A 139,765-nucleotide genomic window follows, 5' to 3' on the forward strand; every position below is an offset into this window, starting at 1 on the left:
GATGTTTTAAAGCACGTCCATACATTTTCTGCTCTCTCCACTGATTAAGAGGGCCTCTTGATGGTGTAGCCTTACTTTCAGCGACTCAACCTCAGTGACAATGCCAGTGACCTACTACTCTAAGAGTTACTTGAATATAAGGTCTTTGTGGAGTAAGCATGGACCTGGAAGAGTCTTTTTTTCTACCTTGCACCTCTCCTGTTTCAGTAAATCAGTAGCTTTCTCATACATTTAACTAATTCTGCAAAAAACACTTTATAGGTTTAGATTTTAGCATCACTGTTGTGGTTTAACCCCAGGTGGCAGCCAAGCCCCACACAGCCACTCATTTATTGCCTTCCCCAGTGGGATGGGGGAGAGAATAGGAAGAGTGAATGTAAAAAAACTTGTGAGTTGAGATAGAAACAGTTGAATAAGTAAAGCAAAAGCCCCACATGTCAACAAAGCAAACCCAGGAATTCATTCCCCACTTCCCATGGCAGGCAGGTGTCAGCCATCCCCAGGACAGCAGGACTCCATCACACCTAGCAATGACTCGGGAAGCAAAAGCGACCACACCGAACTCCCATCTCTTCCTCCTTCCCCCAGCTTTATATACTGAGCATGATGCCATATGGTCTGGGATATCCCTCTGGTTGTGGGGATCATCTCTCCTGGCCTTGTCCCCTCCCAGCTCCTTGTACACCCCCAGCCACCTTGATGGTGGTTTGGGGTGAGGAGCAGAAAAGGCCTTGGCTGTGTGCAAGCGCTACTCAGGAGGAAGGAAAGCATCCCTGTGCTGTCAGCACTGTTTCCAGCACAAAGCCAAACCACAGTCCCATACTAGCCACTAGGAATACAATTAACTCTTCCCTATCCAAAACCTGCACAGTGATGAAGCAGGTTGTGTTTGGGACAGCATGGCTTGCACCTCTCATGACTTCATAACAACTTACAGTGTGCATATTATTAAAGAAAAACACTACAACCTCATCGTGACGCAGTATGTTGAACAGTCCTGTACTGCCTGACTTCCCTCTTCCTGCCACATTTGGGGGCAAGTCACAGTGAGTGTCCTGCTGCCAGGCCTCTGTCTCTGGAGTCTGAGTTCAAGTCTTTGCTCTGTGCAGGAGGCAAGGGCTCCTGGCAGTGCCTGCGTGAGCACCGGTGAGGGGCTGTGCTGAACAGGCCTGGGTGCTCCTTGGGGATGGTGCCAGGTGCTGTCACTCTGGTGCAGGGAGGTGGCACTAGCTGCCAGTCTGCACAAAGTGCTCTCTGTACCCTGACACCCTTTTTCTGCTGGTCTCTGGCAGTTGCTGCTCCTGTTAGATGAGAGAGTCCACAGCCAGCTGGCCCCGTTGATGAGACAAGCACAGCAGACTGATCCATGGTGGGGGACTTCATCAGAAGGGTCGGTGGGGACCAGTCTTGTGATACCAGTGTCTCATAAACTGGGCTCCAGTGTGGTGTCTCGGCCTCCACATGCTGCAGGGCATCAGCCCAGCGTGCAACCCAGTGAGGTGGCTCTGGGGCGCAGGCATCCCGCAAGCACCCAGGTCCCAGCTGAGCTGTCACCGAGTAGCAGCAGCAGATGGATGTGGAAAGCCTTTAAATTCAGCACATGATCAATACTAAACTGATCTTCTGGAGTCTCTTATAAGATTACCCCAGCCTCATGCATCCAATTGTAAAAAAATCACTCAGCACACTAGGGAGATGTGAGAAATGCTGCAGACCCCGTTTAGGATGCACAGAGCCAGAGTAAGTGACTTCACAATTGTTTCTTGCAGTAAATAATTCATCCACTTTACATTTGGGTTTATTGCCACCCCCGTGCCCCTGCCTTGGTTCCTTTCTATCAGTTTCCCTCTCTTGCCCTAAAATTCCCATGCTGGCTAGTTTCTGTCATCGTGATTCTCTATGACATGCAGGCGTGTGCTTGTACACACCCAGACACAAAAATCTGTCCCAGCCCAACGCTCGCTGGCAGCCGTACGAGGGGGAGCAGTGCTGGGGTACAGACAGTGCTGTTTCACTGCTCAGCGCCTGGCAGAACTGAGCTGGGCCAGTCCCGGCCCTGGGCTGGCATCACCACCTCATTGTCTGCCACAGTGCTGCTTTCACAGGAACTATTTGGAATGCATTAACGCTGCTAGTAGTATTTCTACACCAGTTAGTAATGCCGTTTGAACAAACTCTGTCTTTATGATGCAGATTATCAGCCAGCCCCATGCAGAGTCCTCCAGTCTGCCACACAGTGAGCAGCAACGAAGGGGTAAAAACCTGGCAGCGCTTAGCACCTCAGGACACATCTTCAAGGCCCTGAGTTTGCTTTCCATTCCCCGGCAGTGTGTGCCTTGGCTCGAGCCCAGTTCCCATGGGTTTAGGCAGTCAGTGCCTATGGGGCTGGCTGCTGACAGCCCCCCCGAAACACCAGACAGCAGCCGGAGGGTCTGGGGCTGCACACAGCTGCGTCAGGCTGAGCTGACAGGCTTGGTGTGAAACAAGATGAATGGGCTGAAGTTGGTGAAAATGATTCTAATTTATAATCTGCTGCTTTGTGGAGCTCCCCAATTAATTCTCTCCAAATACATAACTAGGCCACATGTTTGCTTTGCTTCAAACGTAATAAACATTACACTCTGTCCCCTGCTTTTGGTGCTGGTTCCTGTCAGAGCACCGGTCCCCATAGCTAATTCCTCACACCTGTCTCCCAGGCTCCTGGGACCTGGGCTGAGTACGGGGCAGAAACACCAGGCTCTGGGAAACTTGTGACATGGAGAGATAAATTGCTGATCAAAGGGCTAGTGCACAGTGCCTGTGAATATTTAGTGGCAGGCAAGGCAGTCCAGCCCGCTCAGGAAGGGGCTTTGTTCCTAATGAGCTGTTTGCCAGATCTGCTCCGTGGCAGCGAGCAGCTGGGGTGGGATGGGGTGCTGGGATCTGTACACCCCAGGTCTCCAAGAACTGGCAAAGGGTGTAACACCAGTGGGGACACTGGGTTTGCAGTTCTGCTGGGGTCTGAACATCAGCATGAGGCTGCTGCAGAACTGAGTCGCTGGCCTTGTGCTGGAAGACAAGTGTCTGACTGGTGTGGAAGTGGCAGCTGAGCCATCTTTGGGTAAGGGTCCTGCCTGCTCCCACATTGTGGGCTCCTTGCTGCTGCTCCTGCCCTTCCCTGGAGCTGCAGGGCAGCACAGCCTCTGCTGTGGATCCAGGCCAGAAGCCACAGCCGCGTACCCTGGATATCCTGGAAAAACCAGGGGGAGTGGGGAGGGTCCCAGCAGGTAGTGGGGAGCCTGCCTGGGTTGTTCATGGCCCTGAAGTGTCAAGATGTCCCAAGGAAGGGCTGCATTACCTCTACAGCCAAGGACAGTACCTCCCAAGAGTTTGGGCCATGCTTGCCCAGAAGTGCTGGTACCTTTGTGGGATCGAAATAGAGGTGATGGCCAATTCCTTATTCCTTCATGTTCCTTCAAAGGCCTCCTATGCATGTAAAAATAGAAACACTTTTGCAAGGCCTTGTTGATCCCTCTCACCTCCTTCCTCTCACCTACCTTTGGGGGATGTGTGTGGGGGGTGGAAGTTGTTTCCAGGTTTGCTGATAACAAGGGTGCAGAGGGCTTTGCATGAGAAAAAGCCAAGTGCAGGACCTTGGGCTTCAGTTTTTGTTCTGATTGGTTTGTGACTGATCACAATCTTCACTCTTTCTGCCTTATTTTCTGCCTCTTGTTTTCTACCCAGTACAATCTTTGTGGTCTCTTCACCTACCTTAATGAGTGAAGCCCACCTCCCGGACAGTGTAGAAATGGGTTGAAAAGCCACGATTTTGTCTTTGCCATCCTCCACCTAAATCACAATACTGCTGGGACTGAGGCAGCAAGTTCTGATGCAGAGGCACTTGTAAACTTTTGCTGAGCTAGTAACCCTCCTGTTTGTCCTGCTGCCTGTGACTTCCATGGTCCCCAGGAATCAGAAGACCTTCCCCAGGCCACCTTCTCCTTTCCACACCTCCTTGCCACTTGAAACATCTTCCATCCTTGCCTACTTGCCCCAGCCTGCTCAGCACCCTGGCTTTGTTCTGGTGCTGTGTTAGTTCAGCAGATGAAGAAAAGCAGAGCTGCATTGATTGCTGAGATGCTTTTGGTGAAGGGTGAGTGAATTGGAACGGGGGTGTGCTGGGTGAACCATCTGGTTTGATGCAGTGATGGGTCAGTGATTGCTGTGCAGAAAAGTGGGGGCAGATTACTTGGCACAGCCAGGTCTTACTCTTCTGCTTCACCTTCCACCCACAGCTTCTCTGCCAGCATCTCAGTGCAAGCAAAGAACTTACTGTGCCATGGGGTCCCGTCCTACCTGGGCTGGTCCGGAGCCAGTCATACTTGCTGGTGGTCCTGAGCCAGTCACTCCCTGGTCTGCCTGAGGTCAGGGATAAACTCCTTGAGCCCTGGTAGAGAAGAGATGCTGGCTTCTCACTCACCACAGCACCCAGTTCTGTGTCTGCTGCAGGCGTGAGGAGCCCAGGTCAGTGTCCGACCTCACTGAGGGTACTCACCCGGGGTTAGGGTTAGGGTCATCTCCCCTTACACTGTGGGGGTGAGCACTCACTCTGCGCTCCCTGGGGAGAATCTAGCAGGAGGAGTTGTGGGGGGTGGCTCTGAAGGACAGAATTGCCAGCCTAGCCTTGGGGCACGTGTCCCCTCCTTTTCCTGGAGCCCCAGGCACTGGCACTTGTGTGCCCCATGCTAGCCAGCCACGGAGAGGAGCCAAGCAACAGCTGTTATCAGGCTCACACAGCCCTTCCCATCTGGCTGCTCTTCTGAGGAACGATCTGTGCTCCCTGCAGGTGCCGGGCAGCTTCTTCGGGAGGCGCAGCCAAGGTGGGAGATGCAGCTGCTCTGTCTGCAGCCTTGGGGAGTAACAGTCCCTGCCTGCACCCAGGTTGGTGCAACCCCAGCAGTGCCTGCAGCCTCTTTTCTCATCTCAGATGTGCCGACAGGAGCTGAGATGGAGCCCTGGGATTTGAGCCGGCCTGGGCAGCTTGAGCTACTGCAAGAGGTTGGAAACACAAAGCTCAGCCTGGGTCTGGGTCCAGAGCGCTGGGGATGGACAGCTAATGGGCTGCAACAAGAGGATGCACGAGACTCTAAAGCCACCACCTGTCCCCATGGCTGTGAGGCACTGTCCTCCCTGAGCCCTCTCCCTCTGCCCTGTGAAGGCCTGCCGGGGCACTGAACGCTGGGGCACCTGCAAGGTGCCACTGGCATCAGGAGAGCTGCCCACCTGCCCAGACAGAGCTCAGGCTGAAGACCTTCCCTGCGGAGCTGTCGAGCCCCGTGACTGCAGCGCCACTGAGACTGAGCCAGGACACTGTCATCTCTCCTGTGTCCCCTGCAGCTATCCTCCAAGCTTCCAGGAAGGGCTGAGCTAGTAGTAGGTGCCCTGCTGTCAGGCCTTCTTGCTTTTGTGCAGCTTGGCCTGAGGCAGAGGTGTGGGACTCAGCTGTGCTGTGGAGATTGAGCTGGGCTGCAGCTGTGCCACTGGCTGCAGATGCTTCTGTGTGGCACAGAGCAAGGCAGTGGTACCTTCAGGCACTTGCTCTGTCCCTGGCAGATGTGGGGGTGCAGGCTTCTGGGGAGCTGTGCCAGGACATTCCCAAGCCAGCGATGGGAGTGTTTCTCCTGACAGATGCAGTTTGTTTCAGAGCTGATGGAGCACTCAAGCAGGAGCAAACCAATGCTGATGGGCACAGGGGCAGCCAGGCTTGAGAGCGTGATGTTTTAAATGCTTTTCATTCCAGCTGCCTGCAGCCCATGCCTTGCCAGTTGCTGTTCTCTAGCTTCAGTTCGCTTTGTAGCTGTGTTAGATCCCAGTTAACAAGAGCTTTCCGAGCACCTTGAAGGAGCCAGGGCAGCGCTGGGCATCTTAGTCGTGTCCCTGGGGATAGAGCTACTGGGTGCTGCTGGCACCATGACCCAGCTGCTCCCCACCTTAGCTTTGGAATCCCCCACGCCTTCTCTGGGGAGCCCGACCCAAGGGTCTGGCTGTGGAGAGGGAGAAGATAGTCCCCTGACTGCCACCTTGGGGAGCAGGACCCTGCTGTCTGCCTTGGCTGGACACTCTTAGCACAGCTCTGCTCCCTCTGTGTGTGTGTCCTGCTCTTTTCTCACTCCATCTACACCAAAGAGAGTACATGCGGAGTTAGAGGAGGTGACTGAGCTGAGCACCCAGGACCACCAAGCCCCACCAAAGCCTTCTCAGCCTTAGGTACCCTCGTCTTTCGTGGTACCCCCCTCATGCTCTGAGAGCTGCCAGTGTCAGACCATGCTTTCACCCAGCTTCCCCACGCTGGCCTGGCTCCTGTCCTGAATATATTTTTACATTTTATGACTCTCAGAGGTTTTTAAATTTAATGGGTTCTTTTTTTTCTTTCTTCCTTCTTATCACCTGAGCCGGATCCTCTCTGAGCTGCTGCCAGCTCCAGGGATTACAAGTGAATAATTTAGGTCTGTTGGTGCGTTTGAAGTTTAAGGGAAGGAAGTGGCATGCGTAGCCCTCTCCTCATCCCTGCCCCAGGGCCATGGTGCAGGCTGCCACTCTTTCTTCCATGGCAATTCCCTCAGGAGCCACACTCTGACCATTGCAAGGCCCTTCCATCCTGGAGGCTGAAGGTCCCAGGGTCCCACATCAGCTTCCCAAGGTCCCATTGGGACAATGGGCTCGTTTTCACCCAGCTGCCATTGCAGTCTGCTGCTCTGCTAGGATGCAGCTCCCCAGCACCCGCACAGGACCGAACCAGTGCCTGTGTGAGGGACTCAGGGCCTCGCTTGCCAGCCCAGGGCCAGGAGGCTGCAATGCCAGCCCAGTTGTATGTTGGCAGCAGGCAAACATGATCTGCCACAGAGCTGACTTGCTGGCTACCTGCTGCTAGGTGCCTCTAGGTCCACCAGCCTGATACTGGTTGAGGAAGGAAGGACTTGCATCGTGCTGTGCAATGCCAGTGCAAAGCTTCTGGCTGGATTGCTCATTTTAGCTGGGTGTGGAACACGCTGCTGCGTGACTCTCCCAGGGTGCGTAAAACTCCACGGTCTGCAGAGGGGGAGGATCACCTCCTTTGACCTGCTGGCTATACTCCTCCAGATGCACCCCAGGATCCCATTGGCTCTCTTAGCCACCAGGGCACACTGCTGGCTCATGGCCAACCTGTCATCCACCAGGACCCCCAGGTCCTTCTCCACTGAGCTCTTCTCCAGCAGGTCGTCCCCCAGCCTGTACTGATACAAATGGTTGTTCCTTCCCAGGTGCAAGACTTTACACTTGCTTTTGTTGAACTTCATCTGGTTTCTCCCTGCCCAGCTCTGCAGCCTGTCCAGGTCTCGCTGGATGGCAGTGCAGTGTCCTGCGTGTCAGCCACTCCTCCCAGCTTTGTATCATCGGCGTACTTGCTGAGGGTGGATGCTGTTCCCTCATCAAGATCGTCAATGAAGATATTAAACAGGACTGGACCCAACACCGAGCCCTGGGGAACACCACTAGTCACAGGCCTCCAGTCAGATTCTGCTCCTCGAATCACAACCCTCTGGGCTCGGTCCGACAGCCAATTCTCCACCCACCTCTCTGTCCACTCATCTATCCCATGCTTTCTCAGCTTTGCTATCAGGATGTCATGGGAGACAGTATCAAAGGCCCTGCTGAAGTCAAGGTAGATGACATCCACTGCTCTCCCTCCATCTACCCAGCCTGTTATGAGATCATAGAAGGCTATGAGATTGGTCAAGCACGATTTCCCCTTGGTGAATCCATGCTGAAAGATTCTCAGGGAAATTATTTTAAACCCCTGCAATCCACCGCTCAGAAAGCCAAATCCCTTCAGCCAGCAGCCCCAGTGGAAGCGATCCTCTCCTCAGACATTGCAAGGGGGCTCTGACAGAATTCAAGGATGAACTTTAGTTGTTTCCAGGAGCTCTTGGGAGAACTAACAAGAATATCACAGGGTCCAGCGTTAAATCCTTCCCTGCTGGGATGCAGCAGAGAACGGAAACTGTCAGGCAGTTTGAGATCCACTTAACAGCAATTAGTGCAGATGAAAGAAGCACTAAAGCGAAAGCCCCAGTCTCTGTGCCTCTGGTGGGAGGAGGAAAGGAATGTGTAAGAGAAAATGTAAACATGACAAAATGTGGCTGTGTATCCCACCAAACAATGAATCATTTTAACATTTCCAGTCCTTTTCATGCAAGCAGAAACAGTTGATCAATATGTGACAGAATTAAAGACCTGCAGTAAAACCTTGGAGCTGAGGATCTGTGAGAACTGTGAACACAGGCTAATCTGTGGAATTCTGCATACAGCATAAAAGGAAAGGCAAGTGTATGTACAACAGCCAGAAGCTGCAATGGCAGGAGTCTGCTGGGCAAGAGGATGCCTCTGCTGCCAGAGGAGCACCCATCCAAGAGGAGAAACCATCGCTGGCAACGGGTATGGATCACCTACAAGAAGTAGGAGTATTTCCCAGAAAACTCCAGGTTACAACAAATATCCTTGTAAAGGCCTATGAAATGTGACTCGGGACTTGGGTTTGTAAAAGCTGCAGCCATAGCCATGCCTCTGGAGGACCTTCAGCGAGGAAGAGCATCTCATGGACTTTACCCTGTGAAGTGGTGGAAACAGTCGAGACGTGCCCTGCTCTGATTCTGTGCCACAGCTAGCTTCAAGACAAAGACAATTCCAAGGTAGGTTGGTAGGATGGTGTCCCTGGAAAAAAGAAAGGCAGGTGTGTAGCAGTTGGAGAGGTGAAGACCTAGTGATATGCACAAATGGCATGACAGGCTATGTTTGAATCTATTCTAAAAATACCTACACCAGGCAAAGTAGTAAGGGAAGTAGTAGGGAAGATGCAATTGCAGAGTTTTGAAATACTAACATTTTTAGAAAGCTAGGATCACTCTCTGGATCCTGGTAATTGAGTGAGCAGAGGAGCTCAACATGATGCACTTACAACATGTCTTTTGGGAGGTTCAGATTCCTGCAGTCGCTCTTTGGAAAAACTGTAGAAGCTTATCGTATACACAGAGAAGCCTGTTGCTGGCAACAGCAGAGTGGGAAATGGCACAAGGAAAGCTTAACTTTAAAGAGAACTCAGTACAAGGGGGTTTGCCAGGGGCGAGCAGGAGGCCAGGGGATTGACCGGACATGCACAGCTACTGTCAGTGAGCAGCCGTGGATTTAAGAGTGGTGGTGACCGAGCAGGATTTGAGTCAGAAAGGACAGGGCATGATGAAAGATAACCAGAGCTGGGTCTGATGCTGCACCTTCCAGACATTGGCCCTAGATAGGGCCTCCTTTTTCTTTGGCATAGGAAGGCTTTGCTGGTCACTTGCAAGCAAGAGGTCTTTCCATCTTAGAGCACGTACCCTTCAGAGTGCTGGACTTAGCGCTACTGTGCCCCAGAAGCGATCAGATCACTCTGCTTTTCCAGAATACGAGTCCAAAGACAATCCTTGTACCAGAAATAACCAACTGTTTTCCAGCTGACATTCTCTCCACAGCTTTTTGCAGCCAGACCATGGCTTTCAGTGCATGTCAGCTCTCCTGCCATTGCAACGGGAAGATTACAATTGCTTCGAGCCTTGTCTCGCTCTGCTCTTGGCTGACGTCAGGGCCACATAAGAGCGTGAATGTGTGTTGAGTGTATGTGCAAGTGTGTTTAATAGGGAAAGAACTACAAAAGGAAGCTGTATCGTGCTCCTCCTACCAGTTAGCCTTGTCCTAAGCTTTCCATCTAACCAGGACCCTTGGGTGCAGCTAAGGCTTGATAGCCCAAACATCTACATTTCCTCAGTGTTCTTTGCTCCGTTTTGTGGCACTGCGTATCTAGGGCATTCAGTTATCCACTCTCTTGCAACACCTTGATGATGAGCTGTGCATTTAGCTGTAGCTGTTGAGAGCAAACACAGCTTGGGATGAGGGCCTCATGCATGCACGTCCCATGGTGGGGGGTCATTCTCCCTGGCTCACCTCTCAGTCCCACCACTAGCAGAGCCAAACACTTGCCATTGGGCTTTCTTCAGGCCATAGCCTGGGACTGGACCAGCAAGGCAATTGCTAAATGATTGCTACAAGTAACTGCCCCGACCGTTAATTCTTAGAGGTTGAGTGGCAGCATTTCATGCTGGGCATAACCAGCAGTAGAGATGAATGCTCAAAGCCAAATAGACATCACAGAGCCAGTACAAATGCTATTTATTAAAGAAATGCCTGGATTGCAGAGGAAGCAGAAAGGTGCATCTTGAAAGGAACCTTTAACGCCTGTGAGTGAAAAGCAACAAGAGCTGGGAAGCAAGGGGAGCTGCCAGAGGCAACTGCTAATGGACCTGGTCCTGGGGTGAGCTGACAGCAGGGAGCATGGCTGGGAGCCAAGGGGTAAATCGCAGTGCTTCATCTGTAGCCATGAAAGCAAGAGCTGAGCGAAGGGGCTGCCCAAGCTGAGCTGAGAGGCAAGAAAGTGCTGCTGGGGAAGGGGATACCTCCAGCTCCCCTGGGGAACTTTTGTCGGGTTCTGGGGTCCATGCAGAGCACAGAGCGCTAATAACCACGTGCTTCTGTCAGCAGGGATGTTGCATTGCTGCATCATTCAGCACTGGAGCAGGACTCCAGCTCCCATCTCATGGTTCAGGTCCAGTACCAGAGCTGCTGAGCTCATCTGGGCAGATTCCCCATCCATCCCTTCCCTGTGCATCAGCACAGCCACTCCAGCCTGGGCTCCAAGCCCTCCTTCCCCCATCACCGCAAACAGTCTGCCTCATGTGAGAACAGGTTTCCAGCTTCAAACAGCAAACCAGTCCCTTTCTTCCAGCTGTACGTGCTTGCTGGGGTCTAACCTGGCAGGCAGCTGAAACAACCAGGCAGCTGTTCACTGACTGCCCCGCAGTGGGATGAGAGAGAATCACAAAGAAAAAGGTAAAACTCCTGGGTTGAGATAAAGAAAGTCTAATACGACAGAAAAGGATGATGAGGATGATGATATATAGAATGATATACAAATAAGGCACAGCACAATTGCTCACCACCCACTAACCGATGCCCAGCTAATTCCTGAGCCACAGTCACGTCCCTGGCCAGCTTCCCCCTAGTTATATACCAAGCAAGACATCATATGGTGTAGAATAACCCTCTGGATAGTTCGAGTCAGCTCTCCTGGCTTCTTGTGCTTCCCAGCTTCTTGTGCACCCCCAGCATCCTCACTGGTGGGGTGAGAAGCTGAAAAGACCTTGACTTGGTTTAAACATTGCCTAGCAACCACCAAAATGTCAGTGTGTTATCAACATAATTCTCATCCTAAACCCAAAACACAGCACTATATCTGCTGCTGGAAAGAAAATGAACTCTATCCCAGCCAAAACCAGACTAGTATTTACGATACTTATGGGGGTGAGCACCACACAGGCCACTGTTGCCTTCTTCCACAACACCTTCCTGGCCACAGGCCTTGCCTTTTCCCTTGCTAGGCGCCCTGTGCCATGGCCTGTCGTGCCATGCCAGCCTCGCACCGGGTGCACATGCCTGTCGCCAGCCTCGGAGTCACACTGAGCAGGAGAATCTGCTGCATTAGGTCGATTTCAAGAGCCCCTCCAGGTCAGTTAGCAATTACCTGCACCAGATACGCACTTGGAAAGGAGCTTCTGATCTCTTCAATGCACTCGTTTTCCTCTTTCAATTTCAAATTCGCCTCACTGGAAATAGGCACTTCAGCCTCTTTTACAGACCGTGGTAAATTAGGATTTTGTCCAGTTCTGTTGGTTTTGCTGATATAGATGTTTTTCCCTACAGAGGCGATGCCATGGCCAATCTGAGGTGTGTCCAGACCCCCTCCGTTCAGATTCCTCCAGCTGAGCCTGCAGGTGATGTCATGGTAGGCAGAGCATTTCTGCACAGACCACTGGCCCTGGTGTGTGCTGAGGAGCCTCTCCTGGGCCAGGCACCCTGATGCCAAAGCTCTTGTTATCAGTTCAGACCGATGCCCCACGCTGTTGAGACATGGCCTGTGATCAAAGCCATTCCCTCCCTGAAAGGGCCAGCTGCAAGTTTTTATCTCCATACTCCAGTCTTGTCCTGGAAGGAAAGGACTGAAAAGAAGAAAAGCCAGTGTCTTCACATCTGTCCTTATCCTTGTGCTGAAACCTGACTGCCAGCGACTTGTCACAAGGATGTTTGCTACAGTGATGTTCTTCATGCTGGGCTCTTCCAACATGGTGCTGGCCACACTGGGGGAATGCTCCAGCTGCTTTGTTCTGCTGCTCAGATGAGGAAGACGCGTTCTCCTTCCAATGCCCGAGGACATGCTCCTAGGGAAGAGAACAGCATGAGCCCCTCTGCAGCGTGAGGCTCAGCTGGGAGAGCCCGGCCAGCTGCCCGCATGTGGGCCACAGGCTGCTGGGGAAGGGCTCTGCTGGCTCGCTGCAGACCTCTCACGGGGCTCCTGGGGCTTGATGTGGAGTCACACGACACCCTGTCCCAAACCAGCGGTTCAGTGCTCAGAGGCAGAAGCAATTTTACATAAAGTTCAATTAAATATTTGCTTTATAATTGCGCAACAAATTATTCATAAAGGCATTGGAATCTAATCACAAGGCTGACACCACGGAATCTGCAAATGACACAGTACTTGGGGAGAATAAAGATGGGGGGCAGCTGCCAGGCTCTGGCGACAGGCTGTGTCTGAATGTGTGGGACAGTGAGAATGCTCCCAGAAAAAGGCTTGAAGCAGCACCAGATCCTCAGCGAGGCCATTTGGCTGGCAGGAGTAAGTGGACTGGTATGTGACAAGTGGCTCTGGGCAACAGATCCGGGGGGGTTGGCCTGCATCTGCCCAGCACACTGAGGAGAGTGCTGGGCTGTGCCCCTCCCAACCTTGCTGCGTCACCTCCAGCTTCATGTGGGCTCGGTCTGTGGTGTATTAAGGAGTGTGCCCAACTTGCAGGACCTGCATGAGCACAGAATTGGTGCCTTGCCCCTGTCTCCAGCAGGATCACAGTGCTGGGCCTCTGAGGGGTGCAGAGGCTGCTCCCTAGCTGTGAGGTGTGCAGAAAGCCAAGTGCTGCAACCATCCTGTGGGGTCCCTCCTTTGCTGTGCTGGAGCAGAATCCAGGAACAGGCCAGAGGCAACCTGGCCGTGTAACGTGGCATCCCACTTTTCAGCCCCCAGGAGACAGGCAATGTGGGGCAAGGACGCTCTGCTTCCAAGAGCTGGCTGCTAAGCATGCCCGGAGCAACTGCAGCCACCCTGAGGTACTCTGCAAGGGGAAATGCTTCCATGCAGCCTTCATGGCACCCTGCGCTGCAGCTCTGGGAGCAAAGCCCTCTCTGCCAGTCCAAACACCCAGCCTTCAGCTCCCTTCAGGGCAACTTGGAGGGCAGCAGGGAGACTCCTGCACCCCGTGAAGAGTGGGGCTGGTGGGACTAAGCTATGTGACTCTCTGCTTGCTCTGCTGAGGCGAGGGGGAGTGAGATCAGAGAATGAAAACAGGTCTGCTGGGCAGCTGCTGAGCTCGGCTGCCACTGCAGCCAGGTATTTCTTTGCCTAGCAAGCACCCATCTGTCCCAGATTTTGTCCCCTGCTGTCACCCTGGGCAGTGGGCTGCAGACCGTCCCTGTCCCGTCAGGGAGAAGCCCTGCAAGGCACACAGCATTAGGTAGGCTCTGACTGACAGGGGATCCGGATTCTGGAGAGAGAGCCGGACTGGAGATGGATTGCCTGCCAGCCAAATGTGGACATTAGACAGGGAGTTAGATTAATGGGCGCCGGCTCTGCCAACAGAGAGGTGAGTCACAGAGCTTGTCCTGTGCTGAATCTGTTTCTCCAATAGGGAAGAAGTAGGAGGATTTAGCAAGATTAGTCTCTCATGGAGTTGTGAGAACAGCCAGGATTCACCAGCTTCTCAGGAACAAATTTCCAAGTAAGCAGACATCACCCTGCCGTGCTCGGTGTGACACAGCGCCGGTCTGTACTGGTAGCCCTGGAATTCCCTGCCGCTGGTCACAGGTAAGATTGACCATGCTTCGTGCTCATGCTTGGACCCCGCAGAGCACAGGCTTCACAGAAGCAGCACCAAGAAACCAGCACACTTCTTCCCTGACTTTTCCTGCAGTTTCTCCACCCCAAACAGCGCTGGGCCTGGCACAGAACAGCTGAGAAGGCGGTAAGGCAGAGCTCCACTGGCAGCTGAGAGGGGCTGGTGACACATCAGTTGGGAGAGTTTGCCAGGTCTCTGTCTTTGCATGAGGGAGGAGCAGGGATCAGGACTGGACACGAGCCAGAGCGTCTTTCCTGGCATGATGAGCTCTTCCCTCTGGAAGCAGTTTGCGATACAGCAGGAATGGCAGACCTGGCTAGTGAGAGGGGAGAGAGCAGCTTGGACATGGCTAACGTTTGGGTAGGAGGTGATGGGGAGCTCCCGGGTACCCCTGTCTTTGCCCCTCCCAGCACTGATCTGACCAGGGAGGAGGATGAGGCCAGGAATAGGAAACCAGGGGCGGGGGTTTTGCTGTGTTTACAGGAACTGTGGAGAGAGATCCTCAGTGCTGGTGAACCAAGGAGATTTTCTTCGGTGAGGTGAATTTCCATCCCATGTTGGAAGTCCTGGGGTTTTTTTCTGATATTTTTTTAGTTGTTCATGTCATGGCTCTTCAGTCTAAGCAGTTTTACAAGCGTGTTGTGGAGATGAAAGCACCAGGGAAAGCTGCTCAGGATCAAGTTGGAAAAGCTTTTAACTTTTAACTTCTTACAGACAAAGGCACACAGAGGAGGGGGGGGAGTGCAAAGACTGGGAAAAGGAAGAGGAAGGAGTAAAATGAGATAAGGAGAATAGATGAGTGAAAGGGACAGAGCAGAGAAGAAAAATCACAACAAGAAAAGGAACAAGTCACTAGCAGAAAGAAAGGGAGAGATAGGGAGAGAACAAAGCAAAGGGGCCTGGAGCTCAATGAGATGGGGAGACTATATCAGAAAAAGGGACGAGTACAGCAGGTAGAGGAGAGCTAAGAAACACAAAGGAGCCATTTGAATGCTGGGATAAAGCGATGATGGGAATAAGAGGAAAGGAGAAGCCAGATGAGGACTAAATTCCCATGGAGATAAAGGGGACGGCAGCGAAGTCAAAGGATAACCCATCCATCCTTCTGTCACTGAGAATACAAGGCATGACATGAAAGCGACGTGTCGACTTTTGAGAGGAGGCTGTGGGACAGAGCTGTGGAGGCTGCATCCAGTGCTCACGCGTATGGGGAGCCACGCTCCCAAAGGGAGTGGTCGTGTCATGGGTGGTCCTTGTGCTGCTTCGAATCCTCCATCATCCCTTCCTCACAGTGCATGGGGCGGCTCTGGGCCTGTGCTACTGTGACCTGCACAGACTCTGAAGCATCGCTGGTTGCAGGTCTCATGGGAGGACTATCATAGCCGTGCTCTGTGGGGCCGGCCTAGCTGGCCCCATCAGCACCTTGCAGGGCAGCAGCAAGAGGGCACTGAAACACAGCCTCCTTTCATCCTAGAGTGGTTTGGGTTGGAAGGGACCTGTAGGTCATCTGAGCAACTGGATCTTCAACTGGATCAGGCATGGAGCTGCTGTAACGCAGGGGAGGGTGTGATGGCAGGAGAGATGAACCTTCCCTGGCTCCAGAGTAAGGGTGCCTTAGCAAAAACAGATTGGGAAAGGGCACCACAACACAGACAAGTGCTGGAACCATCTCTGCCCAGTATCACACCAGCTTATTGGTGCTTTCTGCCAGGTGGGCTCAGCTCTGTCTGCGCTGCCACTGCACTGTGAGAGGCAGGCTCTTGGCTGTCCCCAGGAAAGGATCTGGGTGTTCCCAGTGCCTGTGTCAGTGTTGGCACAAGAGCCTAGCAGCTTTCCTGCGGCTAGACTGGCACCAAGCAAGGTCTCTGTTTGCAGACAGTGGAGCAGCTGTGCTCCAGGCTTTGCTCCTTTCCCTACAAGAGCATCAGGCACAAGTGGGATCTGGTTTGGCAGCAGTGCTTGCAGCTGGGAGGTTTCTCACTCTCACGCTGGGATTGAGGACATTTCTAGATGCTTCCATGTCTGAAGGGGCTGGTACGGAGCATTTCCTAGTTTGTATTCAGGGCCCATTGGCCTTTGAGGGTGGGAGTTGTGCAGCAGTATGAGGCTGGGAAGCCTTGTGCCAGCCAGTGCAAGGGTGGGGAGGACAACTCCCTGAGCCCTGCTCATCACTTAGTCCTGCAAAGGAGTCCCATCTCCCGGGTTTGTGCGGTGGCTATAAACCACTCTTCTGCTTTCCATCCACCCCCTTGACCTGCTGGCCACTTGCACGGGCAGGAAGCACCAGACCCAGGAGGTCTGTGCATAACCTGCTGCTGGGTTACGACTGTTCCTTGGCCCATGCTGGCCCAGCAGAGGATTTGTTTGCCTTGCACAAGGTACCGCGCTGCACACATGGAGCAACAGGACATTCCTTTCTCCGGTGTTCTCTGGTGTCCCCTCATGTTCCTTCCTGGGCCACATGATAAGGTCCAATACCAGATACTGCTGTGGAAGCAGGCGAGCATTATCTCCCGGTATGTTGTGAGAGATCCTGGACAGTGGAGACTGGAATATATCTCGCTGGGGCTGTTTGCCTGAGTTGTGGCCAAACCCCGACTCGCATGATCGGATTTATCTGGCCCAAGAGATATTGCAGCCTCACCAGCCCTGAGCTTCTGACCTGCTTCCGTCTTCCACCTGTCCTGCCCATGCCTAGAGTGGTCTGTAAACTTGATGCTCAGCTGTGGGTCCTGCTGGCATGTGGCTCTTTCCTGTGGTCACCAAGCCATGCAGCCCTTCCTGCCCCACGACCCCGGAGTGCTGCTAAGCATGGATGGTGCCCACCATGGTTCAAGCAGGGCTCTGGACACGGCACCTGAGACCTGAGTTGGGTGCTGCAGATGCCAGTTGCCGTGGCCGCCCAGGGGCACCTCAGAAGGGGTCTGCTTCAGCCCCCGCGGTGCCCAGAGCCCCTGCCAGAGGTCCTGCCAAGCTGCTACTGGCCCAGTTTAAGGGCTGGGTAAGGGTGGGCTGGGGTGTCCCTGGCCTTCTGGATGCCCTGGCACCCCGACCCAGTGCTGCGCTCCCATGCAGAGAGTTTGTGTGTTCTCAGCCCCCGGGGAGGCAAGCTCTCCCCTGCCCAGCGCCGCGGCTCGCTCCGTGCCTCCAGGTTGGCCCCGGCCGCTCCCGACGGTCCCGGGGCAGGCACGATGCTGGCGTCAGCGGAGGCGGCGCAGGTGCCGGGCACCGCGGGGTTGCTGGCATCACCAGGCGGGGAAGGGGGGTCCGCGTTGCCCTCCCCGCCCTCCCAGGGGGCCGCGGCAGCCCGCGGCGGAGCAGCTGTCCCCGGGGCCGGGGCCGGACGGGTCCCGAGGGCAGGGGCGGGGCAGGGCCCGGAGCCGCGTCTCGAGGCGGGGAGCGGGCCGGTCCCAGCGGCGGGGTGCCCAGGGCCGGTCTCTAGAGGAGGTCCCTAGGGCCGGCAGCCCGGGGCTGGTCCCGGGCGGGAACCCGGCGCTGCATTCTCAGAGTCTCCAGCAGAGGCTGGGTTGGGCTGGGCAGGGCTGGCGGGGAAGGAGGGAAGGAAGGGAGCGAAGGAAGCGAGGGGGAGGAAGGCGGCTCTCGCCGCACATGCATTCCCAGCCACACACCCCGCCGCCCGCGCCCCGCCTCGCTCCGTGCCCGCCCGGTGCCGGCAGCCGGCTCCGCTCGCCGCCGGTCGGGGCTCTGCGCTGCCCGCCGCGCCGAGGCTGCGATCCGCTCCGGGCCAGGGAGCCGAGGCTGCGATCCGCTCCGTGCTCGGCCGCCGGAGGGGCTGCGCTCCGTGCCCGGCTGCCGGGGCGCTCCGCTCCGCGCCGGTGCCGCGCAGGATGCCGCGGGAGGCCGAGCGCCGTGCGCGGGGGGGCCGCCGCGGCCGCCGCCCCAGGTAAGGACCGGCGCGGGCTCGGCGGGGAGGGCACCGCGGGGGAACCTAACTTCGCCGTCCCTTGCCGCGCCGCAAACTTTGCTGCCGCTCGGCGGGGCTGCGGCTGGCGCTCCCCGCTGGTGAGGGCGGGCTCGGCCCTGCCCCCCCGGGCGCCCCGGGACCGCGTGGCTGCGGCCAGGGTCGCCGCCGCCTCGGGCCGCACAGCCCCGCTACCCCGGGGCGCCCTGGAACTCGCTTCGCGATGGGAGCGGCGGGTCGCTTCGGTGTCGGAAGGCTGGTGATGCTGGAGATTTCGTGCCTCTTCGGGCATCGCTGCCGGGGTGGTACCCAGGGCTCCGGCACCGGCTCTCTTAGCAGCAGGGGCTCAGCCTACCCTTCAGTTAAAGTGCTCGGGTGCCTAAAGAGCTGAAGCTCCTCTTTAAACCGGTGGTATCTTAGAGCATCCTCTTTGGGTTCCTTCCTACCCAAGAGCTACCACCCCATTTTTCTTACTGAGAGCAGAGCCCTTCGTGCTCGTTACCACGGGGCTTCGCTCAGGGATGTGTGTGAACATGCAGCCGAGATGCCTGAGGAGTCCTGCCCGAGTTCTTTTAGCAGGCGGGGTAACATCTCTCTTTAGAGCCACATTTTTCTAACAACAAACTAAAAATAACTGTGCTAAAACTAGCACTTTCCTCATTTAAAATGTGGTTCCCAAATGGCTGTGCACAGGCCTTCCGGGAGCAAGTACTGCAGCCACGTCTGCTCCTCCTGCATGCCCAGCTACAGCACGTCGTCCAGGCCCAGAGCTGCCAGCGCCGAGCATGTCTTGCTGAGCGTCCCGGGAGCACATCCTGTGGCAGCCAGGCTCCTGCTCGTGGTGCCAGCGGGGGAAGGAGGGATGTGGTAGACGTCTCTGTTCTCTTTTTTTGTTTGATTTCTGACAGTCTTAATATCCCTTACAATCTGGGAGAGATCTGTGTTGTCTTTTCTTCTAACCTTATTTTATGCACCAACAAGATGAGGTACAGGGGTGATGGTGTGGGTAGCAGCAAGGAAAGGCAGGCTCATAGTTCAGACCTAACTTCATTAGATAGTGCAGTGCATCGCAGGGGGGCCTTTAGACCTGAGAGGGCTAAGAAGGATGGCTCCACCAGAGCTCTGATTCTCCAGAGCTTGCTTGCATGGCCCGAGGAGATAAACGGGTAGATGTGCCTCTCTGTCCCTGCTAGGAGCCTGGCACTGCGCTGTTAAAATACCATGAGTTGCAACAACAGCCAACACCGTTGTCTTGCATGCCAGCAAGGAAATCTCAGCAGCTGACTGTTTCTTTGGGACCTGTTTCTATCTGTTCAGAGTACCTAGTGCTCCGAGAATGGCTGGAGCCTGCAGTCTCTGTACTTACAGATCTTGTGTCCAGCTCAAACAGAGTTCGGGCTCTGCCACTTTTCCCTGGTGAGCCTGGAGGATGCTTTCCACCTCTTTCATGAGCACTGTGTAAGGAGTATTTGCAGCAAACAATTATCAGGGTTCAAGATCACGATCCTGGTACATCGGGTTTCAAATCCTGAAAATAAACTGCTTGCCTAGCTTGGAGTATCGCATAGCAGGGAGAAATGGCAACGAGAGCACGAAATGGTTTTCCTGTACTGTGTGTGTTTGCGGCCAAGGCCAAAGGGTGGTTCTCCTGCTCACTGATGAAATCCCTGAAAACCTTGGCAGTACCCTGAGCGCAGCACAGGCTAGAGTCCACTAAAATCGGAATAAACTGGCCCAGATTCGGAGCTGACTTGTATCACATACACCTCTCTGCTCCAGTGAGGTGGGAGTCGGAGCAAGCGAGGCTGGGGCTCAGTATGAAATGCTGGTTGCTGAGTAATACAATGTTGAAATTGGTGGGCTTGTGAAAGGAAAAGTATGTGCTGCTTCATAGGTAAAAGGACCCGGCTTTGTTCCTGCCTAAAAAAAGGAGGGGGAAAATTGCCCTTTGCTTTTTGGTGCATTGACACTTTATAATACGATACGGTGATTTCATACCTAGGACAGAGAAGGGGCTACTGAAACAAGGTCAGTTTTAAAACTCTTTTTCAAAAGAAGCTAGCAGGTCTCCAGAAAAAAAAAAAGAAAAGGCTGTCAGTGGGTTAAAAATAACAGTTAAAACCTTTTTTTCCCCAGCTCTGTATCAAATAATATGATATTCTCATGATTTAAAATGCAATATCATATTGGAAAAATCCATAATTCCTTTCTTGTGTGTAGGGATTCTCAGACTAGGGTAGTAATTTACTGTTTGGGGTGTGTGTGATCAGTTTCTTGGGGTTTTGTTTTTTCCCAAAGAGCAAAATTTACTTTCATGCTTCTGATCACTAGCCCACAGGAATACAATTTGGTTGCAGATATTGTGGGTGAATGTTTGTTTGCTCCCCATGAACTTTATTTCGTTAGAAGGATTAGATTGTTCCTGGAAGCTTCAAAACACGACCGGACTTTAGGTGGGCTTTGATCTGATGTTGTTCATTAAGTATAATGACATATTTTTCAAATCACTATATTCTGAAAGCCCACATTTGAAAAGTGAGGACAGACAGACTGAAGAAGGAACGGTGTGGTGAGACTTGCATTCTTTTGACAGCAAATCACCAAACCCTATTTGTATGTAACAATATGACCACATATGAATTGGTGTTGTTATCTTTTAACTGTGTGGTTATGCAACAGTGTTTGGGTTTACAAGTAGTGTCACTCCTCTGCAGAGATGCCCGTGCATCCCCAGGGGCACGGGGCATTTTCAACGATCTATTTTCTTGGAAACATTGCATGTAAAGATGCGGTGGGTATGAGTCCCAACACAGGTCCTTGCCTGAGGTGGGAGGTGGATGTGGCATACAGCGCCTTGCTGTTCCCTGAATCTCTTGTGTCGCTACCAGAGCATCATTCCATGTTGTCTCATTGCAAGGAAGGGCGGCTGATGGGAAGGGGTGTAACCAGCTTTGTCTCCATCTCTGGCTGTAGATGTGTAGCCTGAGGGCATCCTGCCCTGCACCCTGGGCACTTGCCAGCTCTTAGCTCTCCAGTTAGCAGGGCTCCCCCTGTTTCACCTTATCCTCAGGTGATGTCTGTGGGTAGCTGCACCCTGGGCTGCCGGTGAAGGTGCAGAGCTCTGCCCCTTGGATTTGTCCACTCTGGCATTTGCAGGGCTCATGCCTGTGCGTCTATGTGAGATGGATTGCTTCTGAAGCACAGTCCCTGCTCCACCACAGCAGGAAAAGCTGAGGCTTATGGCTAGGCTTGGGCAGCAAATTCCCTGCTCCTGTGCTGGCCTGGTATGGGGGGAGCTCACTTCAGGAGCTGGGACTGGGACTCACTTGGTATGGGGCTGGGTGCCCACTACATGCTCAGCCCTGTGGGGCACCTATATCTGCAGTGGTATCCCATTTGTGCGTTGGTTTCTGCTTCAGAGGGTGTGGAGGGGCTCCCTGTTCCTGCTGGGAGCCACTGCAGGGACCGATCCTCCTGCTTAACAGTTTCTTTTTCATTTAACCATCACTTTTTATTATTTGCCAAGCCTGTAAAAGGGATACAGCACATTACAGTATTTTTCAGTCTTACCCTTTGCAACAACCCTGTTTACAGAGACTAGTCCAGACTTTACTTTAGTCTGGGTTTGTGTTTGCTTCGGTTTTCTTCCTTTTCATTCTCTTTTGTGCTGCTGCTGAGGAGGCAGCTCCATGCTGCCTTGTTGGGGAAGTGGTGTTGGATGGCATTTTAGAGCTGGTTCTATAGTGCAACGCCTGGGTAGAAGTGGATGTCTTGTTCAGCAAGCTGTGCCATCCCCTGGGCCCGTGGGATGCCTGCAGAGGGGGTAGGTTCTTTCTCCTATGGAAGCTGTGGCTTTTCTTTGTGGTGATGCTGCTCGTCTGATCCTCCCGGAGTGTGGCTTGACTTCTCCTCACAAAGGGATGTCTTTAGCTCTTTGACAGCATTAGAGCACTTTCTCTTTTTTCCTTTGAGGACCTGTGGGACACTGTGGGCAGTGGCACGTGGTGGGTGGCAGTTGGACATGGAGCAGAGCTCCCTTTGCTGCTAACATTACTTGCTGCACGTAAGGGGATACACGAGCATGAGGGGGGACTGTTCATGATGCACAGATGGGTCTGGGGCTGCCAGTGCCTCAGTGGGCTGGGCATGGCTTTGCCTTCAAACACTGAAGCGCTGATGGTGGTGGGCTGGTGTGCGCTGGTACCAGCTGGGGATGAGGGTAGTCCTCTGCAGAGCTCCTGTGGCTCTTGGAACAAAAAGCAGAGGCCGGACCTGACTAGGCTGAGGCTCCCACATTGCTCTTGGGAGTGGTTGTGCCCTTGGGCACAGGAAGGGCACCCAGCCCAAAGCTGGTCCATCTGTGCTCCAGCCACATGGACAGGTTTGAGCTGGAGCATTCGCTGCTGCCAAATCTACAAGTGTAGCTGAAAAACAAGGTACCTTTCAGAAAGCGCATCCTTTCTGTTGAAATCTTCATCTCAGGATAGCTCCTAGGCACAGGTGAAGGTTATAATACCCTCTGCAACCTGATGACTCTTTTTCAACAAATGGCAGTGCTTCTCTGGACTTCCCAGTCTTGTCCTGCTTCTCCTGCTTGTAGGAAGTCTGCACCCACCTCCTCTCTGCTTGCTATGCCCCATTCTGCTGCCCTGCTCTTACTTCCTTGCCCCTCACTCTGGCTCTGCCATCAATGAGCCTGGAAAAACGAGCTCAACAGAACTCATTCAGTTTTGACTTCACTCGGTGCTATATGTCCTCATCTCAGACCTCCTGTGAGCGAGCTGTGCCCCAGCTCACACACCACAGGACAGAGACTCTGGGCAAGGTGCCTCCTAACACTACTGCCAGACTGCGCGGGGTTGGCTCCACAAACGGAGAGCAGCCCTGCCCACCTCGCACGCTCTGTCCCTGCTGTCGCCCATGCTGAATTTGGCCCTGGAAGCTGTGGGTGCAGTGGACGTGACGCTGGGCCTGGTGCTTGTCAGCAACAGCCACAGCTCTGCAGCTGCCCCGTGGAATTGTTTACCCAGGTGCTAACAGAGCAGAGCTGAGCATCCTTCCCCTGGTTTGGGAAGCCGTGTGCCAGGGCCAGCCACTGTGATAGGGTGAAGTGCTCCTGTGCTCTAGTTACAGCAGTCGTGTGAGCCTTGCTGACTGGGATATTCTTCCCAGGCATTGTGGAAGCAGAACTGTTGGTCCAGCACCTTTTTGCAGTTACCCCCTACCCCTTTTTGTTGCTCCTCCCTGCTACAATACTCCAGGGAACACAGAGGGAAAGGACATGTGGAGTTACTCCCCTTCAGTTGCTGCTATTGCCTCACTCACCTTTGCCACTTCAGGTGGGACTTTGTTAATCTCTTCCTAATTAACTGTAGCTGGTGGCATTAACAACTGCAGGTGACTCAAAGCCTGAGGCCCTCAACTCACCTGAAGCTGTTGATGGGCTGAAGCTTTCTGCAGCCAATGATTGGAGTGAAGGGAGTCGCCATAGAAACATCTTGGGTGATAAATAGAGCCTCAGAGGCTTTGAACTCCTTTTAGCAGAAGGCTGGGTGCACAGGTAGGTAGGGGTGTGTGTGGAGCTGGGGGAAGATGTGTGCGTGCCCAGCAGGGATGAGAGAGAGATGTTTGGAAACAGCAGCTGTAGGAGCAAGCACAGGATTCAAGTGCTGCTTTAGGTAAGCCTGTGTTTCCCTGCAAACTGAGTCAGAGCTGGGGTGTGTGCCTTGGTTCTGGTGCAGGTCTGGCAGGTGAGCTGTATGGGATGCTGTGCTGCAGTCACAGGCTTCTGGGGGCAGCCAGGGCAGCCTTGTCCTGGGAAGGGCAAGTCCTGTTGTTTTGTGGTTCTGTCCCCCTGTGCTGTGCACAGCAGCACCTGGGACCCCAGTGCAGCCTTTGCTGGTGGCACCTAGCTCTCTGATCCTGCCTTGACCCAGGGCTGCCCTTCCCTGTGGTTTGGTGCTCAGGAGCTGTGTGCAGGCAGACCCCAGCTACATGTCCTGAGAAGCATGGGAGTTGGATACCACAGGGCACCTCCCCTCAGGCCTTGTCCTGTGTCCGCTCCCCCTGGTGACCCCCCTGCCCTCCCTGGCAGAGACCCTGGATTCCCATTGCTGGCTCCTCCCTTGCAGGTCCCTTGGGGCCTGCAGGCAGGCTGGGGATCCCGGGCTTCCCTGTCACCAGCAGATGATTCTGCTGGTTTGAGTCCCCTGTGGGCCAGGGTCAGGAGGGACAGATAAAGGTTTGGCTACTCCACAGGTTTAGGAACCTTGATGGTCTGGCCATCCCAGGACAGAAGAGTGCTGGGAGCCTTGGGGCAGACCCTTGTCCTGAGAGCTGCTTTCTGCGGTGGGATGGCTGTGCCTCCTGTGTGGGATGCCCTGTATAGGACAGTAGCTTCTGTGTGTGCTGGGGGATGCTGCACTGCCTTCTCCACTCCTGCTTCCTTGCATCTCTGTCTGTCACTCTGGGATTATCTCCCTCTGCTCCTACTGCAGCTGCTTCCCGGAATCCCAAATCCCCAAAATGCTGTTTCTCCAGTAATCCTTGTCGTTAAAAGTGGTTCCTAAGATCAGAGCACCTCCTCCTCTTCACAACCAGCACCCTGTCACCCTCTCTAAAGAGATGCAGTTTGAGGCGGGCATGTACTAGAAGTGAGTAAATGAGCTTATTAACCTGGGGCAGGACACTGACACCTCCTTCCCCCCAACCCCCCACTCCCCACACACCCTCTCATCACCCTGATACCCAACTCCAGAGTTATCCTTGGATCCTTCTGGGTTTTCACTATTTCATTTTTAACAGTGTGAAAGCATGTTTTCTGCCCTGATGTTCTGGCCATGACAAGGCATGTGGCTGTTGTGTGTGTGGGGGAAAGGCAGCTGTTTCCCCCATAGCTGCAGTCTAGAAGGTTGAGGACATATGGGTGAGGGGTTCCTTCAGGAGCTGGTGTTCACCAGCTCCCCGAGCTTGGCTGCCTTCCCACCTATGAAATACAGCTGAACCTTTTGATAGCAGCCAGGTAGGAATCGCTGAGCATCAGCAGAGTCCTTAAGAAATTGCATCCTTGCTTAAACTTTTAGAAGTCAGCTGAGCACCTGTTTGCTGCAGCCCCTGGGGCTGTTCCCCAAGGACATGATGCTGTTTGCAGTAAAAACCCAGCTCCCATTCCCTGTCTGAAGGCAGGGTGCACCTTTGCTGGTCACCCCCACCTGGGCCTGGGGACCCTTCCTATGCCAGACCTTGCACTTGCTGTGTTGGTGCCCACCACCGAGGTGAGCTCTGCCTGGTGCTGGTGGTACCCAGGGTCTGGTCCCCAGCCTGGAGCAGCTGGAGGCTGGCAGACAGCGGGCAGGGATCTGGCTTTTTGGAGGGGAGTGAGGGCGTGGGGCTCCCACTCGGGCCGCGAGCCGGCAGAGGGAGCCAAGCATCCTCGATTCGTATGCGCAGCCTGACACGCCAATTAACGAATTAATTTGAAAGGTGCTGTGAGAGATGAGATTAGAGCCAGGATCCTCCACTGGGCAATGGCTCAGCTAGTCTCGCAGAGGCCGAGAAGTGACCGTCTCCTTCCCAAATCCCTCTTCTCTGCACTGATGCCCAGGTTCATCTCTCGGGTTGACCCTTGGGTGGGTTTGATCTGGCCCAGCTTGTGGTGGCCATGCAAGACGTGAGCAGCCTCCACGGCAGGTATGGTGGGGGCTGATGCCAGCACCTTGGTCAGCTGTGTGTGTGTGGGAGGGCAGTGAGCCATAGGCATGTGATGGGCTGGGCTGGCAACTGTGAGCCTCCACGGGTGCTGGGATGAGTGACGAGGGAGTGTGGCTGAGCCTGCAGATGTAGAGGTGGCCTTGCTTTGCCTTGCTCAGGACTTGGCAATGGATTAGCTAAGGCAGATAAGAGCTTGTGAGCTGGAGCTGCAAAGTTTGACATCACTAGTCCTGCGTACCACAGACCAACTGGGGCATGAAGTGAAGTCCAAGCAGTGAACCTTCCCCAGCTGGAGTAGCAGCCACAGGTGAGAATTTATGGGGTTTTATCTGAAATAGCTATTTAATTTTTTGTGCAATGGAGACTGATGTCTGGCTGTGAAGGATACTGGATCCATCAGTTCTGTCTTGGATTGGTTTTGCACATGGAGTGATGTGCTTTGGTGAACTGCTTCACTGGGAGGTGATGGCAGGCAGAGGAGCTGGAGGTGCAGTGCTGCTCCAGAACAGGAGATGTGAGCTTGTATCACAGAACTGGGGAGGTGTGAGGTGTTGTGCAAGGAGAGTGGCAGCTTCTCACCCTGCTTTCTGGTTGATGTGTTTGGAATGGGGTCAGTTTGACTGACCAGCAGCGCTGCTCTGTGTCTTTTGGGACTATTGTGGGTTAACCCCAGCAAGCACTAAGCACTACACAGTGGCTCACTCAGTCTCTCGCTCCCAAGCAGGGCAGGGGAAGAGGAAAGGGAGAGTAAAAGCAAGGAAACTTGTAGGTCAAGATAAAAATGGTTGTGAAGTGGGAGAAAGAAAACAAAGCAAGGGATGCAGAGGCCAACAATCACTGCCTTCTGTGGGTAGGTTGGTGCCCAGCCAGTTGCTGAGCATGTGTCTAACACCCCTCCCCAGCTCCCTCCTCTCCCTCTTTATTGTGGAGTGTGACATTAGACAGCATGGGATAGCTATTTGGTTAGCTTGAGTCATGTGTCTGGTTGTGCCACCTCTCAACCTCCTCTGTCTCCCCCGTCTAATTACTAGCAGGGCACAGTGAGAAGCAGAAGGACTGGGTACTGTGCAAAGGCTGTTCAGCAGTAACTGAAGCATTAGTGTGCTACTGGCGTTGTTTTGGTCGCAAATCTAAAACACAGCTCTGTGAGCTGCTGTGAAGCCAATTAACCCCATCACAGCCAGACCCAGTACAGGCGCTGCTAAGCGCCTTTTGTCACGGCCCTTTCGGGGTGTGGGTGCTGCAGGAAAGTACCCAGTGCCCTTTGCAAAAAAAAAAAAAGCCCTGGTCAGACCTGGGCAGTGCAGTGGGAGATGTGGATCCCTGTGGATCTGATGGAAAAAGCGCTCAGACTGTGCTGGGCAGGGACATGCTGCTGCTGTCTGTGATGCTGCCAGGTTTTGTTGGGAGAAGTTAGAGGCCACGGAGTGCCGGAAGGTCATGGAGCAGAGCTGTGTGTGCAGCGAGCTGCTAGCTCAGATGTGCATTAGCTTCAGTCTGTCATGGTGGTGCAGCTGGAAGGACAGGGTCTGACCTGGGACCTTGCAGGGGCTGCTGCTGAGTATCTCCCTTCAGCTCCTGGGCATGGGCTGCAGTTGGGTTTGCTGCTTCTAGGGAGGTCTTTTCCAAACCTTAGGCTGTCACAGACCCAGAACATCCTGCAGCTGGGCTTGTGCCGCTTATACCAAGCACTGTCCTGGTTGTGAAAGCTGCTGTGAAACAGAAATGAGAGGGAGGGCCTGCGAAGCACTGGGCTGGAAGGCCTTTTCTTCAAACTGCAGCTGAGCTGAGCTTAGGCAGAGGTAGGATGCAATGTCTGGTCCTGGCTTCCACAAGGCAGCACGTGCATCTCCCTTGTGAGCGATCAAAGGCTGGTACTGAAACTCGTCTCTATCTTTTCTGTATCTAGTCCATCACTCTGCTATCTGGTGCCTCCCAAGTATATTTGGAAATAGCAATGACAATTTTTCTTTCTCCTTTTCTAGCCAGTGCGTGAAGTGTTTGATAAGTTTATATGTTTTATCTGGTTTTGTGTGTGAGGTCTATCTGTGCACCAAGATGAGGAAAACTGCCTCGTGAGCTGATGCTTGGGGTGGGCTGAGCGCTTTGTCTGGCTCAGTCCTGAACCCCTCAAGTTTGGTATCAACCCTGCTCAGAGCAGCTGTGCCATCTTGTTCTGGTTTTGCATCATGGTGGCTGCTTGTTCAGATGTGAGTTTTGGTGTCGGTTCATTGTGAGGTCTCATGGGAGAGGTGAGGGGCAAGAGTTGTGTACAGCTGAGCCCAACATGGGGGGAAATGGCTGTTTGGCTGGATTCTTCTTGGCTTTGGATGCCCAAGCTCTGCCTGAGAAAGGTGGTTACTTTGGGGGGAGGACATGAAGGAGCAGTGCTCCCAGGTAGTTCCAGCCAGTCCACTGTTCACCTCCCATGGTGTTTGGAGAAATGGGGCTGGGAGACTGATGGCACAGCACGGCTGGAGAAAGGGTGCACGTGCAGTTCAGGATTTCAGCACTTCTGCATCTGGCTACTCAGGCTGGGGTGGTGGGCTCTGGATGGACCTGTTCTGCTCATGCACGTGGTGGGGATGCTGGGCTGTGTGTGTAACTCTGCCAGTGAGCTAGTGAGGGGGACGTGCAGCAGTGCTCGGAATAAGGGCAGAGATGGCAAGAGCCTGTGGTAGTGATAGTGATAGATCAGAGTGTGACTACACAAGGTGTGTGAGCCCATGTTTGCATGTTGATTCAATTAAGTTGGGGCACACATTTGGAGGAGCGATCCCCTGTGTGCCCAGTGCTGCAATAAAGGATACCTGCTTAGTAGTCACCAAGGCTGTTGAGTTTCTGTTCTGGCTTTCCGAGGCATCAGTGTGTCTGTGTCCGTGTGCTGCCAGTTCCCCCCAGCCACAGAACCGCTCTGAAGAACGGGTGAGTGCTCCTGGGACCCACAGCCAGCTTCTCACTATTTGTTTTTGGCTGTAAAGATCTTTCACTGTCACCACTGCTGAGAGGTGGTTGGGCTGTGTGCTAAATGGAGAGAATGAGGTCACAGGGGTCCTGTGCTTTCTCTGGGACGTTCTGGGGGAGGCCCCCGCTCAAGCGGTGCAGGGCTGTAAGTGTGCAGTGGGTCTGAAGGACTTGGAGATGCAAATGACTGCACCTGCCTGTGAGGGTTCCCGTGCCCCCTCCCTGTGTGCACTCATATTCACATGTTCCAGCACGATCCTGCCTGCTCACGTGTATGCATATCTCTCCTTGGCTCTATTCTTTCACTTGCACTTTGTCCATTTGCTTTTCTGTCCTCCCTGTTGCTACTGTAATCTCTCTCCCTTTCTGCCTTTGTTCCCTGGACTGCTTTGCTGCCTCTTACTTCACCATGTCCCTCTTTATTCCTTTTGATAATAATAACATTAGAACCTACATACAAGGCCCCAAGGTCCCTGCTTTGTGCAGATACATCAGGAAAGACCCTTCAAAGCCTGTGTGCTGGAAAGAGAAGCTTCTCATAGTCTCCCTGTTGCCAGGACTGGCAGAGGCAAAGGGCTCGGTTGTGAAATGTGACCTGTACGAAACCCCACGGTGTGTCCTATGCCCGTCCTGGAATGTCACAAGTGAAGGTGCCGATCTTGTCTGACAGAGTTATACATCAAAGCCCTGAACTGTTAAGTCTCATTGAGGACTTGGCCAATTAATGTCCCTTTATCACTTGTGCTGAGTGGAGTGGTTGCTCAGAGCTCTTGGTCTGTCACTTCCTCATTGTGCCATTGGTTTGGTAGTGACATTAAAGTGAAGCTACTTGCAGATTCTGTTCTAGTCTGCTGTGTTCACGTGCTTTGAGCTTTCAGAAATGTTCTCCTTTTCAACTGCAATTTGCACATTTGGCCTCTGCTGAGAGCTGATGCTTCAATGGGATGCTGAAGTCTGGTGGTTGGAAAGCAGCGTGAGGTGCTGAGGCTGTCTCATTTTGCGTATGTGGTGTCCACTACATTTCCTTTGCTTTGCAGTCCTGTGGGGCTGCTGGAGGCAGCAACTCAGTCTGTGAACACAGCACTGGAGGGGGTGCAGTAGGAATCACATATTTAATTCTTTCACCTGACAAAGTGGTTGGAGTTTCTTGCAGAGGGAAGGCTGGTACTGTGTCTGGCTTCCAGAATTGTATCCAGAAACCTAGGGTGTTCTTGTTGCTTTGCCATAAGGACATAGCTCTGCTGTGCTATCCCATCATGATTCAGACTCTAACTGGAAAAGGACACTGCAATCAGGAGGCAGATTTAACACTTTAATTTTTTTTCCCTTAAAGTCTTCCAAGAAATGTGCATCCTGTCTCCCTCAGCTTTGTTCAGTCACACTGCAGCTTCCTGATGCCTGCTTCTGCTTCAGTGTTCTCCTTGCCCAACGCTTGCCTGTGTCGGTACTTGTGTCCTGAATCCCCTTGCCAAGGATGGGATTTTGGGAAAAGCAAGCAGCAGGCAGTAAAACCAGAAGCCATCCCCTCTTCCTGGAGTTTTGCTGCTGTCTGCAGCCCGTTTCATTTATAGGCAGCAAAGGTCACTGCAGCAACAGGCCTTTTTGGCATCACCCTGTGCATTCTCCTTGAGCAGCACGACCCGCCTGTGGTGTCATTACTCACAGGCAATGAAATGAGACTGGGTGGGGTGTTGCAGCAGAAGGAATTGGAAACCGTGATGTCACTGGAAAATTATGACCTAGTTGCAATCACGGAAACATGGTGGGATGATTCCCCCAGCTGGAATACCCCTGTAGAAGGGTATCGCCTTTTTAGAAGGGATAGGCTAGGAAGGAAGGGTGGTGGGGTTGCCCTCTGTGTTAAAAAGTGGATAGACTGTGAGGAGCTCTCTCTGAGGAGTGGCCAGGAGCAGGTTGAGAGCCTGTGGGTCAGGATTAGGGATGGGGCTAATAAAGAGCAGCTGGTGATAGGGGTCTGCTACAGACCACCTGATCAAAGAGAGACTATTGATGAGGCTTTCTTCCTTCAGCTGCAGGAGGCATCGCAGTTGCAGGTACTCTTCCTGATGGGGGACTTTAACCACTCAGACATCTGCTGGGAAAACCACACGGTGAGCTGCAAGAGACCCAGGAGACTCCTGGAGTCTGTAGATGACAACATTCTGGTTCAGATAGTGGATAGACCGACCAGAGGCGATGCACTGCTGGACCTGGTGCTCACCAATGTGGGGGAGATCATTAAAGGTGTTAAGGTTGGAGACAGCCTGGGCTGCAGTGACCATGCCCTAGTTGAGGTTGCGATCTCAAGGAATGTGGGCCTGCTGAAGAGAGCAAACTTTTGGCTGTTTAAGGACTTGTTGGCCAAGATCTCCTGGGAGGTGGTCCTTAGAGACAGAAATGTTGAGGACAGCTGGCTACTCTTTAAGGATGCCTTTCTGAGAGCACAAAGACTCTCTATCCCCCTGAATAAGAAAGCGGGCAAGAGGGGCAGGAGGCCAGCATGGCTAAGCAAGGACCTGCTGGTCAAACTGAGGGAAAAGAAAGGCAAATACAAGCTCTGGAAGCAAGGGTGTGTAGCCTGGAGAGAATACAGGGATGCTGTTTGGACTTGCAGAGATGGGATCAGGAAAGCCAAGGCACAGATGGAACTGAACGTGGCAAGGGATGTTAAAACCAACAAGAAGGGATTTGACAGGTCCATTGGCCAGAAGAGACAGGCCAAAGAGAACGTACCCCCCTTGGGAAATGAGAAAGGAGAATTGGCTGCAACTGATGAGGAGAAGGCTGAGGTACTGAATGAGTTCTTTGCCTCGGTCTTCTCTGGCAGCCAGGATTCTCATAATTCTCAAATCCCAGAACCTTGCATCCCTAAAACTCAAGGTGGGAAATGGGGGAGTAAATCCCCCCCCACTGTAAGAGCAGAGCAAGTCCGAGACCGCCTCATGAGACTGAATGTTTACAAGTCCATGGGGCCGGATGACATGCATCCCAGGGGCCTGAAGGAGCTGGCTGATGTGGTTGCTGAGCTGCTCTCCATCATATTTGAAAAGTCGTGGCTGCGTCCCTCTCCAAACCGTCCCACCGCTCCTGCTCTGCAAACTCTTCTCCCCTTGCTAGTTTATATTAGTATTCAGTTTGTGGAGCGGGCTATGCAATTAACACAAAGGTACAGTCATTCATTCTGACTGGAGGACTCATGGGATCAGATGTACTGGGGATAGGAAGCAGAGGCTTTCTGCTGGGAAAGAATGTCACAGCACAGCGGACACAGAAATGAAAAGCTATTAATAATGATCCCGGAACTTCACTTCCATCAGCTGTTTATTTAAAGGTGCTCTGTATTCAAAGCCTCCTGATTTATGTGGGCAATAACACTCTCAGTCCTGGGATCACTTTTTTAAGCAAGGCTAATGGGGTGAAACCATCATACTGCGACAGTGGAGATCAAGCTGGGAAAATGATACTGGAGAGAAAAATAAACTATTGCCTAGATTATCCAGGAGCTACGCTGGGCTGGGAGTTGGTGCGAGCTCCCTGCTCTTCCAGCATTTATTAAGGCTTTTACTTCCTTTTTTTCCCTCTTGTTCTTTGTGAACAGAATTTACTGGGCATGGAATGATATAAAAATTTGATTCTACCAGACAGGATGCTAAAAGCTTCTGGTTTTGCATTCAAGTGAAATTTTGTCTGTGGCGCAGCCATGTGTAGCTATTCTGCCGTGCAGGGCCCTGGGGGAGATAGCCTCCCTGTCCTTGTCTCCAGGGCCTCCCATCCTGACTCAGCCCCATTCCTGGGAGACCAGTCCCTCTGGGGAAAGGAGTTTCTGTCTCTTGCTTGGTTTTTGCTTGCACAGCTGCAGTATGGGGGCACCACTGCCTTCAGCTGTGTGCCTGGAGGGGTAGACATGAAATGGTTGGGATGGTGGGATTGGGGTGGAAGGGGCTCCTCTGCTCTGTAGGGGGGGAGTACCAGTTTCCACATGAGCTCTCTTTGCTGGGCTGTTTGCCCTGGCAGTGTCAGGGAGGATTGGTGGGGCCATGAGCACTGGGTAAGCACTGACCTGGCAGATGGATTTGGCACAAACTGGTGATTTTACCTCCTCCTACAGCCCAGAGGTCAGGTGTGAGAACAAGGAGGGTTTGCTTGGGGCAGGAGAGCTGTGCTGTGCCTGCCCAGCCTGCCAAGCAAGCCCTCAGGGGACAACAGCTGCTTTTATCAGCTCCCCTCCGGACATCTGATGTAATGTCCATTTGAGGAGTGCCCAATGCTGGTCATCCAGAATATATGTGACACTGTGATATCTGCAAGGCCATGGGCACCTTTTGGCTAAGAAACTTGCCTGGTTTTCCTGGGAAAGCAAAGTAGCACTGGATGCCACCAAGGTGTGGTGCTGGCAGTTTGGGCTCCCGTTGCTCTGGACAAGGTCTGACACCTGGGATGTGACTCTGAGTGCTGTGTATCATCAGGAGCTAGTGGTGATGTAATTAGTAGAATCAAGCAAATTCTTCCAAATAAATAATGCATCTATCATTATTGCATAAACTTAGCCTGCTGCTGTTTTGTCTGCAAGTTGCGTACGAGGAGATTGTGATCTTTTAGTCTGCCAGAGGCTGGAGAAAGCCTTTATCCCCAGGTCCTTGGTGAACAGTGTGCTGTGAGGATTGCTTGCTCAGACACCTCGCTCATTTGCTTCAGCGTGTAGGTCCCTGGCCCAGCAAGAGATTCCAGTTCCTTCTGGATGTGCTTTGTGAGAGGAAGTGGGTTCTGCTTTGAGCGTCTCTACGCGGGTGACCACACAGAGGCCCTTTTGTGAAGCTCTGGTGCCCTTTCTCAAGAGCACCTGCTCATTGCTGGCCCGTGTCTGCACAGCGTGCAGCCTTAGGGACTCAAGGAGGCATCTCACTGGGCTCTGACTGCTGGGGCAGCCCTGAGGGGTGTGTGTCGCCTCGGTTCCTGCTCTGCTCCTCCTGGAGATGCAGACATTCAGATAGCCTTGGCCAGGGTTGGTACCTGTGTAGGGTTTCTGGCAGCTGAGGTGGATTTTTCTGAGCAGTGCTGCATCTTGGCAAAGTGTGTTTGCTTCCTGTTTGGGGGAAGAGGCTGTTCAGCTTCAGGCTCCTCAATTTCTGTGCTACCAAGGTTCCTTCCTTTCTCCCTACTGCTCAGGAATTTCTGGAGAGCCAGGTAGGTTTGGGGCTGGAGCCTTTTCTTCCACATGCCAGAAAAGCTCGTGCTTGGACAGGACAGTATTGCTCGCGTGGTGTGATGGTGGGGACAGTGTATTTAGGAGTGATGCTGCTGCACAAGTGCCCCAGGGGCCAGTCTGTTAGCCAGGGTGCCTGAGGAGCGCAGGTGCAGAGCAGTGGATCTAGACAGGGTGGGGTTACAGAGAGAACTTCCTTATCCATTACACTATCTTGTTTCTAATTCCGATTTAATGAGTTCCTGGGAAAATAAGGAAATCATTGTAACCGTTTTCTTAAGTGTTAAAGAGCAGTCTGAAATTGTCATTAAAGAAACTAATTACTCTCATTCTTACACCTTTGTGACCACTGTTCGTTGCTGCAGACCTTGTCCTGAGCTGCTGAGGAAGCCTCTTGCCTCTTGGTGCTGCTTTTGGCTGAAGGTACCTACCTGCCATGGGAAGCGTGTGCCAGCTTTGCATGTGAGCTGCACACAGCTGGATCGTCCTGTTACCCCAGAAGAAAGTACTGCTGCAGCGGTGGGACCTGGGGTATGATTCACTCAGGTCTCATCCTGCTTTTTCACTACTCCCTTGTCCTCCTTTGTAATGTCCCCACTTCAGCGTGGGTCATCCTGTGCTGACTTGGTGTTAGTCTCAAAATGATAGTGTGCTGCCATAGGAAGAGGCTTCCAAGGTCTTGTGAGGGGGTCACAGGGGTGAGAGATCTCAAGGGGCAAAATTGTCAAGATGATTAAAACACATAGGTAACCGTGAGCAGCAGCAAGACCTTTCTGAAAGTAGAAAGTAACGTGCGCCTCATGGTATTTTTTAACCGGAGGACTGAGCCTGACCTTGAACCCTGAGCAGCAAATGGGAAGTTTATTTGAACCCTTCTGGCTCAGTATAGCACCCATCTGCTATCCTCTGCAGGAATTTGGGGAGCCTTTCATGAGAGGTGGAAAGTTGCAGGCAAGAAAGCTGTGAACATCTTCAATTTTCCATTTAATCACACAATATTGAATGATAAATAATTCATGTGTCTGCCAAACATTCACTTAAAGGAACCCAATTCCCATTGTGTTTGTCAAAGTGTAAGAGTTCCTTTTTGTGTGTTGGGTTTCTTGGTTGTGTTTTTTATTTTAAATCCCATCCAGATGCCCACTTGTCTGGGCCACTAGCCTTGGGCAACCCAGTGCCTGCACCTCTCTCCTTGTCACTACTTCTGGCCTCTGGTGCTCACAGAAGCAGCAGTAGAAGATGATGAGGGGAGTGATGCTGGTTTCTGCATATCCTTGGGCTGTGCCGTGGGGAGCAGCTCTGGGGGTGGCTTGTTTCTGGCTCCTCATGAGGTAGTGGGGCATAAAAGGTACAAGGCTGTTGGGAATGCAACTTCTGACTGGACAGAGTGTCTGTAAGTGAGTGACTTCATGATGTGGTTCTCTGTCCAGATCCTGAAATCCAAGACCTGCTCTGAGCTCTGTAGCTTTTTCTCCAAAGCAGGAGGAGCTCTGTCTGCCCCAGCAGCTAAGACAGATTCTGTTATGGCTGCAGGTATCTCCCCATAACCAGCACCACTCACCCTTGGCCTGGGGCCAGCAAAGCTCTGATGCTCTTTGTCAGCGGTGCCAGGGTGAGGATGCGCAGGAAGTGTTGGTGGGTGGTTAGTGCCCGCTGCTGCAGGCAGATGTTGAAGGAGCAGCAATGGTACCTTCTGCCCACCTAGAGACAGGGTCTCCTCCCTGTGCTCACTTTTGGCTTCAGCAGGGTGTTAATGCCAGGTCAGCACTGACTTTTGGCTTCCGTTTGTCCAGTCCGCTGGCTCAGACAGTTCTTCAGAAGTTACTTGCAATAGCCTTGCGTAAGAATGTTCTGTAATTTAAGGACTGTGCTTCCCACATGGGGTCCCTTGTTATTCTGTGCCAGGTCATAACTGAACTCATTGCTTGTCTTTTTCCCGTTCAGTTTTTACATCAGATTTGAGTGTGTGGCAATGAGGCTTCTTTTTCCTGTCTCCCCTCTTGTTTTGTTTTTTTTTCTCCTCTCAGCTATTGAGAACTCTGATTCTTCTGCTCCTGTTCACAAGCCTTTGAGAAGCTGGAAAGATATGTCATGTTTCCTTTCTCTGCTGAAGCAATTGGTTGGTCCTATCGTGCACAGTGGCTTTCCTATGCAAAGGAGAGACTAGCCATGCCCTGTCAGATCTGAGTGTTCAAGTGCTTTGTTTTTCTTTTCTGTCAGCTCTCCAGGCAGTTTGTGAGGCTCACAGAAAAGTGTGACTTGCCCGTGACCCCTGAACCATGCCTTGAGATCAGCCCACTCTCTCCATGGGGTTAGGTGCCAGCACCCCTGATGCCCAAGGCTTAGCAGGGTGGCAGCAGGAGTTTGCTCTGTGCTAATGTCTTTGTGCTCAGCTGTGCCATGCCACCGGTGTGCCCTGAGCTGCTGGATACCCAAGGGATGTGTGAGGCTGCGGGGAGGGAAACACCTGCTACTGCTCCTCAGAGGTTGTGCTGTGTTGCACATGTAGCTGCAGCAAGCAGGATCCTAAGGGAAGCACTGGGATGTGCAGGGAGCAGGAGGGACTGGTGCTGGGCTAGCAGCGTGTGGTGGTTTGACCCTGTCTGGAGGAGAGACGCCCACCAAAAGTGGTCTATCACTCCCCTTTTTAGCTGGACAGGGGAGAAAATAGATACTGAGAGGCTTAGGAGTTGGGATAAGGACAAGGAGAGATCATTCTGCAATTAGCAGCATGGGCACAACAGTTTTATTTCCTTTATTCTGTGTTGAGTCTGTCTAATTGATGACACTGCCCTGCACCCCCAGTGACACCAGAATCAGGTGATAAGTGTGACCAGAGCTTAAAGCAGCTCCCTCCACCCTTCCCTTCTTACAGACTCCAGCCAGGATTTCGCTCCCTTCTTCCCCCCACTGTGGCACGGGGAGGGGCAGGGACTGGGGGAATGGGAGTTTGGGTCAGGTCCTCAGGAGTTGTTTTCCTTCTTAGCTGGGAGGGGGGTGGCATTCCTCACCCCCTTCCCCTGCTGCACCGTGGGGTCCCACCCACAGCAGACACTCCAGGAACTTCTCCACCGTGAGTCCTTTCCCACGGGGCTTCAGCTCCTCACCAGCTGCCCCAGCGTGGGGCACTGCTGTGGGTGCAGTCAGCAATCACAGGATGTCTCTCAGTCTCTCAGGCCCAGACTGCTCCAGCCTGGTCCCCCATGATGGACCCACAAGCCCCCCCAGCAAACCTGGATGTGTGGATCTCTCCCTTGCTCATCTCTGTGTCTCTGTCTCCCTCCACGGGTTGCAGGGGCTGGCTCTGACACGGGTCACAGCAGCTCCTGTCTGTCTCCCCCTGCTCCAACGTGGGGCCTCTCCACGGGCTGCAGGTGGGGTCTGGGCCCTTTCCGTGGGCTGGGGGGGACACCTGCTCCACCATGGGTGTCTCCAGGGGCTGCAAGGGCATCTTTCTGCTGGCACCTGGGGCGCCTCCTGCCCCCTTCCCTGCCCTTTGTGTCTGCACAGCTCCTCACATCTTCCTGCTCCCTTCTCTGGGGGCACAGAGAAGCTGCTTGCGGGTTGTTTCTTCTCCTGGCTGCGACTCCCAGAGGCGCTGTGACCGTCGCTGATGGGCTTGGCCTTGGTCAGCAACAACTCCAGCCCTGAGTCGGCTGGTGTTTGCTCTGTGGGGCTGCAGAGAGCTTCTGGCTGCTGCTTGCAGAACCCACCCCTAGCTCCCTCCTCCATCCACACAAAACTGTGACACAGAGCTGTTGTGCAAGGGGTGGGCAGTGCAAGCACTTGCAGTCCCTGTGCTGAACGGCAGGAAGGGACCTGGCACACTCAGGGGCTTGGAGGATAAAATTTGGGAAGGGGAACCCACAGATGGGCATGGCAGAGCAGCAGCTGCTGTCTCGGGCTGAACAGTTCCTAGGCTCTGGATGTGGAAAGCAGTCCTCACTGGTGCCGTGGTTTCTCCCATCTATCTGTCTTGCCTCCTTGCTCTTGGAGGCAGAGCTTTTGCCTGCTCAACTGTGACACTGGTTTGTTCTGGAGGATGATGGCTAGTGAGAGCCTCCTCAGAGCTGTGGGCGGCTAGCTCCTTCTCTGGGGTTGCTTCAGATATGCTGGCTTCACTGGTCCAGCTTGCCCTGCCAGCTGAGCTCCTGCCTGCAGATACGTTGTTAGGTGCAGGGCAGCTCCATGCTTTTCAGCTCCTTCTTAGCTTGGATGTGATTTCTCACAGGCCCTGGGTAGAGGGAATCATGTATGTATTCAAGGCCACAGGAAGATGCCCTTGCTTCCACCTCCTCTCCAAGATTGTTTTTAAAGGCAAATTAAAAGTATTGTGTTCACGTAGACAAGGCATGAAAATTCCATATTTGGAAAAGAATTGCTGCAGAGCGAGACCGTTATGGCTGTAAAACCTTCTTCCCTAAGGCAGGCTTTGAGATTTTCTTTGCAATTAAAATTTCTTTGAAACTTGGACCAAAGAAGATTTGGAAGAAAAAAAAAAATCTCCTGAACTTTGAAAATACTTTTTTTTCCCCCCCAAACAATGCTTGTGTGAGAGTTTTAACAAATACTGTTCCTCCCAGTGTGTCTGACAGCAGAAAGTGACTGAGCATGAGAAGTCAAAAGGTTGTGGATAACTCCTGCTCTGACAGTTGCTGCACCTCTTCTGTTAGAATTTCTCAAGGCAGCATCAAAGGTGAAAATAATTAAACTTAAAGTAACTTAAAAAGAAGGGAGAAAATGGATGTTGAGTCAAAGTCCTGTGCATTGTGTAGGTAGAAATTCCTTTTGGAAAAACCATTTTACTTGGACTGTGTGCAAGTTTGAGAGACAAAAGAAGTCTCCTGCTGCGAGAGGAAACCCAGAGATCTACTTCAAGAATAAGCGTGACTAAACTTTCACTACGTATAACGGGCTTTCTGCCCTGTTGTCAAAGCTGAGGCTAGGCTGACATTAGTGAGAACTTGATTTTTATCATTATCTGCCTGTCTTCAGTGCTCTGAACCACGGCCAAAGACTTGCTGATAGGTGGATTGCTATCAAACAGTCTGGCCCCGTGCTTGGGGTGTTCATCCAGTAACTGTGGTTACACGAGCCTCTCGCTCAGTAAGTGAAAACAAAAGTAATTTAAATGCCCTCTTCCAAAAGCCACTACAGTTCTGAATCCCTCGGCCACTTATCTCCAGCATTTGTGCACTGTGAGGCTGTGCACTGTCCAGATCTGTATCTCCAGCCATCTTTCACTTGATTGGCAAAATGGGTTGAGATTCTGGAAGGGACACTGAATTACAGTGTGTCTTCTGCAGAAAGTATTTCAGCTGAGGGATACTATGGGGATTCCAGATCTGGCAGAAAACCTGTCTAGCTTGCTCTTGCTCTCTGTGGCATCACAGTATTCTGACATGCTGTCCAGTATTGTTTCATCTGAACATTGGGCCTTAAATGACACCTCACTGATGGGCTCTGCTATGGGATGGAAACTTGCAGTGCAATAGCGATGATCTAATCTGTCTTGCTGTGAGTGGGCGCCCCACACCTTTGTTCTCAGCAGTGCTGACGTCCCTTACAGAATTAGCGAAGATTCCAGCCCAAGACACTCGGTGGTGGTGGCGGCTGTGGGTACTGCAGTGGTACAGCAGGAACTGGAGCAGCAGCGAGCTGTGGGGTGGGTTCCTGGTGTTTTAAATCTGCAGAGCACCCCCTCTGGGACTGAGATGGGATGCACTGACTGTTCCAGTGTCCATCCCCAAGGGGTAACCATAAAATGCCACTTGGGTGCTAGGAAAGAGCTGTGGGAAGTTCTGGGGATGTAGGTGGGTGCTTGGCCATGGTGCAGTGGTCCAGGGTTGGTGTGGTACTGAGGTGTATGTGACAGGCAGTGTGTGGGGTGTTGGATGCTTGCATGGGTTACGCTGCCACCTGGCCTAGTCTGGAGCTGAGTGTGTCTTATGTCTGGCAAGATTGCCTCCTCCCTGTCTTCAGATTTCAAGAAGTTTGTAAAAGAAAATAAGTATCTTTGCCTCATCTTGTCTTACAATATCCAGTAGAGAAAGAGAGCTCCTGAGAGCCTGAGTTCACATCTTAGCCCTAGGCCTGGAGATTATGAACCATCTTAAAGCCTTGCCACGCTTGTATTACCTCCCTACAACAGATACTGGAAGCATGCTGCAGCCAGACTGTTCCTTTTCCTAGGAAGAGGAGCATTAAGTGGATTTGAATTCTCTTTAACAGGAGGAGATGTGGTTACACTCCGCATGCTGCACTGTAGGTAGTACTAGAGAAGAATTGCTGTTGAAGTAATTGCAGGCTTTTTGCTGCCCCGTCTCCCAGCAAGGTCTGTGTGAGGCTGGGCTGTCACGCCACCCACATGTTTGGGTGTGAGGCAGGTGGGCTCCCTGTGGATGCAGGCTCTGGGCTGGTGCTAGCACAGTCTCCAGGGCTGCTGTCGTGCTTGCACGTGGCCTCAGCTGTTCCCTCATGGCTGATGCAGATGGCACGTGCAGACAGTGCTGGGCCCTGTGCTGGTCTCTGCTATTGTTGTGGTGTGTGAGAGATGGCAGAGCTGCCCTTTAGGCTCACCCTCAGAAGTCTCTGGTAAAGGCACACTGGGGTCAGGAGGTGCTGGGTAGAGAATGGAGGGGCCTGGTTGGTGCTGGGTATCTGCCCTGCTATTTGGACAGGGCCTTCAGATGGACTTGCATGTTTGGAAGCCAGACTTTGGGATATAGGCACACCATAGCTCTTCCCTGATCTCCTTTGTCATTGCATGGTCTGCCTGTGGGAAGCCAGGGGAGAGCACAGGGTGAGGAGCAACTGTCCAGCAGCACCGGAGTCCACAAGCTCCCAGTTTTCAGCAGTGAGGCTGGGCTTTCACATATAAGTGCTGAAAGCAACTGCTAGGCCCTCCCTGGAGCCTGACTGTCCCTGCTGTCTGCTCCTTCCTCATCTTTGTTGGGTAACAGGGCTGGAGCTGAGTAACTGATGCTCCCAGTTTGAACACTGTGCAGACAGCAAACTGAGCAATGAGGGTCACGCCAAGGACCACGAGGGTCAGGACTGAGCTACTGTCTCTGACCAGTGACCTTATTGCTGCAGCTTTCATTTCTTTGTCCTTTGGGGTGTGGGTATGCTGTGGAAAAGCAGAAGGTGGCCCAGGCCTTGGGGAGCTCCTGACTGGTGCTTGGCATTCATTGTGTGACTCTGCCTTCCCCTGAGCAGCACAAGCAGTGCCTTGTTCCCCAGCAGTATCCTTGTAGCCATTACGGACAGACAGAGCAGTCCTGCTGCTCCTGCAAGTTGTTCATGGACACTGCTGGGAGGTGCTGAGGAGCCAAGGCAGTGCATCCAGACCTGCATCAGCTCAGGGAGGGCTCCTTGCAGCTTTCCAACTGCTGAAGAGCCTTCCGTGTTATAAGGGCTTGTTGAAGGGCAGTATGGCAGTCCTTCTCACGGAGCTGTGGGTCACTTTGTGAGCTGCCAGTGTGCTCACCTGGCCTCTGGCTGGGGACACCCCTCCCTGGGTGTTCTGGGACTGCAGCTCTGCTGGGCAGCAGTGTCATTTGGAGGTGTGGGACTGATGCATCAGGCAGCGCTGTCGTTGCTCTTGCCTGCCTGTCTCTTCCCCCTCCCCCTGCTTGCTTTCCCCTGCATCAGCCTACATTTGTAAAATGAAATAAATATTGACACGGACGGGATGCTATTCAATTTGTCCTGATCACTGGGCTGCAGTGAGTTCTGACAGAGCACAGTGTAAAACATAAGCTCAGGATGTAATTTCTACTGTCAACATGATGTACAGTATGGCTGTGCCAAATACACACCGACAAACTGCACAGGCTCTTGTGGGGAGTGGGGGGGGCAGCTCGCGCTGATAATTGGGAAGCAGAGATGACAGTGAAGCAGGAGAGAGGGCATCAACCTGGGCCCAGGGTGGTGTGAAATCCTCGTGCTTCACTGCACGCGTGAAAGCCTGCCTGGCACGGTAAGCGCCTTGGGCATGCTGCCATGCGGGCGCACGCGTGCGGTGCATCTGGAGCCGCATGCTGCTGCCTGCTTGGGATGCTGTGCTGCGGGCTGGATCTGGCTGCAACAGCAGCAGCTCCCAATAGTTATTTATGTCTCCACTGCTCACGTGTGGCAGAGAGAAGTGGCACTTCTAGCTGCTGGTGAAAGGTCTTCAATAATACGGGGAAATAAATGTTGTGCTAGTCTTGGTGCTTGCACGCAGGACCCCTGTGGTGCTCTGCAGCCCAGGGGTACTTTGAATCCTGCTGCAGTATGTGCTGGCTGCTGCCATGGCACAAGCAGGGCTTGGAGCTCTTGGGTCCCCTTGCCTCTGGAAGAGGTCTGCAGTGTTGCCACCAGGAAGGTGTGTGACACGGATAAGAGAGATGATGCTGACCCTAGCTGTGGCCAGAAGCTGTGACAGAAGAGAAACAGGCTGAGAATTTAACAGAGGCAGAAGATTCTTGCTTGCGGCAATGAGCCTTGCTGTGGATGTTTCTTTGGGTCGGTGTCTCTAGTTGGCCCTTGGTGCCAGGGCTGGAGCTGGTGGTAAGTTGGTACAAATGGGCTTTGGAGCCTGGGACCTGAGGTGCATCCAGGCATCTTGGGTTACACCGCCTCCATTGCTGCCCGTAGGAAGTGCTTGCAGGCAGTGCAACTGGGTGTAGCTGAACTTTGGGACACGTGAGGCAGCTGCCAGCAAACCACATTACCTCAGACGTAGCAATGAGATGAGAACTCTGTTAAATGTAAAAAGCGGCATAATGGCTGAGACTCCAAACACGAGGTTGTGGTTCCCACAGCAACGGCAGCCCAGCCCATGCGTGCTCAGCGGGACTCTCCTCTCCGTGGCAGTAGATGCTCTGTGGAGTGCTCGGATGCAACAGGGCTGAGCAAGTTGCCTTGGGAACTGTGGGCCAGCTTGTCTGCCAGCCGGAGAGCAGCTCTGCTGGAGCTGTGCTTGCCTGCTGCGGCATCTTTTGCCCCCTCTTTCTCTTCCCCACCTTGCTTTAGTGCGTGCATTTAAATTGTTGCTTTTACCGGTTTATTGATACTGTTTAGGATTTAGCTACTTCCCTGTGTATGCCATAACTCCAGCAAGGCTGTAAGAAAATGCACAGTGCTGGTTTCTGAATGTGTGACAGTGACATCCCTGTGAGCCTGCAGCTGACTCTGGGATGTGGCTCAGGCCACGGAGGGAGTCGGTGGCTCGCAGCTGCCACTCAGGTGTGAAATGGTGCGATGAGAGGATGGAGCTGGTGGTGATGCTGCCTGCCAGCTGCGTGCCCCGAGCACTGCCGACAGCTGGGGCAGATCGGGGCCCTTGGGTGCTGCTGGTACTCACAGCACCTGAATTTGTACCCTTAGACTGACTTCCAGTCTCCCTGTGTGTTCGGAAGGTCTTCAGTGGTCGCACAGCTGCTTTCTGGCAGTGGCACTGCTGCTATGGCAGGCTCCTGGCAGGGCTATGCTATCCAGTGTGACACAGCCAGGTGACAGGGAGAGGTGGCAGGGTGGGAGACTTCAGCAGCTGGTGGCTGCCTCTCCCCAAGGCTCCACTTGCATGGTAGTCCTTGAACATGTGCAAATAGGCTATTAAGTTCCCTTTCCAGGAGCGTTTACCAGTACAACCCATTTGTACTCAGAGGTCAGACACATCTGGAGGTGTTGCCTGCAAAAGTGCTGTGGAGCAGCAAGGGCAGGGATGCTGGATGGGGTGTTCCTCCCATGCTTCTGGACTGGGTGCTGGCTTGAAGCTCTTGCTCTTGTACACCTCGTGCTTCTCGATTTATTGACATCTCTCACTCTTTGGAGATCTCACTGCAAAATAGCCACTTGTTTCCCAGATCTGAGAAACAGGAGAGATTCTTTTGCAGCAGTGGTGCACCAGATCCTTATACGTATCTTCTATACAACCATGTAAGTGTGCTGAAACAGGCTTGTACGTGTCCTGTTACTGTCACTGTGTCTTGCTCTGAAGCCTGCCGCAGGTGGGGCAGCCTCAGTTCCGTGGCTCCAGAGCAGAGACCTTTATGTCTGTGTGCCATCGATGAAAGCTGCAGTTACTTTACCCTCTAAGACTTCTAACGGTGGGAAGGAACAACGCAGCCCATCACCCATCTACTGATCATCTCCCTCCCCTAGGAACAGTCTCCAACGTTAAATATTTTGATGTTTGACAGGGGCTCTCGCCAGATTGGCAAGGGTAGCTGGCCCTTCATGAGGGTGGCAGGAATGGCTGCAACAGGGAGTTGTGCCACTGCCACCAACCTTATGGGATTGGTACAGAGATATCTTAATGACAAACAGTCTGGCAGGGGAGAGGGGTGGGGAGGAACGTTTATGCTTCTGTAGTGTGATTGCTAACATAAAAATACACTGGAGACCCTGTGCTCCTTGGAGCATGACGTGCGCAAGGCTTGCCTGTGTGGCAGGTGATGAGCGTGTGCGTGTATGGGGAGAGGAATGCACATGTGTACACCCACGAGGTGTAAGTGTGGACAGAACAGAGTGCCAGCCTGTACGAGTGCTGTTAGTTGTGGATGGGGTGGCACATGAGTGTGAGCCCTGCGTGGAAACAGATTTGTGCACGCTGTGTGACGTGCTACTTGTTAACTGTGACTAGGCAGTGTGCAGGATGCCTGCCAGTAACACGACATGTTTTGGGGGTTGGACTGGGTGATCTCTTGAGGTCCCTTCCAACTCCTACAATTCTGTGACTCTCAGTAAGTGTCTGGACAGGCGAATGCTGAAATGGCAGCACAGCACACTGAATGCTTTGGGAAACCGCCCCATCAGTGTCGTTGCAGCAGGGGAATGGCAAGTGCAAGGGAGAGCTGGGAAATTCTTGCGAGCTGCCCTGCTCTGAACTCCTGGTGCTGCATAGAATCACGCAGGGGGCTGTGTGGAGCACAGTCCAGTTCTCTATTGGGAATAGATGGCTATCTCATCCAGGATTGTCCTCCTTTCCATTCATCATCTTCCTCCTCCTATTTAATGTGACTGACTAATTCTGCAACCCCATGGAAACATGCAGGTTTCACAAGTAGTTCTGACTGTGGCTGGTGCTGCAGAGCTCTTGGTGGAAGCTAAGGGTGTTGGTGCAGGGAGAAGTGGGTGCTCCATACCAATTTCCCAATCAAGGGCCTTTCTCCCCAGGTGCTCACTGAATGCAACCTACCCTTGGCCATAGGTCTCATGTCTTTATCCTTAGTGCACTGTGGGTGGCTTGGAGCGTACTCCAGAGCCCTTAAACTGTTAGCTTTAAACTCAACCAGTCCTTGAACAGATGCTTCTCTCCTAGCCCGTGGCTGCAGGGTGGAAATATTGGGAAGATGAGCAGCAGGAGTTGCCAGCGTCAGGCACCGGCATTGCCTGGCGTGAGCTGTGCCTGTGCGTCAGGACTGGTGAAGTCTGCCCTGTGCAGGCGGCAGCAGCTGTGCAGTGCTGAGGGTGCTGCCCGCACATGTTCCACTAGTACAGGCAGCGATGACCCCCAGCTGGCAGCAGACCTCACTCCCTTGGTGACCAGGGCAGTGTGGTGAGGAGGTGCTGCAGCAGTGGGGCTCCTTGGTCTTGGAATCTCCACTGGAGCATGTGTCAGTAGTGTTGGGAGTTCTGCAGCTGGCTGCCCTCCTGGGCACCTCTGTAGCAGGACCTGCGGGCTGGGCTCTGCTGGGGGGCACCTGGGGCAGGGTGGGAGATACTGACCAAGGCTACAGGGGCAGCATGGGGGGGCATGGAGCTACACTCTCACACCAGCACTGACACCTTGGCCTTTTCCAGGCTCCTGGGGATGCTGCCGGCTGTCCTGCACCTCCCTGTGTGAGCCAGCAGAGGATGGAAGTGACAGGTGTCAGCTGGGCAAAGGACCCTTCGCCAGGCACTGGGATGTTTTGCCCCTGAAGATGGGAGTTACAAATGGGCGTGTGAACTGCACGTGCGGCGCAAGCACCAGCGCTGCCAGAGCCCTTGCACAGTAGTCCAGGGCCACCACCGGACAGGCAGACGTTGGCCATCCTGTTACCTCTCTGTGTAACCATCCATGGAAAAGCTTCCTTGCTTCCTGTGAATGATGGTCGTGGGCGCCCGATCCCCACATACCACTGCAGAGCTCCTTGCCCGCTGATGGGGTGGGCAGCAGACTGTGCGTGACCTCACTCCCCAGTGAGACCAGCGGCAGCCAAGCACGGAGCTGCGCAGGTCTGTCCCTGGGGACAAATGCCAGCTGTCAGCCTCTTCTCTGGAGACCCAGGAGCAGCCTGCAAGGCGCCAGTGCTGACTGCTCCCGTGCCAGCAGCGGGTGGTCTGGGACACCGGTTGTCACAGATGTGACTCCAGCCTGCTGGGACAGGAGTGCTCCAGCCACAAGACACAGCATGCAGCAGGAATGGGAGTGCTCTGCGTTGACTGGTGAGCCCCGTGCTGCTAGCGTGGACTTTCCTCCTCTTCCCTAAAGGATGCTAATGGCCTGCCTGAAAGCTACTGCTCATGCAGTCTCCTAGAGTGCAATGGCGAAGGGTCTGCAGGGCTTCTCGTGGACCATGCTGCTGCTGCTCTGCGCCATCCAGGAGCTGGGCGCCTGGGCCATGCACACTGCGGTGGAGGGACCTGTCCTAGGGCAGCCCGGGGACCCTGCACTGCTGGCCAGCGGGCGAGTGAAGCGCGGCTGGGTCTGGAATCAATTCTTTGTGGTGGAGGAGTACACGGGCACGGAGCCACTGTACGTGGGGAAGGTAAGGTAACCCGATGTTCGCGTGAAGGCTCCTTTTGGGGCCTGGGTAAAGAAGGAGTCCCTCTCATGGGCTGGGATGGCAGGAGCCTGGTCTTTGCTGAGGGGTGGTGAGGCTAATGTGCTGCTGGAGACTGGGGCAGGAGCACACCAAGATTCACATCTGTGTTCTTCTAGTTGTGTCCTGGGTTCCCATGGTTTTTGAGGTGGGAGCAGGAAGGTGTGCAGCTCTGGGTGTTGTGGAGGCAGTGGAGAAGGCTCAGCCCCATCTCCGTGGGCAGACTTGGGCTGGAGCAGATATGTAGACTGGGCTGGGTCATCAGAGCAGGCAGCTGCTTGTGCTGGTTCTTGCTGTGCCTTGGGAGCCAAAATGCTCTTGTAGCACCAAGGACCTTCCTGCCCCAGCAGTTGCTGCCATAGGTGCAACCCTGACTTTCTGAAGGTGGGTCATCCCAGGTCCTGCAGCCCTTTCAGCGTGGGGACAATGTGCTGGGTTTTGCTTTTTGGCCCCTCCCTGTAGCTCCCTTCTGGTCCTGGAAGGACTGTGCTCTCTCGGACCCGCAGGCGGTGGTGGCTGTTTCCTGGCTAATTATCTCTGCAGAGGAGATATCCTGCTCTAGTTGTGGCATGGAAATTCTGCTCTTGTTTGTGGCTAGAGCAAGGGTTTGGCAGGATTTATGTAACTCAGGCTGGCCTGCACAGCATGATCTGGTAGGTGCTTGCTGTGGGTGTGCGGGGCTCGGAGCGCCGCTGAGGGCTGGCACTGGTGATGGAGCTTTCCTGGGGCTTGCCAAGAGCTTTTGTCCTCCAGCCTGTACTGCTGGTGCTCCTGCGTCCCGGCTGGGAGCTGCACTGAGTTACTGCACTGCTTCCCAGACCAGACCCTCACACATCCTGCTCTGCTGTCAGAAGGTGTGACAGTGGTCATTGGAGCAGGCTGGTCTCCCTGTGCTTGAAAAGCCCTGATCTCGCCCCTGCAGTCTCCCTTCTCTGCAAGGGGGTAGCTCTTTGCGCCATCCTGGCTCTTGCTATTGCTTGTGTGCCCTGCAGAGAGGAGTGCTGGCAAACCCGGAGCTGCTGGCAGGTAACAGTGCCTTGCTGGGCACAACTGGTCTGTCCTTGGGAACTTGTTGCTTCTCCACTGTGTGACCCCTGGGGCACAGGGAGGTTGGACATGGACCTCTGCTCCCTCCAGTCCTGCTGTCCTGAGGCCAAGAAACACTTTGCCTTGTGGCTGCTGGGCTTCGTCCTTTACTGGGAGCTGTGGGGAGGCAGTGCTGTAGCTCCCAGATGTTGGGAGGATGTGCTGTCTGGGTACTGATGAAGGCAGTGCTAGCTGTTGGGACCAGTCAGAGCAGCACGCCAGCGAGAGCTGCCCGTGTGGGGCATGGGCTCTCCCCAGAGGGAAATGCCCCAGAGCTCGTGCAGCAGGGCTGTCTGATGGCCTCAGCTGTCTGGTCCTGAGCCTGGAGGAGGCTTGAAAATGGGCTGCTTGGCTCGGGGCCAGCTGGGATTTCAGTGGTGATTTGTGTCCATTTCAGCAGACACTCGAAAGCCGCGCTCCTCCGCCACGACGTTCAATGCAGTTACAGCTAATTCACAGCTCCCCTGGGAAGCGACTCCAAGCATCAGGCCCTGTCAAACTCCAGAGGTAGCCTAGCAACCGCCTCATCTCCAAAACGAACCCAGGAACCTACAACTAACCCATTTTACAGCCCCTTTCCACATCATTCACTGCATCACCCACCCGGCTCAGAATAAACAGCCGGCCTCCACTGAAAACCGTTCCCTGTGAACATTACTCCCAAGGGCTAGAAGCAGCCCAAGCCGGGCTTTTCCCTAGAGCTGGGAGGAGCTGGAGTGGCCCCTGACTTCCTTTTGCAAGGTGCCAGCCCTCCCAGCACAGCGTGTGGGTGCAGGAACCTTCACATGGGGGGACCCGCAGCTCCCTGTGGCATAGCTGGGGCCTGCCCTCCGTGGATGCTTCTTGCACACCTCCGTGAGCTTTTCGAAGGGCCGATACCATTTCCATAAAATCTGGGTTCTCCAGCTAATCCTTCTTCTGAACTGTAATTTCCCCTGAGGCTGCTGTCAGTTTGATATGGATTTCTTTGGGTTTTTTAAATAGAATTATGGGGTCAGCACTAGTTACAAACTTCTGCATGTGGACAGATCTATTTTAGATAGAGGAGAGGATTAAAGGGAAAAAAGCAGATTTAATTAAGTTGCTAATATTTAAAGAAAATTGATGAACTCGGGCTTTATGAGTTGGAGCAAACAGAGTGCGCCTTTATTATGGGCTAGTTTTTATTTGATTTTCTTTCTTTTCCAGCCCCAGAGTCATTTTTTATTTGTGTATCCATGCTTTCTGTTTAATCGCTTTTAATAAGGAATGTGCACCTCTGTTCACATTTAATTTTGATTTAATTACTAGTAAGTAATTAATGGCTTCGTAAAATTCCTGGTTATAGCCTTTTAGGGCAAGGAGGCTATTTTCCTGTGTAACAAACTGAAGAGATCAGCCTCTTGTCCACCTTTTGGGTAGCCCTGGTTGCTGTGGACACTCTTGTCCTCAAGCAGAGGAGCCGAGCCGCAGGCAGAGCACTCCCTCTGCTCCTGGGGCGCAGTGCTGTGGGCAGCCCCCGGAGCTGGATGGAGTTTGGGGGAAGTGCGGTGGGGCCCTGGAGCTGGCACAGGTTGGTGGGGTGCCAGGGCTGCCAAACTTCACTTGCCCACTGTGGCTGGTGGTGACAGGGGTCCCCAAGCCTGCGTGGGAGCGTGATGCGCTCTGAGCTGTAACAGCTCTGTGAGTCTGCTGTAATGGAGAGGGCAGGCAGGAGAGAGCATCCCTTGGAATGTGGTCTGGGCCTCTGGCATCTCCCCTCAGATGTCTGTAGTCTGTTATCCAGCCCTCCCCCATTAGTTGTTGTTTAGTCAAGCAGCACAGATTTAGCTCTTTTAATCTTCCCTTGTAAATCAATCACCGCAGCCCCTTGAGCCCAGGCTCCATTCTTCTTCCTAGCGTTCCAGTTTGCAGGGATGCTGGTGTCTGCTCCGAGCAGTCAGCGATGAGCAAATATGTAAAGAAGATGTGCTGAGAGCTCAGTGTGGTTCTGGGAAGGGGTGCTGAGTGGTTTATCTCTGGCCTAATTATTAATCACGAGCCTGGCATTCAGCAGAAAAACACAGGCTTGTTACCCATGCTGTGCAGACCAGGTGTGCTTTCTTCTTCCTCAAAAGCTGGACCTCTAATGGAGTAGTGAACACCAGGGAGAGGATTATGAAGTGAAGGGGCAGCAAGCTCTCTGCAGCAGGCACTGGGGAGGGCTGGGGCAGGATTGCCAGAGCAGGATGCTCCCACAGACCTGGGCAGAACATCCCTGTCCGCGCTGCCGCAGCCGGTCTGGGGACAGCCCACCACAGTGATCCCAAAGCACTGCTGGGCTCACAGCCCCATCCACAAGCTGAGCAAAGGTCTCTTTCCCAGGCAAGCCTTGGAGATGTTTCCACAAGGGCAGTAATGTGTGAACATTGTGTAAAACGCATTGAATCGTCTGATGCGTGGGCCCCTCACTCATGAAATAAATATATAAACTGTAACTAACAAGACAAATATAATGAAGGCGTCATAAAAAAGAGGCAGCTCTGGTATAAATTTTTGCTGGTAGAGCTGTATTTCTGAGAGGTGGATTATAGAACTGCAGTTTGGAAGATTGAATGGCCCATAAACATTTTCATATTTCATTAGCCAATTAATGGATGGCTTTTTTCTCTTCTTATTTTTTTTGGGGGGGGGGGGGCACACATGACTTTGCTGATTCTAAGCAGAAATTGAGGGAGGCAAATGAAAGCATCTGATGAAACCTTTCCGGGGCCCTGTCCCATTATGGATTGTCCCAATTAATGCCCCTGCTGCTCTCTGTCAGGATGCATTCTGCCTGTCCAGTTACTGTTAATAGATTTCTCATAAGTGGCTGGATTGTAAAAACCTCATAACTCAGTTTAATGCCACCAATAAAATTATCTCTGGACGTCTGGCTTGGATTCCAGTCAGCTCCTGGTCCGTGGGGACCTGCTGTTTACCCTTTCTTTACCTAATTTCAAACATTGTCTCAGAAAATGAAGCAGGGTTTTGCTATGGAAGCATCTTCCCCAGGGGCTGTTTTTCGTCCTGAACACAGGCCTGATTTGTCACGTTCTCCTGCCAGCTTTGCTTAGGAGGGGGGGCTCTGGGTGTGATGTGAGGGGTTGACCCACTCCGCCCCCCACAACCTGTGCAGTGAGTGAGCTCTCAGGCTTGTCAGCACCGGCTGCCCGGAAAATGGAGGGTGGCCATGGCTGGAGCAGAGCTTGCAGATGAGGACAGGCTTTGGGCAGCTGGCTGGGTGGATGGGGATGGGTGCTGGTGGTGAGCTGTACACACCATCTGCTGTGCAGTGGTGATCTTACATTATCAGGGTCTTGGAACCTTGCCCACAAGGAAGCCTCTTTTTGTTTTGGAATGCTGTTGAGACGCCCTGCCCTTTCCCACCATCTCCTAACCTTGCAGCAGTGGGGTTTGTCCCTTGATTTGTGGTGCAGGTGGGTATTGGCAGGATTTGTGATCTGCCAGGCTTATGGTGGCATTGGCAGGACTGAAGTTCCAGTTTATTGGGCCTTCCTCCACACACAGGCATCGTTTGGTGGTGCTCTGTGCTACTCTCCAGTCCAGCAGCAGTAGCGGGTGCAGACGGGCATCACACAGGGATCATGGGCACCTTGCACCAGGGGCTCTAGACCCGTGGGTATCAGCTGTGGGGGCACAAGCATGGCCCCAGCCTGCTCCCACCCTCTCCCTCTTTCCCTGGCAGATCCACTCGGACTCAGATGAGGGGGACGGCTCCATCAAGTACACTATCTCCGGGGAGGGAGCAGGGACTATCTTCCTCATCGATGAGATCACAGGTGACATCCATGCCACTGAGCGCCTGGACCGGGAGCAGAAAACCTTCTACACGCTGCGGGCTCAGGCCCGCGACCGGCAGACAGACCAGCTGCTGGAGCCTGAGTCCGAGTTCATCATCAAGGTGCAGGACATCAACGACAGCGAGCCACGCTTCCTGGAGGGGCCCTACATCGGCAGCGTGGCCGAGCTTTCCCCCGTCGGTAGGTCTCCTGGGTGGGAGGAGGTGGGTTGGGAACCCTGCGTCTCTCTCCTGTCAAGCCTTGTGCCTGCTGTACCCTGCAAAACTGCCTGCAAATCCCAGGGATTCTGGCTGAGACCAGAGCTAGGGAGGCAAAAGGGAAAAACAAATAAGGTGGCTTAAGGAAAACAAGTGAATAAATCCTCTGAGCTGATTGCCAGCCTGTGGCTGAGCGCTCAGTCTCAGCCGTAAGCTGTGCCCTGGAGACGGGTTGTGGCGGTGCCAACTGCCCATTGTGTGTTTACCCTGGTTTTGCACAGCCCCCTCGCTCCCAAATGCTGAGGGTGGTGGGTGGGGGAGACAGGCTGAGCCCTTGCATGCCGAGGGGCTCATGGCTGCCTGTGGTTCAGATTAGCCTGAGTGGTGTTTCCCCCTCTCCGGCTGCCCGTGCCACTGTCTGTCCTCAGGCCACCCGTGTGCTGCCTTGCTGCTCTCCACAGCCCCACCACTGCCCATTCACCCCCACGTGCACCCCCTAGCAGCACTGCTGAGCCCCTCTCCCCTGGCGTCTGGCCTTCCTCCCAGGGACCAGGCATTGCTGGCTGGAACTGGGGAATGTGTGTCCCGTATGACACGAGTGTGGCTTCCCTGTGTCACCGTCAGCTTGCCTGTCCCCTTGCCACCAAAGCCCACTGGTGACCGGCCTGACTGACAGGCAGTGGGCCAGGCTGGGACATGCACCACGAGGCTGCCTGAGTCCTTTCCCCTGGGGATGGGGGGGCAGTGGAGGGCCGTGAGCTCTGCGCTCATCTGAGCATCAGGAGGGGTGCAGGGGGGCGATGCATGAGCTGCACTATTGCTGCCTTCCCCCGATGCAGGCCCCAGAGGGGGTTCCCATGCTGCTGAGTGCAGCTCAAGTCCAGGGAGCGTGGCTGGCTTGGGCACTGCCCAGGACGTCACACCGTTCCCCATCGGGCTCTGTTACCCCCATTGACCAGCCAGAGCGCGTAGCAGACTGCGCGTGCCGGTGTGCGCTGCAGGCAGGGAGCTATAAATCACTGCTCTCCAAAGGCTGCATCAAGGTAGAAGACAGCCTGCAGAAGACTGACTGACATCAAAGATAAGGCAGGTCCCCACCGCCATCAGCAAGGGATGAGTCAGCAAGGGGGAGAGTGACAGTGCCAGGAAAGCAGTGAGCTCCGGGGAGAGAGCATCTGGGGGCTGGGGGAGCAGGGCTGAGCCCTCCGAGAGCGGGGAAGGTCAGGGGTACCACCAGGTCCTGCTGTGCTTGTGCAGGAAGGTCTGGCTGGAGGCATCCTGGGAGCGGAGTGCAGGGGATGGTGCTGGGGTCTGCGCTGCTCTGGCTCTCCGTGGTTCATGCACAGCATGTTGTGAGACTGGTGCATGGCCTCCAGCAGGTACAGATGTGCAGGAACTGCCCACACCAGAGGAGCTGCTGCTGCCTGGATTTCTGCTGATGGATGAAGAACAAGCTCTCCTGAGGCATCCCAAGCTCTCCTTCCTCTTCCATTTACCTGCACAAATCCTTTCCTGAGTCAGAGTGACCCCTTGAACCACAGCCATGTGCTCCTGGAGAAATGAAAGACAGCATGTGGGCAGCAAAGCAGGAGGCATCCTGTTCCCAAAGGGAAGAAAGAAATTAAATTAATCTATTTTGCTTGAACAACATTTAAAAAGGAAGGAATTCTCAACTCTGAGTATTAGACAAGGATCCCAGTTCTTTGAAAATCACTAACAATTATGGAGCTGCCTGATCAGACTGATGTGAACAAGACATATCAAAGGAGACAGTTTCTATGCGAAATTGGAGATCAGAGGGAGAAAGAAACACGGTTTCACAACATGAAAGGAGGCGATTCCTGTGAATTAAAATACTCAAAAGTTTAAAGTAAAGAGGAGTGCTGTGAACGGTGTGGGCTGTGCTTCCAAGCTGCATGCTCAGAGAGGGAAGCTGGAGCCAAGAGCCTGTTCTGCTTATCAGGCTGGCAACCTTGGAGCTCTCAGTAGCCTGGCCATCCCAGGTAGTGCGAGGGCTCCTCTGCAGCAGCCCGGCCCTGGAGGTGGCCTGGCTTAACTGGGCAGGAAGACCTTCACACAGCATCTTCAAGTGATGCTGCTGCACAGTCCCCTGCAGTGTGAGTGCAGATCTGGAGGGTACCCATGTGCTGCTGTAAGTCCCCAGCTCCCTCCTGGTTCCCCCCCAGCTTTCCAGCAACAACAGGTGCCCCAAAGGACGGGATGGACACCTCCTGTGAAAGCATAAGCAAGCCTGAGAAGCAGCGTTCTCTGTGACCCTCTGGGGTTCTGCAGCTGCTCTGCTTCTCCACAGTGGCCCTGGTGTGGACTCAGGGAGAAGAGGCTGGTCATGGGCCTGGTGTGTGAAATTCTGCTCCAGACCCCATAGGAAGGGCTGAGGGTGCAGGACATGGGGTGCTGCTTGGACCAGGGAGGTAAAGGATAGGACTTTTTTAGGGGAAATGCCCTGCCAGGCCTTGTTTGTGCAGGAGTGCTCCTGCTGTGTGCGCTTTTGTAGTACAGCTGTGATTGTGGCTGTCTGTGGTTGGTATTGGTAGTGAGGGCTGCTGCCTCTGATCTCCCCTAGAGGTATTTTCATAAGAGTGAGTGGGCAGCATACCTTGCTGCCTTCTTGGATGTGGTCAGAGGTGGTCCTCTGTACTGGCCAAGCAGGAGAGCTTGGACTGGCTATTAATACATCCAGATCAAGGTCGAAGCCTGGGGAAGTGCAGGTGAACATGCATGCCTGGGTTTGGCTCCTTTTGGGTGCAGATGTTTCCCAGGATCACCAGTGTTTCTGGTTCAGCTGTGGTCTCTGCTGGGAAAGGGGCTGGTATGGGACCCCAGGGATCAGGGCTGCTTGGTCCCCAGCTCAGAGCTTGTTTGGCAGGAGCTGTTCATTCCTGACAGCTGGTCAGGCTGCTCCTCTGACAGCCTTTGCTCTACAGCCCAGCCTGTGACCCCCATCCTCCCACTCCTCACAGGCTCCTGCCTCACTGGGGTTTGTGCCTGGGGCTACCCAAGTTAGGTGGGTTTTCTTCTCTCTCACAGCAGCTGTTAGATGCAGCTCTCCATTCCCTGCCAAAAGCACAGTCCCAGCTCCCAGAGGTGGGTACCTTCCTGGGGCATAAAGAGGAATAAAACAAATACGGTCAGATCCGTTCTGTGACAGCAGGAGCAGATCAAAGGACAATATTTGCATAATGAAGGAGTACTAATTGGGAGGGAAAGTCGTTTGATTTCATAGTGTCTAAGCCAGAATAACAAATGAGAGAGCCACATGAACTCTCAGAGTAGCTGGGAGTGCTTTGCAACATACCTGCCCCATGCTCTGTGCTGGGGCCAGGGCAGCACATTCTGGTAACGATGGTGTACGTGCTGCTTGAGACTGTAGGACTAAGTCAGGGTGAAGTAAAGGCCTCTCTGTTCCAGGATTTTCTCCTGACTGTGGCTAAAGTGGATGCTTACGGAGGAGGAGGAACAGCACACACAGCATGTGATGCTCCTCTTAATACTCTCCCAGCCAGCAACCAGCCTCAGCTCAGGGTTTTCTTCAGCTGTGGGTGGTTTTTGTGGGCTTAGTTAACTTTAGTTTCTGTCTTTCATGAACTTACCCAGATTAATTGTAAACCTCTGCAAAGGGGAAGCAACAGGGGGTACTGTTGCTGTCTGATGGATCAGAAATAGCAGGTGCAGGATGGTTGGGAAAGTAAGGCCAGAGTCTGGGATTTGTAAGGGCAGAGGTGGTGCTTGGAGCTAACCCCAGCCCATGGAGCCAGGCCAAGCCTCTGCTATGCCCCTGGAGAAGTCAGTGTTCTCTACATGGCACAGACCTGAGGCTGGCGCTGAGCTCCTGCACTTGGAGAAGGCACATCCGAAGCTGACCCATCAGTTTTACTTGGGCTCCCTTGGCATGGCAGGGCTGTCTGCAAGAGCAGGCTTCAAATCACTTGTGATCACAAACGCCCCCTGGTCGGGCTGCTGGGGCATCAGGAGAAATACCTCAGCTGCTGAGGACAGCTGTGCAGATATCAGGGCATGAAGCCATCGAGTGCCGCTGTTGGGGTGCGGGGGAGGCGGGTTTGACCTGGTGCTGTGTGAGGCAGGCCAGGAAAGCAGCTGGAGCTACAGCTTGGCAGAGGGCTCTCCCTGCTCAGCACCCCAAGAGGGAGCAGGGCCTGCTCCTGCCCCAGGGCTGGCAGCGGCTGCTGGAGGCAATGCGCTGGGGCAGGGGCTGGTGGTGCTGCCTGGGAGCGTTTTTGCTAACTCCCCCTGAGCTCTCTGCCAGGGCAGGACAGCCAGCTGCTGTGCATGTGGGCTGCAGGATGGGCCTGAGCTGCGACCCCTCTTGCAGCCCCACTGCCATCCTGCCACCTGAAGAAGTTGTGGGCTAAGAGCTTGCAGGCTGATCTGTGCTGGCATCTGGGCACAGCCCCTGTGTGGGTACCCCAATGCCCATCACTCCAAAACGCCCAGGTTGAGCAGAGCCTAGAACCAAAGGAAGAAACCTGGAGCTACAGAAGAAGGTACGATAGGGCCTGGCCACCTGCCTGGGAACTGCAGGAGCTTCACCTTGTAATGGGAGATGCTAAAATTACCTGTGTTTTGGGCTCCTTCCCAAGTTCCCTGGGGTCTGCCTAACAGCCACGTACAGGCGTGAGCCCAAATCCAGCACACAGTACCTCCTGCAAGACAGCTCTGTTGGTTGTGCAGAGTGGGTGTTGCAGCCCAGAGCTCACTTCTGGGCTTTTTGGGGAGCAGAGAGAGCCTGGAGTAAGGGACACACTAGGCAGTGTGCATCCCTTCATCAGAACATCGCTCTTCCTGTGGTGCATTTTACTCTCCTTATTTCTCCGTGTAGCACCAAGACCAGATTAGAGAAGATTTGGCTGTACAGACAGAAACCTGGGTCAAGCCCTGACTCACGCACAAAGCTGGCTGAATGCAGAAGTGATTATTGTGAAGAGGAATTGTTTAATCTCCATGCTGGAAGCAGAGAAAAATACTTTGTTTAACGTGGAGCCAGAACACTTGCAGGCAGCCTGCACTCCCCGCTTCCCACCCCCCCGTATTAAGTGCTCAAAACAGTGGTGTGTGCATCTGGAAGCTGCTGGGGCAGCAAGTAGCTGGGAGCTGGGGCTTACCCTGCCTGTTAGTCCTCAGCAAGAACATCCCTTCCCCTTCAGCACTGCGCTCTTGGTCATGGTGCATGCTCCGAACCCTCTGCCCTGCATATCTGAGCCCCTCCTACCCCCTCTCTACATCCAGTCTGCATGTGCAAAGCCCCTGTGGGAACCTATCCCCGCACCCCCTTAATTTAATGCTTTGGTTTGCCTGCTTGGTGCCAGGGGCTGGGGTGCCTTGTGCAATGGGTTTCTCTGCCCAGACGGCCCCCCCAAGGATGTTTCCATGGTTGTATGTTTGAGTGATTCCACCACAGTCGGTTTAGCTCCCTTGGGCTTGTCCTGTGGGCGGTGAGGGCTCTGCAGTAAATCTCCTCTGGGTCGGTTTTGGCTTTCTACCAAGGCAGGATGTTCCTGAGATTGCCAGCAACTCACTTCTGCTCCAGTAATTTTTAAGCTCTTGTTTTATTTTCTTCCCTGATACCCTGCCTGCATATTTCTGGGGGTGCGTCAGCCACTGCATGTGTTGGGAAGAGACAAAAGCTGTGAAATCGCATTGTTTAGAAAATTTCAGCAGCCTCCCCATCCCCACAGCAACCAGGTCCCTGAGATGGGAGTGCTGCACTCTGGCATCAGTCCAGGGCCCGTGGCTTTGCATGACAGAGCACTCCTTTCAGGGTCCTTTGTATTCTGCAGGGCTGAGAGGACCACGTGCTGTCTTGGAGAGACCCAGATGTGCACAGAAAGGTGCTCTGAGCGTGGGTGGGGGGTTGTTCTTTGGGCTCAGCTTGAGCTGGAGGTGCAGGCTGTGGTCGCAGAGCTGCTCTGGACAGTGGCTAGAGGCTCCAACCTGCACTGGGGAGGGGGTGAAGGCTGCCAAGAGGTGGACGGTCAGATTTAGCAAAGGTTGGCTTTTCCTGCTGTTTGGCTCTCTGCAGACCTGGAGCCTGGCTGTGCTTCTGTCCCTGGGGAAGTGACAGGTCCCGTCGGCTCGCTTGTGGATTCAGCACAGGGCCTCTTTACTCTTGGACGTGTTTGGAGTTTGCCTGTCGACATTTATTTTAGCTGAACGTGTTTGGAGTGAGTGGCATAGTAAGTGGTCTGGAGCCATTAGCCTTCTGTGTGCAAGTGGATGGCATCTCCCAGGATCGCTGAAACTGGCCTGGGAGGCTCTGGGTCCTGCGGGGACGGTGCTGATGGGTGCTAGGACAGCTCTGTGTTAGTATTTCAGTGGTGCTCTGCAGAGCCCAGGACCTCTGGAGCCCTCTCCATCCAAGGCAAGGCACTCAGGGCTGAGACCACTCTGCATTGTGGCAGGTGCAGCTAAGCAGGGCTCAGCTCTCTGTTGATGGCTGCAGAGGGAGAGAGCCTTGAGGAGAAATGGCCTCTGGATCCCATCATCTCCCAGTGGCATCACCGGGCACCTTTTGGTGTTGGGTGCCGGCAGCCCCTCTTTGCGCTGCTGATCCTGGCTCGCTGCTGGGCTCTGCAGAGATGGGATTAATCTCCCTGGCCTGTGGAGTCAAGGGCTGGCTGATGTCCCTGGCAGGGCTCCAGGACAGTTCAGGGCATGGAGCAGGGGGGGGGACAGCCCAGGGCAGGAGGATGGCTGGTGGCCAGGGTCTGTGTGCTCTCCCACGCCCAGTCCCATGCGTGCTGGGTCCGCCCGGCATGAGGATTGCTGTGGGAGTGAGGGTCTTGTCATGTGTGTCCTCTGCTCCCATCTTCTGCAGGGAAACACGATGTGTTGGATCTGCTGTGCCAGATTGTACCTTTGTGGCAGGAGAGAAAGAGATGGACTTTGACTCGTTAATTTTTATGTAAAATTGTTGGTTTCCTCTGTGGGGTGAGCCAGCCAGGGGAGGAACTGAGGTCTTTATCTCGTTTTACATGACTAATTATCTCTCTGGATATGTGTTCAGGCTTCCTGCGTATGGGAGGTGGATTATACAGTACATGATGGATGTTTAGATTTTATTTATCATATGTTTTGCGGCCAAGGCACGTGCCAGAAAACTAAATAAAAGTGGTACATGCTGTACTTGCTGTGGGCAGCACTATGCTTGGAGAGCAGGGGTGGGAGCTGGTGTTCCTAGGCTTGTCTCTGCAGGAAGCAGGGGATCAGGTTAAATTTAAGAGCTTTGTTCTTCAGATTGAAAGAGAAGGGGAGGGAAGGGTGGAAAAGGGTAAGTGGGAATTAAGAGAAGATGCTGGGAAGCTGGACTCCTAGATTCCTGGTGACCTTGAGCAGGCTGCATTGCATCTTCACAGACTACAAGTCAGGGCACAAAGTGGGATTAATGTTCCTACCTGCCTGCTGTTCATCTGTTAATGGGATGCTGTGAGAGCAGGTTGGGGAAGGGCAGAGCCGTTCTCATCTTCAGGGTAGCCAGCTACAGCCTAAGGGCAGTGTGCTGTGACCCCACTGAAGGCAAGGTGCCTTGCTGCAGTGCTCCTCATGCTGCTTGGTTTCCCCTCACAGTGGAGTGGAAAGCACGGGTCCCAAACATGGGGCTCACACGTGGGACCCAGGAGCCTGGATCCCCCACAGCCCTGTTGCTCCAGTGACGGGGAGCACCTGGCAGCCAGAGACAGGAGTCTTCTGTGCTGGCACTGGAAACCAGAGCAGGAACCTGCCTGGTTTGCCCAGGGCATGGCTTAAAATGGAGAAACAAACCCAGCTTTGGGTGTCCGTGGGTCCTGCAGTCCCGTTGGACTCGCAGTGAGTTTTGCAATATTCAGGTAGATGGTGGAACACAAGTGGTTTGTCCGATGGGGATGGGTTGGTAGATGAATTATACAACTGAGTGACCTTGTCTGGGGAGAAGCGGCATGAGATGCAGAACCCGGTGGGAACTTTAGCTGGGTAGCCCCTGTTTTAACAGCACCGAGGTGGATGGGATGGAGGGTTGTGGCGTAGATCTGGGGCACTCGCTGCATGCACGCATGCAATCCTGATGCAGGCTCTGCAGGGTGAGCGTAGGTAAATAACTGGGCTCATCTACGTGGGTGAGTTTGGGGTCTCCTAACCCATTGCCTCTGGGGTGCTTAGGCAAGAGCAAGTGGTTCTTGGAGTGTGGGATGTTTGTGCAAGGTCAACAGGTTCTGCCTGCGGTGATGATGGGTGCTACAGGGTTTAAGTGCAGGAGTGGGTGCTGCTGTAGATGCTGACCATAGACTCTCAGCTGGTTGTTGCCAGGCTGGGCACAGCACCGGCCCTGTGTTGCCAGGGGTGCCACTTTTTGTGATTCTCAGACTCTGGCATCTCAAACATCCCTGGCTGGGAGGGGGATGCTTGGGGATCCTGGTGCCATGTACCTTCCCTTCTCTGATCCCTTCCCTCTCAGCTTTCTGATCAGAAGCTCCCTTAGGGTGCCAGGGTGCCCGAAGGGACATGCAGTGCTGTTGTGAGGGTCATCTGCCTTGGCTTATCCCTGGTGAAAGAGTTGTGGGATGGCAGGCAGGGGGAGGAGGAGGAGGCAGGATAGGCTTTTTCAAGGAAAGGCAGCAACAGTATTTCTCTCGCAGTTGTTTGGAAGGCAGGGAGCTGGTGTTGCTGTGGTGTGATCTGGACATGCCTGGCAGGGATGCACCGTAACTTCACTGGAGACAGCAAAGCATAAATAAGCCGACTCAAACTAGCTTGTTGCTGAAGACCGATGAGGGGAACTCTTGTGTTATCAGCAGAGCTGCAGCGCTGAGGAGATGGCCAGGGAGAGTGAAAAGCAGCCATGGCAACTGCCCGCTCTCTGCAGTGAACACCCTTCCAGGAGATCAGAAGTGAACTAGACTGGGAGGGCAGCGTGTGCATCCCAGGTGCTCACAGCAGCGTTGCTGTCTCTGCTGTCTCATCTCCTGCCCGAGTCCAGGCTGGGCTGGCGCAGAAGCACCCTGGCTGCCTGGCTTGCCTTGAGCTGTGGGCTCCTGAAAGGGGAAGAGGAAGAAACCAGGGACTGGAGCTCCTCATCCTCCATTTGGATGTTTCCAGCTGTTTCTGCCCACTTGGATGTGAGAACAGAGGCTGCATCTGACTTTGTACCTCTGGAGTCTGGGAATGTAATGGGTCTAGACTTAGATGCTGGCTAGTAAGCCTGGCTTTGGGTTATTCCTGCGTGGGTCTAGCCAGGAGACCAGCCTGGTTTTGCAGCATATGGGTGGATGCACTGTGCAGCAGAAGGTGTCTGGACCACTGTGTGGTACCTCTGGTCCTCAGATGGCACGGCAGCCCTAGGAAGGGCATGGAGCTTTGCTGCTGGGTGCAGCAGTGAGCTATGAAATGCGTTCTGACCCTTTCTGTTCGGGCTGGTCTTACGCTCTGGAGTCATCTCTGAAGCAAAGCCTACCTTTAGCTGCAGTTATTGCTGGGGGATCTTGTCTGTTATAAATTCCTGGCTTCTCTGCCAGCCTTGTCAGCTCCCAGGCATGGCAGTATCTTGCAGCAGGAAGCTTCCCTTGGTTGGGTTAATCTTTCCTATGAGCAGCTCAGGGCTCTTCTCCCGTCCTGCACCGCATCCCACCAGAGGTGACTGGTGCCAGTGCTAGACCTCTGGGGCGGGGATGTTCTGAGTCTGGTGTTATAGGTGGAATTGGGTAGCCTGTCCTCACAGGTCTTTGGTCACAGCATCTCCTTTCTCAGTGGTGTCTGTTAGTAGAATTAGGTTTCCCCTCATTCCTCCCTTCTATTATCTTTGCAGATCTCAGCCCCTTTGCTCCTGGCCCTATTCTCATGTCCTGGGTCTTGCTCTTGTCAAATTGAACATGATGTCAAATTAAAGCCATCACAGGGACAGGTGGAGTGAAGCACCCAGTTTAATGAGGCAGCTTGAAAATCAATAACTTAATTGCAGACATTTGATGGACTTTTATCCAATTTATAGTCCTCCTGCCCTACTACGTGTAAAGCATGAGGACGTGGTGCTGTGTCTGACTCTAGGCAAGCAAAAGCCTTTCCTCTCCCATGGCTGTTGTCCCTTTGCAGGTCTGTCTGCTGCAGAGATGGGGTGCTGCAGCGTGGTGATCAGCACTGGCCCTTGCTCTCCCACTTTGCCAGCCCCTGGCCCTGAGGTTTGTATTGCTCTTCTCACCTCTCCCCTGACTTTTTGTTTTCCTCCTTGTCCCTGCTGCAGGCACCTCTGTGATGCAGGTGATGGCATCTGATGCTGATGACCCCACATATGGGAGCAGTGCCCGGGTGGTGTACAGTGTGCTGGAGGGTGAGCAGCACTTTACTGTGGACAGTAAAACAGGTGAGCAGCACCCAGCTGGGCTGGGGCAGTCGGTACCGGGGTGTCAAGAGACCAGGCCATGACCATGTGTCCTGCATTGGTCCAGTGCTTGGCAGCAGGCCGGCACCTCCATGCTGGCTGTTGGTGCTGGGGTGTCTGTGCCGTGGGCATTACTGGGTGTTGGAGAGGAAGCTCGGCAGCCCTGCAAGCTGCTGCCTGGCTCTGTGCAGCACCACGGAGCAAGACCTGCAGCTGCCAGCCCAGAGCACCCTGCCAGCCTGGAGCACCCTGCCTGCATCTGCTGTGGCCAGAGCTCCTCTGCGTGCTCTGTGCCCAGAGCAGGAGTGCACCCGTAGACACATAAAATCTCAGTGTGAAAGGTTTAAGTACTACCAGAGGGGCCTTACCAAAGGCTGCATTGTTATCACCGGGGCTTTGATTAAAGGTAACACTTTAAATTAAGGATCGGTTTATAAATGTTCTATTAATATTTAATGAAAGAACAGTGGAAGCTGTTCCATTCCTTAATAACTTATAATAGAGCCTGTTGTAAAATGCCTCTGTAATAAATCCCTGGCAGATGATGCTCTGACACACTGGTTAGAGTAGACCATAACCAGGAGATGTTGGGGTATATATTCTCTTTGCCTCCCAGGAGTATGACTCGCATTACCCTTAATGGGAGCCTTGCAAGCTTTCCGTGGAAGGCAGACACTCAAATGCTAATGAGAGGTATTTAAGGCACGAAGCATGCGGTAAAGTACCCACAGTTTAATGAAAAATTGCCAAAGGACGAGCAGGCTGGGTAGCTGTAGCTCTGGTGGAAAGCTGGACAGCAAAGTCCGCTCCCACCCCTTTGCAGCAGCGCAGTGACAGAGGCTGGATTGAAGCGCCAGGTCCCTCAGGCTGACCCGTCTCTGTGTGAGGAGGTATTGTCTATGGCTCTTTTTATGTAAGTCAGAGTGAAACTTGTTCAGAGGCTCCAGCATGAGGAGAGTGTAAGGTATGTGTAAGGTATGTGTGCCTGAGCCTCTGCATGAAGTAGTGTGTCTCCTGAAGAGGGGTCTGGTGTGCGTGGGCAGGGCAGTGGCAGCTCTGTCTGTGCCACCCACCCTGGCTGGTGTTAGTGCAAAGCTCAAATTTGGGGCAGCCCCTAAGCCTACGCTGTCTGGTCATGGGCTGATGCTGTGGGAGGTGCACAGGAACAAGCTCAGGACTGCACCCACTCCTAGGCTTTATTCTCTCCCAACTTTGCTTTGGTTGGGGCAGGGAGATGGATGAACAATGGGCTACAAATTCAGGTGCCTGTGAGATCCTGTTAATCCGAGACAGCTCTGTGTGAGTGGAAGCCAGGCTGCTGGAATGAAGAGGGACCACTGGGAGCAAAATGCACAAGCCAGGACGTGCAGAGGCTCAGCTTCCTGCAACAACATTAATGCTCTGTATTAAGGCATAAACTAAAATGTGCCCTGCGGGACTGTGGTGAGAATTAATGTCACTCTGGGAATCCAAGCTTCTTGATTCCTTGACTTTTTGTGTCTTAATTCTCAAGTTGGTTGTTTCATACACCGGGGAGGTTGATTTACTGTTCTACTTGTGATTCATAAAAGCAAAACTGCTGACAGTCTGCAGAAGAGTCCTCAGCCCCTCTTGAGCATGACGGCTTCCAGAATACCCGACTGCTAAAGCAGGTACCGGGGCCGACTCTGCAGATGTCTGAGCTGCCTTTCGTAGCTGCCTCACCTGGGCTCCAGGCACGTGGTGTGTGGCTCTGCACAACGGCTGCTTAGATGCAGCTGCCGTCTGTCCTGCGCTGCCCGTGGCCTCCGGCCTGGTGTGCTGGGGGCAGCAGGTACAGGACTGGCGGTGCCGAGGGGGGATATCGTTTCATCCTGTCTCTCTGCTGTTGACCGGGAGCCAGCACATCCACCCAAGCAAATCCCACCCTGCTCCTGCTCTGCACTTGAGTAGGTTTTCAGTGTTCCACCTGGGAATCCTGGCCTGACTGCCCTGGGTGGCCCAGCTCCTGCCCTGAGCATAAGATTTAATTACCCATAGCAGCAGCACAACTCTCAGAGCCACTATTGTTACTAATGGCTATAAAAGGAACCATAAAAACCTGGTCTGTTACCTCTCTCATAATACATGGTAATGAAGAACAATTTGTTTTCCCCTTTTGGTTTTGACCTCCTCCACCTTCTCTTGCAGGTTCATACACGCACGTGCTCCCTTGCACGCCACCAATGCCTGTCACTCCTTCCAGCACAGGAGGAGTACCTTGCCTTTGCCACCAGCTTTTCTCACACGGTCCTTCATAGTGTAGGTGTGGCACGTACAGGTGTGTTTGCACACTCAGGTACAGGATCCCACAGAACCGTAAGGGTTGGAAGGGACCTCCAGAGTCCAACCCCCCTGCCAAAGCAGGTTCCCTAGGACAGATCGCACAGATAGGAATCCAGATGGGTCTTGAATATCTCCAGAGAAGGAGACTCCACAACCCTGGGCATTAGATATGAACCATGTCTGGGTTGCTTAGTTTTGCCTCCTGTTCTTAGATGTTGCTCACTGTAATACTCAGATGGGATTTTGGGTCTGATGGACCTCTCAAAGGCTGGGTGCTATGCTAATGCCAAGTCCCACCACTCAATAAGCCCTGAATTCCCACAGAATCGCACAGAATGTTAAATGTTGGAAAGGGATCTCGAAAGATCATCAAGTCCAACCCCCAGTCAGATCCCTTTTTGGAGGGGGATGAGCAGCTAAATGGTCCACTGGAATAGTGGGTGCTGCAGCATGGCACTTGCTGGTGTCCACACCACTGTGGAGAATGGTTCCAGTTTCTGCAGTGTTGAGTGATGGTGAGGAAAAAGGCCAACTGACATGTGTGAGCTTCTTTTTTTCATACACACCAGTCACCACCTCTTGTGCTTTGCGAACTAAATTTCAGATACTGAAACCATCTGTGGGTTGTGTACCCCAAATGAGGTCCCAGAACATCCCCTGCACATGTTGAAGGTCTAGGCTGGTTTTTTCAGTGTACAAGGGCTGACCTTTGTATGCACGAATGTTGGAGACGTGATTTTCTGTGCCAGCCACGGGAATATCCACTAGACTCCTCACAAGAGCCTGCAGGCATTAGTCATATTTAGGCTTCCTGCTGCCTTCCTCCTTCATTGGCAGCTTGCAGATTGGGCGCAGCTGATCTTTGTCTGCTCTCCATATCAGGTGAGCTGCATTGCACTGCTCTGTGGCTGCCCTGCTCCTGCTGTGCTTTTACAGCTCTCCGCACGTTCCTCTGCTTTGCTGCTTCTGTTGGGAAGCAGCTGCTCCTGCCGTGGGTGTTGGCTGTGGGTGAGAGTGCTGCAGGCTGACTGCAGAGAGCCCCTGGTACCCTGCGGCAGGCTGTGGGGTGGGCTGGTGGCTGCAGGGGCCATGAGCCCCAGCTCTGCCTAGCAGGATGTGGGTCTGGAGGTTTACTGGTAGATCCTCCTCTAGCCCCAACCTCAGCAAGATCTTTGAAACTTCCTCTTTGGAGATGCTGGGGTGGGCACAGAGGGCACGTGGCTCCTCGTGTGTGTATGTCAGAGGAGAAATTGGGGGAATTTAAATTTGCAGGCCAAATTTTCACCTTGCTTTTTATCACCCTGCTCAATCTGTACCTCTGCAGATAACCCACCTTTAAAGGGACAAAGCTTTTCTTCAGCAGGCAGCTGTGCCCGCCTGCTTGGGTCTGTTCCCAGGTTCCTTGCAATGCCCTTTCTCATCTCCAGCCAGAGTGGCTGGACACTCGCTGCTGCCTGTGCTCCCTGCCCGCAGCCCCGGGGGACCTGAAAATACCGGCACCCAGGAGGGGGGCACAGCCTGCTGCCCTTTGCTCCAGCAGTCATATGCCTCCCTGCTGCCACAGGACGATCGCAGCAGGTAACGTGGGTATGGTGGTGTTTGGTGTTTTCCTAAAAGCCTGGCTTGTCAGCTGGGGAGAGTGAATGGGAATCTTGGTTTTTACCAAAAGGGAGAGTCTGGGCTTAAAGTCTGTCATTGTGCTGTATGCAGGGAGAAAGCAGCAGAAGATGGCTCAGAAGGCTAATTGAAAACAGCCTGGCATTTGTGATTGCTTAAAACAGCTCCGGAGTTCTAAAGTCTGTCTTAGCTGGAGACTTAGCCAGCGTGGGCTTAGAAGTACTTGTGCTGGGAAGAGCAGGGCAAGAAATACTGGCGTGCTGGGATGAAGTTTATGGTTATTCGTGTGCAGTCATTAGTTGTTTCATCCTTACCTGTCAGCCCTGCCCTGTCTGCAGACTGACCGCAGCCCTAGTCCCAGGGTAGTAAGGGTAGACCAGGAGAGGAGTTGTTGCTGGGAACGTGCTGATCTGGGCTGATGAACTGTTGGATTGGTGTGATGCAGTCGTGGGAGGCAGAACGTGTTTCCCTGCTGCTCTTGCCAGTTTGTTAAAAATGCTGCTGGGTGCCTGGAAACAGAGACATGGGAACATGTGTGTTTGTGTGTGCTCGTGGGCTTCTGCAGGTCTGCGCCCCGTCCCTGGAGCTTATTCGCCAGAGCTGTGCACAGGGATGAGAGGACTCTGTACAGGGGTGTGACAGTCTGCAGGGAAGCCACATGTATTTAAGGTGCTCTTGTTATGGAGACTGGATGCTCAGAGTCCTTTGCAGAGATGGGTACAGGAACAGCAGCTGGTTTGTGGCCAGATTTTATGTTTGGTTATCATGAGGAAATTAGGGTCTATCTGCTAATGTGTATTGTGAATTAATATCAAATGATGAGGGATTTACCTGCTAGAAGAGACAAGGGGAAGGTGAGTGTGCTGCCCGTGTGTCAGAGCTCACTGTGGGTGCCTCCCCTCGGGGGCATTGCTGCCTCTGCGCTGGCACAGCCAGGGCTGATCCCAGCCAGGACAGGGCCCTGCTAGGCACTCCCCTCTGAGCACTGGCAGTGGCTGTCTCTGGGTGCTGCCCTAGGAGCTATGGGTCATGCTGGTTTGGAAAGGACTTTGTCAGGTTTGAAAGGTACCATGTTAGAAATCCACAGGCTGCAGCATCCCTCAGCCACAACAGTCGTGTGACTCTGCACCCTCCCGATAACTTCGCTGCTCAGCTTACTTATGCAGATGCAACAGTAGTGTTTCCATTTCTGGATCTCATCTCTGTACCTTATCAGCTGAAGAGCCATGAACTTCCTCAGCTTTGTGCCTAGTACCTTGCTCAGAGCTTCTGCCTCCCCGATTGTCCTGAGCTGAAGGGCAGCAAGAGGGGGGCTGTGCCTGTGGGGCAGATGAAGTGCCGGTTCTTGGGGCTAAGACCCCATCTGCTGTGGGCTGATCTCTGGGATGTGCCTCCAGCAGTGTCTGTGTCCTGCAGGCAGGTGTGGGTGCAGGTGAGGGTCTGCATTATCCTACTAGGAGGGCATAGAGATGACAGGGACAGATTTTTCTCAGACATGCACAATAAAAAGACACAAATGGCAGGAAGAGAAAGCTTGTCACCATGAAGGTGGCATTTACATCCTTGAAGAGACTCAAAACCTGACTGGACGTAGCCCTGCTGCCTTTGCAGACCACCTGCTTTGAGCTGCAGTTGGACAGGGGACCTCCTCAGGATACCTCTATGTACACCACTCCATGACTTTCTGGATTTGCAGCTTGTGTTTCTTATGACTGCCCTCAGCTGGAAGGTGCCTTGTCCAGAGGGTCTCAAACGATGTGGATGTCTGAGCTAGAAGTATCCAAGAGCAGAGCAAAGCCCATAGTGATGGCATTCCTGGAAGGCACATACCTGCTGAGTGCTCTGTCCTGCTTTGTTTTTATCACCCAAAGAGTGTCTGCTGTTTGAGCAGATTTGATGGTATTTATGTGATGTTCTAAGTGTCCCCTTGCCTGGTAATTATACTGATTAATCTGGATCATGCTGGAAAGCCACATGTGCCTTGTACCAGAGGGTATGCCATCATGTGTCTGTATTATTCAACTGTAACAGATGCTGACAAGAACTAGAGACATGAGTCTGAGCTGGAGGTTGTTCTTGCTTTGTTAGCAGTGTCTGGGAAGGACAAAGTTTGGTGGTTGTTCTGGTTGGGAAGAAGGTGACTCTTAGGAGATGATAGTGAGGACATTCCCTTGTTCTACACACAGGAGTAGAGATCCCTGCTGCTTCTGTCTCTGCACTCTGAGAACAGGTCTGCCACCATCACTTGCTGCTGCTCTTGCAGAGTGCCTGGAGATTAGGTTTTGGGATATGATGGGTCCTTCTGGCTCTAGGAGATGGAACCATGCAAGTTGGCTGGTAGTCTTGATGGCAGCACTTGGTGCCATATTCTAGGAGCGGGTGCAGAGTATGTTTGGAGACTGTGATGGGTCAAAACCACCAGGCTGAGGTACCACTTACCATTTGCATGGGGTCCATCAGACCTTTCCAGGACAAACAGTGTGCATCTTGGCAGGAGGTGGTTTCTGCTCACAGTCTGCACCCTCATCAAAGACAAGGCTTTTATCTGCCTTGTGCCCCTGGAAGATCCGGAGCTGGCTGGAGCCGTTTGTCTGCTCTGCACGTGCCAAACGGCCTGGACTTGCTCCCTGCTGGGACAGGTGACCTTGGAGGTGTTCTGGGAAGCGCCTGAGCACTTTCCTCCCATCTTGCTTGGCGTATTATGAGCTATATCATTACGAGCAGCTCAGTTAAGTCATTACAGCTTTGGTGAATGCATGAGCTTTTTCCCTCTCATCCCAATTCATCACTATTGTGCTGACATGAATCATTTTCATTATAAAATGCTTCAGACCCCGTTAATTAACAGAATTGCCTAAATTTCAATGAGACAGTGCTTGCCCAGAAATAACACTTTTGTATTCAGAGTGGAGTGGCAGGAGAGGCCCATAAGCTCGACCAGCTGAGGCCAGTGCCCCACACCCTGGGCAAATGGTGCTTGTGCAAGGCCAGCGCTGCCTGCTCTCAGATGGGAGGCTGCAGATCTTGCTGGGACGTGTGCCTGGGGGTGTGTTCATCGCTCCCTTGTGGGTGCTCCCTCAGCCCCTTTCGGTGAGGTTTGGCAGGACTCCTAGTCAAATGGCTTTCTCTGAACAGACCCAGGATGAAAGAGGGAACCAGTGGACCCCATCGCAGGGTGAACGCTCACTGCCCTCCTGTGAGGGGCATGGGATGCTCCCTGCAGAAACTCTGCAGTGCTGGGTGCTGTCTCACCTGCCTGGACCTCGGTGGTGAAGCATCAGAAGGCCTGAGAGTTACCCCTGTGTGTAACCAGGCAGATGCTGGAAGTGCTCGAGAGATGGTGGGTGAGACGGAGCCCCCCTCTCGATCCATGGGACTGAGGGCAGGGGCAGCCCAGTAATTACTGGCAGGCCAGAGGGACAAGGGAAGCTGGGTGAAATTCTGCCTGTGAGAGCTGGGGAGCTGCAAGGTTCTGAAACAGTGGTTATGTCTTTATTATAAATCCTAACAATGATAATCATTACATAATTGCTAGTTTCAGAAAGCAAGGAGATAAATGTCTCCAGAACAGTGTTGCCAGCTCCTTCCGCACCTGTAATGTCGTGCGGGGCTGGGGGGGGGGCGTGTGTGGATTTTCATCCTCCCAGCTCAGTGGCATTTCTGACTGCCTTCAGGTCACAGCTCCTTGATGCAAGCTGTCCACCCACGACAGGTGAACGAGGAACTGTGGCAACCTGCTGGCTCTGGAGGGCTGATGCCTGGAAGCCTTGGGGTACATCCCTGAAGCCACTTCTTGTTCCCTTACAGCCTGCTGGCACCCAGCACTCCCACCCACTGTGCTCAGGTTGTGCTGAGGGCTTCCCAGAAGTGTCTGCCTTGAGCCAGGTGGCTTGGACAGCCGCGATGCTCTGCCATCGCTCGCTTTGTCACACGTCAGCAAATGTCTTGCGGGTTGCTGAGGGCAGCAGGATGATTCTCTGCTGTTTGCTTGGCCAGGGATGAGCTCTTCGTTCTCTCCAGGATGGACCTCCTTCTGCAGACGCACACGGCACAGCCAGGTAACCCCCTTCTTCCCCCCCCAGCATCCTCCCTAACGCCAGGCAGTATTACTGGTGAAACAAAGCAAAGAGTGAATCTTGCAGCTCACAGTAGGAGGAGTTAAATCCAAGAGTTAAACAGAAAACCCTGGAAGAGAGCAATTACAAAACCAGGAAGCAATGTCTGAATCTGTGGGAACGTTAGGAAACTGGTTGGAGGGGATTTAAAGCGGATTCCCGGCTGTTCCAGGGTGTTGCTGGTAGAGTGGGACTGGGAATGTGCCGTTAATGACCTTTCATCCATGTATGTACTCCTACCCCTGGTGCTACCTCAGGGCAGGGTAATTGCCTGCTTTTGTTCTCAAACTATTTCTCCTGTGCTTTGTTCCCATGTAAATGAAACGCTCCTGGGTGACATAGCAAGTGGTAACTTAGGCCATTCACAGTGTTTTCTGGAGTTTAATGTTCTTTGCTTCTTGTTTTCAATTCCTTTATATTTCAGTCCTGGTCATTTCCCCTAAGCCCAGATGACTACTGAAGATATATAAACACTTTTATTTTTAAGAGACTTCATTTCGTAAAGAGCCCCAACATACTGTAGGTTTGGTCAAGCTTTGCCGTCTCCAGTGCTTTCTCAGCCCCTGGCACACAGCTCAGCTATCAGCTCTGGTCTCCTTAATTTACAGGGACACTTGAAAATGAGGAGGTTTGCACAGACAGGCCTGTGGAAATACACTGTCCCCCCGTTCTCCAGATCAAATGGGGGGGGGGGGGTGGGGGGGGCATGCCTGGACCAGGAGGCACCTGTGAAACGGAGCTTGGCACTGTGGGCTGGGAGCACCCATATTCTGCAGCAAGCCTGGCGCCTGCCTGAGCAGATAAGGGTAAGTGGGCTGCTGCGGATTTGTGCCAAGGGGGTTTCATGACTCAGCCTGGGCTCTTCCAGAGCCTTCCTGTGCAAACCTGGAGGCTGGCCCCAGTGCAGCCCCCGCATCTGGGAGAGAGTCCTCTGCTCCTGTGCCTCTGGGCCCTGCTAATCCTTCACCCAGCTTCTGGCCTCCCTGGAGAGAAGTACAAGCTTGCTCTGAGCTGGGGTTTAACCCTGCTAGAGCCACCGGCAGCCCGCAGTAGAGTGGCCGTCAGGAGCCTTTGATGCTGCATGCCTGCGAATTGGCTGCAGAGCCTTGCTGGGACAACCTTGGGCCTGTGGCCATTCCTGAGCTCCAGGATGACTTTTTTAGGCTGTTTCTACCTGGCTGACAATCCATTGGGCTGCTTGTTCTTTGCAGAGCCCTTTCCTGCCCTCAGGCAGCTTTTGCTTACATGATTTCTGTGAAGGCTGCCAGAAGGCTTGATGCCCTTTGTGCCAGGGCCCAGCAGATGATGTTTGTGGTTGTCTGCAACACGGTCCTATGGCAAAGGTGGCCAGCAGCACCTTGGGCTGCGTTAGGGAGTCAGCAGCCAAGGGAGTTGACCTGTCCCATCTACTCAGCGCTGGTGAGATGATGTGAGTGCTCTGTCTGGTTCTGGGCTGCCAAATAGGAGAGATGTGAACGCACTGGAGTGAGTCTAGGGAAAGGCTGGGAAGACTGGTGAAGTGTTGGAGCATCCGCCACGTGTGGAGAGGCTAGGAGGTCTATCTGATCCTGTTTGGAGTTGGGCTTGGACAAGGTAATGTCCAGCAGCTCCTTGCAGCCTCACCCCATCTGTGACTGTGAATGGATGCTCTGCAGCTTATCAGTGCTCACACTGTCCTCTGGTTTCCAGGTGTGATCCGGACAGCCGTTGCTGACCTGGACCGTGAGACACAGGACCGGTATGAGGTGGTGATCCGTGCGACGGACATGGCAGGACAGCTGGGTGGCCTGTCTGGATCCACCACAGTCACCATCGTAGTCACTGATGTCAATGACAACCCACCACGCTTCCCTCAGAGTAAGTCCTGACAGCAGTGGGGGTGAGCACCGGCCCTTGTCATGGTCCTGGCCCCTTGTGAGTGGTGGGACAGAAGCTCAGCTGCCAGCACAGCCTGGCACATGGCTACAGGGTGAGCCAGCCCAGCTGCTCGTGCTGCTTGAGGGTGACAGCACCGGGGTACCATATTGGTACATGCCCAGCTCCTTGCTGGGGAACGACAGAGCGACTTTGGTGGGCATCTGGCCTCCAGCCAAGGTCAAATCACCACACTGGGTCTGAATGTGTCCCTGCCTGGCAGAGCAATGGAGGGACAGCTGCCTTGGTCGAGCCTGTCCAGGGCTCTGGGCATGGCCCCTGCTCCCAGTGCTAGTCCTGGGAGTGAGCAGGGCTGGTGAGGAGAGCAGAGCTGGCCCATTCCAGACTGCTCTGAGCAGTGCTGGGGGAGAAGACAGCCTGGTCTGTCATGCTGCTGTCTCCTGGGAGCTCAGACAGAGACTCTGCTGTCGGCTGCTGGACTTGGCTCAGCTTGGCTGCTGTGTGAGAGCTTGGCATGCTCTGCCCCACATGATCCACGGTGGTACTGCCCAGTCAGCAACAGCAGCCTGGTCACAGGACAGCTCTGTTCTCCAAGTCGATGCTAGTGGGCTGTGGCTCAGGCTTGAGTGTTCTCTGGAACCATCCCCAAACAAGGATCCTGCTGTGAAGACCTGGCAGTGTTATCTCTGGGGCACACACCAGCTGCGGAGCCGACAGCGCGTGGCTGGCAGACCAGTAAGGGTGCTGCAGCTGGAGGAGGCTCAGCTCTTCAGCTGCATCTCCTAGAAACTGGTAATGGTGAAATTTGCAGAGAATCAGAAAACACTGATTTTAGGGCAGTAGCTGTGGAGAAATCAGCTCTCAGTTTACCCGGCACCTTGAAACATCACTGCTCCCCAATTATCCTTCCTCAGCCCTTGTTTTTGGTTGAGGTATGAGTATCTCCTGGTAGGACATTCTGGACTACAGACATTGGTGGAGTTTGGGCAGCCCTCATAGACCAAGGGTGCCCCTGGGGGGGCATGCAGTGGGTGGTATCAGGCTGGCAGGGGTTCAAAGGCAGAAGCAGTGAGCCTGGTGCCCTTTTCTTCTCCAGAGATGTACCAGTTCAGCATTGTTGAAACTGCCCCTGTGGGCACTGCCATCGGGAGGGTGAAGGCAGAGGACTCTGATGTTGGTGAGAACACGGACATGACATATCAGGTGAAGGACGAGGAAGGGGTGGAGATGTTCAAAGTCACCACAGACAGCAATACCCAAGAGGCTGTCATCATGGTACAGAAGGTGAGAGATGAGCAGAGGTGGTTGGGTAGGGAGGGCAGAGATCTCTAGGAGGGCCCTTGTCTCTAGGGACTCCAGCTGCTGCATTTGAGTTTAAATAAATGCCTCTCTGAGGGCTGCTCTAGCAGTAGCAGTTTTGTGCTTGCAAGCACAGGGAGAGCCCTGCCTCTGTTCTGCATGGAGGGCAAAATGCAGACCTGAGTCTGGAAGGAGAGGCTGGGAAGGAGCAGCAGCACCACGGTGTCTGCTGGAGCCTACACAGGGCAGGTCCCTGGGTGGCAGTGAAGCAGGGAGCCACGCATAGGTGGAAGCCATGCGCAGGGCTATGGAAACAAGAGCTTACAGGTATTACTGATAGCACCTGCTTGGGAAGAACTATGCCCACCTAATTCCTGTACCACACCAACAGCCCTTTGACTGTATCTGCTTTTGGTGGCAAAAACAATCAAGCAAACGCTTGATGCAGGCAGGAAAAAATGATTGTTCACCAAGGCCGCTGCATTCAGCTCGCCTCCTCTGTAGAAATAACATCAGGGTGATTAATGATCAGAACCTGCTCACTTGCAGCACAGTGTGCTATCTTCCCAGGGAATGCTGGCTGCCCACACCCTGCACAGCCTGGATGGAGGCCCCCGGGAATATGGGCTGGATGTTTTCTCTTCCTCCTGCCCACCTCAGTGTGGGTGCTGCCAGGTGGGGGGGTGCAGAGCTCCCAGTCTCCCATGGAGGTGCTACCTGGGGAAGCAGGAGGCTTTAGTGCTGCCCCGATGTGTCCAGTGAAGGGAGGGGCAGAAAGGGGGCTCCTTGGGCTGCATATGGCTTAACCCTCTCTTCTTGTCACAGCCTCTTGACTACGAGTCAAAAAAAGTGCACACTGTGGTTGTGGAAGCCCTCAACAAGTTCGTGGACCCGCGGTTTGTGGACCTGGGCACCTTCCGGGACCAGACCATTGTACGGGTCTCAGTGCTGGATGTTGACGAGCCCCCTGAGTTCCGACCCCCTTCGAACCTGATGGAGGTCCAGGAGGACGCACACATTGGCTCTGTTGTGGGGGTGGTCACCGCCCTTGACCCTGACACCGCGAACCATCCTGTCCGGTAAAGCAGCCACCTAAACCTCGCGTCTTCTGACGGTGGGCAGGGGGTCACCTGCAAGGGGCACACGCGGGGGGCTCACAGCCATGGCTGGGGCAGAAGGGGGGTGATGGCAGAGGAGGAGGAGCAATGCAGGTGAAGGTGACAAGTACCACACGTGTGGCCAGCTGCACGAGTGTGTCCTGTGGGACTGGCAGCTGGCAAGGGAGTGACAGTCTGTGCACGAGAAACGGGCAAGAGCAGCCACCTCGCAGGTGACATACGTCACTGGCGAGTGATGGCTCTGTGAGTGGCAAGGTAGAGCTGGGGAAAGGTGTCTGGGTGCTGCCTGCATGTCCTTGCTGCTGACAGTGAGGCATCTGCAATGGTGCCTGACACAGGCCAGGCCAGCAACCAGAAATGACAGGAGGGCAGTGATGGAGGATGACAAATGAGGTGAGGCTCAGGAGGTGCAGAGCCACAGCTTTGCACTGTGTGTGTGCGTGCGTGTGTGCACAGGGATCAAAGATCAGAGGAGTTTATATTTGGGCAGGGGACATAATCCAGGCAGCAGCTTATCTGCACAGGACATTTCCTATTTCCATTTAATTTGTGGCTAAAGAGATTGTTACCTTGTTAAATTGTTATTACCTAAGGCAGAAAGCAGCCTTCTGGCTCTGCCAACTGGACTGAGTCACAAGCAGTTGGGTTGGAAAGCTGGTGCTCAAAAAACATCCTCAATGTGTGGAAAATTTCCTTGAAATGTGTGTTCTTGTGCCAGGTGATGGCAGAGCTGCAGGCACTTTGCGCACAGCCGCTGGCTTCAAATGAGCAGTGGTGGCTTTGCGTTTGAGAGCTCTGCAGGGAGCCCATCCCAGGCAGCAATCAACTGGGACACAGCAGGGGTAGGGATGTGGGACAGAGGAGGATGTGGCCAAGGAGGGTTCTGTTGCAGTATTGAATCCATTCGGTGATGTCCCTGCACGGCTGCTCAGGGTGCTGAGCTCCAGCACCATGCGACCATGGGGTATGCACTGGTTCATGGTGGGGTGAGGGGTATGTCCTGGTCCTCATGGGAATGAAGATTGAGATGTTTAGAAAGCCCGGGGAGGAGTTTACACGTGGAAAGCTGCCATCTGTAGATGCCTGGCAGCCAGCAGAGAGTACTGTGTCAGAGCTGGATGCCGAAAGTTGTCTTTGGGGTGAATGTGAATGAAATCAGCCCTGGCATGCCAGGAACTAGAGCTACGTACGTGAGTGTTGCACCACTCGTGCTAGTCAGTGCTGTCTGACGTGCTCTCCCCATACCCCTGCTCACCGTGTCACAGGGCTGCCCTCTCCACTCAGGATACAGTGCCCCTATTTATTTTTTGTGGCCCCACCTGAGCAGGCTGCTGTTAGCTTGCACCCTTCAGATGTGTGCTGCCTGTCTACACACCTGTGTGCACATGTGTGCACGGGCTTTTCCTGTTTCTAGCTACAGAGCACAGGTTTTATTTTCTGATCTGTAATTGTAGGAAAGGGGCCTCAGGGACAGAACTATTCTTATTCGCATTTTTTCTTGTTCTTTGTGCTGCTTCCCTGTGGAGCTTGTTGCATTGTTTGCAGACAGAACAAAAGCAAGCAGGGGAGGGAGGCTTTCTACTGCTGTGCAGAAGGTGATGGGGACTTGGAGCAGAGAGAAGCAGATTCAAATACTCAGCGGGAGCAAGAGGGTTAGAGCCCAAACTTTGCTATGCAAGTGTCTCTCTTGTAGCAAGCCTAGCGCCAGGGATGAGGGCCCAGCCAACAGGACTCCAGGCATCTGCTGCAGCTGGGAAATTGCCGTGTGTTTTCCCTTGTTAGGCTTGATGCATTCAAATATGCATCCTCCCTGCAGCCATCCCCAGGCAGGGGGATGCATCCTGCATCCCCCATGCTGCTCTGTGGCCTTTGGTCTCCATCCATCCACCCCTCCCCTCTGTTCTTGCAGCGCCCACTCTCCTGAACGGTGGCAGCCCCATCCCATTCTGATGCTCCCTTGCACTTGCCTGGGAGCCTTCCTTGCCATTCTGACACATACCAACTGGAGATGCTGGTTTGTACTGGTTACGCCGATGTGGCACCAGGCAGGACCTCTCCTGCCTTCCTGTCCTCTGGCTAGCCAGGTAATTTAATAAAATACTTTGCTATGTAGGCAGCTGTTCACAGTTTCAAAGCTGTGCCCAAACATTAATGCAGGCATCCTGCAGCACCCTGCCAGGATGTGACACTTACCCATCAGCAGGAGACAGCAGTAAGTCACCTCGCATTTCAAGTGTGCTGGTCCAAAGTACAGTCACAAGAAGCCAGCGCTTGTACTTCACCTCTGATACATTAGAGAGCGACTGGTCCTGACAGCACGACCAGTGTTTGATCCTCAGCTCCTTGAAGCTGATATGAACCCTTTCAAGTTGCTGCAGTTCAGTGGATCCCTTTAACTTCCTGATCCTCGTCTGCTAGAGGAAGGAGGGGACACATGGCTGGGTTTCTGCAGTGGCTGCTGCCTCCTGGACTCTGGTCTCTGTGTCGGCTCTGCACTGTAAATAGAGGAGAGCCACAACCTTCTGTCATGACAAGATGCACTCTCCTCTGGAGGCAGGAAAAAACAAGGATTGCCAGAGACAGCAGAGCAAAAATCAGCTCTGTCAGCGTTCCCAGGTCCTGCTGACACCAGGCTGCCAATAACGAGGTTTGGGAAGTATTTTTAGCCAAATGGGAAAGGAGGTGCCCTTGGCTCTTTGTTTTCATCCCCCGGCCAGCACAAACAGGGCTGTGTGGGTCCTGCTGCACTATCCAGCCCAAAGCAGCTGCTGGAGGCATGTGTCAGCCCAGAGCTCTCCTGCCATCCTGGTCACCCGCTTGTCCCACAAGGATGCAGCCACTTGGAGTGAGAATAAAAACCCTTTCCAGATGAGTCAGCCAGGGTCATAATGCGACCCGTTACAAAGACAGGAGGGGTGAAGGGGGGGTCCCACTCCCCTGCTCTTAGGAGGTGCCCTGAGGTGCTGCACACTGCCCCTTTCCCAACTGCATACGGATGTAAACAAAACCCCTGGCAGCCCCTTGCCTGGGTCAGAGAAGAGCTGGGGTGTAAGATGCCCAATGAGCACCCATCCCTCTGGGTGAGCAGTGCCAGGTTTTGGCTGCTCAGAGGGGGCTCTTGCTGGTGCCGATGCTGTGGAGCAGAGGGTCGTGCTGAAGTTGGTGGCAGAGGGGCTGCATCCACCCTCGAGGAGAGCCAGGAAGACCCACCATGGTACAGGCAGGTAATGCCTTTCTAAAGGACCAGTCCTTTCTGTTTTATTCCATCCTTGTTTGTTGCCTAACAAAAGCGGGAGCCATTCTTTTTCAGAGAGATTTGAGTTTCCAGTTGGCTTTTTGGCTTTAGCTGTATGCTTCCTGGGCGTAGCGTGATTTTCCTCAGCTGAGCCATTGTGTGAGGTAATACAGTGATAGACTCTGTGTGTACGTGAGGCTGTTTGTATGGGAGCCTTTTGTTTTTCTCTGCAGTGGGAGCCCGTGCTCTGGTTGTGTGTATTTCAGGCTTTATCAGCACTGGGAAGATGTTGCTTGGGATTTAAAGTTCTTGAGATATTCTTGTTTGGCATTCACCAAATCTGGAGACACGTGTTGGACATGGGCATTTTATAGACTCCCAACAGCACAGCAAGAACTACAACCTGCTTCGACACAAAAGGGAGAAGAGGAGAAAACAAGCACAACAAAAAGCTTTTCACACGGTGTTTGAAAAGCTCCTTATTAACAAAACACATGGCTTAAAATGTGCTCCTAGTTGCATTCAGGGGGAGAAGTGAAACAAACTGCTTGAGAAATGCATTTGTGAGAAAGATGAGCACCAAGAAAGCTGTCTAAATTAAACAGTCACTTGTAACATCCAGACCAACAGGCAGTGCCAGCAGGAAGAGAGGAAAACGGATTACAGGGACCGCATCCCAATCAGAGCTGGGGACTGCAGCTCCAGAGACAGGGAGGGCACCAGCCAGCTTTAGGAGGAGGGAGCATATTGTCTGTCTCTGAGTACCTGCAGGGCCCGGGGATCCATGGCTGGGAGCCCCGTCCATGGCTGGGCTCCTGGGGGTGGAGGGGCTTTCGAGGGTCAGCGCAGACTCAGCTGGGAAGGATTGTGTTTCGCAATGTGATGTGAGCTGAGCGCAGCGGGCGGCTTCTCCTTGTAGCTGCTCTAGCACAGTTACAGAGTCACAGAATGACTGGGTTGGGAAAGACCTTTAAGATCACTCTGTCCAACTGTTCCTGTCCTGAGCTAAACCATATCTCTAAGTACCTCATCTACCCATCTGTTAAACACACCCAGGGGGTGACTCACCCCTCCCTGGGCAGCCTGTGCCACAGCCCCACAACTCTGCCAGGGAAGAACTTTGCCCTCCCAGCTGAGCTGACCCTGCCCTGGGGCAGCTTGAGCCCATTGCCCCTCCTCCCATCTCCTGGCCCCTGGCTGCAGAGACCATCGCCCACCTCTCTGCACCCTCCTGGCAGGGCAGGGGAGGTGGGGAGAAGGTCTCCCCTCAGCCTCCTCTTCTCCAGGCTCAGCACCCCCAGCTCCCTCAGCTGCTCCTCAGAGGATTTGCCCTCCAGCCCCTTCCCCAGCCTGGTTGCCCGTCTCTGCACTCACTCCAGGACCTCCATGTCCTTCTGATGGTGAGGAGCCCAGAACTGGACCCAGCACTCCAGCTGCAGCCTCCCCAGTGCCCAGCACAGGGGCACAGTCACCTCCTCAGACCTACTGGCCACGCTATTTCTGACACAAGCCAGGATGCCATTGGCTGCCTTGGCCCCCTGGGGACACTGCTGGCTCATGTTCAGGCATAAGCTCTTGGAACTGGAGGTCTGTCATCATTTGATCCGCAGCTCTGAGCGAGTTATGGCTGTGGTTTTTGGGGGGTGGACAGACACGCTTGTACCCCTGCAGTCCCTGGCTCCAATGCCAGCCTAGTGCTCCAGTGCCTCCACAGCACTGTGTGCACATGGAGAGCTACAGACCTGCCTGGACTGTCCACCTCTAAAATCACAGCACATAAGTGCAAGCTCAGCCCCACTTTTGGTCAGTGCAGGTCACCCTCAGAGCTCCTTCTCCTTCCCCTGGCACAGCGCTGAGGAGGTGGCGGCTCTCAGCATAGCAGCGGTGTCAGAGGGATCTGATTCATGGTTCGGTTTGTGCCCTGCCACAGGGCATGGGCAGTCTGTCCTCAGCAGACAATTCAGAAGTGACAGAAGACAACCTTAGCAGCAAAACAATTAGAAGTGTAAGTAAAAGGTTACCAGTGGCAGAGGCAGAGCAGTCCCCTGCCAGCCTCCTGCCCTCTGGCCATGCAGGCAGCCCGTGTCAGATGTTTCTGGGCTCGGTGATGTCTCCCATCTCTAGCTGGGTTTCTCTGTGTAGCTATTTTTTACAGACATCTTTGTTTATGCAGCAGTGACACGAGTGTGAACAAAACAGGCATGTGCTTCCCTGAGAAGCGGGGAGGGCGTATGGAGAGTGAAGTACCATCTTCAACTCTTAACAGTTTTAAAAAGTGGGATGGAAGAATGGGCTGTGTTTGAGGTCGGGTGATGTGGGAGAACAATGGGAGCTATTATGCAAATGCACCAATTATGCTATTGGAAAGATATTGGGTGTTGTCATCCCGGTCTCTGTTCCTCCTTCCAGCGGTCCGTTGGCCTGACGTGTAGAATGGGCAGTTCCCCCCTTCCCCTTTGCAGCGGCTGAGTGCAGGGTGGATGAGAGGCTGCCATATGTGCCAAGACAGTGTCACTGCCCCTTCTGGAGCTGGCTGCATGCCTGCAGAGGCTTTGTTTCCAGCTGGGAGTTGGGGCAGAAAACATGGGATGATGAGGAAGTCCCCAGCAGTTGGTTGAGATGCCTTGGCTTGTGCCTGGCTTTGTGTGGCAGATCCCCTCGCCTCTAGATGCAAGGAGGGGGCAGGAAGCCAGCAGAAGGTGCTACACTCTGTGTGTGTGTAGATGCAATTTAGAGAGTCATTTTTGAACATTTTTCCTTAACTGCAAGCAAGGGCTATTGTATATTCTCTCTCGTCACCCTCTTTGTCTGGAAGAGAGCTGGGGAACGTAATCTGGTGCTGTGTAACACTTAAACAGCACAGAACTGCCTTTGTGCCTCTGTCAGAGCTAGAGCTGCCCGCTGGTGTGGGTAAGTGCCCCTCTGGAGATGTGGTTTGTCCCCCCAGGCAGGGGGGACATCGGTGCCTTGGTGCAGAGTGTCACCCTTTCGTGCCAAAGGTGAGCTGGTGTTCCTTGGCTGCGCGCTGTGGGGATGATGGACCCACAGACTATGGCTGGACAGCAGCGGGCAAGACACAAGCACTTGGGAAAGCTGCCCCGCGGTGTGTGGAGCACCCCTGCCATCCAGAACGTGCTTCTAGCCTAGAGCCCATCCCGCTCTGCTCCTCTTGTCTGACCCAGCTGCTCAGGAGGGTCCTGTCTCGCCGGCTCTCCAGCTTGCTTTGTTCCTACATTTATCTTCCTTCGGCTGGACATGTGACTGAAGGCTTTAATTTATTCGCAGCCCTCCTTTTGGTAATTTATCCTTTGTACTCTTCGCTGTCTTGTATTATTTAATTCTGTAAAGCACTCTGGGATGCAGTGTGTATGAAAGATGCTGTACACAATAACATTATGCTGCATTGTTTGTGATTTGTAGGCCTTCTGGATTTCTAATTCTGATTGCAGAGGTGGTGGTTGTTATTTGTGTTGCGGCTGTGCTCGAGGGTCCCAGCTGGATCTGGGCTTCCCTTCCAGTCCCTGTCTCCAAGGAGCACACATCTAATTGTGCCCTGATTTAGGCTTGACTTGCTTTATTCCGTGGGTAATGGTTGGAAAAGCAGGACATGCCACTGGGACTGAGTGCATGGGCTTGTGGAGCCATGGCTGAGGCAGAGAGCCAAACCCCCCCCATCCATCCAGTCTTGTGGGTGTCCTTTGGGAAGAGTTGTGCTTTGGGAAGAGTTGTGCTCTCCAGGGGCGGCACAGGGAGCGGGTGGGATGTCAAGTGGGATGCTGTTTGGGGCAGCACTGGAGCAGCTAAAGGAGAAGAGTGAGAGCTGTGTGTGAAGGAGCAGCTGGAGCTGGAGGAACTCTTCAGCCTGCTCCTGTGAAACTGGGAAGACAAACCAGGGCAAGGCTCAGAGGTGCTGGGGATGATGTGCTGTGTTGGTTGCAGGGATGCTGGCCGTTGCCTCCCTCTGCTGCCGGGGTTCTTTCTCCAGCTGCAGAGGTTCAGCCTGGATTCAGAGGAGACTTTGTGCTTTGCAGCTGCTGTAGCTGCAGTCCAGGTTGTCTGCAGGTCTGGCTCACAGTCTGCCTGTGTGCTGCCGTGCTGCCCTTGGGCCTCTTGCTTGGGTGGGTGATGTGGCAGGATCAGGGGAGGGGGTAGTAGGTGGAGTGGGCCCCTTGAGCAGGGGCACCCTTCCTTGGTTTGTGTTGGTGGTGTTCCTGAAACTATCTCAGCAGATTTCCAGATTCAGGAGTGGAGTTACAGCCCATGGTTTCTGTATCACTCTGTCTATCCTGGGCAGAAGGTTCCCGTCAGAGCGGGCGTCTCCCCTTGTCCACAGTCTGTGCTTAGATCCACTTTATGCATCAAACCCCAGGCTTTAATTTTTTTTACTCGAGGGCTCTGGGCTTGCAGCCTGGTAGGTGCTGCAGCAGAGGAAGAGTGAGAGGAGCGATACAGAGCCTGTTGCGTTGGATCCCCGTACCCCTGAGGCTGATGGTGAGGTTGGGCTCAGTACCTCTGGTTGTTCACAGTGTCCCCTTTTGCCTGGTCTCAGGTATGCCATTGACCGCAGCACAGACACGGAGAGGATCTTTGACATCGATGCCAACACAGGTGCCATTGTGACAGGAAAGGTCCTGGACCGGGAGACGGCAGGGTGGCACAACATCACTGTCCTGGCGATGGAAGCAGGTGAGAGGGAGCGCTGCGTGGAGCAGTCTGTGCTGGGGCAGAGTGGGGCAGGGGGGACCTATGGGTGGTGACTTCACTGCGAAGGTGACCAAGATGCAGCTGTTAATTACCGCTGACGTCAAAACAAGTGCAGCAGCACCGAGCCTGACATCTCCTGAGACAACCTAAAAATACTCTTCCTGACTCGAGCATTAATAAGGGAGCATGGTCGAATAGTATATTTGATGAACACTAATCAAATTTGTGTTATCTATGCGCCAGCTCTGCCAGTCATCCCTCTGCAGCTCGTTCCCTGCATTCACACCTGCTGAGCAGCTCTGGGGGCTCCCGGGGGGGGGGGAGGGTCTGTGTTCACATTACCTGCATCCCTGCAGCTCAGTCCTGTGTGGTGGCTGGATGTCCCACCACCCTGGAGCCCTGTGGCTCAGATGTCTGCCCACGCTTGCTTCTGCTGGGGGCTCGTGGTGGTTGGGTTCCGTGGGCTGTACCTGCACACTGCATATGTGGCTCTGGATGGCTCCCATGCCCTTTCTCCTTGGATTCCCAGTCCTTGGTGTGGCTACGGGTTTGGCAAGGCACAGCAAGGAGCGGATAGGACATCCCAGCACTGCAGCAGTGGGAAGGGGCTGCAGGGGCAGAGCATGCCTGAGCCCCAGTGCTGGGGATGGGAAGCTGTGGTGCTGCCAGGGCTGCTGTGCCAGGCTGCTCCGGCTCTGGCTGCAGCTCTTGGCCTCACTCTGCATCCTACCAGGAAAAGTCACAGGCAGAAGATGAGGTGAAGCTCCTTTGTCCTCTCCTGAAATTAGCCCCTTTTGACCCTCTGGCAAGAGCCCTGGGGATGGTCTCTTCCCTCCCTTTAGCCTGTATTTACAGTAACCTCCAGATCTGCCTGCACCCAGCTGGGAGAGCCGGGAGGGAACAGCTTAGTGGGCTCTGCAGGTTTTGTTAGTTTATCTTACTCGGTGTGGTGGGGGCAGCAGAGCTGCCGTGGACGCTTCCAGCAGAAATTCTGTTTGTCTTTTCTTCTCTAGTTAAGAAAGGGGAAAAAAACCCCAACCAGCCAGCCAAACCTGTGTCCTGCTGCTCAGAGGAGCTCTGAATAAGCTCTTCTTGAGGAATTAAAAGAAAGTAATAGTAGCAAAGGGCAGGCTTTGCTTCTCTGCAGGTGTTCCATTGCAGGTAGGAAGCTGCTGGGGCTGCCCTAGGCAGCCTGCTACCCTCTGTCATGTTTGTGCAGTGCCCTGGCTCATAGGCTCTGCAGGTCCCTGTGCAGATCTGGGCCCCAGGTAGTGCTCTGTCCCTCCTTTTTCCAAGCCTGAAGATGGAGAAGGGGCTTCAGTCCCAGGCACCGTGCTGGGAAGCAGAAAGGCGTTGCACATTTTGGATGTACAAGCCACCAGGGCAGGCTGGGACCCGCTGTGCTCTGCTGCTCCACGGCAGCTGGTACCAAGGAGCTGCTTTGGTTGCAAAGCACCTCGTGACATCTGCAGTCGTGTGCCAAGTCCTGTCCATCTGCAGGCAGGAACCTTCCAAGCTTCGCTCCAGGAGACCCCTCAGGAATTCTAGTTCTTGTTTCTTTGCTCATTCTTGAGCAGGAAGATGCTCTTTACGTTTGAGGAGTTGTATAGGGGCCGACCTGTGGCCCAGAGATCTGGCCATGCTGCCCCGGCACACCGGAGGGAGGGGATCCTGCTGCGGAGCCATGGCACATGGTGGGGGATGCAGGGGAGGCTCTGCTGGTGGTGGCTGGGGATGAGGGGATCTTGTGGTGTTGCAGCACAACTCAACAACCAGAGGAAACACGAGGTGACAAGAATCAGAAGGACAATATTTACATGCAGCAGCTAGGGTTTCAGAACAAGTCAGTAAATGCTGCGGCTCCCCTCCGGCAGGGAAGCCTGTCAGGCTGGATCGTTTCAGAAGCCAGGGAGACTCTTCAGCGCTCTGACTTCTCCTGTCGGTGAGCTCTGACTCATCCGTTTTAACTGCCCAGACATTCCTCCCAGTGACATTATCCTTAACGTTTTGTAATCATGAAATATTAATGACTGATATTGAATTTAAAGTACAATTTATGTCTGAATCCTCTGGTGGAAAGGGCAGTTGTAAAGCTACAGCCTTCCAAGTGATGGAGGGGTTTGGGAGCAGGGCTGTGCGGCAGCTGTCAGGCCATGCCATGTGCAGCACCAGCACAAAGCGCAGCGTGGCTGGGTGCCTCTGTGCTGGCATCAGTGCCTCTGGTGCCATCGGATGCTGTCCGATGGCAGTTCCCAGCACTGAGGTGTCTGAGGTTGGGGAGGAGCTGGCAGGGTCCCGCAGCGTTCGCCACAGGCGCGTGGGTTGCAGCTGGCTGCTGCAGGCTCTGCCGCACGGCTGAGCAGGATGTTAACTGCAGTAAAATATTCTTCCTGAATGCGATGGAAGCTTTGCAGGAGGAAGGGAGTGAGCCTGCCAGGCATCCTACTGCCCGGGCTCGTGCCTGCCGCATTCGCTCGTTGGGGCTGAAGGGAAGCTGTGCCTACTCAATTCCCACGGCATACGGGCACACGTGTGGCACCAAGGTCTCACCTCCCTGCAACTTCTTCCAGCTGCCCTCCCTGCTGCTGGCAGGACGCTCCTGGGAAGGGTTTAAGGAATAGCAGCTGATGGAAATGTTCCCTGCTGACAGCGCTTGTTCCTGCAGGCAGCCTGCCTGTTCGTTTTGAGCTGCTGGATACAAGAGCTGTGCACCCGTCTTTGAGAGCCCCACTTGGACTCCGCAGCACAGCCCCCATCCAGGGGTGCGAGCCCCACCAAAGAGGCTGTTTGCAGGGGAGGAGCAGTGAGAAGAGCTGCAGGAGGTGCCTGCCTGCGCCGGTGGGCTGGCTGCGGCAGCAGGGAGGTGAGGAGGGGTCAGTCCCCCCCAGAAGAGGCACTCCCCAGCGTGAGCTGTCTGGGCCGGCTGGCAACTGGCAGAATATTTGGCCTTGCAACGTGGCAGCCAGCAGGAAGCATGGGGGCTGCTCAGCAAATCTGGCCTGGGACCAGGCCAAGCATTTCCAGAGATAAATCTCCATCTCACTTGCAAGCTGTTTACCTTCCTTGGGCTAATATTAGTGATTCTCTTCCTGTTTTCCTCTTTGCTCATGTAAAATGATGAGGCCTTGACTGCTGTGTCCACTGCTGGTAATTGAGATGATAAATCTTCCTGCTGGAGACTGGCTTTAATCAGAGCATTGTGTTTGGATGCGATTTAATGACTCACGCTGCTGAGTTCGGGCAGGACTCAGGAGAGGTGAGAGCCATTTATATGTTACTTGGCTTAACCGCTGCTTCCGCTTTGCTTCCCCTCAGCTGGGAGCCACGTTTTCAGCTCCAGCCTCTGGTGTTAGCCGCCTGTGTCCAACGAGCCATACCCTGGCATGCCCCAGCTTTGTCCTTGCCATCAGCTTTGCAGTCGGGCAGCTGTGCTGACATCCATGCCACCACCCTGTGCTTCACAGACATGTGCTGAGTGCTGGGAAGCAGAGTGGCCCATCCCAGTCCTCAAATCTGCATTTTGCTCTCCCAATTTGCTGAGATAGTGAAGAATAAATTCCACCCCTGCATCTTCTGGCTTCCCTGCTAATCTCAGGATTGTGAACTTGGTATTGTACCAGTTTGGTCTCGAGGCAAAGGAGTGGGTCATACGCTGTACCCAGCAGTTTGAGCTGTGTCTCTCCCCCGGTGCTGCAGCCACGAATTGCCCACGGTCCTCTGGGCTTTCCTCAAACCGTGCTTCCCACCCCAGGAAAGCTGCCAAGCGCCTCTGGGTGAGGGGTGAGCGCAGGGCTGTGTGTGCAGGCAGGAGTGCGAGTGGTCTGTGTGCTTTGGGATCCACATGTCAAAATGCACAGTGCTGTAGTGTGAGTTTAGGGGGGCTGCAAGGGGTAAGGACTGGATCCCAGCACAGCAGTCGCCTCGGCTCCCCTCCTTTCCTGCCGCTGCAGGGGTGGCTGAGCGTCTCAGCAGTCCCTTCCCCAAACCATGAGCTGCTGCCAGGAAGTTTCCCGTGTTTCAGAGCGGGTGCCTGGAGCTGCTGGGTGTCAGTCAGTCCAGCAGGCAGCCGGCTGCCCAGAGCCTGGGGAGGGGGCACCTTGTTGCCGTTTTGCATCTGAAGGTTTAAGATAAGGGTATCTTACTGTTAGCATTACAGTCACAGTTAATTAAATTAAGGGAAAAAAATAATAAAAATACTCTGGGATGTGGCTGAAGATTCAGCTGGAGCGGTTGAGGCTGGGGCTCCGTGTTGCTGTGCAGTGGGACTGTGGCTTCCCTGGCACTGCCCATCCATCCCGCAGCACCTGGGCACCTTCCTGAGCCCGGCTGATGGTAGCACTGAGGGAAGTGCAGCCGCTGCAGCATGGCAGCGACGAGCAGACCTGTCCCCTACCCCCGGCAGGCTCCAGCAGCTCTGAAATAACAGCCCACGTTGGCAAAGGCGGCTGCCAGTCATCAGCCTGGAGCTCTCTCACTGCGCTGCCGTGTTCCCAGCGTCTCCCCCCTCGTTCTGTGTGTTTTCCATGTCTCTTTCCTCAGTCTTTTCAGATTAATAGCATTCCAACTCCTGGAGGAAATGCAGAAAAACGGCATGTTTAATTTTAATTTAGGAAAGCGTTTAGGTAGCAGCCTAGTTTCCTCGCTGCTGTCAATCAGGTTTTCTCAAGGCTGACATCAATTAGTTTAAAAATATTGAATGTAATTTTGCCTGACACAACATATTGCAGCCACTGCAAAATATAATTTATTTTAGAAGAAGAAATAATTAAACTAATTTGCATGTCAGTCAGCTGAGCTGGAATACCGAGGAGATGCTGCAATGGAAGATGACTTTTTTTTTCCTCCCCCCCCCCTCCTTCCAGTCATGCTGAGTCTGGCATGTGCAGCCCTTCACCCTGGTCTCTGGGCAGGGCCCTGCAAGGGCAGGTTTCTGCACCTTTCTACAGCCCTCATACACCCAGACTGCTGTTCTTCCTGGCTGCAGTATGCAGCTGCTGAGCGTTTATTGTGCGTGCTGGAGCATGGGTGGGGGTTCATGCCTTCATTGCTGCGTGTGTAGGTGAAGCACAGGTCAGAGCTTTTGGCCTTTCAGGCCTGAAGTCCGCATTAGTCAGGCACATCGTGTCTTCCATCACAGCTGCACTCCCATCTTACCTGCGCTTCTGACCATCCTAAATTCAGTTTGTCATACAAGTTACAGCAAACATATTTCAGAGATGCTTTGGAGATTACCCCCCTCCCCTATTTTCCACTCATAAATCCTGGTGCTGGCTCAGAGAAAGAGGGAGGTTGATAAAGCATCTGAGGAACCTTCAAACAGATGATGGTACAGCCAGAATAAGGAGCTAGTGTGTGCCTCCCTGGAAGAGTAGATGCCGATGTGATGGCTGCATCTCTAACCTCCATCTTCCTGGAGATGTCAGATTCTAACCCTGTGACTGAGGCAGGAGCAAGCCTGAGCCTCGGGCTCCAGCAGTTTTGGAAGGGGCAAAAGGAGAGCCTTTTTTTACGTCCGGGTGCATTTAGAAAGGACAACTGTGCTCTGAGCTGCGCTCGGGGGAGCAGGGTGTGAGTTATGGCCCTGGCAGAGGGGTCAGCGCAGGTCCTCGGCGCTGTGCTCTGGCACCTGGATGACCTCACTCACGTGCACGGCATAAAACACTGGCAGCTGCTCCCCGATGCTGTGGAACACGACAGACCGATGGTTATGCTCAGCTCTGAACACGCTGAGCGCATCCCTCCTGACGAGGCTGTGAGACATGATCTCAAGGGGAAACTGCTGTGCTCGGGTGTCCAGTCCCAGCCCTGCGGAGCCTCCATCACAGTGCTGTGCCGACAGGTCCTGGGGAGAGTTTGGCAGTGTGGGATTAGCTCCTGCTCACCGCTGGCTGGGCAATGGGAGAGGAACCGTTCCTCCAGGTTGTAAGAGGGGGAAGAGATGGGGTCCTGGGCTCTTCTTTCTCCTGGGCTCTTCCTCCTACCTTTTCTTTCTGCCTTTCCTCCTCTTGGCAGTACCTCCAGAGTACTGGTTGCTTCAGAGCTGAGCTGCAGGGACAGTGCCCTCTCTTCCTGGGAGCTGAGGGTGATGAGATGCTGGTGTCCTTCCTGATTGGAACCCTTTTTCCTCCTGCTCCTTCCCAGCCCCAGTCAGCATCAGGCTCACCTCTCTGCCCCCCTGGCTTCCCCGGGCTCCCCACTCCCTTCCAGCCCTGCTGCCTCCCCCTTTCTCTCTCCCCGAGAGCAATTGCAGTTTATTTCACTGCACCAATACGCCTTTTAAAATAACACATCGTTCCAGGCTTTTAGTCACGACTTCTGCCTCCCTCCCCCGAAAACAACCATCTAATCACCAGAGCAGCTGGTCTGGGTGAGAGGGAGTGATAACGTGAGAACAGGGTGAAGGCAGCTCTGGGGAGGGGGCTTAGGTTCCCAACTAATTATGGAGCAATGCTAAATCTCCTCTCCCCTGGGTCCCCCCCATCTGATCTGCGGGGGCCAGCATTAATTTTATAGACAAACAGGCAACAGAGCTCCTGCCCAAGCGAGGAGAGAGGCATTGGGTCTGTCACAGTCACAACCTCTGGGTAAAACAAAGGAGATGGAGTATGAGGGAGTTGGCGTTTCTGGAAGCACACGAGGTGCTTCACAAAACATTAGGTCCTCTGGAGTGATTTATAATCTTACAGGGAGGGCTCAGTGTACCTTTGCGGTGCGTGCTGTGGGGTAGAGCAGTGCTGCAGCGAGTGGAGCTGCAAATACAGTTCCCGTCCGATGTGCAGAGCGAGCTCCAAGCAGCACCCAAGGGAGGGGAGTGGGCTGCGAGCCCCCCAGCACTGCTGCCCCCACACACCATGGGCTGGCGAGTGAAGGGGCTGCCCTACATCTTGTCACGTTACCCCCCGCGGGCCAGCTGGTAGGTGATGCTCGGTTCAAGCAGCTGCTGGCAACTCAAGGCCAGTGTCCATATGCAAGGTCCCAGTCCCGGGGCAGGATCCCCCTGCCTGGGCAGAGAGCAGCTAACCCCAGGTTCCCTGGGTGTGATGGAGGTGCACATGGCAGAGTTCATCACCACCCAGTGCTCTCTGTCGATACCTGCTGGTTTACCTCCCGGTGCTGCTGACTCGCCTCTCGGCCATCCTGCCAGCCCCTGGGCAGTAGAGGTCAAGGTCCATCTCAGGGGGTGACGATCTCACATCTGAATTTGCTTGTCCCCTCCTGGTGCTGTCCAGCTCCAGCACAGATACTTGTCAGTGGTAACTGACCCTTATTGTGGGGACTCATTCAGGGCTGCTCTGCTTTTCCAGGGGTAGAACAGATGCATTTTGAGAGTCCTTGGTACACAGCCCAGGAGTTGGGTGTGTCTGTTGGAAAACAGGATGTGGTGAGGCTGAGTGCTGCTCTGTGGGCACTGCCAGCGCACAGAGATGGTCGGTGCTGCAGTGTGACCCTCCACACTGGCAGCAGTTGAACAGCCACAGTGGCTTCTGGATGGACAGACGCTCGGAGCAGTGGCTCCCTGCCAGTAGCAGATAGCAATTCCTGCTGAAACCCTGCTTCCTTTTTGTTTGTTTCAGATAATCACTCACAGGTGTCAAGAGCCTCTCTCCGTATCCGTATCCTGGATGTGAATGACAATCCGCCTGAGCTCGCCACTCCCTACGAAGCTGCTGTGTGCGAGGATGCCAAGCCAGGCCAGGTAGTGGGTGTTCCCCAGCCCTTCTCCTGGGTCTCCATCAGTGCCTGCAGCATTTCTGTGCTGCAAGCAGTGCTCTGGACCAGTGCCAGCCTGCCCATCCTTCCCCTTCTGCCTGAACACCTTCCCATGCAGCTGCTCTCATACTGGGAGCCACTTTGCTGTCAGCCTACAGCTAAGCCCATCTCCAGGGGCAAAGGCTCACCCATTGCTGCACCAGGAGCTGGTGGTGCTCTGCTGAGCCAGACCCATGGTGGGGGCAGTGGGGGCACCTCTGATTCTCCTCTCTGCTTTCTCCCCACAGCTGATTCAGACAATAAGCGTCGTGGACCGTGATGAGCCTCAAAGCGGCCATCGTTTCTACTTCACGCTGGCACCCGAAGCCACCAACAACCACCATTTCTCTCTGCTGGATATTAAGGGTAAGCCCTGCTGCACCCTTCCCAGTTCTGCAGCCTCCAGGCTGCGCAGCACAGCTGGCTGTGGGGAGCGAGATGGGGCTGTGGGTTTACGGTCCATCTGTGCTGGGTAGAGCTCAGGATGCTCTTCACACGCTGCGAGGCTCCTCGCCAACCTAAAACAGTGGGACTGGTCAGCTAGCAGCTTGGATTTCCTCAAAGGGGCTCTGCCAGCTTTCTTCTCTGCTGCAGGCAGGTTCAAAGCTCCTCCTGGGCTGTCTGGTTAGCCTTCAGTGTTTTCAGGGCTCTTAGTCCCCTTTTTTGATGCGAAATCTCCCACCTGCCCACAGGCAATGAGATAAGGTGGTTTTACAGATGGATGGGCTTCCCTTTTGAACGTTGTGATTTATCTTTCTCCAACATAAATCCTGGAGCACGGGTGATCCGGAGGCTGCCGTGCAGACGGGCAGCCCGTGTGCCCCCAACACGTGGGAGCAGCTCAGGAGTCCTGGAGGCAGCAGCCAGCCCTCAGCCCTGGCAGGTTCCCTGGGACACGGCCAGCAGAACCGGATTCCCCGTTTAGCAGTGGCTTAGGAGTGTGGTTCCTCTCCCATTTCCTGGGCTCACCCTGTCCTCTGGGAAAGGCAGCCAGGCAGTGCCTGTCTGTTCCTTCCTTCTGGGAAGCTCTGGGGTTTGTGGCACCTCTGGGCTGAGCGGGTCCTGATGACTCGATCCCCGTGTGATGTGGGTTTTGCTGGCTGCGCCCTGGCTGAGATTTGGGTTTGTGGACTTGGAAAGTCAGGCTGTGTTTGTGTGGATGACAACAATCCAGAAAGGTAGTTCTCAGGCTCCTTCCTATTTCTGACTGGTGTTTCAGGTGAACGTAAGTGCTGATTGCAGCAGTGAGTACAGCAGGGACCCTTTGCAGATACTGGGATCTCTTCCAGCCAGATGTGTGCTCCTTTGTCAAAGGGGCCAGCCCAGACAGAAGCCAGCAGACCACACTGAAAGGTTTCTCTGTCTTTTTTTTTTAAAAAAAAAAACCAACATTTTTTCCTTTGTTTTTGCAGTTTCATCTATCCAAAGTCTGATTTAGTTTGTTCTGAGCTTATTAGAAGAATCCTCTGCTGACATAAGATCCTGCTTGCTCAGTTTGGTTCAGCATTATTAGGGATAGTAAAAATGGAACTTGAAGCAAAAAGCTCCAGATGTAATCGTAGAAGGACTGATACTGCTTTGTGTCCTAAAAAGTGCAGCTGGCCCCGACCCCAGTCCCTCCCCCTGCGCTGCTGGGGCAGCTGTTCACAAGACCTTTCCTTCTTATCATGTAAGCAAGCTTTAATCCTCGGCAAGATTTTGCCCCACGCCCAGTGATTAATTTCCTTCGTGCTCTCTTAAGGACCTTATGAAAGCGTGCTTGAGCGCCCCGAGTTACACCCCGGTCCCGGCCCTACCCGCACCCCTTCAGAAGCTCCGAGGTGCTCGGGGCCGGCTCCCTTGGAGCAGAGATGCCCGCTGTGGCTGGGCTGCGATCCCAGAGCCATCACCGCTGCTCACCTGCCTGGCAGGATGGACCTGGGCAGGAGAGGGGGCTGGAGCTCGGGGGCAGGGGGGAAGCTGCTTCCTTGCCCAGGGTTGTGTGGGGACTGCTCAGCCGGGCTTCACCAGCAGCGCCCCATGATCTGGCATTGCCGGGGGTGCAGGCTCACACACTGCCACCCCCTCCGGAGCTGCTGCTCTCTTGAGTGGGACGAGGCTCTTGTTGCACAGGGTAATCCTTCGTGCTAAACGATCCCACAAACTTTGCATGTGGTGCAACACTGCATAAAATGAGTAAAAGCTGGCATCACCTCCCGCCTTCTGTTCTCGGGAAAACAAATGCTGTTGCTGCAGGGTTATTCCCAGGGTGTTTGGAGACCCTCCCAATTGCCAAGCAATGCTGTCTTCCACAGCGAGAGGAGGCGGCTGCCTGTGCAGATGGAGGCACCCTTCGTTTCTAATGTGTGTGCATTTTAGCATCACCTCCATTCTTTCGATTTCTCCCACCTTCCCTTTCTCCAGCCCATCAAGCACCTCAGGGGCACTCGCCCCTGCCCCCTGCCCTCCTGGGTTCCCATGCAGCATCCTCCCTTCTCCCCTCGTTGCCTCCCTCTCGTGCATTCACCCCTCTTGCACTTGTCTCTACTCCTCCATATAAATATCAGTGGTGACAAACTGCTACCACCAGCCCATCTGTTTCTTTGTACAAATTTGTAGCCAGTTTTGAAACGTGATTTATAAATATTGCTTTTGCAGCCAAGGAGTGACACTGATGGATGTCAGCACAGATGGATTCACTAAGCTCTTGCTTAAATCCTTCTCTCTTTTGCTTTGCACCTACTTCCTTTGGCTCTTGGAAGGCAGCAGAAAGCTACCTCGGGATGGTGACTTGTCCTCAGCACGGCAGGGACCACCATCCATTGGGAATGCTCCCATTGATCAGGCAGGGTGAGAGCACCCAGCCGCAGCAGGGCTGGTAGGTGGAGAGCCTGGGTGGCTGTGACCAGCAGTGAGTGAGCTGTGGGCTACTGGAGAGGTGTCCGAGGGTCCGAGTGGGCCGTGTACAGGCTCCCTCAGGGGGCTGCTGGGTGTGGGGCGAGCGAGGGAGGCACCTTGCTCCCAAAACTGACCCCACAGGAGGCTGGAAAAGCAGGAGTGAGACTTGCTGAATGTTGGAGTGCAGAGCCCCGTCGTGGAGGTGGGAGCAGAGCCAGGCACTGGAGGGCAGGAGGGGATGCTGAGCGTTGCCTGGGGTCTTCTAGGGCTCCTCGTGGGCAGCGGGGAGGAAACCTGCAAGGGTTTTAGTAGGGAAAGCCTAGGGTGATCGATGGGGCAGCCTGTCCATCGGATAAAGAGCTTGTTGGAGCACCTGCTTGTAAGCAGGTGTATGTCAGCGGTCACCGGGCAGGTCTGCTACAGCCTGGTGCTGTCACGATACAGTCACGACACTGCCACTTGCCCAAACTCTGCTGGATCAGGCCCCGCTCCAGCCAAAACTGCACGGGGTGGGGATGGCCCTAGCAGAGGTCTGCACTAACACCAGTGGCACGCAGAGCTGCCTGGGCTCTGACGCTCCAGGGCAGAGGTACGAGAGCAAGGGTGATGCTGCGGGAAATCCTGCTGGTTTGTAGGAGTCTGGCTTTTAGAAACAGTGCTGTTTCTGCCTGGTGTCTGTCTTTCCTTGCCTTTGCTCTGCCCAAGGGGCTGCTCAAGTGTTTCCTAATGCATGGTAACAACAGCTCTGATCCAAAGCGAAGATGCCCAGCAAATGAAATGCCTAAAGGAAGTGAGAGAATTGGAAAAGCTGACCTTGCCCAGGTCCAACTGGTGCCATTCCAGAGGCATTCGCCATCCTCTGCTGCCTAACTCGCCTTTTGCTGGGTCTTTCTGGCCTGAGAAAATTGATTACAGAAGGATCAAAGGCAATTAAAGCCTGAAATCATGTTCTCCAAGAAATGCTAATTGCGCTGGAAGGGATGGTAGAAAGTATCCAAGCCCAGCAACCTGGAAGGGGTGCTAGATAATATGGAGCGACACATGGAGCTACTGACTCCATAGCTCAAGGGCTAGGCAAACAGATGTCTGAACTCTCTGCAGGTCTCATTACAAGCATGTAATGGGTGATGGAAGATCTGAAAATCATAACAATCAAAAGCAAAATGTTAGGATTTGAGAATTGCCTCAGGATAGAGGAAGCCTCCTTCAGCCCCGCAGGGATGCCGCCCTCGGCACGAGCAGCGCAGATGCTGATCTGAGGGAGGGGGGTGAGGAGCATGCTGTCTCTGCGGGGACTGAGCAAAAGGTAAATGAGGAGCAAGTGATGCCGTGGCCTGACACCCAGAGAACGTGGGAGAGGGAAAAATCGGATTATTCTCCTAACCTGCTGCACCTGGCTGGGGCTGGAGGGGGAGTCTGCTTCTTTTGGGAAGCCCTGTGGGGCCTCAAGCAGCTCCGGCAGCACCGTGGCTGCGGGCCTGGCCGGGAGCCATGTGTACTTCCCTGGAGCTGGCATGCCTGGGCAGAACAGCTGCTGGAGAAGAGGGAGGCAGATGCTCATGGGACCTCTGGAGTGTGGGAGAGGGCAGGGATGTCGAGATCCAAACTGGAGGTAGCTTGTTCCCTTCTGCTTTCCTAGCTCTGCTAGAGACTGAGTTATGAGAAGGATTTATTAGTTCTGTCTTGGAAGTTGCCAGGAGACTCTTTGGAGAGGGAATCCGAGAGCCTTAATTATTATTATTTTCATTCCTAGCGATGTTATGCTACTGCCAGTGTATGTTGTGTTCCTCAACTTGCCTCTCGCAGCAGTACTGGCTGGTCCCTGCACGCTCAGCCCACATTGGTTTCTGCCTTGCCTGTGCTCCTCAGGCAGAGGAACCATCTCTGGTCTGTTGTGCAAGGTGAGGTGATGCGACACAGGATAACATCGCGGCGTGGTCAGGTAGCGGGTGGCGTGGGAAACCTTCAGAGGAAACAGTTTGTGTAGTGAGATGGCAGCGATACAAGTGGTTTGGCTGGGGGCTTTGGAGAACGCAGGGCACAACCTTTAGAGCAGTGTGACTGTGGCCAAAGTGTCACCTTGTGAGGACTGGGCAGGGAAACAGAAGTGTGGAGATCCAACCCGGTCTGTGCAGGAAGGCTGTGGATTATCACCTGCGCAGATTCAGTGCCACCTCCTGTGATGCACTGCACCTCAACCTTGTGACCCAGAAAACAGACTTTGTGGGAAGCTGTGATGGAGGAAGGGACACAGAGGCAGGGAGGCTGCAGGGCTACAGGCCTGCCTGGTTTTCTTTGCAGTGCCTCAGGCTGTGCAGATGCAAACAAACCTGTGCCAAGGCACACATCCTGATGCAACTGCCTCGGACCAGCTGAATGTGGAGAAACAACTGTAGTGAGAGCAATGCCATTGCTTTGTAGGAGGTTGCTCTGGATGTGTTTTCCAGGATACATTTTCCAGATGTGGGCCAAACTTTCTTTGTTCTTATGGTCAGATAGAGTGTGTTACATGGCAGCAGCACAGCCTTTTCTGGCTGTCTCGGATGGCAACACTTGTCCAGGTTGCCTGGGAGCCGTGGGCACAGCGAGTGGGAGCAGGGACAGGGCTGGAGTCGTGCCTGGAGGGGGCTGGTCTCTGCCAGGCTGGGGTCTGTCTGTCCAGCCTTGGTAAGCAATGTTGTAGGTGTAGCTGTGTAGCTGAGCTTCTGTGGCTCCCCTTCCTGCAGGAAGTGCTTGCATCACCCTGTTCAACAGAGAAAATGTAGTTTCACAACACCTCAAAGTGCTGTGCAGCTGTAATTTCCGTGTCTCGCCTTAGCACCGCGTTTTGGGTTACACAGCAGGACCTCAGCCCCTGCCTGAGCTGAGGCTGCTCGGAGCTGAGCCGTCAGTCATGCTGCTGATAGATTTAAGTACTGGCTGCTTTATTTGACTTTGTGGGTTCAGCAGAGAAAATATTTCTCCTTCCTGTACTGGGAGGTGAGGGGGCTCAGCGTGCAGAGCTGCCTGAGCAGCCTCAGCCGGGCTGAGGTTCGCAGCTGCCTCACGGTGACTCGACACACATTTCCCCTTGATGGTTTCTAAAAATACCATGTGCCTTGTGGCAGGTCCCTAACAGGAGCTGGAGCTGGCTGTAAACAGGAGGGGAGTTGCCTTCTGCTTTGTTTATGGAGAGCGGAGGAGTGGGTGCTACACCTGCATTAAAGGGGTGCTTGCCCAAGCAGCCGGGAGAGCTCCCAGGCATCAGACCTGGGCCAGAGATGGGCTGAGCAACACGTGGATGTGTGCAGGCTGCGTACACCGGGATCCTCCGAGCCCAGATCCGATCAGGAGCTCAGGCTGGTTACTTGACTGGTGTGATGGTGCCAGCGAAAGCAGCCTCCCTGGGCTGAGGGCCGGACCTTGCTCGCTCGCAGCAAGTGGGTCTGTCCCATTTTCCCGGTGGATCTAGACACCGGAGGCGTTTGTGTAGCTGGGCTAGCTCAGGATTAGTCCTGGTCTCGTGCTGAGATAGTGCCATTAATGTTATTTATATCTCCCTGCTATGCTGCAGCAAGCTGAGGGAGCTGCACCAAAGGAGATCTTGTTACCTTTGTGCAAATGATTAGCATAACAATAATATTTTTCTTCCTGGCTCATCCTCAGTAGGCAAGAGGCAGCTTCCCAGCAAACCCTGCTTGCCTTAGCCCCCCCGCTGCCTGGGGACTGGTGCTCCCCCCGACAGCTCTGCCGAGGTGCCTCTGTGCCGGGGCCACGTCCCCTGCTGGGAGCCTCAGCCATGGTGGCAGATGTCCTGCAGGACCAGGTGGCCACCCAGGCTGGGGGTCAGTGGTCCCTGCCTCATGTACAGAGAAGCCAGGCCACGCGTGAGGTGCAGGGACCACGCTCTCTGCTGTGGGCAAACCCCTCTGAGGGCCAACGATGCTGCAAGCGCTCAGGTCACGTCCGACACAGGGAGCACGGTTTGGCGCTGGGTGCTGCAGGCAGTACCTCCCTTCTGAGGCAAACTGTCCCTGGATCCATTCATAGAAGCATTTGCCTCATTGCTGTCTTCTGCTCTGTGCTCCTGAGGACATTGCCTGCTTGAAGCCTCCTTCTGCTGTGAGCCAGGATGGGTGAGGTTACCTGGAAAATTCCCTTAATGGGTGAAAGGAAGTGTTCATCTAGGGGTCTGCAGCACTGTTCTGTGTGTGGGGGTAAGATCTGGTTTGGAGTATCACCCTGGTGGCACTCAGTGCTGTCTCTGAGTGTTAGCTGCTGTGGTCTTCTCCAGCGTCCTTGCCTTTCCTGCTCTGAGCAGACCTGTGCCCCCAGGTGAACTGGAAGAGATGACTTTCTCCCTGTCTCCCTTATGCTGGGTTCCCAGACAGGATGCTGAAAGCTCTGCTTTCCCAGCAACACTGAAAACTCCAGTGGGATGAGTCCAGAAGCCTGATGATAGGAAGCAGCAATCTGGTATTTAGCACCAAGACAGCTGAGCACTGCTCTGGGCACAAGCCCAGGTGCTGCTGCCTCCCCTCTGGGCACCAACAGCCCATCTTCCTCGCTCCCACTGCACCTAGCCATGCCCAGCTCCAACACACGCTGGGTGGGCTTCACCTCTTCACCGGTGTGTCAGCATGGGCTGGCTGAGGGCTCAGCACTGGGATCCTGGCAGACTCTGCCCAAACCACTTTGGCCCCCAGTCCCAAGCAGCTGGGGGGGAGATGGGCTCTGTACTGTGCTCAGCGCCGGCTGCTGTGCGGCCCCTCCGGGAGGTGCCGCGCATCCTGCCCGGTGCGTCCTGCCTGTCCCACGACTCAGCGTGCTGCTGCCCCTCTGCTCTGCTCCTGGCTCGCCGCCCGGCCCCGCCGTGCCCTGCGTGCTGCCACGCAGCCCCCGATCCATACGGCAATTTCCGCGGTGGCAGGCAGCCCAGGAGCCGGAATTAGAATAGATGTCGCTTCTGATCGAAGAGTTGATTGATACAGAAAGGGGCCAGTCCAGCATAAATCAGGTGCAATGAGAAGAGAGTGAGTAGACAGCAGCGCCTTGCTGTGAGCGGGCCAATCTATGTTTTATTAGATAAAGACTGCAGACGGTCGGCAGAGACTTCTGACATCTGGCCACAATTGTTCAAGCCCGTCCTGCCCGCTCCGCTGCTAGCTGGCAGTGAGCAGCACACCCAAGGAGGCAGCCGAGATGGCTTTCGGTCCCTGTTCTACCCTCCCTGCTCCAGGTTGCCTGTGTGCAGCTGCTGCCTGGGTTCATCGCTGGCACCGGAGCTCTGGAGAGGCCTGTGAAGTGGCCATGTTAATGGGATGGTAATGGGTTATGCTGTGCCGGCTGAGACCCTGGAGCAGCAGGGACTGAGCAGATGGAGAGGAGGGTGGCTGGCTTGGCTGGGAGGTCTGGAAGGAGCTCTGTCTGCTCCTTCAGAAGTTACAGAGGGTCCTGTGGGTATTTGCCACTCTGGCTGAGGCAGGACCCTTCACCTGCGGCTCTCAGGCTTGGGAGCAGTAACTGTTCTTGTGGGTTCAGGGCCATCTGCAGACCACATCTGCTCTGCACTGACCAGGACAGCTTGGGGCAGGAGAAGCTCTCCATGTCAGCAACTGAGTTTTGTCCTGATGCTCTGTTCCACACTCAGAGGGTCTTCTAGAAGGACTTTTCCCTCTCTTCTCCAACTGCACTGGCTGTCAGCATGGCTCAGACACTGGCACACTGTTGTTCCCATGTTGGGTTTGCCATGACCTTGACGCACCAGTGGATGAGAAGTCAGGCTGGCCCCGAGTGCCCGGTGAAGGGGCACATGCCGGAGTGGAGCTGGCTGTCTCCAGGTGCTTGGGGTGCAGTGCAGGAGAGCCATGAGCTTGCTCCCTGTTCCACTGTGATGGAGAGGAAGGATGCTCCAGGGTGGGCAGTTGCTGGAGTTGGTGCACAAACAACTGCTGTGTGGGAGGGAGCAGCCCCCCAGCACCCCAAGTGCTCATCTCAGGTGTGGGGGAGCTCAGAGCAAGTCTGCTGGCTGTGCTACGGGAGTGACATTACTGTGGGTTTACCTGTTCTCTGCAGATAACACAGCTGCTGTGCACACGCAAAGAATGGGCTTCAATCGCCAGGAGCAGGATGTCTACCTGCTCCCCATTTTGGTGGTGGACAGTGGCCCTCCAGCCCTCAGCAGCACCGGGACTCTGACCATCCGCATCTGTGGCTGTGACAGCAGCGGGGCCATTCTGTCCTGCAACAGCACAGCCTACGTCGTGTCCGCCACGCTGAGCCCCGGAGCCCTCATCGCGCTGCTGGTGTGCATCCTCATTCTGGTCGGTGAGTGCCCGCCTGCCCCCGGCCTCCCCTTGTCTCTTCTCCACCCGGCATCACCCAGACAAGTGCAGGCGGCTGCTGTGGGCACGGTGCCGACTCTTCTGCCACATGGCTCCTTGCTGGCAGAGGATCACTGGGGAAGCTCCCGTGTTTGCCCCGGCTCCCTGCGGGCTGCTCACAGCAGACAGGGGATGTGTGCATCCCGGTGTGTGCTCCTACCTCGCCGGGCAGGGGGTTTTACAGCATGTGGGCAGGACAGGGAGCTGGGGTGCATGCAAACCAGAGTGTTGCCCAGGTCGGGACCTATGCCCTGGGAATGGTGCTGGCTGCTGTGGCATGGCGTGAAGGTGCGGGGGGAAGCATGGGCACGTGTGGGAAGGGGCCCTGGGAGAGGGGTGTCGCAGTGCCCTTGGGTTTAGCACAGAGCAGTTGATGGACACTGCTGAAAGCCCTTCGGCATCGGGCTGGCTCCCAGCTGGCTCCTGAGGGCTGTCTGGACATCTGTGGAAACCAGCATGTTGTTCTGTGAAGTCTCCTCTCTTTGGCACACCTCTGCTCCCTGTCTCCTGCCATGCCTCCGTTCAGGAAACCCTTTCCCACAGGGTGCACTTTACACTGGTTTCATTTTCCAACGCAGCACAAACAAATTTCTGCCTAATTGCCCAAACGAATAAAGTGCACATCGGTGCTTTAAAGGTGATGGGATGAATGGATGATGATCCAGGACACATCTGCGGCTCATTGCTCAGGCTCCGTGCCATCTGCTCCACATTCACCCTCCCACCATTTGGCTGCTGCTGTGACTCGTGCACCCCCTTTTCCTACTCATCTTCTGCAGAATCCATCCGTTTGTCTGTCCAGCTGTGTGTTCATCCATCTGTCCTTCCCATCTCAGTGGTTGTGCTGCATGAGAAAGGGAGCTCCTGGTCTATACTGGAGCCTGGGCAAACCTCCCTCCCGGCCAGCAACACGGCACAGCTGCTGCTTGGTGAGCTTGGCTGGTGGGAACTGGCCAGCACACTGGAGCTCTTGGCCACAGGGCTCTCGGTGCTGGAGGGTGCTGATGCTGAGCATGGGCTGCCTTCGTCCCTGTGGGAGCGCAGCTTGGACAAGCCCCTGTGCCCGTCTGACCATCTCTTCCTTTCCCAGTGCTGGTCCTTCTGATCCTCACGCTGAAGCGACACCACAAAAGCCACCTGACGTCTGAGGATGATGAGGACATGAGGGACAATGTCATCAAATACAACGACGAAGGGGGCGGTGAGCAGGACACAGAGGCCTATGACATGTCAGCCCTGCGCAGCCTCTACGACTTCAGTGAGATCAAAGGTGGTGACGGAGGTGGAGGGCCAGGAGAGGGGGGCCTGGGTGGAAACCCAGCTTCGGAGCTCCATGCCCTCCCACAGTGGGTGCAGAGCCCAGACCTGGACTTCTCCGTGTTCAGAGACTATATCTGCAAGAAGGTGGAGCAGGCGGACGAGGACCTTTCCGTGCCACCCTACGACTCGTTCCAGACCTACGCCTTTGAGGGCTCGGACTCCCCTGTGCCCTCCCTGAGCTCCATCAACACCTGGTCCAGCGGCTCGGAGCAGGACTTCTCCTACCTGGGAGGCTGGGGGCCACGTTTCCGGCAGCTGGCAGCACTCTATGCTGGGCGCAGGGGCGAGGAGGACAATGAGGAGTCCTAGCCATCCTGCCAACCGCCCTGCAAGGCTCCCAGCACCTCCTGGCTCCATGCTGCAGCGGGACAGGACAGTGTGTGCTTCTGGCCAGGCTCCACGGCTGCCAAAGAGGGGCTGTGCCGAGGGGTCAGGGAGAACCCAAGAACCTGCTTCTCTGCAGCTGCCTCCTGTTCGGGGCACCTCTGCACCTGCACGGCGAGGCTGATGTGCCCCAAGGAGCTTCTGTGGCCATCCTCATCTCCGTAATACCAGTCTCCATTAAAGCACTACACATCAATTTAAGAAGGAGAAAATCTAATTCAAGAGAGTTTGGAGGGGGTTTCTTCCCCACAAATTATCATTTAAATGGATCTGTTCGATGAGCCCAGTTTAGGAGAGAAGAAGCAAACCGGGAGCCTTTTGTTGTCTAAATTGTTTTTGTCAGTCAGAGCATCTGAAGTGCTTTGATTTCTTTAAGAGCTTTCTCTGCAGAGGGAAGCAAGCTTTTAACTTCTGTTCAGGTTTTTCCCTTCTTAAGTTCCCTCGCTCTTTGGAGTCCTCCTTTCCCCTGTGCATGGGCTCCTTGTCAGGGCCCAGCTGGTGGCACGGCGTCGGAGGGAGCGTGTCACGGCATCAGAGGGAGCGTGTCACGCTGGATGTGGGCTCCAGGGTCACGTCCTGCACGGAGCAACCGCTGCACTGGAGTTGACTGCAAAACACGCTGCGCCTCTAAGCTGCAGCCACTTCGCCGCCCAGTTCTTAGACCTTCCTTGTGGTTATCAAAGATGCTTGTACCTCCCGGTACAGCGGGCTTGTCACTGAGGTCCTGATGTGCCCTGTGACGAATGGGGGCATCCCACCCACTGCTGAGGCATGGTGCTGTGGCCTGAGCTGCGGAGCCGCTGCGGTGCTGGGGAGCACCATCAGAGGGGTGCAGAGTGGCAGTCCCCAGGACTGCGGGGCTCCCCAGGACTGAGGGCCCCCCAGCCAAGCACTAGCTTTCTTCTACATGGCGTGGTCTGCGCAGGGCAGAAGGCAAGACCTCAGCACACCCTGGCCTTCAGTGGTGTTGGAGAGATGTGTCCTGGCTAGAGGACCATGTTGTAGGGGACAAGAGAACTCTCATGGTTTGGAGGGGCATCATTCCTGCTTACACCCAGCTGACAGCAAACCATTGGCAATAGAAAAGCCTTCCCAGGACATGTGTGTGAGGCCAGATCCTGCTGCATGGCTGAGCTGGTTGCTGTAGTCTGCAGACACCTCAGGTGTCCCCACCCCAGTGCAGTGCCCTACAAGAGCTCCTGAGGCAGGGCTGCCTTTGGTTTCAGAATCTGGGGTTTGGAGAGGCAGGTCAGGAGGAGTCTGGCGAGCTGTGCCACGGCTCCCACACTGCAAGTGATGCTGTAGGAAAGTGCCTGGTGTCCTGCGCCTTTCCAGCCTGCTGCCTTCCCACAGGGAGACTGAGCAGCACATTGAGCAACCCCTGTGGGCAGCTTCTCAGGCCATACTGGCTAGTGCAGCTACTTATCTGTTAATGCTGGGGAAAAAAATCGATGATATCATTGATAGGTCACTGATAAGGTTTCCCGAGGGCTGACACATCCTCAGCTTGTCTTTGGGTTTGTCCTTTTAGGTTAGCCACCGACAGTGTTTACTCTCCTTGGAGAAGGTGTAACTGTAAATGTACACATGTGTTCATTTCTTACTGAGTTTGCTTCCTGGCTGCTGCTGTGGGTCCTTCGGCTACAGTGCGAGACCCGATAGCAGAGCGGAGCAGGATGCGTCTGTGCCACCGCCCCTGCCCTCACCTGCTCCTGCCCGCTGCCCACCCACGTGGGAGCTGCAGCTTGGCTTTCATGCTGGGACCAGGAGCTCCTTGCTTCTCAGGGTCTCTCTCTGGTCCCCCCAAGGAGGCAGCAGGCACCGCGCCGCTGGCACCCACACCCCAGCCTGCCGCTGGTTCACTGTGATGATGCTGGGGAGGCAGTGGGGTCAACGGGGCCTTGCGTGCTGGCTCTGGTGCCGCCGCCTCAGGCAGGTGATGCCCCACACCCCGGAGCAGGAGAACGGAGCAAGCCCTCTCTTTCCTCAGGAACGTGTTTGTGTTTTTCCTCCGGGCCGAAGAGCTGTGCCCGAGCCCCTCCGGAGCTGGCCCTTCCTCTAGCAAAAGTGTTGTGCAATAGCAGGGCTCTGTCCGTAGGAGATGGGGTCTGACAGGGTACGTGTTTAGCAACCCTCCCACCGGGTTTTTTCCCCCCATCCCCAACTAGCCAGTCCTCCCCGGCGCACATGCACGCACGCTTGTGTTTTGATTTCTCTCCCACATGTACATACGGGAGGAGCGCGGTGCCGAGCGAGCCGGCCATCCCTGCGGCACTGCTCCCGGCCCACCCGCACCCGGCAGGAGGAGCTGGCAGCTGCCACAATGTCTGATGGAGTCACTTTGGTTTTCTTTCTCTACCCAAATGAAATTAGGAGGTCGTTTTCCTCACCCTTGTTATTTTTTTTTCAAGGTCTTTCTAGGACCTGGAAATAAATTATTTCCTTGTCGTCCAGTCTGAGTCTTATGTGCTTATTCTGTCTTAATTTGCTTCCTCGTGTGGCACCATCAGTGTGGTCCCCACTGGCAGCACGAGCCCGCTGCTACACTGCTGCTTCTTTGGTCTCTTCCTCCTTCTCATTGAAATGCTCATAGGAAAAAGCTTCCTTAAGGGAAGGGTCAGTTTTTTCTGCCTGAATTTGAAGGAAATTGGGGGGGGAGGGGGGGCGGGCGGGGAAAGCCCCTTGGATTTCTCCATCACTTTGGGAAGAGAAAGTCAGGTTGTGCTGTGGGTGGCACTGAGTGGCTCAGGGTGTTGGATGCATGCTCCAGGCTGGCTGTGGTGCCTGCCTGATGCATCTGCTCCCAGCTGGAGCCACCCCAGCACCAGGATCCGGGCTCAGAGAGCTGCCGGAGCCGGGCACAGACTGCTCAGCATGGCCCCAGAAATACTGTCACTGGGGAAGAATGGCAGCAGCTCATCCTGCAAGGGGGTTGTCGTTCCTTCAGCCTGCAGAACAGTGGCAGAAAGGACAGGAGACAACCTTCACACCAAGGGAGAAAAGAAAATCTGACAACATGTCCTTGTGATCTTCCTTTCTCAGCCATCAGAGTTCCCTAAGTTCTTTAAAACGTCCTTCAGTGTTGCTCTCTGGAAGCCAGGGACAGCCTTGCAGCTGACCAGCTAGCTGATCACGCACAAGCCCTGATCCTGGTCACGTCCTTCTTCCCAGCTTCATTTCATCTGGACATTGTCAACGGGCTTTGTTACTGTGACCCCTTCTCATGTTGGCCATGGTGAGCAGTATGGCAGTGTCCTGTTACCGGCTGTGGGAGAAAAAGTCTTCTTCATACTGATACAGAAAGGATGGAAATAGATGATGCTCTAGCCTGGCAACAGATCAATCAATTGCTGGAGCTTTTCTTGATGGCAAGGGACTGGGGAGCGATCAACATGCTAATGGTGAACAAGCCTGAAGCTCCCTGGGCGCAGGAAGCCTTGTCAAGGCTCGCAGCTGCAAATGCTCTGGCACCCACGGGTGGTGCTGGCATGGGAGGGCTGGACGTGGCACACGGCAGCTGGGCAGCACGGAGAGAGGGGCACGTGCACTAGGCTCTGTGGTGGCATCGATGTAGGTCAGCAGATAGCACAGGTGGAATTTAAACCTCTCCCCAAAGTGACAGTCATTAAATAGCATCCTGCAGTCCTCACTCCGATCTCACTGATCCCTGAGGTCTTTAAGGATTTCCTTACCCTTCACCGTCCCTGTGTCTCCGCTCCCAACTTGCTCCCTTGATTATGCGCTAAATGTTAATGGAAGAAGCATCTGGTGACCTTTGGTGGCAGCAGTTAGTGGATGGTGTGACAGAAGGGTGGAGTCTCCAGGCCGTAGGGCTTTTCAGTTGCACAGGGTTGTGCTGCCAGACCTCGATGTATTGCGCTGCTTTTCACAGTTGCAGCAAGTGCCTCTGGAGCTGCTGTCCTCAAGGAGCCCTTTTTGTGAGCATCATCATTCATTTCCCACACACTGCGAGTGTGTCTGAGCGCTCAGAGCTCTGTGCTCCTGCAGCTCTGGACACCTTGACTAGTTGCTGTTTGCTGAGAGCTACCAATGGTTGGTGTGTGTTTGCACCCTGGGTTTTCAGGCCTTTAGCAACAAGAGCTCTTGTACTCCAGCTGCTGGAACACAAGGTGTGCCCTCTTTGAATCCTGCTGCCCAGGCACCCGAGGATGTAGCCTTGGGACTCCAGGGAAGGGGTGGGATGGATTGTCCTAGGAACTCCCCACTGACAGAGGAAGGGCCTGTGGTTAGTGTGACAAGTGCCTAGCGTGGAGGGCGGGAGTCTGGGCATGCAGAAGGATTTGCTGCTTGATATTGTGGAGGAATGGAGAGAGCTCAAAGCAACAAATTGCCAGCCAGAACCAGACCCTTAACTACAAAAGATGAGGATTATTGAGAGCTCTGATTGCAGAAGCATCTGTGAAGATGTTTTAAGAGCTCCATGCCCCCTCAACACAGCCCCTTTAGAGGAAATTTTTCTCTCTCTTCAGCAGTTGCGCAGAAGCCTCTGGCTTCTGGCAGGGCAGGCCAAGGACAGGTTGATCTCCTTCTGCAGGAGAGGAAGCCACTGCTCTGCAGGTGGGTGTCCAGTGACCGGGCTGTCTTACACCCAGGGGCTGGCCAGCTGGGCAAGCCTGGGGGCTGCTCTGTTGCCAAGCATAGAGTGAAGATGCTTCTTCCAGGCAGCCCCAGGTCTGTGGTGCGTGCAGCACCATGGGCCAAGAGCTGCCGGGTCTTTAACAACACCCACGCTTGTCTGGAGCGGGCAGTGGGTGCACGGAACAGGCAGTGACAGGCAGGGTGGGCTCCTGTCAGAGCGAAGCAGGTGACAGCCGCGTGCTCAGAAGGTGATGGGGATGGTCAGAACCTGGCTGTGCTGCGTCCTGCATGCTGACACCAGCAGCTTTGGGTGTTTCCTTACCTGAAGGAAGCCTGTGGAGCCCCATCTCCAGGGCTGCTTCTTTGTCTGGCATTTTTGCCAAAGAGCTGCTGCTCCCGGGTGTCCTGGCTCCCAGCGTGCTCCACATCCTTGCCCAGGGCTTCTGGCACCTGCACACAAGTCAGCCCTTCGCCACCCCTCTCCGAGGCTGAGGCACGGGGTTCTGTCACTGTCTCCTAGCAGAGGATGGTGGCATTTGGCATTTATCACAGCCCGAGTGAGCCCTGCGAGGTCGGTGCCCCTGTGCTACCACAGTGGCTGGATGCTGCACCTCCAGTCCCCGCCCCGGCACAGAGATGCTGCAGCGGTCACCTCTAACACCTTCAGCAACAGAAGGCAAGGTGTCCAAGCCTCCTCCAGAGAGTTATTCACAAAAGATGGATGCGATCTGCTGGGATCATTAAGGGGAAATGAAAAAAGGGCAACAATATCTGTACCCTCAGGAGACAAATACTGGTAACTGAGTGCAAAGCAAGGCCGTGTAAGCCTCTGCCTCCCGCTCCTGTTGGTAATATGCTGCTCAGGAAGATGATCGCTTTTCACCCACTTCCTCTGAGGAAGCAGCTCTGTCACCAGAAAGCTGACTCTTTTAACCACCTCTGCCACAACTAATATCACAGTTCCCCGCATCCTTTCATTTACCAAGCCCTTGAGCTTCCTTTAGGGATGGTATCAGCCTCTCACTGCTCAGCATAATCTTGATTTTGCATCTCTGCTCTTTGTGTTCAGTGCACAGACAGCAGCTGTGTCTTGTTCGGGGTCTCGTGCTGTGCTGCAGTGCTCCAGCTTGTGCTCTCTCCTTGCTGTGGCTCCACTGCCTCTCAACCCATCCCAGGAGTGTTCCCAGCATCCTGGAGGTGACCTAGACAGCAGCAGGTATTCCTCCCCGCTTGCAGGGACAGGAGCTGAGTTTCCAGGCAGCAGTCATGGGTTCGTGTTGCCACAGCCAGAGAAGTTACAGAAACAAAATCATGGGATTTTACTTGGCCTTGGAATCTTGCTCCTGGGCAGTCTGTGGGGCTGAACAGACGAGGGTAACACCCTCGTCTTGCTGAGCATGCCAGGGCAACATGGTGGGGATCAGGTATCCTGCCTCCTGCCAGGACACTGCTGCCATGCGGGACGACCAGGCTGGCTGGCTGCCACCCACACATCCCAGCCTGGGCTTTCTCCCGGCTTCATGATCCTTTTCCAGATCAGTGTGGATTTAGTGACCAACCTTCAGATTCTTAGGGAAAGACCTTGGGCTTTGCAGAGCTGGATCCGACACAGATGGGCAGAGCCTGAAGCCGTCGGGATGTGTGGCCATCGCACCAACGCAGCGAGGCAAAACTGGGGGGCCCCCGCACAGCAACCCTCAACCCCAGCCTTCCAGAGGGCCTCAGTCCCCCCTGCCCTTGCTATTCCCTTCGCCATTGCTGGAACCAGGTGCAGAGGGGTCAACTTTTGGCATTTAATGTCACAATACGGGTGTCAAAGAAGGGTAAACATGGGAGCAGGAGCTGCGTGCCCCTGCATCTGTCTCTCCTGGGCTGTGCAGTGTGGCACGCTGCCCGTCTGCCTCTTCTGCTGCGTGTTTGCCAGGTATCTGTGGCTGGAATGCCAAGCGTCGGTCTTAGACATCCCCCACCTACCGCCAGAGACCGCAAGTGTTTGTGGCCCAGGGATTGTTAACTGCCCTGTCCAGCTACATGGCAGTTTTATGGCCACATATTTTTCCTCCTGTCTCCATCGCTGCTTTAGAGGAGCTGCTCAGGTGAGCATGAACCAGGCCAGCTGTTCACTGGGAGGGGGGGATGACACACCAGCCACCAGCCATTTCTAAGCAGAATGCATCTCCTTAGCTAGTGTTTTAACCACGGTAATTGGAGAAGTTTTAATCCCTCTTCTGCTGGGGGAAGCACGCATCGCTAACAGAAACGATCCACCCCGACTTGTCCCCAGCTGAGTCAGCCTGCAGCAGCTATCTCCGTGGTCAGGAGTCACTCACCTTTAGCCAGGAACCAGGCAGCTGTTGAAATCCCTTCACATTGCACGCAAATTAGGCATTGAAAATACTCATTACAGCCAACATGACACGCCTTCATTATTCCAGAATAATTGTCTGAAAGGCTCAGCTCGCAGCACAAGCTTCACTTGGTGCAGAAATGTGATAAAAAGAAAACAGGAAGTGCAATCAATGCTTGTAATCCTTTTAAATAAAAAGGTACTTGCTAGTAGCTGCCAACATCTTTAAAAAGCTGTGATTTCCCTGGAGAGAGCCCTTATCAGCTATGACTGCGTGTCATTCTGGCTGTCTGTCAATCCATCAGACTTCAGTGCCACTGACATTAAGAAGCCAGGCGTTAAGATTATCACATTTAGCCATAATGTAGCACAGATTGTGTTGACATTTGGAAAGTATTCCACCACAGGAGCCATTTGACTTCTCTACTTTCTTCCCAGAGAAAAAAAAAGAAAAAAGAAAAGGCTTTGAAATATTTCAGGGAAGGAGCCTGCTCCGGCTGCAGGGTGCTGGGCAGCTGTGCCACCCTGCCGCCCCCGTGGGCAGGAGGAGGGTGAGGGCACACGGGTGCAATGACCACGAGCAGGAGGGACCCCAGCGCACGCCGAGGGTGCAGCAGGCAGGCCTTGGCTCCGAGGTGGCTGTTGGGCAGCAGAGAGCTGCTCTCGGCTGCCTGCAGCTTCCTCCAGAGCCTTTCCATGCAGCTCTGCAAGGCCTGCCAGCCGATGCACACCGAGCCTGGCCGTGGCTTGCTTCGGATGTTCAGTGGGCCTATGGTGGGGGCTGGTCTCGCCAACACTGCTCCCCAATTCTTGCTGCCCCCAGAATTGTACTGAGGGCATCCCCTGGGCATCCCCGGTGCAGCACCTGCTTTGCTGGCAGGGACCAGGAGAGCAGCACCTTGAGCACACACCAAAGGGACAAGGCTCCTTCCCTCCTCTGGGCACACCTCCTCCTGGGAAGCCTTCGGCTCTCCCCGAAACAGAGAGGGGATATTCCGGGTGATGCACTGGAGGAGGAGGGGACTAGAGCATGGAAACAATGGTAACGGGCCTGAAATGAACTGATTAATCTCTTTAAATAACTCTGAAACCATTTTCCAGAAAAAGTTAATCTACTCTAAATGGCTCTGGTGCTTTTCCTGGGCTCCAATCAATACGTGGTTGCTTGCTTTTCATGTGTAATTCAGAGTAATTGCAAAAGAGCATTTTCTGAAGAAAATGACATTCAGCAAGCAGAAATGCAAAGAGACACTAGGACCAATTAGCTTCAAATCCCAGAGCAAGGCAGGCTACCAGATGCATGGCGAGCTGGAGATGCTGCAGCATCACAGCGCAGTGTCCCGGGTTCCTCTTCCAGAGCTGCTGGAGCGTGTTATGTCCAGCCAACTCTGTGAAGAGCCTCTGCTGCATCCAGGTCCGGCTGCTGGGAGCCTGGCCTGTGGACCCCCAGGTCTGTCCTGTCCCCTTTGTGTCCAGCTTAGGTTTGCATCTGCCAGGTTTACCCCATCCTTGCCCAGCCTGTGAGGACATGCCCATGCAGCTGACTCACAGGCAGGGAGGCAGACAGGCAGCTGGGTGGACAGACAGATGTCCCCGAGCCTGCCCAACACAGGGTGCTGCGGTCCTGCCCCACCTCAAGCCGTGGCTGCCTGATAGGAGGACAGGCACCCCCTTTCCAAGGAGTCCATTGCTCTCCTGTCATCTGCTGTAAAACCAGAGCATAATTTTCCAGGATGTCATTCTAATTCTAGTGGGAAAGCTTATTGCTTGTGATTTACCCATAAAAAAGCCTGGTGACTTATGACTGTGTGTCTGTGGGTTTGCCCATCAATCCATCACAGGACTGCGGGCGGGCTCTCCGCAGGGCAGGGGGGCAGGGAACAGAGGCTGAGGTGAGCATGCCACTGTGATTGACACGCTGCTTTTACCATCCGTAAAGCCTCTGACATATTCCTTTTGGCTTGGTGCGGATCTGCTCTGCTGAGCTCCAGCACAAATGTCATTAAAACATGTTCTACCCATGGTACCTATAAATAATTGAGGCGGCAGGTCTGCGCTGAGCTCTGCGCTGCAGCTTCCTGCTCCTCCTGACCTTTCCTTCTCCCATTTACCATCCCTGAAACGAAGGGGTGCCTGGCACTTCATCCCGACGCTCTTTCGCTGCGGTACCCTCCGACTGTGCCGGATGCTCACAGGTCTGGGGTGTGCCGGGCAGTGAGGTGAGCACAGCCTGGATGGGCTCCAGGCCTCGCCCTCAGGGGCAGCCAAATGGAAGGAGGTGCAGAAAGCTGTAACCAGTGCCCTGCTGCGTTTGGGTGGGAGGGGAGTGCCTGCCACCCAGGCAGAACCGGTCGGCGGTCTCAGCGACCCAGGCGTCTTCCTGCTGCCGTGGAGTCGGCAGCCCCAGTGCCGTCACAGCCTGCGGTTCCCAGCTGCTGGTGCCACCACCCCCCCATGCCGGTTCCCAGAGCCACCCGCAGCAGTGCCCACAGGCCTCGCTGCACCCATGTGTGTGCTGGTGCACAGTAAATACCATATGAAACAGCTTAATCCACCCGGATGCATTTCTGACATTGTCACCAAGCACGTGGGACATTCACAAGCCTGGCAGGGAAGCCACTGGCTGGGAACATCTGTTGTGGCTGCGGCCTGGGCCATGCCTCACATGAAGCAATCAGTCTGTAAGCACAGCTTGCCTTGCCAGGCCAAGGTTAGTGGCAGCATCCCATCCTGGTGCATGACCCCCCACGCAGCTGGCACTGTGGGACAGTGCAGTGCCTGCCACCCATCCCAGTCACCAGACGGACCCCCCAGCCCTTCTGCATGTCCTGGCACAACACTCAAGGGCAGGCGCCATCCTTGATCCAGGCTCATGACCAAGCACAGACCATGGGTTAGCAGATGAGCTTGCAGGCAAGGCAGCAGTGTGGGACATCAGCAGGCTGCTCAGCCCCTGCAAGCAGGGACCTGTCTGTGGTGAGAGGGGCGAGATCACACCCCAAGCATCAGCCACCCCCCGCACCTCCTGCCACGCAGGTGCTGGCTCCCTCTGTGCCCACGAGAAGTTGCTTCTTTTCTCCCTTCTCATGACAGCTACCAGCTCCCTGATGTCAGTGGGAGTCATTAGCAAGCATCACTCTGGGAACATGCCATATAAATACTGAGCGCCAACATCACCCCTTCATGGTGCTGGTAGCAGTAATCCCAGCGTGACACCGTCTCCCCACAGCATCCCACGCTGTGCCGCCCCTCAGCTCCTCCAGCCCGCAGCCAGGCTTCTTCCAGCTGTCTCATGACTCCCTGGGGCTCAGGTGAGCACATGTGGGTGAGAGCTGTGTCACCACAGGCATGGTCACACACGGGAAGCGTGCACAGGCACACCCCCACTGCCCCACACCAAGTCACGCATGGAGCCATAGCATGGGGTTTGGTGATGGAGGAACTCCCTTCTCCCCCAGCAGCAGACCTGCACACCATGGAGCAGGGCTGAGCGTGGCTGTCCAGCCCTCCCCATGCACACACACACGCCTGCACAGCGGTCATGCCTGCACAGCGGTGGGCACGTGTGGAGGCAGGTGCTGGCGCCCGCGTGTAGGGCGTGCAGCCGTGCAGAAGCATGTGTGTGCTGAGGCACAGACGCTCCGCTGCGCAGCATGCATATGCCCTGACAGATCATGAAGGTATATTAAATAGCAGCTGTCGAGCTCTTTCTGAGCACAGCGGTAACACAGTTGGGACCATTGTGATGTCTTCTTAATTTAAACTCGTGTTGTCTTTCAGCCACGTGCTAATGAGGGCTAATGGGGAGATCAGCTTGCTGTTTGCCAGCACTGCTGTGTGCTTTGCCATGGCCCTGTCACTCCTGCAACCTGGCTGTCCTCGCTAACTGGTGCCTTGCCTTGCCGCTCCAGTGGGGAGGGGGACATGGGGTCTTCTCCACAGGGAACCAGCTCCAGCTCTGCGTGTCAAGAACTGCTCTGCTGAGCTGCCTTCTCCAACCATGGAGCAGCAGGACTCATTCAGGGAGTTAAGCCTCCTTGTGCTGCTCATGGCCCATACCGTGGGCTCACAGCTTCCCTTGCATCACAGCATCAATGGCCCCAAGAGCCCTGATGAGACCCTGTGGCTGGGACACCCAGGGTGCTGGCACGGCCCCTCCTGCCCCTGGAGCCCCAGGCCAACTGCACCCTTGGGACCCTTCTCACAAGGAAGGGGCAGCTAACTGCTCATGCAGTCCATGTCAACCCCTCATACTGCCCCAGCGTGCCCTGGGCTCTGCATGGGGCACAGTGGCCTCTGGTAACCCAAGGAATGAAAACCCTGGCTGGTTTGGCTACACTTGGGTAATGTTTTGTTGCCTGTGTGCACATCCTGGCTCCCATGGCTGTGGTGCCAGTGCTCTGGGATGGAGCAGCTCTGCATGGGAATTCTCTGCTTCACAGAGCTGCTGTAGGCTTCATGGGAAGGACTGAGCTTCAGCAGCAGTCCCGGGGCCCCATCATCCCTCTCCGTGCCTGTCCCACACTCACTCCAGGGCTGCCTGCTCTCCTCTCTCCTCAGCCACAGGTAGGCAGCAAGACCCTTATGCCAGGGGCTGCAGCAGGGACCCAGCAGTGACACTGGGCACAGATGGTGGATGAGCAGCACAGTGGGTGCCAGCGCTGGCCAGTGGGAGCAGGAACCTCCATGGTGGCAGCATCCCTGAAGCTTCTTCTCCCAGCCCAGTCCCCCAGCCCTGCTTAGCTCTAATCCACCTGTTTACTAGGATTAATGAAGCATGGAGCAAATGTATAAGTGAGGCAAAGCAAGCAGCAGAGAGAGACAATGGATGACAGCAGGCGAGGAGGGAGATAAGGCAGTGCATTGTGCAGACTTGGGGAGCAACACCAAGCCCCATGTGCATTCGCTGGCCAGGGCTGCGTGCAGGTGATGCACACTCCCTGTGTACACGCTCCCAAATACCTGCACAGGCACACAGGAATGCTCATGTTTGCTAAGCATCATGTCTCTGTGCTCACAGGCATCAAGAAAAAGAGCAAGAATCTTACCAGACTTCAGCCTTCAATGTTGAAAAAAAGCCATCAGCTACTAACACAGCCACTTACGCCGTATTTGCATACTTGCTTAATAAAAAATTATGGCTGTTCAAAGCCCAATCATTAATTACCCAGCATATTTTCTTTTAACTCCCTCTTTTTTTTATTACAGACTAAGCTCTTTTCCTGCTTATTCAGCAAAAACTTCTCACTATTCCACCAGGATGAGACGTGCAATAAATATGTACTTATTAAGTGTGCATTACAACTACACAAGCTGGGAGAAGTAATAACAGGCCCAACATAAAGCTGAAGTATTTATGCATGTACCTAGGGCCACTTTAGCTATTTATTTCCTCAAAGAAATTAAATTAGATAGTTTGATAGCTCTCGGTGTGATTATGGTGGGAATTTACATAGGGCCCAGCCTGTCAGGTGGAGATGTGTGTGAAGGAGCGTACACAGGACGGGCTGCGGGTGTCCTGCCAAGCCACGTGTGCTGGGCAGGACCCTCTGCCAGCAGCAGGCGATGCCCCTCGGGGCGGGCAGCTGCCCCACAGCGCCCGGTTGACCTGCCTGCCTCCTGTGCAGGCATTTAGCAGGGACACTGGGCAGTGAGGACAGTAGGCAGCAGGGACATCAGGCAGTGAGGACATTGGGCAGCAAGGGCATCAGGCAGCAGGGACATTGGGCAGCGCGGACACTGGACAACTGGGCAGTGAGGACACCAGGCACTGAGGGCACCTGGCAGCAAGGACATCAGGCAGCAAGGGCATTGGGCAGCAAAGACACCAGGCAGTGAGGATGCAGCTGCACACACCGCCGGAACCATGCGGTGAAACCTTGCAGGAAATGCAGCCCTTGGAGAAAACCCTCTCTGGACATGCAAGGAGAGGAAGTTTGCTCAGAAAAACTGCCCTTTAAAGCTATTTTCGCTTGAAAGAATCACAGCGCCTTTGTGAGGGTTTAACTCTCATTCTCTATAAATGCATCAGAGGACAGCCGTGGGGTCTGCCCTGGCCGAGGATTGCGGGAGGATGCGCGGGGAAGGGCGGCCCGAGCCGCCCCAGCGCCCGCAGCGGCGCCGGAGCCTCCAGCCGTCACCGCCCCGCGGGAGGCCCCGCAATTAGCGAGCTCCCTGATTACTGCTGATTGCGCACCCCGCCGCCCCGCAGCGGAAGGAGTCCGGTTCCTCCCCCGCCCCCCCCCATCCCCGAGCCCGCGGGCCCGGTGCTGCCTGCGGTGGTGCCGGTTCTGCCCCGCCGCGACCCCGCGCCGGCGCCGGGGGTGACACCAGGGCGCAGCGGGGGGGGTCTGAGCCCGGGATGGGGGGGCACCGAGCCCGGGGGGCTGCCTGCTTGGGCGCTGGGGCCAGGGGTTCCTGCAGCCTCCCTCCCTCCCTGCTCCCCAGTGACCGGCTTCTCCTTTCGCCTGTCCCTGTGCTGCCCGGTGTCCCTGTGCTGCCCGGTGTCCCTGTGCTGCCCGGTGTCCTTGTGCCCGTCCTGCAGGTTCCTGGTGTCCCCGAGCTATTAAAGATGGGATTTTTAAATAGCACGGACAGGCACAAGTTTTGCGGCATCAGCACAGGGGAGTGACAGGGAGCTGCTGGGAACCGGCCCAGCCCCTCTGGTGACAGCAGCCTTTAATTGCAATTGATAACCTGGCATCTCCCTCCCGTTGTGCTCACTAGCTCATCACCTTGCAGCGGGACCCTGGGCACGCCAGGCCCTGTCCTGCCAGCCCCGGGTCTGCTCTGCTCCTCCCTTTGCACAAATTTTATCTAATAAATCTGAAACATTGGCAAGACGCCTTCCAAGGAGGCAGAGGCATCTCTTGGAGAAGTGCCCCGTGCCCATCCGTGTATCCCATGGCAGTGCCTGGTTGCCCTGTGTCCTCCGGCAGCTGACTCCAGTGGAGGATCCAGCAGCTTCCAGGCATTGGGAGATGGTGCTTGCTGGCAGAGGGAGTGAAAGGAAAACTGCCTCTGCCCAAGGGCACGGCTCTGGTGGGAGCAAGTGGGCTGAGTGCTGGGGCTGAGCACAGGCTGTGCTGGCTTGCCAAGAGGAGTGTAAGAACCACCACTCTGGTGAAACAGGAGGGAGCACAGTTCAGCAATTACAGCACAATTAGCTCAAACAGCAGGTTGATTGTAAATTGCAGCTCTGTGCCAGCTACAAGCACGGAGCAAGCGGCAGGCAGGAGCTCTCCCGCAGCCCTGCTGTCTCTGCCTGGTGCCTGAGCCAAGCTGGAGGTGTGGGGCCACAGTTCCCAGCATCCTCCGTGGGGTGTCCTGGCACCCAGCCCCTTGCCCTGTACCGTCAGGCTGCTGTGGGCACAGGAGAGGTGGTGAGGAGCCCTGGGGACTCGGTGTGGCACAATACCTCTGTGGGAGGGCTGCAACTCCCCGGGCTCCGCACAGCTGCCATGGCACTGACAGCCTTTCCTGGGTCCCCGGGGGACAGGAGCCATCCTGCCTGCCTGGGAGCATCCTGGGGCCCTGGCAGAGCTCCTGGGCTGTGCCTGCTCCCTGATGGGGCTCTGGGGCTTGGCCCACAGTGCTGGGATTGCTGCTGACTCAGGGACCAGGATGAGCAGTGCCATCAACTGCCGTTGTCACGGAGCCCCAGACCAGGTTTCCAGGGTGCAGCAGCCTTGCTGGTAAGCTGGTAGGTGTAACCCTCCTCCTGCACCCCTGTGGTGGCAGGGAGGGACAGAGCTGAGCGTGGGCTCACCTCGCCGGAGCTGCCGCAGCCAAGCAGAGGAGCGCGAGTACTTTGCTGCCAAGGGGACGAGTGGCAATTAATGTTTGCTCTTTTCCTGGGAATGACCCTGCCTCAAAGCAGCCTGTTCCCTCCCATCATTGCAGGGAGCTGTGGGTCTGCAGGGTGCTGATGCTGATCTGCCTGGAGTAAACGGGACAGCCACCACCAGGTAACAGGGAGGGGGGTCCCAGGTTGTCCCAGGCGTCCACTCAGGGCCTTGTGCAGCGCATGTGGCAGCCCAGCTGCTCCATCCCACGGTGGGGATGTGGCAGGGCTCCTGTGCAGCCCTGGGGAGGGGTGGGATTTTGGGGACCCCACACTCGAGCCCCAGGTGCTTGGCTGTGTTGGGGGGAACCTGTGACATGGGTGCAGGAGGGCACAGCACTGCCCACAGGGACAGCACCCCTCTGAGGGACAGATGGACGGTGCTGCTCGCAGCTGGCTTTGGGGACAGCCGTGCACTCAGCAGGGTGTCCCATGGGCTCTGTCCCACAGATTGTGCTGGGCCGGCGCACATGGAGCCACGTGCTCGGCAGGAGTCAGCAGATGGTCACCAAGCCTGTGCCAGGGAGGGGCAGGAGGAGCCCCTGTACCCCGGCTTTCCCGTCTGCATGGGATGTGGAGGGGCCTGGGGCAGGCGGGGGGGCAGCGCCTGTCAGCCTGCTGAGGCTGATGCCTTTCATCTCCGAGTTACTGGCTCGTGTCAGGGCAGAGCTGGAAATGTCAGGGACTGCTGCAGGGTGACCGTGCAGAGTGGCAGATGGTCAATGATGGATTTGTCACTTCAGATTCAGGCGGTTTTTAAATATTCAGCAGAATCGGAGGTGACAGCTCATGGCAGCAGGCAGAATTTCTGTATGTCTCAGTAAGACCTCCTGGCCCCCTGGGAGGGGGAGCACAGCAGGACAAACCCTGGTACCTCGAGGCAGTGGCTGGGGACAGCACAGTCTGGGACCATGCAGCACTTGGCCCGGCTCTCCGTCTCCGTGATGCTGGTGACCTGGTGTCTGCGTGGGCATGAGGCTGGTGCTGTGCCTGGTCTGCCCCTGGCTACTCCCTGTGAGCTGGAGCGCTTTCCAGAGCGCTGGGAGCTCTCACCAGCTCCACACAGGGGGTCGGCACACCCCAGCCCTCTGGCAGCCACCTCCCGAGGAGGGGTCTGGTGAGCAGCACCCTGCAGGGCCTGGAGGAATGGGGGGGGCTGGGGAGGTCAGTGGTGTTGGGGGTGGGGGCAAAGCCGGCTGGGTGTGCAGAGCAGCCTGGTGGGTGGGGAAGAGCAGTGCAGCACAGCACAGCCTGCAGAGCTGCCCTCTGGAAAGATGTGCCTCCGGACAGGGAACCTGGCAGCCTGTCAGGGCACATGCAGCTCTTCTGCACGTTCACAGCAGCAGCATTGAGGCAGGAGCCAGAGCTACCACAGTGCTCGTGCTGTAGTGGCCAGTGCTGCTCAGGGGGCAGCAAGGGACAGGCTGTCAAGAGAGATTTTAGTTCCAGCGCTGCTGCCAGCAGCCCCGATCCCACTGGCAGTTACAGGGGAACAGCCAGTGTCCACTTCTCCAGCCAGCTTAGGCGAGCCCACCAGCACACACTGTTATGCAAGGAGTGCTTTGTGCCCAGTCAGGGTCCTTGTGGGGTGCAGGGAAAGACAGCTTTGCAGAGGGATACACAAGCCAGCATGGGGAGCATCTCCTGTTTACCGGAGTTGAGGAGCCAGGACAGAACACAGGCCCTGGTAGGTCTGAGGGGTGTGGGGCTTCCCCTTCTTAGGGAGACGCATGGCTACAGCTAAGCTGCCGATTCTGGCAAGGGAGGGAGTCAGCGCGGTCAATGCACTAATGAACACGCTGGCCTTTGAGGGCAGAGATGTATTATTCACTCCGCATCCCATGTGCCCGCTGCCTAGCAGAGAGCTCTTGCTCGTGCCAGCTTGATTGGCTCGGCTGTCCTCGTTCTGCAGCTCATCAGGTGGAGACCCTGACTGCAGGGCTCTGCCGACCGTGTGCATTTTCATCAAACCCCACTGATGGTGCAAGTCCCCCTGGTGCTCACGTCTCCATGTGCACAGAGGTGCCTGCGTGGCGCAGCTTTGCCTGGGGAGACGAGCAGGGATGGATGGCACGCTCTCCCTGTCCCTCCCTGGCTGCAGTGGGTCTGTGGTGCATGGGGCTCATGCAGCCCAGGGACACACACGCTGCCAGCACAGCAGCTGAAGTCTGGTGCAACGAGTGAGCCCGACTGGGCAGGACGGCACTCGCAGGGTACAGGAGAGGCGGCACCGCCATAATGCAGCCGGGCTCCATCCTGCTGACTCTCGCCCTTTACATATTTATAAACGTTAATAAGGTCACCCCTCAGGCTCCTCCAAGCTAAAGAGGCCCAGCTCCCTCAGCCTCTCCTCATAAGGAAGGGATTCCACTCCCTTAATCATCTTGGTGGCCCCACACTGGTCTCTTTCACGGAGTTCTATGTCTTCTTGAACACAATATTAAACCTCTCAACCTACTAACCACACCTCAGGATGCCATCGGCCTTCTTGGCCATGAGGGCACATTGCTGGTCATGGTCATCCTGCTGTTCCCCAGGTCCCTCTCACCTAAGCTGCTCTCCAACAGGCCAGTCCCCAACCACACTGGTACCTGGGTTTTTCTTCCCTAGATGCCAGCCCCTACACTTGCCCTTGTTAAATCTCATTAAACTTCTCCCAGCCCGTGGGGATTTTCACCCTCTGCACAGCGCAGCGCCCTGCCCCAGCAAGGCAATGCTGGCAGCCCAGCCAGCCTTCCCTGGCCTGGCCTGGAGAGAGCCATGCCCCACGGTAGCACCTGGAGTCATGACATTGGATGGGCAGCCAAGCCTGCTGGACCCAGCTCTGCTGCCAGGCAGAAACGCAGCCCCTTCCCACTGCTGCCTCTTCCTTCCCAGGGCCATAATAGACAGTCAGTAATTAATGCTGAAGTAAAGGGAGAGGCAGTGGCACCAGCCCTTCCCACCAGCTCCAGCCCCGCAAGCGCTCTGCAGCAGCGTGGCAGCCTAAACCCAGGACTCCCCAGGAGCCAGTGTGCTCACAGACCCTCCCAAATGCACCCTGGCTGCCTGCAGCACCAGGGAGCTTGGCAGAGCTGTCTTCTTCATGACTGTTGTCTGTTGCCCACAGCTCACTTCCAGCTTATGCTCAGCGGCCTGATGGCAGCAGCTTCCAGCAGGACCAGTTCTCTGCAGCCCAGCCCAGCACCGGGCTCCTCTTCCTCTGGTAGGTGCTGCTCTGATCAGCAAGCAGCAGGCAACTCACCGGCCAAACTCTCCTGCAAGAGCTGAGCTTGTCTCTGACGCCAGCCTGCGCTTAGAGCAATTTAATATCAGCAGCAGGAGGGGACGGGGAATTAATTTCGGCCGCTGCCGCCCCTTCGGGCCGCACCTGCGGGTGTGCGGCGGTGCCTCGCACAGCAATGTGCCCGCTCCCTCCCTCCTCTGCTCCCACAGCTGCTTGAATTTCCTTGCCCTGCCTTCGTTACTCCTTGAGTTAACTGCTTCATGGCCATCAGATGCTGAAAGGCCTGTGGTCTGCTCTGCCCAACAGGGTTTGTCTTCCTTCTGGTGATGGAAAAGGCATGAAGCTCTCAAGGAAAGCCCAGGGTGTAAATCAAGGCAGCATCAGGCAGCCCTTGGCTCTGAAGAGGCCGCTCAGGACTCACTAGCAAAGCTCAAGTCCTGCGTGTTGGCTGTCCACTCTGGGGCACGCGCAGTCCTGAGGGATACAGGAGGAAATTGCTGTGGGACTCAAGGATTTATCACAGAGCCAGACCGGCTGCTGGACAGCGGCATGCTTTGCCCACATAGACCCGCCTACACCCATGCCAGCATCTCTCAGGATGAAGGTCGAGCAGCTGGGGTTGCCCCAAGAACGCGCTTTGGCCTTTTGGATGAGCTCACAGGCTGGGGCAGCTCCATGTAGCTGCTGAGTGTCAGGCTGTGTCTCACTGCACACTGGGTCCCCCCTCCCCAGGTGACAGCACAGGACGTACCCGGGGCTGGTGCTGCCCGAGGCAGTGGGGCTGAGCAAGGGGCACGCAGCTTCAGCTGGCTCTGAAGAGGTTAAATCTTTCTAATCGCTCAGTAAGACCTTCTCTAAGAATTTATCTACTTTCTGCCTTCCAAGAACATATGGATAAAATCCCCCTGAGCGGGACTTACATTTATAGCATCTATTACTGAGATCAAGGTTAATCCAGAGTAATCTAATGGGGTGAAAAGGACTTTATATAAATCTGTTTTAATCTACAGGACATGATAGCCTGACAAGGCCATCAGAAAACTTGTGTGCCATGGGCTGGGGCAGGGTGAGGTCCCTGGGTTGCTTGGAGGGGGCACGAGGGCAAGTTGGCTTATTGAGTGCCCACACATCCACGGTGCAGTGAGGCAGTGTCGGGTGACTGGTGGGGCTGGGACAGGGCTCACTGGGCCAGAGCCATGCTGGTTGTGCTGGTGTTCAGCTGCTGGTGGTAGCTCTGGAGAGATTTAGTGGCTCTGTCCCTGATGGGATGCTGTGCCATGGCACTGGGCACTAAGTTATGAGCCATCCCTGGTAGGCGTAATTTATCTGGGGATGTTCAGCAGGGAGAGGCAGAAGGTAAACGTCACATGCCCTGTGCTGAGGACTCATGCTGTGCCATGGCCCAGAGCCAGCAGTGTGGATGGACTTCCTTCCTTGCTGGGATGCCACGCTGTGGTCCTTGCTGCACCCCACATCCCCCAGAGCCAGGCCAGTGCACCCTCCCTAAGCCACTGCTCCCATCCTGACACCTCTGGGCTCGCTCCAGCTGCTCCCAGTACGAGTCCTGCAGTGCCCGTGGCTGGTCCCTGGGGATGTGTGAGCCCGGTGCCAGCAGGCAGCCCTGCACAGCGCTGCCTGCCCAGGCCAGCGAGGTGCAGGAGCGAGTCCGATGGAGGCCAAATAAGACTGTTCTCCAGAGCACGGCGTGTCGTTTTACATCTGCTCAGATGGAGACTGAGCTATCCAGGTCCCCGAGTCCCAGACCCGCCAGAAGACAGTATCTCAGCTAAACGATGCAAAAATGATTTAATGGAGGGAACTAATCAAGGAATCCAAGAGAGACTGCTCACCAAGGGCTGATGCAAGATTCAATTAAACTGCAGCCTTTGTGGGCTCACCATTTTAATTTTCCACAAATTAGCTTAAAAAAGGTATGGAAATGAAGATATTAGATTTTTTTTTTAAGTCAAAAGGGAAAATCCTTTGAGGATTATATTAGCTATTTCGCTTTAACAAACATCATTTCTATACTCATTTTCTTGTTTTAATCTCAGCTGTTGGGATGCTGTTTCCATTTCAGCTCCAGTGTCAGTGTTTTGAGAACAAAATGGGGAAGGCTGTTAACTCTTCCAGGAGTGGGCCCTGCAGCCCGGCCGACGCAGCTCCCCAGGCTCCCACACCGGCCCACGGCACTGTGGGGAGGGGGAATGCTACGGCACAGGCAGCCCTGCCCACCCTCCTGGGGCAGCTGGGTGCTGATGGGGCAGCAGTCACTGCACACCCAAAGTAGCTTTGCCATCTGGCTTTGCCAACCACTGTGGCACCGGCAAGGAGAGCTCGGCTCTGCAGCGGTGCAGCCGGTGCTGGCATGGCTGCACAGGACCAGCACAGCGTCCAGGTGTCCCGTGCACTGCTTGGGACCCACAAAACAGCCCTGTCCTTGTAAATGCTGTCACACATGAGTGGCTGCATTCCTGGGGACTCCCAGGGACAGCCTCCTGGTTCAGTAGTGGCAGCCAGCCCTGCCCTGTGGAGCGATGGAGATGCCTGCCCGTGCAGCACCAGGGCAAAGCTCTGCTCTGTCCCTGCCTGCACCCAGCTGGTCAGGCTGGTGCTGGGGCAGGACAGGGCCGTGGATCTGCTCGAGGCTGCAGCAGCTCTTGGCTCCAGCAGTCCCATGTCTCCTGTAACTTCACCTGCTCTTGCCCTCAGGCAGCTGGAGATAAACATGAAGCAACAGTGTTGTGTGTCAGCTGTGATTTGTCTTCTGCAAGAGTGTGTCTCTCGCTAAGGATCTTCCGTGAATAATAAGAGCTGCTGTTACATCCATGCGTCTGCTGGCTTCCGCTGGCCTGGTGCTGCCATCCTCTCCCTGCCCTGTGGGCTGCAGCTCTTTGTGCCAGCTCCCAATCTGCAGCACCAGGCTCGGCTGGAGGGTGCTCTTGGGTAGGAGCTGTACCTTGAAAGCATCAGGGCTGGTGGCAGGTCCACCAGGCGTTGCCTAGGTGGACAGCCTGCTCCTCACCCCGAGAAACAGCATCCCTAGATTCACTGCTCATCAGTGGGAAACGAGTCCCTGGCAGCATCCATCTGGCTGGCACAGCCGGGCGATGTCCCCAGGCACTTCCACAGTGCTCAGAGCATCATCCACAGGCCCCCATCTCCCTGCCTGTCTTCTCGCCCCCCTCTCCTCCCACCGCTTCCTGCACCTCTGGCACTGCCCACCCAGGTCCGGCACCCAGTGTCCCACACTGCTCACACCCGCACTGCCTGCTCCCAGGTCCCCCCTCACCCCACGGCAGCAGCGTCTGGCTCCTGAGTGACCTTCAGCTCGCAGCTCCTGGAAGCGCCTCCCTGTCCCCTTCCTCCACGCCTCGAGCTGGAAGGGAGTTTCATTTGTCACTGTCTCTTTTAAAAGGTCCAATCTCTTCAACGGGGTCACCTGGCTGCTCTGCCAGCAGCTCCTCGTGCTGGCACGGCTGTGCTGCAGCCACCGCAGCTGCCAGCCTGGGACGTGTCATCCCTGTCCCCGTGTCCTTGGGGTCCTGCCACGGTTCCCCTCTACCTGTGTGCAGAGGAGCACTGGGAGCCGGGGCCCAGGGGGTGCCCAGGGGTGGCTGCAGCCCGTTCTGGGCGCTGCGGCCGGTGGTCTGGGCTCCCCTCAGCTCTGCCCACTCATGGGGCCGTGGAGCTGGTGCAGCCCAGTGAGACCCTAAGCAACAGGTTGTGAGGTCTGGCAGTGGAGGCTGTGGCCGGGACTCCGCCGCTCCCCCAGCCCCTCCCTGCCCTGCACACACTGAATGGAGCTCAATGCGGAATTAATTTGTCATATTGACACTGATCGTTTATTACGGAGCAGAGTGGAGCCCATTCATTTGAACAGAAAACATTTCATCTTATCTCCTGCCTTTTCATGCCTCAGCTCTCACTCTTTAACCTTGGACAACGAGACATTCATAATTTCCTCACTGGCTCTATGGCTCCTTTAGATAAGAAACTTATTTTTTAATCTTTCTTCCTATTGAATTTTAAACATGTTCCATTACAAAACCTGATGCACATAACAACATATTTCGCCCAGCATTAACGTAGCCACATTGCGCTGCAGCCTCTGCTCTGAGCCAGGCTCCTGGCCCTGCCATGCCCTGTGGGGTCCGAGGGGTCCAAGGGCTGGGGACCAGTGCTGCCTCCCCAAACAGCTGCAGGGGCTGCGGTGATGCACAGGTACAGCGCTGGCAGCAGCCTGGCTCTGCCCACACTCAGCCATGCTGGGGCTCAGTGAGTACCCAGGCTGATGGGAGTGCTGCCAGCAGCTATGGGGAGTGTGCATATGGCTGTGGGGCTGGTTCTGGGGCTTGCAGCCTGGTGAGGCTGTGCCAGAGAGGGTGGCCCTAACTGCCACAAGAGAAAGATGCTGTCACCGGCTCATTGTTTCTAGCAGTCCTCATTTGCTCTAGCATGGTCTGAGGTTGGAGGTTTTTTGGGGGGCAGGGGTGGTATTTGTTGTTCAAAGACAGTCAATGGAGAACTGCTGCACGACCAGGAGCCTTTACAGCCCCTCGTACGTGACTGGGAGCCTTGGCAGCCCTTCCCAAGAGCCCCACTGTAGCCTCAGGTGCAGCAGTGCAGGATCTGGCTCATCTGGGGCCGCACGCAGCCACGGAGGGACTGATCGCATCTCCAGCCCACGTAGCCACAGCTCCGGCAGTAAATAGCCCCGTCAGGGCCCCTACAAGGAGAGGCCGCAATTGCTTTCCGAGTGCGGGAGAACCACATAGATAAGGCTTTCACCTCCAAGGCTCTGCTGAAAAATTAAGGATGGGAGGTGGGAGGGAGCAAATTGAGATAAATGAGCGTGCTGCGTGGCATCCTGCCCACAGGATGCTGAAATAAAAAATCAGTAAATAAAAAATCACCAGTCTTTATCTGGTCAGAGCCTGAATGGGCTGTGTGATAACTATAACAGATGAGCCTGCCGTAAGGGCCTCGGAGAGGAACCCGCCGTCCCTCACTGCTGCACGGGAAGGCACCTGCCCGTGCTGGTGTGCTGGGGAAATGGCTGTGGCTGTGGCGAAGGGCTGGGGCTGCCGGCACACACCAGGTCCTGTCCCTCCGAGCGTGTTCCACTGGCTGCTGTGCCAGTCCCAAGCAGCTCTAGGAAGGACTTGGCTCATTCCTCAGCATGAAATGCACTTTTCCAAGTCGTCCTTCACAGCAAGGGAAAAAGCAGATCAGATGCCGAATTAGCCTGCGAGAGCCGTGTTCCCGTCTCTCTTATCTAACTCACTGTAACAAGCTCTTTGCATTTATTCTACCAAATGTGCTGCAGAATTGCGTTACAGCTCATGGCTGCGAGCCATCTGTGGAGAGAAATCCAGTTATACCTTGTATAATAAGTTCCTGACAATCTTACAGAGGACTCCGGGTCATAAAAGTCTCCCAGTTTTATCGCCAGTAACAGACACGGAGAGAAATTAAGTTGTCTTATCAAATTTAGATAATATATATCCCTCTGGAGTGGAAGGTTTCTGATGGATCTTTTACAGTATTAGAACGTTTAGAGGGGTGAATAGAAATGCTCGGTGAGGGTGGGAGAGCACTGGGGAGCAGGAAGCCCCAGGGGCACCCAGGGAGCAGGAGCCCAGTAGCCTCTGGGCAGAGACAGGCCTCGGGGAGCCCTTGGAAGGCCAGATGAGGCAAAGGCTGTTTGCAGGCAGGAGCCATGCTGAGACACAGCCTCTCCTCCCGTCTCGCTCACCTCGAGCGCCTGCGTTCCATCTATTTATGAAAGCAATAACCTCCAGCAGTCCTGATATGCAAACTCCTTCCCCGCTGCCTCCTGCGCTAGTCATTGCGGGAAGAAGGAGCCACGGGACGTTTGCTGAGTGTCTGGGTCCTGCAGCCAAGCTCGCACAGGGAGGCTGGACACGGGATGTCTCTGCCACGTGTCCTCCATCCCTGGGCTGCGTGTGCTGCGGGCTGGGTCCCCTGCAGCTGCTCTGCTGTGGCCAGGCACAGCGAAACGGCCGGTGCAGGGGAGGAGGATCCCCAGTCCTGGGAAGGTTCCCACTCCTGCAGACTGTGCAGGGCTGGTCAGAGCATGGTGAGGACCCAGCTAGGCTCTGCCTGCTGCTGCTGGCAGGAAAAGGAGCAGCAATTTTAAGCCGGAGAAGGGTGTCCTGCTGATCCCATTACCCAGGGCTTGGCCTGGTCCCTGTCCCCCTGGCTCGGGTGCGAAGGCTCCTACATGGGACGGGGACACATCCCACCTCCCCCAGCCCACAGCCCCACAGCCCAGTGCTCCCTCCTAGGGAGCCTGCAGAGAAGGCGCTGATGGCTCGGGAGGGCTGGGATCCTCCATGCACCTGCTCTCTGTTCAATATTTAGTTTTCTGTAAAAGCAGAGTGCAGTAGTCATGGTAATGAAGCGGGCAGGCCCAGCATCACTGGCGTGCCATTTATTAAGAGCTGTGCAGTCTCAGGCACTGGGGATGCAGATGCATGCCTCCCCCGAGATCCCTGTGCTAATAAAAAGATGAATCCTCACTTACTGATCTCTGTATTTTTAAAGACCGGTTACTCTGTCTTTTCCCTTTTTTACTTGCTTTGTAAAAATCTATCTTGCCCTTCAGTGCAGAATTATCTGTTTAGCACCATCGTTACTTTAATCACAATTAGCTTTCCCACTCCATTAATAAGATTCTAAATGGTGCTCGATCATGGGAATGGGTGTTCACAGCCATCCCAGTGTTTTCCTGCCAGAGCTGGGGACTGGCGCTCCCCATCCCATGTGCTCCTCCTCATCCCCTCTGGTCTCTGAGAGGTGCTGAGCCCCATGGCCCAGCAGGCTCCGAGGACGGGCAGGCACTGGCAGCGCTTCCCTGGCACTGCGCAGCTGGGCTGGAGTCGTTCCCGTTCACCGCAGCAAGAGCAGAGGGGCTGGGAAGTAGGATTTAACCAGGAGAGTGGGTCAAGAGCCTGCCTCGCCTCCCCACATCTTTTCTTCAGAGCATTTGGTGAACAATGCACGCAGAAGGCTTTTTTATTTTTGTGTAGAAAAGTGTGTCTAATGAATTAGCCACGGACTGGAGCCTAACATGGGTAATTTACACTGAACACTCGCTCGCTCGGAATCATCCATCAATTTCTTACCACATTAAAACCGACGTCCTGCCCAGGGAGTGCATGGCCAGTGCTGCCCCCCCTGCACCCCCTGCCTCCCTTCTCGCATGCCCCTTGCTGCGTGCAGCTGCACAGGTCCTGTCTGCGGAGGGGAAGGAGGGGAAGGCTGGCATGCTGCAGGCTGTGGTCGGTCTGGTCCAGCCCCTGCGCAGCTCCATGGGTGACAGGCTGGGCTGTGCCCAGAACCCATCAGCACACAATGGGCAGACGTGAGGATGGGCACAGGCTCTCCCTGTCCTGCAGCCTCTGGCCATGGGGTGCCAGCGAGGCACAGAGGGAAGGGGGATTTGGGAGTGGGGCTAGGCACTGCAACAGGGTCCTGAGTGGTCCCATGGTCCTTGGCACCCACTGACCAGGCATGGGAGAGGGGCATAGAAGGCTGAATATGAGATGCAAAGCCCCTACCCCAAGGCTAGCCACAGACCTCTGGGGCTGGTGGGGAGCCCTGCGATGTGCTGAGCCTCCCCAGGAAGCATGGACAGCTTTTCGGCTGGGAGCCACGTCCTCTCAGTGCACTGTGTGGTGTATCATGAGCCTAATTGGCTTGCCTGGGGACCAAAGCCAGACCTGACACGGTGACCAGAAGCCACCGCAGCAGGAGTAGGGTATCTGCACCCATGCAGCATCGGTGGGACCTCGGTGGGGCTGGTGCCTGGCTGTGCCCAGACTGACCCCTCGGCAACACCAGGCTGCCTCCCCCCGTTAGCCTGCCCCGCTGCAGGGACACCCCAGGGGAGGGAGTACACTGGGGAACCGTTGGCAGCGGCATAATTGCCAAGATAAATGCTGATTGTGGAGTTTGCAGACAAAAAATAGAGTGGCCGGGGTCAATCATAATTGGTAAATATTTGTCTATCTAATCAAAAGGCCTTTTAATTAACAATTTTGTTCTTGCGACTGGTTTAATTTTTTTTAAGAACTTCTGCAGGAAGTCAATTAGACCCAACAGATGGTGAAGAACATCCCAGCATCAGCACATCCTGCCATCTGCCACCACCGAAGAGCGGGGCGGCCCTGCCAGACCCACACGCCCCATGGCAGCCGTGGACCCTCACCTGCCCCATGGGCCAGGGGCAGGGGGTTCCCCTCAGTGGGACCCACAGAGGGTGAGCAGCAGGACCAGCACAGCCTGAGCCACACACACTGGGGCTTTCAGGGGTGCAGCTCTGCCCCGGGGAGGTTTTGTCTCTCCCTAGGCAGGGCTCACAAGCCTCCCCCCGAGCGAGCGGGGACAGGGCAGCTCTGCGCTCGGCCGTGCCTTGGGGCTGGCTTCCCGGCAGCACCAGGAGCTGGCACGCCTTATGGCTCGCTGTGCCCACAGACACAGCTCCCTGGGATGGAGACGGTGCCCTGGTGCCTCTGCCTTCTCCTCCCTGGGGGCTGCCTGGCACATAGTCCCCGGGTGGTCCTGTCCCTGCAAGGCTGGAGCAGAGCTGCCCAGCCCTCAGGGGAGACATGCCCACAGGGATGCAGAGCACTGCTGTGCAGGGACAGCCATGAGTTCTCCCACCTCCTGCAAGCAAGAGGTCCATCAGGCCTTGGCCCCGCACCCGCACCCCCCCTGCCCTCAAGATGCCCTTCCTTCCCCTCGGCAGGCAGGGCTGCGTCTCGGCAGGTGAGCTGGCAGCACCTGCACCTGCTGCTCTCCACAATCAGGAGATCGCTTTGCACAAGAGGCATCTGACGTGTCTCTTCCTCAATCAGCTGCTCTTCAGGCCCAGCTCCGTGCCACTCGCCACTGATTGCCCTTTGTCTCCTACAAGGCCGCGCTCTGCGGTGGTGCCGGCAGCAGTGCCATGGTGCTCCCCTGGCAGGCACAGCGCTGCTCCCAAGGAGATCTGCCCTCCACTCCATGTGTTGCCCACATCCCCTGCAGCTCTAGGATGGGTCTCTCTCAGCTCCAGGGTCTCTGGAGGGTGCTGGCTTCAGTTCCCCGTGGGTGCGGGGCCCTGCTGCTCCTGCCCCATGCCTGCCCGCAGGAAGGTGTCCAGAGAGCACCTGGCTGGCCAAGTCTCTGAGTCTGTGTGGAGACCAGGCATAGGGTAAGCAGGCATGGTCCTGCAACTGCCAGGGCAGGAGGACATGCAGCAAAGCAGAAGGCTGGGCTGGGTGCATGGCAGAGCACCCATGCCCCAGGGCTGAGCTGGCAGCAGGGCAGGAGGGAGCACATCCTCCCCAAGCATCACTCCTCAGCCACTCCTGGAACATGTCCAAGGCACCAGGGAGCAAAGCACCTAAATCTCTCCTGCCAGGCCCTCCAGAGATGTCCCCCTTTATTCACAACTGCTTTTTAATTGCCTTTTGTCAATTACAGTGAGATGGATCGGGTTCCTCAGGGAGGCAGTAATTAGCACGGGGATGAATGCCGAGGCAGCCAAGCTCCCTCTTCACACAGCAATGGTGATTTGTAAACCTGTCACTGAGACACTGAGCTCAGCTCCCTCTTGCCACTGCACAGCCTCACAGGGAGGCACCTGCGCCCGCTGGGCCTCCCCAGGGCAGGCAGGACCCGGGCACCCACCCCGGCCTCTCCCTGCAAAGAGCCTCTCCCAGCCCCCAGCGTGCAGGGCCCAGAGTGGGGATCCTTGGGGCCAGCATCCGGGTGGCCTGCACCCTGCCGATGGGGAATGGCCACACAAGCAGGGCAGGAGGGGTGAGAACTGGGGCACAGCTCCCCCCCCCCGCAGAGCCCCTGGGCAAAGGAGCTGCTCAGGGCAGGCAGGGGTGCAGGAGCCCCTCTGACAGGGCACTGCTCCTGCCAGGAAGAATTAACACCTACAGTTTCCAACTGACTGTGGCCAGCCTCCTAATTAGGTTTGGTGACAATGGTGATTAGTCATCCAGGTTCAGTGCCTGGGACCCACAGAGAGCTCTGACCAAGTTGGTGCTCACCATGCAGTGACTCCAGGCATCCTGTCTGTGGCTCAGCCTGCATGGATGCTCTGCCTGGCCTCCGTGGCTGGCTGAGCTTGAGCTTTGGATGGTCTCACTCATGGTGCCAAACTCCCTCCCTCCAGATAAACTGCTCAGCCATGGGACAACCTGGGCAGCAGCTGGCTCAGCTGCACGCCCTGCCGCAGGCTGCTGGGGGCTTGCTCTTGCTCAGCCTTGTCTCCTCCTGGCACTTACTGCTGTCTCCCACGTGCATGGGCAGCACAGTCCTGGTCCCAGCTCTGCAGGGCTTTGGGCACTGGGGGATTGTGGCCACTGGCCACAGGCCATGGCCAGGCTGCAAAGACAAGCCAGCGTGCCAGCCTGGCCCGGGTCTGATGAGGCCATGGGGTGCTGCAGACAGCAGCATCCCCCAGCCAGCACTGGGGTGGGACCAGTCTGCTGCTGTGTCCCTGGCAAGAGATCTGTGCAACCCTCACTGTGCTCGGTGGCACCACCACACGGTGCTCCAGCATCAGCCAAGGCAAGTGACATCCCTGACCCCGACACCTTCCCGGAGCAAGGTCGGGACAGCACGGACAAATGTCCTGCAGCTCTCCCAGGTGACAGGACAGGGGGACAGCTGTGAGCACTGTCTGCCCCACTGATCACGGAGTCGGTGAGAGCCCCAGCAGTTAATGACACAGCAGAGGCTTCCCGTGGCAGCAGCAGCGAAGGGCTGGGGCAAGAGGAAGGTGCTGAGGAAGGGTGCAGCTGAGGAGCCCCCGGCACAGTCTGAGTGGCGCTGGCTCTGGCAAAGCAGGGGCTGCCAGAAGGTCCAGGTGGAGAGATATGCAGCCCAGCCCTTCCCACCACAGGGCTCTGCCCTGCCCCGGCTGCAGCATCAGCTGTGCCCGTGCTGCTGTTGGACACCACCTCCACTCCCCAAGTCCCCCTCCCCCCCTCTCTGCTTCATGGCTTTTATCTAATTCCCTATGCCCCTTTCCTATTTTTCTTCCTGACAGAAGCAGCGGGCTCGTGCATCTAGAGACTCTACAAGCCTGTCTCGTAGCTGTAGATTGAATTTCCCAGCTCAGTGTCTGCTGGCCTCTGGCTGAGTTGGTGTGCACGGGTGTCCTGCCTGTCCCCATGGGCAGAGCGCAGCACTGGCAGCGCTGGGTCCTGTGCAGAGGCACAGGGGGATCCCTGCCTGCAGACCCCTGCCAGCCCTCTGGGCCTCACTGGGGGCAAAGAGAAGGGATCAATTTCACGTAAGCCCAGCAGCCAAACTCTGCCAAGCATCCCCTGGCTCCTGCTTCCCTTGCTCTGCTCTGTCCTTGACCCTGGGGAGGGTGCAGCGTGTGGAGGGAGCCCGGCTGCTCTAATTAAACCATGTTTGCAAACTCTCATGGTAAGCATTGCTAATTATAATTAGGGAGAGCATATCTGCTTTCCCTGCTTCTTGGAGACGTGAACAAGTTCCCTGCATGCCAACCAGGCTCGGAGAGCACTGAGGGCCAGCACATGGTGCTGATCAGTGTCCCCTGGGCTGGGCACATGCCCCAAATGGCCCCATCGGTGTGCCCTGGGCAGCTGGGGGTGCCAGGCTGGGCACCACGGTGCAGCTGGCATTGACCCCTCCACCCACGCGTGGCGTGGCTGCCGCCCCGCTCGCCCAGCACACTCTCTTCATGCTTGAACCACTGGCCTAACGATTTCAGGTTTTTCCCCGTTTTCCTGTATTATTATTTGTCGTTGTTCCTGTTGCGGTTCAGTGACCGTGAATTATTGAGCGTCTGCCTGCTCAGTAACTCTTTACTTCCACCTCGGCACACCGCTGCCTCGCAGCCCGCGCGGGACGGCCGCCGGCTCCTGCCCTCGGCCCCGCTGCCCGCCGCACGGGACCCCTGCCACGCCGCAGCACAGGCGGCCCGGCCCCACTCGCTGGCAGGGCTGCGGGCGGGGGGCTGCGCGGCTGCGGGCGCAGCACAGCACAGTGCCTTCCCTGGCCCCGTGTGGCTGGCCATGGGGGATGGGGAAGGCGAAGAGCTGTTCAGGCCTGGTAGCCCTGGGCGAGGGGTGGGATGGGATGGGATGGGATGGGGTGGGGTGGGATGGGATGGGATGGGGTGGGGTGGGGTGGGGTGGGGTGGGGTGGGGTGAGTATGGGGCAGTCAGGGCAGCCAGATGGAGCTCATTTGTGTCCTGAGTGGGTGTGACCCAGACCATTTGGGCACATGGGGCTGATTTAGGGTGGTGCTCAGCAAATCCCTGCCAGGTGATAAGAGGGGAAGAGGGGAGGTGTTGCCTCCTGTCCAGTCTGGGGCATTGTGATTGGAAGCAGCCCAGCTTGCTCCTCCAGGCAGGTTGACAGCATTCTGCAGGCTCATCCTCACCACTGCTGAAGACTTTGTGGGTGCCTGGACCACCACCACTCTCCATTTGCTGTGCCAATGCTGCGTGCTGCAGGCACTGGGCCTGTGCAGGTGAGTCTGCTCCTGCTGGGCTCCAGCTCCCAGGGACAGCGAGGCTGGGTCTCTGGGGCCCTGCAGTCCTCCCCTTTGCCACCCTCCACTCCCAGGACTGTGCTGGGGATGGGACTGGCTGCTGTGAGCACAGTACCTCTTGTTGAGGTGCAGAGCCCCCAGGTGCTGGGAGGACCCCCCCCAGCTTTCCCTGGCAGGGGCTTTGCAGAGAGCCCTTGCTAAGCAGTGTGGGCAGGCACTAGGGGGGGTTGCCTGGCATCCCATGCCTGCTCTTGAGGGCTCTGTGCCCATCAGTGGGAAGGGATGCTCTGGTGCTTGCTGAGCTGCCCCAGCACTGGTGGTAGGACAGGGGCTGGAGCTGGGGCTGTGCCGCAGTGTTTGCGGGCGTGAGGAGGCTCTTGGTGAGTGGCAGAGTCTGGCCAAGGGGTTAAAGCACAAGGGAGGCTCAGGCAGAACCGGCTGGTGTCCTGGGACTGCCTGGGGCACTGGCACGAGTGGCTGGGGAGGGATGAGGGCTGCTCTTGCCAGCACCTGGTTCTGCCTGGGAGGACAGGGCTTTCTCTGTGCCAGGGAAACATTTCCCACCCCTGTGCTGGAGTGCATTTCCTGGGGGCAGAAGGGAGCCCCTGGGTTTAACAGGCCCCATAAGTGGCCCTGGGTGTGAGCGAGGATGTGAGTGTGTCCGGTGCCAGCAGGAGCTGGTCCCACCAGCACTGGGGCTGCTGGGATGGGCTGTGGCTGGAAGATGGCTGGCACTTCAGCCCTGCAAAGCCACTGCTTTCTCCACGCTGCTTTTGTGCTTAGGGCAGAGCTGAGAAATCTCTACTGGTATTGTGGGATTTCGCAGAAGTGAAGAATAAAGTCTCTGAACTCCCTACAGCTGCATTTTCTGAGCACTGCAACACTCTGATACCTCTGAAACACTATTAAGCACCTGGTGCTGGGTTGTCTTTGCAACGGTGTGTCCTAAATAAATCCCTTCCCCATGCTGAGCCGTGCTAATAGCCCATTGTTAAATGGCCAGACAACACAGTGTAAGATGAAGTCATTATTTTTCCAATCATCCCTGAAAGAAAATAAAATCTCTCCAGCATCTTTCTTGTAGGGTGAGACCAAAACTGGAAAGCTGCAAATCCCTGTGTGGTTTGCTTGCTCAGCTGTGCCCCCCTGCACCCTAAGCATCGAAATGCAGGGAGCACTGGTCACTCAGGGCCTCTTTGCAGGGCTCATCACAGGAAGCATTTGCCAGCGTTGAGCTGGGCCAGGCACCATCTGCTGTGGGGCAGAGCAGTGTCCAGCAGCACCGAGGCAGCAGCTTCTCCATTGGGGTGGGCCAGCAGCATCCACAGGGACGCCCAGCCTCCTTGGGATGCCCTGGATCCGCTGTCCTGGCTGGCTTCCTCTGTTGTGAACTGGGCAATTGCTGCCCACTCTGCCGGGGCCATGGCCAGCTGGGTGCCCCTGGGGCCAGCAAGCCCTGGCCCTTACCCACATCTGCAGCCTGCTCCTGCCTTGCACTCAAGCCGGTGTGGGGCTGGGCAGGGAGCATCAGCTGCACCCTGTGCTGGCTGGGACTGTGCTGGCTGGCACATGCTTGGCCCTGGACCTTTGCACACGTGTGTGCAAGGCGCTGCCCCCAGCCTGCTGCTGGCCCTGCTGCTCCGTGGCACCACGCTCCTGCTGCCGTCTCGCATCTAAGCGGCCTCCCTGGGAGACTCGCTCTGGGGGTTTTTTTCCCTTTAACCTTGAAATGCAGTTTTCTCCCCAAAATACCCTTTTTCCTGTAAACAACGTCTCTTTAGTGAGATTACAGTGAAAATCCCTGAGCTACCTGGTCCCAGAGCTTTATCACCCGGGGAGCCCCATCCGTCACGGCAGCGCGTGTGTTCCGGGGCCCCGCCCGTGCTGGGGGTGATGGTCTTTTCATCATTTTTACAGATTTATTTTACAATAATTTAATTTCATCCTCAGCCCTGGGAAGACAAATTGGCCCCTGATGTGACTGGGGATTTGGAGCCAGTCTCATAAATTTGCTGCCTCTACACAAAGCTCTTTCTGGAGTCCCAGCCGCAGCCATGAGCGAGAGTCTTTAAACAACAGGGGACGGGCTGTAAATCTTCCGAGGCAGCGTAGGGGTGCTGCCGCTTCTCCTGGAGCTTTGGCTGGGCTTGGTGGGTCTACGCAGCCCTGGGTAGGGGCACGGGGCAGGCAGAGCTCTGTGGGCTGCCCAGGCAGCTCCCCTGGGGGACTGGGCACTGCCAGCGGCTCGGCGGCAGCTGGCAGCAGCTGCATCCTGGCTGCTTATGCCTGGATGTGCCACTGGGATGAGCAGGCACCTGCTGCTGGGGGCCCGGGAGCAGCCAGTGCCTGGGACCCACGTCTCGGCAGAGCTGGTGCCGTGCTGGGCACGGGCTTTGGGGCGGTGCTGCTGTGGAGCTGTGCCCACTCCTGCACATCTGTGCTCGCCACATGTGGGACTTGCCGCGCTTTCGTTGCGAGAGGCTTGCCAATGTAATTAAACTCGAGTGACTCCCCTGCCCCCAGGCACAGCCCCTCATTTCCTTTTGATTTATTATGTCTTCTTAATTTATTTAAATGAGTCTCCGTGTTTGCACAGGCTGGGAGGGTGCTGGCTGGAGCTCTAATTGCTGGAGCGAAGGGAAGGCAGCAGGAGGGGCTCCGCAGGGGCTCAGCCTGGGTTAGGCAGCCTCGTCCTCCCCTGACATGGCTGGGGCTGGAGCTGTGGGAAGGACCTTCCCCTTCTGCAGCCACTGTGCCCTGCAGATGTGCTGCTGAGCTGGGCACGGCAGCTTGTAGGGGTGGGGGGCTATAGCCAGAGCCCCAGCTGAGCCCTGGGTATGGGAAGCTCCTTCAGAGCAAAGCTCTCAGTGCTGGTGGGGTCTGTTTGCTTACTGGTGCTGTGCTGGTGCCCTGCCTTAGTGGGGCTGTGACAGAAAAGGCTGAGAGGGGCTGGTTTAGGAGCATCTCCTTGGGCACCACATAGCAGGGGCTGCCTGGGCTCTGAGCTGGCGAAGGCAGGAGGGCGGCAGGGCCCAGGGGTGATCCCTGCTCCGTCCCACTCCGTGTGTGGTTCAGCTGGACCTCACCGTGGTTCCTGGCCAGCGTGGGAGAGGTGTGTGGGCCTGCAGGAGAGCCTGTGGCACAGCTCCGAGGGGTCAGTCCGCGCTCAAGGCCAACACAGGATGTTCCTCTCCTCTCTGCAGAGCCTCTCGCTCCCCCCATCCGTTCCTGTGGGCCTTGCTCCCCCGGTTCCCCAAGGACCACCAGGCCGAGCCCCGTTCCTGCCCAGCGCCTGCGCGATCTCATGCCCGGCTGGGCTCTGCGCCGCCGGCCCTGCCATCCCCAGCCTGTGTTTGCACAGCTGATTGTTCCCAGCCCAGCGTACTGCCTTGCACTTGTCCCTGTTGAATTTCATCCTATTTTTTCCAGTCCATTTCTCCAATTTGTCAAGATCATTTTGAATTCTAATCCTGTCCTCCAAGATACTTGTAGTCCCTCCCAGCTTCGTGTCATCTGCAAATTTAATAAGCACTTTCTCTATTCCATCATCCAGGTCCTTAATGAAAACATTGAGCAAACCAGAACCAGGGTGAGCCCTTGGCCATCCAGGCAGCCCAACGCTCATGCTGTGCTTGCGGCCCAGATGTGATGGGGGGTGGTGCCTCATTGCTTCCCCCCAGCTCACGTGGGACCTCTCTGCTTCACTGGCCTGGAGTGGTGCTGGCATCACAGTGCACTGATGGCTCTGGGGTCTTGCCCAGGGGATGGGGGTGCCAGAGCCAGGGTAAGGCTGGGCGGTGGCAGAGGCTCATCTCAAGGAGGGCTCCAGCTTGAGCTGCTGCTGGACACACCATGACAGTGCCTGGGGCCTGCAGGTCTGGGCAATGTCCCGTGTAGCAGGGAGCCCTGTGGAGCCTCATCCAGCAGCTCACCCTTGCTGCGGTGGTGTGACACGAGGAGGGTGTGTGGAGCAGTGCTGAGAGCTCTCCTTCCCAGGCTGGGGCATGCAGGGCGCAGGGGGGAGCAGGCATCCTGCAGTGGCAGGGCAAGAGCCCCTCACCCAGGTTATTAGTGCTGGGTGGGGGCCACAGAGCAGCTCCTCATCCCTCACACACTGCAGCAGGAGGCAGCTGCCCACGTCCTTCTGCTGGGCACAGGCTCTCCCCAGCCCTGTGGTCTCTCCACACCAAGGCTGCTTCCTTGGCTGCCGGGACTGCTCCTCCGGGCTGCACAGCCAGGACCTACAGCTAACCCAGAGAGGAGCCACCCAGTGCTCCCCCCACTCCCAGCCAGGCCACCAGCCACCTCTTCTCTTTAATTGATTGTAGAAAGCAATTTACAAAACACAAAGTGCTGCTTGTGCCAAGCTCTGCGTGTCCAGGCACAGCTTAACTCCACAGTAAAATTTCAAATGCAACGAACAGCTTTTCCCAGCACCAGCCCGTGTCCAAGCCAAGAGCTGTGCTAGCTGTGCCCAGCAGCCCCGAAATGGCTCTTGCAGCTCCCCAGGCTGGCTGTCACGACAGCTGTGACGGCCCTGCCAGGGCTCCTGGATGCTGTTGCCCAAGTTGGCTGAGCTGTGCGAGACCCACAGTGACTGCAGCCTGGTCGGTGGGGAGCTGTGGGCCCCAACTCTGTGCAGTGAGGCGGATGCAGACTGTGCTGCCAGGCACCCCATGCGATGCTGCCTCTCTGCGCTGCTCCCAGGGAGGCATGGCAGGGCTGGCCGGTGCTCGCTGGCGGGGACTCAGCTGGGAGTTGGTGCTCCCGCTCCAGCTCCTTTCATGTCAGAGTTACAATTTCATGGTCAGGGTCTAGGAGGTTTGTACACACAGATGCATTAGTTCTGCATTTAGTGATACTTGAATAATTGGTGTCACATCAATTAGATCGGTTCTTGGATACTGCAGTGATAAGTGCTGTGCAAAAGCCTCCGGGCTGCAGGATATGAAGAGTCCCAGTGGCAAGCAGGGATGCCGAGCGCTGGGAGAGCAGCAGGGGTACGTGGCACCTTTGTCCTTTGTGGGAGAGTGGTGAGGCCTGGGACTTTTGAGGTGGTTGGTGCTGGGATTGGTGTGCTGGGGGGGATGCTGCCCTTGCTGCGCAGCGTGGGGCTGCAGGGGTGTGCTCAGGGAGGTGCTGCCAACGCTGCAAACCTCTGAGCTCCTCAGTGCCCCACTTGCCCTGCCGTGGTGCTCCTCTGGGTCAAGCCACTTGCTGGGTACCTAGTTCAGCATCCACTGCTGCTTCCCTCATCCTTTTAGACTGCCACTGCACCCGTGGCATGGATCTGCACACACAGTGGATTTCCTGGCACTGTGCTGCCTGCCCTGCCAGCTAACAGGAGGAGGTTCAGGTGGGTCTGGGGCAGTGTGGAGAACCCCAGGGCTCACGTGCCTGCACTACAGATCAGCACCATCAGTCCTGTCCCTGCTGTGGATTGTAGGCAGAGGTAATTTGCAGATGACAAATATCCCCGACAGTAAATATTTTCCCCACCCTCATCTTTCCAGAAGCAGATAAGGTGGCAGCACTGTGGCAATACAGTTGCTGGAGGGAGACAAACTCTTTGGCAGTCTTAAAAGTCTATTGTGTCCCTGCAATTATTTATAGATAAACAGAAGAAAGCCAATAAGCACAGAATGGAGCTGCACAGCTGCATTTGTTATGATGATGATGATGTTATCTCTGCCTCACACCCACACACACGCATCTCCAGTGCATGGAAACTCACTGCTGGCGACAATCAAATCCCCGCTCTGCAGGAGACAGGACAGGCTGGAGGTTCTGCCCTCTCCTTGCTGACTTGCTGGCAGTCTGTTTTCCCCCACAGTGACCCAACCGTACAACTCCTCCAGTGGCTTCTCACCCCCAGCTGAGCTGGGGACCCACAGCACTGAGTGATGCAAGGGCCTGGGGCACCCATGCAGCAGCACAGTCCCTCCCTGGAGCACCCTGGGGCTGTTGTGTCACTGTTCCTGGTAGCAGCAGGACATAGAGAGCAGGTGGCCTCTCATCCTGGTAAACCTGACCCCTGGGTGCTGGATGTTCTGTGGTGAGGGGGGTCCTGGTGTTACTTCAGGGAGTGTGGGACTGCCTGGGTCCTCACCAGCTCATGTAGAAGAAGGACCCCAGCATGGCTTTATCTGCTTGGTGTGGCCAAGACCTTCTCTCCATCCCACACTGCTGCCAGGGACAGAGGGGCTGTGTTTGGAGGACGCTGTGTGAAGGAACCAGGAGCAGGGACATCAGGGAGTGAGAAATGCCAACTCCAGTGTGGGAAGGGGGTGGGAAGCGCTGTGCTCTCTGGGGAGTGCTTAGAGAAGTCTCTGGGTGCTGCAGGAGCTGGCAGGGAGGGGCTGGGGGCCTGGGCCCACCAAAGGGGCGGGCAGGGAAGTTGCAGGCAGAAGACCCAGGGTGCCTCTGTGCACTGGGGGGCAGGTTTGCTGCTGATTGTGCAGCACTGGGGCCCTCAGCCAGCACAGGACTCCCTGTGTCCTGGGGTGCTGCTCCTGACTCCTACCAGAGCTGCACAGGCACTGCCTCTCCCCAGGGAGGAGTGCATCCCCCCAGGCACTCAGCCTTGTCCCGCCGGACCTCTGCACTGGGAGGCACCAGGATGAGCTCTCGAGCTGCAGACAGTGTCCGAGGCAGCAAGTGGGAGCCCTTAACTGGCCTGGAGAGTCGGATGATTTTTCATTGCTTCCCCGTAATAAGAGGACAGGAGTAAGTGACTAGTACAGTTCGTTCACTGGGTAAAGATTTATACAATCACTTCATCCAGTAATTGGTATTCTGGGGAGAGAGGGAGCTGCAGCTCCAGCATCCGCCTCTATTTGTTTTCTCTCTGTCTTTCTTTCTCTCCCCTTTTCAGAATGAGTAATTCTGTCCCTCACAATCCCATTTAAACAGAGCGTTTGTGGAGTGAATAATTAGTTACATTCAATTAGGTCTCACGCGCTCTCCCTTCTCACTTTGGGGGACAGACGTGCTAATGAGCTGGCACATGTCTGACACGCAGGAGCAGGCGTTGAACACGCCGTGCTGGCAGGGAGAGGTCAGCGCCAGGGGAGGCAGGAGCCAGGGGGGCAGCCGGCTGCAGTGGGACAGCCAGGGGAGACTGTCCTCTCCAGGCTTTTTGGGGACAAAAGCTCTGTGTCTGTGGCCCACATGATGCCACCCTCTCCACCGGCAGGACTGCCCAGGGCCACTCCTGTGCCCAGGGCAGGGTGTTCACCGGTGCTGAGGGGATGCTACCCAGCCTTGGGACCATCCCACTGGCGCTGCTGGGAGCCCCGAGCCCCAGGAGGGAGAGCTTTTATCTCCTTTATTAAACCTAACATTAGGTTTTAAGAGGAGCCTTAAATAACGTGCAACTGCCTTTACTGTGAAAGGCGCTCCTTGCTCCAGCTGCTCCTGGCTCTGGGATTTACAGCCTCCCTTACCTGCGCTGGGGGGGTGGGGGGTGGGTCACAGGCACCTGGAGCCTGTGCTGGGTGCCACTGCAGGCCAGGCCCATGCCAGAGGGCCAGGGCCCGTGGCAGCTCCCCTGCTGCCCCCCAGCACTGCCCTACACCCCACACGATGCGTCCTGTGACAGACGGGCACGGCGAGGTGCGCCGAGCCCGCGGCAGCCCTGCCGGCACCCGGCGCCCCTGGGATGCGGGGCTGAGGTCGGGGCACGGGGCTGGAGCCCCTGCGCTCTCCTCCCAAGCAGGGCCAGCGGGCAGGAGCTGTGGGGTGCCCGGCAGCCCTGGGGGCGCTGGCGGGAGCGCAGGGAGAGCCCCCCGCCCGGCCCAGGGTGCAGCAGGGATCCAGCACCGCTCTTCTCCCCGCTCCGGCGGGAACACCCCAGGGGCAGCGTGGGGCAGCAGTGCAGGGGAGGCTGGGGGGCGAGGGGGGGCCGGGGGGTGTCTGGGGCCGCGCTGGGAGAACGTGGCGCCGTTTAATCGCCGCTCGGTGCCGCGACGACTCCCGAGCCCGGCCCCATCCCCCCCCCCCCCAGCGCGCGCGGCTGCGGGACCGGCCCGCGCGCCGCTGCCGCGTGGGCTGCGCGAGGACCGGGCTGCGCGGCACGCGGCGGCCGCGTGCGCCCTCGCTCGT

The 139,765-nt window shown here is 55.3% G+C and overlaps 1 protein-coding gene across 1 annotated transcript; it reads left to right on the forward strand.

The window, feature by feature from the left end:
- Positions 1-46,362: 46,362 nt before the first annotated feature.
- On the forward strand, positions 46,363-101,013 carry CDH22 (cadherin 22; the record flags this gene model as incomplete). Its single annotated transcript, XM_084271403.1, has 11 exons — positions 46,363-46,587; positions 51,434-51,728; positions 61,992-62,111; positions 71,855-72,022; positions 73,137-73,324; positions 74,165-74,418; positions 82,242-82,378; positions 89,971-90,092; positions 90,394-90,511; positions 99,077-99,328; positions 100,475-101,013. The coding sequence occupies 11 exons, from the start codon at positions 46,363-46,365 to the stop codon at positions 101,011-101,013; spliced, it is 2,418 nt and encodes an 805-aa protein (XP_084127529.1).
- Positions 101,014-139,765: the final 38,752 nt, after the last annotated feature.

The sequence above is a fragment of the Gallinula chloropus genome (assembly GCF_964237585.1).
Source record: "Gallinula chloropus genome assembly, chromosome: 16".
Classification (NCBI taxonomy): Eukaryota; Metazoa; Chordata; class Aves; order Gruiformes; family Rallidae; genus Gallinula; species Gallinula chloropus.